Source organism: Xyrauchen texanus, chromosome 28 (genome assembly GCF_025860055.1).
Source record: "Xyrauchen texanus isolate HMW12.3.18 chromosome 28, RBS_HiC_50CHRs, whole genome shotgun sequence".
Classification (NCBI taxonomy): Eukaryota; Metazoa; Chordata; class Actinopteri; order Cypriniformes; family Catostomidae; genus Xyrauchen; species Xyrauchen texanus.
The window spans coordinates 34,078,558-34,222,736 of record NC_068303.1 but is presented as its reverse complement, the minus strand read 5'-3'; the positions used below and the strand labels follow the sequence as shown (position 1 = coordinate 34,222,736).

General features: G+C 40.1%; 4 protein-coding genes across 5 annotated transcripts; 1 reads left to right on the top strand and 3 right to left on the bottom strand.

Annotated features, from left to right (window-relative positions):
• The first annotated feature begins 30,710 nt into the window (after nucleotides 1–30,710).
• marcksa (myristoylated alanine-rich protein kinase C substrate a) lies at nucleotides 30,711–33,947 on the top strand. Its single transcript, XM_052096483.1, is given in 3 exon segments — nucleotides 30,711–31,079; nucleotides 32,104–32,354; nucleotides 32,356–33,947. Coding segments are annotated over 3 exon segments (771 nt in total). The 5' UTR covers nucleotides 30,711–30,980; the 3' UTR covers nucleotides 32,777–33,947.
• Nucleotides 33,948–41,676: 7,729 nt separating this feature from the next.
• LOC127622331 (histone deacetylase 2-like) lies at nucleotides 41,677–56,690 on the bottom strand. 2 transcript variants are annotated; one of them, XM_052096406.1, is made up of 15 exons: nucleotides 56,434–56,690; nucleotides 55,574–55,686; nucleotides 54,610–54,727; nucleotides 54,359–54,433; nucleotides 51,348–51,486; nucleotides 50,727–50,868; nucleotides 50,115–50,207; nucleotides 48,639–48,747; nucleotides 48,137–48,277; nucleotides 46,453–46,561; nucleotides 45,216–45,346; nucleotides 44,438–44,593; nucleotides 44,260–44,302; nucleotides 42,288–42,330; nucleotides 41,677–42,056 (listed from the first exon to the last, which is right to left on the bottom strand). In XM_052096406.1, exons 1-14 carry the CDS (start codon nucleotides 56,486–56,488, stop codon nucleotides 42,300–42,302), a joined length of 1,455 nt encoding a protein of 484 aa, XP_051952366.1. In that variant the 5' UTR covers nucleotides 56,489–56,690; the 3' UTR covers nucleotides 41,677–42,056; nucleotides 42,288–42,299. The 2 variants fall into 2 exon arrangements, with proteins under 2 accessions (XP_051952366.1, XP_051952365.1); XM_052096405.1 differs by having other exon boundaries at nucleotides 41,678–42,330; nucleotides 56,434–56,689.
• A 6,927-nt stretch (nucleotides 56,691–63,617) lies between these two features.
• On the bottom strand, nucleotides 63,618–130,626 carry LOC127622261 (heparan sulfate glucosamine 3-O-sulfotransferase 5-like). The gene is made up of 3 exons (XM_052096297.1): nucleotides 130,202–130,626; nucleotides 66,917–67,051; nucleotides 63,618–64,935 (listed from the first exon to the last, which is right to left on the bottom strand). The coding sequence occupies exons 2-3, from the start codon at nucleotides 67,021–67,023 to the stop codon at nucleotides 64,002–64,004; spliced, it is 1,041 nt and encodes a 346-aa protein (XP_051952257.1). The 5' UTR covers nucleotides 67,024–67,051; nucleotides 130,202–130,626; the 3' UTR covers nucleotides 63,618–64,001.
• On the bottom strand, nucleotides 98,373–100,199 carry LOC127621715 (zinc finger BED domain-containing protein 4-like). The gene has a single exon (XM_052095434.1). The coding sequence runs from the start codon at nucleotides 100,197–100,199 to the stop codon at nucleotides 98,373–98,375; it is 1,827 nt and encodes a 608-aa protein (XP_051951394.1).
• Nucleotides 130,627–144,179: the final 13,553 nt, after the last annotated feature.

Sequence of the window (144,179 nt, the reverse complement as noted above, 5' to 3'; positions counted from 1 at the left end):
CTCATAAGGGATTTGGGGGAAAAGTGAGTTTGGAGTTGGTTATGAAAATGTATGGTACAAATTATGTTATGCCAGGCACACCTGTACTCCTAAAATGAATTTGTGTTTTTCATTGTCAGCGCTTTTAGAGAAGACATTCCTTTCAATGCAATTGAACATTTGGTTTTTATTTACTCAGAATGTTTGGACAGTTCAGTTGAACAATGAAGCAAGAGTAATTGATTAGCTTTTTTTTCTATGAGAATATCATAGAACATATCTCAACAAATGACAGCAGATCATCTTTCCATACTTCAAAAAATGGCTGAGGTACATGCTTTCAGCAAGTGAAAAAATAAATCTGCCAATATTGACATCTGTTCCATATGGAATAAGAAAACATACTCTTAGGTTCAAGATACATTCTCTGAGAACAAGTTGTAGTATCTAATAACATTTTCTTATGCAATGTGAGTTTCTCAACAACCACACAAATCCATTGAAAATGCAATGTCATGGGGAAAACTGGTGCAAAAGAACTTCATGACTTCAATTGCATGACTTGATCTCTCACTTAGGGTGCATGGATACTGGGAAACAGGTCTGGCTATTTTCATTCTAATGGTGTCTGAAAGCCAAATAAAGATTTCAACATTGAAATCCATCCTCTTTCCTCAAGATATCCCATAGGCTAATACATACTAAACAGTGCTGCCTCAGTACCCCTCCACCACCCCCATGCTGTCAGCAAAGCGGCTTTAGTGGCAAAGTAAATCTTTGACTCTGCAGAAAATCTGAAACAATCAGTGTCATTCTTCACTCTTTACCGATGTCTGTCTCTGAAGAGCCCCTGCCTCAACTGCTGAATAGCCCCAGAGCCAGCGGGCTGTTCCTGTGAGGGCCCCTCTTAAAGACATGCAGGACAGAGCTTTAGCATAACCTTGCACAGTCTTTTGTGATGCTAAACCGAAGCTGTATAAAGATAAAGCTAATAGAGTGACTCCAATGCTAGTCGGTAAAATGAGTTTTAGAGAAAGAAAAACATCTGGTCATTTATGAATGACTAATCTTGAGTTTCGTGTCAGACTTGATAGTAGCTTATTTAAAAAAAATAAATAAATAGCTTGAAGGTAGATTGACAACATTGTATTATGAATATCGTGCAGACTGGGAAGCTTTTGTTTCAAAGTTTCCATGCGTTTGTAGAGTCAAACGTTACTCTCACTAAGAGTGTGAGACATAGTGCCTTTATTTGAGATCAAAACTGCCAATACAAACATGTCTGCTTTTAACTGTTTCAAAAGTGACTGAATGTGTGGCCTCCCTGTGGATAAAGGGTGAGGCATTTACACTGAAAACATTCTGTTGTGCAGTGTCTTTTATTTTTAAGGCTGTGATGCTTATAAAATAATAGACCTCTCCCCCAACACAAACACACACAGAGAATACTGGATGTGCAATTCATGAAGGTCATACCAGTGCTGAAATCTGGCAAATGAAGGTATAAGCTTAGGTATCAGTGTTTGGTTTTGTGTAAATGAAATTCTGCAACAGACATTCAGCACATGTCTTCCTTTCAATCACACAAGTGTCAACACATACAGTCACTGTTCCCTGTAATTGAGGCTTTTAATAGATAAATATATACAAGGAAGGCAAGACCAATCATCAACTCAGTTTACAAATAGATGCAAGAGAGAAGTGTTAAAATCATTTCTCATATCCCAGCTTAAACTATAAGTTAGCCATTTGTAGGTTGATTTTACCTAAAAGTGTAAACAGGCGGTCACACTATATTTTGCACTTCATTCACTCCCATTCAATCGCATCAGAATGCGGGAGACCAGAAATGCAATGCAAGCTCATGCGAAGAAATTTAGTTTGGTGAACTCTGAACTGTGAATGTGCGTGAACAGACCACATAACAAATGTCATAGGATTGAGCCCAACAACAAGTCATCAAAATTTTCTGGGAGTACAATGGGAAAACCGCAGACACTATAAACTATACCCATTTATAAACACCACTGTAAAATACTGACGGTCCCTGACGTTCACGGATATGCGCTGGAACATTGAGGGAATCCCAGAGTTTTACGTAAAGGGAAACCCCACTATTGAAGTGCAAATCCACTGCAGGTCACGATAGAAAGGTAATGAAACAAGCATAGCAACATCTCTGGAATATCTGAAAATAAAGCAAAGCAACAGAGAATCAAATAGGGACGTCTTCCTTGGATACCATGTTTGTTATTAAGACAAGCATTGCAGGAAAATTATGTTGCTGGGGAGAAAGCTGCTTACCGACGAGCCGTGTGTATATGGGAGTATGAGTACAACGCTAATACACTGCATGTAAACCGGAATACTGCTTTCTCACAATAACTCGCTTTCTGGTGTCCAAGTAAGCGTAGTCACTGAGTGCAAATTAATGAACTTCAGTTTGGTCGAAAAAGGAAATTTATGTAGTGAAAACAGACAAGCAGGGTAATAGAGTGCCATATGAAATAAAATCTGATTGGCCAAAGCAGCATTCCCAGAGTGGTGGGCTTTAGTGTAACTGCAATGGGACGCTTCACTAGTTGTATCACTCTGCTTGTTTGTGTTCACGACTTTACAAATAGTAGTGGGGATTTTGATTCATTGTGTATTTTTGTTTAGTTCACCAATTCGTTCAGTGACCATTTTTGCAGATTACATCTTTACACTTCACTGAATCATTGACTCGCCTGATTTGTTGCAAAGCGCTGAGTTGTTGGGAGTGAAACAATTGAAACAGTGGAAGTGATTGATTTGCTTAAAAGATTCGTTCAAAACACTGATTTGTTTCCAAATTAATCAAAATTAGTTTGAAACCAGAGTATGAGAGCAGTGCAGTGAGTAGAGTTGTGCTTGAACCTTTGCCTTCTTTTGGAAATATTTTCACTGGCGGAGAGGGAATACACAAACTAACTGCCCAATTTCTGGCTGAAATGTAAGTTATTTAACCATATTTACTGTTTGTTGAACTGTTCTACAAAAGCAATATCAGACTCACAATCATGCTGTTGGTCTGAATATTAGCACGGCTGGGATTACCTGCTGATATTAAGACCAACAGTACTCTTCCTCATGTAATATTGCTTAATTAGCACTCTTGGAGCACTTAGTATTTACTTGCAATATGGAGTGTTTTTTTCCAATATGCAGTTTGCCAGTATTCCATTCTAAACTTAGCCAATAACTACTTCACAAGCTAATGGTAAAAATAATCAGATTTTCAGTTCCTCATATCACAGTTTCACATTGCAATGGAACTATGTTCTATTGTTTTTAGTGAATATTTTTTCTCAAAATAAATTATTTAAAAATTATTCCATATTTGTTTTCCTATTCTTATATTAAAGGCATCTCAGGTATCTACCATGTGTACACGTGGCATGTGTATTATACTGTAGATGCACTCATGAGCAGACCTATCAAGAGGCTGCATGCTGCTTTCTTGGCAGCTAATGATCTTTTTTTTTTTAATAAAATGTGCAGTCGAAATGAGTAGAAAACATTTACATAAGTGCAGATTCAGCTACCAGAAATAGCTTCACCATGGAAACCTGTCATTCCGTCCACACAAGAAAAACACACTGGAATCACTGTTATTATGTAGCCAATTGCCTAGTAACAGCAGCATTTTGGCAAGAGGGATATTCTTAAAAGAAACAGTAAAATCAAATTTTAATTAATACTGCTTCAATCTTCATACAGACCACAGAAACACAGAAATCACATTTTTAAATTACCCAGATTTGGTGTCATTCAATCCAAACCTCCAAAAAACCTTGAGGATTCACAGTTCAGCAGTACTTATTATCATCTTGGAAATGCAAATGGTTATTTTGCTTTTTTGATTCAATTTTGTGTAAAAATTATTTACCTCTTGACAGTCTATTTAGAGTATACACTCACCTAAAGGATTATTAGGAACACCTGTTCAATTTCTCATTAATGCAATTATCTAATCAACCAATCACATGGCAGTTGCTTCAATGCATTTAGGGGTGTGGTCCTGGTCAAGACAATCTCCTGAACTCCAAACTGAATGTCAGAATGGGAAAGAAAGGTGATTTAAGCAATTTTGAGTGTGGCATGGTTGTTGGTGCCAGACGGGTCGGTCTGAGTATTTCACAATCTGCTCAGTTACTGGGATTTTCACGCACAACCATTTCTAGGGTTTACAAAGAATGGTGTGAAAAGGAAAAACATCCAGTATCGCGGCAGTCCTGTGGGCTGAAAATGCCTTGTTGATGCTAGAGGTCAGAGGAGAATGGGCCGACTGATTCAAGCTGATAGAAGAGCAACTTTGCCTGAAATAACCACTCGTTACAACTGAGGTATGCAGCAAAGCATTTGTGAAGCCACAACACGCACAACCTTGAGGCGGATGGGCTACAACAGCAGAAGACCCCACCGGTACCACTCATCTCCACTACAAATAGGAAAAAGAGGCTACAATTTGCAAGAGCTCACCAAAATTGGACAGTTGAAGACTGGAAAAATGTTGCCTGGTCTGATGAGTCTCGATTTCTGTTGAGACATTCAGATGGTAGAGTCAGAATTTGGCGTAAACAGAATGAGAACATGGATCCATCATGCCTTGTTACCACTGTGCAGGCTGGTGGTGGTGGTGTAATGGTGTGGGGGATGTTTTTCTTGGCACACTTTAGGCCCCTTAGTGCCAATTGGGCATCGTTTAAATGCCACGGCCCACCTGAGCATTGTTTCTGACCATGTCCATCCCTTTATGGCCACCTGTACTAAAATGGCCCCCACAGTCACCAGATCTCAACCCAATAGAGCATCTTTGGGATGTGGTGGAACGGGAGCTTCGTGCCCTGGATGTGCATCCCACAAATCTCCATCAACTGCAAGATGCTATCCTATCAATATGGGCCAACATTTCTAAAGAATGCTTTCAGCACCTTGTTGAATCAATGCCACGTAGAATTAAGGCAGTTCTGAAGGCGAAAGGGGGTCAAACACAGTATTAGTGTGGTGTTCCTAATAATCCTTTAGGTGAGTGTATAAGTCAATATAGAGATGTGAACAATCACATTTCATTCTTCCACTGGAAATGGAAGGTCAAGTCAAGCACTTTGCATTGTGAGATACTATGTTCCAAGATGTGTTCTTTGTTGTAACTAACTAACTTTCTTGTAACTAACACTTGTGTTCACCCCCTTGCTCCATGGGGACTGTCGCTGTAATAAGTGTGCTTAAACTGTCTTTTAAAGACAACTTCTTTACTAGAATAGAATGGAAATAAATTTTCAAATGGTTGTAGATTTTGCATATTCCAGAGGACATAGACTATCAAGGCATATTTCAGTTCAGTGCTGAAATTTCTGCTCAGTGGGAATTTAGTAAATTCGAGATCAGCCAGGAAATCATATGCTTATATCAATAATGGCCATGTGACATCCTGCAGAGTGACAGATTTCTCCGCTGTTACCATGGAAACCACTGAAGCCACCATGCCTCTAACTAAAGGGTAGTATGACCAGAGAATATATCTTACATAGAATAAATAAATAGTGGCACCAAAAAAGATTTGGACAATTTTGGACACTAAGTCACACTTCAAAATGACTGAATGACATTTACTTAATAGCCCACAAAATATCAAAGCCTGCAAATAAATGATGCAAATAATGATGCAAAAAATTATGATATATCTAGTACAGTATATTCAAAATACTGCAAATGCCACTTGGTTTGATATTTTGGCAACATGCTACATTAATGTTACCTTTATTGTAGGTTTTTAAATGGGTTCATTAAAGACCAAAAAGTAATTTACAAATGCATTATCAATCATTGACATCCTGTCATGACATAATTCATTAAAAGGGCGACTTTCACATAAATTCATGCTTTATGTCACAGTGATGCAAAAATAGACTCATAGTACGATTAAAAGGAGGGATTATTTCATTAAGCTACAGTCCATTTTGTGTTTATAATAATTACTGTATGTCATGACTCACTTGTGTTGTCATTTTTCTTGTCAAGCTGAAGTCAAAAGAATGGTTTTACCTAGTCCTAATTACCAGAGACTATTTAGCAGAGATGGGCCACTTCTATAAAAATTAATGGGAGAAATTGGAATGCCCAACGGTCAACATTAATAGAAAGGAAGTCCCGCCTTGCAGGTAAAAGGGCCAATCACCTTTTAGATACAGATGACTGGAAATAACTTCCCGGGAGCATTCCAAAGATGGCCGCCAGTGGACTAACTTGCTAGAAAGACTTTGGAGCTACTTAAAGTCCTTTTTCATGCTCATTACTTACATACATTTCTAATCTAGACGGCTCCTTTCATTTGTGTCCACTTTATATTATGTCACCTTTTCATAGGTTACTAACATTGAATAAGTGTTATTAAGCATTTAGCGGTTTTTGAATGACTTTCACCATTTATTCATGTTTTTATAACCACATATCAATGATTTGAAATGCATTTGTGAATTGGTTATTGGTCATTAATGAACCCTTTATAAACCCTTAACAAAGGAAACTTTATTGCAAAGTGTACCTGATATTTTCCTATATAAAGCAAAGCTATACATGTATTTAAGTGTGACTTAAAACCTTTGGGGCCACTGCATGTGTTCTCGTAGTTACACAGGCTATGGACTAGCCTATATGGCATAACCTGATGAAATGTTGTCAAAATGGACTTTGCATTAATGATTATAATGTTTTTTTAGGCTGCATTCTTTAAATGCAGCCTGATGAGCCAAGATAAATGAAAGTTGAGACAGGACATTGATATTGTGGCATTTCCTGTTTTCAGGTGTGACATAAGAAACCATGTGAACTCTCACATAACGCAGCAGGCATATGTCTTCTTGCACAACATCTGCAGATTTAATCCTCTCAAACACACATTTCAATCTTTTTTTCTTTCTTTCCCTCTCATTCTCTCTTTCACACACAGAGAAACCAAAAACTGAGTGACTGGCACTGTCTTGTAGTTCCCTCTCTAGTAACAAGACACCCTTATTAAAAAAGACGTAAACACACACACACACACTCTTCCTGGTAGCGTTTTGTGTGGAGTTAGTATCACCGCCCCCAGGTCCTGTATTCTGGTATAGGTTTCTCCATTGTGAGGAGCAGCTTAGGAGTCCGTTTCCATGTCGACTGATGTCTTTATTCCCTTAGGAACCCTGAGCGACCCCGGCCCTGGCTGAACCTTTCTCTTCAACACTGCTCAACCACAGCAATTAGCTGCCTGTCGCACACAATGAGCAGGAGGCCTTGGGAACACTAAATTCAGCAGCTCTCAAAGCCCTCTCCAAATCCCCAAATAATTCTCATCAAGAATTCCTGGGATATATAAGTATGTTTGTCCTTTGGGGACATGAGCAGGGGAGAGGGCACATTCCATACTATCATACTATATATAGCAATGGATTAGACTGCCACACATACTGAAAACATATAAGAATAAGGCCCAAAACATACTCAAACACAGGTGCGAATGCTTGGCAAAGGTATTGCAAGTACACAGTCCAGTTGAACTGTTGAACACTCACAAGTTGTTCTGGCAGTTGCAAATCTCAATACTCAATTGGGCGATAGTTACCTTCAAATGTCTTGCATTATGAATTGCAATCTGACACATTGTGTAATGCAACAACACACAAAAATCAAGCTGCCATCAGCTTAAATATACATACGTAAAGACCGCCAGTTGCAATACGTTAACTACACCGGCAAGTTGGAACAGTCAACAAGGAGTCCGGTTTGAATGTAAGCAAAGTCTTTCTAGCAAGTCAATCCACTGGCAGCCATCTTTGGAATGCTCCCAGGAAGCTATTTCCAGTCATGACAGTGCAGCTCCTATCTACTTGAATGGGGAAAGTCTGAAATCTCCAAAATGGCTGTTCAACAATACAATCAAAGACCATATTTCAAATCAGCAATAACATCTGACAACACTTCTGTCATAAATTGTGCTTCTTTACCTCAGATCATGCTAAACATGCAATTTTCCTGGCTTGTATAGCTAATGTGCATGCACGTTCATGAGTTGTTTTACAGGCGATGTCTGTATCTAAAAAGGTATTGTCACATTTACAGGCGGAGCATCCGTTCTACAGCTGTTGAATGTTGAGCGTCCATTTTCTCCCATTTATTTTAATAGAAGTGGCCCATCTCTGCTAAATAGTCTCTGATGTAAGTCAATGGAGTCGATGCCACAGAGCCCTAAACAAGCTGCTTTTGTGTGGAAACTAAAACGTTCAACATATAATAAATTGACCAGGGACTAAAAACTAAATGTTTTTTGTGTTTGAAATATGTGTGAAATACCAATTGCAGTGTTGCCAGATCTCACAAAGAAACATTAATTTTATTTTTTAATTTATAATAAGCAATTAATTAACAGTCAACAATATAGTCTAACAATAATTCAGTGAAGACTTGGAAACAACTGAGAAATTAAATGTTTACCTCTAATAATGTTTTCCTTGATTAACCGTGCATGTATATGCAGTAATTATACAAAGTTTTCTTCATTCACAGAATGTGACATCCACAACAGGCAATTAGGCTGAAAAGAAATGTCTGATGCAGCAGTTTCCTTCAGGATTTAAGTAAGTTTTATTTTTGCATGCAACGTGAAGTGGCGTGGTTCCAAATATGTACTGTGATAAACCCTTTGGCCTTTAGTTTCATGAAAAATATATTTTTCATATTTATATTTGAACAGAATTAACCAGTTACCAGCATTTAAAAATAACGTTTTCACTTCGGAACAATTGAAAATCACTTTGTTCCACTTTTCGGTTATCTTCTGCTACAAATTTTGTTCGTTTTCTATTTCTGTTATCATTCATTGAACAATTTTTAGTCCCTGAAACTGACTGTCTGTGTGATAATCTTTAATATCTTTGCTATGAATAATTTTTTAGGAGTTTAGAAAAGAAGCCACAGGAATTTTGCATAAAGTAGGATTTATTTACAGTGCTAACTCGTTTTAACATTTATGGTTGTACTTACAGTTGAAGTCAGAAGTTTACATTCACCTTAGCCAAATAAATTTAAACTCATTTTTTCACAATTCCTGACATTTAATTGTAGAAAACATTCTACAGTCTTTGGTCAGTTAGAATCACTACTTTAATTTAAGAATGCGAAATGTCAGATAATAGTAGAGAGAATCATTTATTCAGCTTTGATTTCTTTCATCACATTCCAAGTGGGTCAGAAATTTACATACACTGTTTTTATTTGGCAGCATTGACTTTAAATTGTTTAACTTGGGTCAAATATTTTGGGTTGCCTTCCACAAACTTCTCACATTAAGCTTCTGGAATTTTGGCCCATTCCTCCAGACAGAACTGGTGTAACGGAGTCAGGTTTGAAGGCCTCCTCCTTGCTTGCACAGGCTTTTTCCTTTGTTCTGCCCACAAATTTTCTATCGGAGGGATGTCAGGGCCTTGTGATGGCCACTCCAATACCTTGACTTTGTTGTCCTTAAGCCATTTTGCCACAAATGTAGAGGTATGCTTGGGGTCATTGTCCATTTGGAAGACCCATTTGCGACCAAGCTTTAACTTCCTGGATGATTTCTTGAGAAGTTGCTACAATATATCCACATAATTTTCCATCCTCATGATGCCATCTATTTTGTGAAGTGCAACAGTCCAAAGCACCCCCACAACATAATGCTACAACCCCTCATGCTTCACGGTTGGGATGGTGTTCTTCGGTTTGCAAGCCTCGTCATTTTCCTCCAAATATAACAATGATTATTATGGCCAAACAGTTTAATTATTGTTTCATCAGACCAGAGGATATTTCTTGAATATGTAAGATCATTGTCCCCATGTAACACTTGCAAACTGTCGTCTGGCTTTTTTATGGTAGTTTGGGAACAGTGACTTCTTCTTTGCTGAAGAGCCTTTCAGGTTATGTCAATGTAGGACTCGTATTACTGTGGATATAGATACTTGTCTACCTGTTTCCTTCAGCATCTTCACAAGGTCCTTTGCTGTTGTTCTGGGATTGATTTGCACTTTTCGAACCAAACTACGTTCATCTCTAGGAGACAGAATGTGTCTCCTTCCTGAACGGTATGATGGATGGTGTTCCCATGGTGTTTAATTCCCCTGGAATTTTCCAAGCTGCTTAAAGGCACAGTTAACTGGAATTGTGATGTAGTCAATTAAAAGTGGAACAATCTGTCTGTAAACAATTGGTGGAAAAATTACTTGTGTAATGCACAAAGTAGATGTCCTAAACGACTTGCCAAAACTATAGTTTGCTAATATGAAATCTATAAATTTATATCTATAGTTTGCTTTTTTAATATGAAAAAATTTAGTGGTTAAAAAATGAGTTTTAATGACTACAACTTTTAATGACTGTAAACTTTTGACTTCAACTGTATCAAAAATCAACCAATGCACAAATGAAATGACTACTGCACTGTTTAATATCTGTGTAATAGGCTGCAAGCTCATTTTATTGTAATATAGATGTACATTTAAATTATAGATTATAAATTACATTGCAATTATCACAGTATAATTAAAAATTTTGTTTTTATAGTTTTATAGCCCAAGCTATGGTGTATAATATGGAAAGGATTATTATGTGTATGATTGGTGCTATGATTTAATAACGAGTATATGATTTGAATAAACAAATAAATTATGGATATATTTGGAGCCAGATTAATTTATAGTTAAGACCTATCCATCCTGTTGCATTTATGATCACTAGTCCTACCATTTTATTAGAAGCTTCAATCATTAGGCAATGCTCTGATGATCAACATTATTTATAAGAGCGTTTAATTTGGAATATTAATATAATCTACAATACTGTCCGATGTTTATGAAACATCTAATCTTGTGAAAATTTGCTGGAAAAAACTGCACACATCAGACCACATTTGTCAATTCACTTTCATATTATATGTTGACAGAACAATCTTTCCAATAAGGCAAACTCACCAGCGTATCACAGTTCATACACCTGCTAACACCTGCTATTTCAACATCTACAGAACTCCTGCAAGTACACTTCTACTGTAATCATGACACCACTATAGCTCTGTTTCAAAACCTAATGAGTTGCCAACCCAGACAAAACTTTAAGTCATCATAGGCATACTCATAAGTCCTGCTGCGAAAGGCTGTTTTGAAAGGTAGGCAGTGATATTACTCCCCATTATAAGATACCTCACCCAAGATGGTGTAAAGAGTCAATAAAAAGTTGATAATAAATGTTGCAGCCTATGTAGAGCATTGCATATTAGTCACTTATGTGGTTCCATGATGGTTATGACATTCTACCAAGACAGCAAGGTGTATGTACAACAATAACCCATTCAATTTCAGTATATTGTAATCATAACCATATAACATAACACTTCCATAAAACCTGAATATTGCAGGCAACTGGGGAATGTCTGTAGTAAAGAAGTTTGCAAAATATGTTTTTGCAATTATCATGCAATTACATGATAATTGTAATAATAACTAATTAATTAATAACTATTCTTTAGATTAGGATTGTGGGGTGGGGGTGGAATGTTTTTACTTGCATTAATGTTTACCGTAAACCCTTACAAGTTAGCAGAGCTAAAACAAAAATTGACATAATCAATAAATGCACATTTACATTTATGCATTTGGCAGATGCTTTTATCCAAAGCGACTTACAGTGCACTTATTACAGGGACAATCCCCCCGGAGCAAGCATCAAAAATTTAAGTGCCTTGCTCAAGGACACAATGGTGGTGGCTGTGGGGATCAAACCGACAACCTTCTGCTTAACAGTTCAGTGCTTTAGCCCACTACACCACTGCTACTCAGCCCACTACACCACCACCACTCAGCCCACTAAACCACCACCACTCAGCCCACTACAGATGTAACATAATCAGTTACATCACATGCTTAAGTTTAGGTTAGCAGAACTTTCCAATTTTGATTTTGTACAACACACGTACGTTAATTGCCCTTAACATGAAGTATTAAGTAAGCTAACTTGATGGCACTGAACTAAAAATTAACATGTAATCTCAATTGAAATTCTTCAAGTAGATGGAACCTAATTGAATTAAGTTAGACATGTTAAAATATCTTAAATTAATCTGTTATAAACTAGCTAGTACATTAAATGATTGCATACTGAATGCATGCTAATTAGAAACACTATGCTTTGGTTAGCATAGCAATTGATCAATGAGTAAAGCAATATAGAATATAGCATTTTATATATTTTTGATTAATGTAAGTATGAATAATCATATTAATTAAGGATTTATAAAATGCTCACTATTTAGCAAGTACAGGTTGAAAGTTACCCCTATTATGCATGTTGCTATAACTGCATATAAATAATTTATAATGCATTTTAAATAATTATTCTTATAATTATGAATCATTAATGAACCCCTTTATAACAAAATAAAAATTAATTGTAAATACATTTGAAAAAAAAAATTAAATAGAATATCTACTCACAAAAAAATCTACAAAGATATACACACATATATATATATATTGCTCTTTTGTTAAACAATATTCTTTAAAAGAAAATAATCTGAGCATGAGACTTTGCAGGCTGGACTTAAACCTGACCTTCAGAATCAACTTCTGATAGACCTCCATAGTTGCATAATTGGATAAATTATGCATTTAAGGAGAGGAAGTTCTTTCAGTCTGCAAAACAGACGTACGCTGCATGCATCACTCCAAGATCATAACGAATTATGAGTTATGAAGTCACTGCATGCTCATTAGAGTGTGTACAGCTAGCAGTTAACTGCCTACTGTAACTGTCTATACACACTCTTATAATGATGCACCACATTTTTAGGTTACCTGAAAAAAACGTTGTTTACAATAAACATTACATAGGCCTAGAATATAATATTATGAATGAAATGAAATATTACTGTACATAACATAATGAGTAATTTACTACAGGAATATTTTTGTCGGCACATTTTAAATATCTATCATATATTTTAAAAAAAGCCCTGGTAAACTTCTAAACCTGGTTCATTCATACAGGTAAAGGATTATATGTTTTCTGTTCTCTGCTTGAAGAAAAGAGATGATAGGGATTAAAAGTTCTGTGATCCCTCTCTCAAACACAAAGGAGTGTATGGAGTGCATGGGGTATCAGAATGAAGGAACAGAAGAGATCAGCATGCACAGTAACAGTAAAGTGGGTCACAGCAAACCAAACATAATGACTATCACAGACCTTCAGACAAACAGACAGAGACAGATGTAAAAGAGACAAAGAGAGTGAATATATTCAGATCACATTTCTGTGCGTTTGTAGAATGATCTCTTAAGAAAAAAAAAACATTTAAAAAAACATTTAAATCTGCAATAAAGGTGCTCTCAGTAATTTCTTTCCTTAATAAAAAAAAGTTTTACTCCTAAAAAAAGATTAGTAATTTTGAACATAAAGTCATGATGACACATTCGATGAGTACTCAAGTCACATCGCCTAATAAAAGTATTTTATTCTACATGATGAGGGTCCCCTTTTGGGAGACCAGCTGAATAATACTTGCTTATTTTCAGTAACCAACAATAAACAGCTCTCTTGAGGTCATTCCACAGCATCTCCATTGGGTTATTCTGGGCTCTGACTGGGCCACTCCAAAAGTCAGATTTTTTTTTTAAGCTATTCTGTAGTGGATTTACTTCTATGTTTAGTGTCATTGTCCTGCTGCATCACCCAACTTCTTCTAAGCTTCAGCTGGTGCACAGCCACAACTGACAAAATCCTGTAACATATCTTGATAAACTTGGGAATACATTTTTGCCTGAAAGCAGCCCCAAATCATGGTGCTCCTTCCACCGTACTTCACCTTTTGGATGATGTTTTCATGTTGGTATGCATTGCCCTTTTTACGCCAAACTTAGTGCTGCGTGTTCTTCCCAAACAATTCAACCTTAGTTGACAGCTCACATAGTAGTGTTGTAAGTGTCAAGGCGGTCTTTGGCAGACTTCAGATGTGTAGCAAGGTTTTTGTTGGAAAGCAGTGTCTTCCTTCGTGGTGTCCTGCCATGTACACATTCCGGTTTAATGTTTTCCTATAGTAGAGAACAGAGATGTTAACCAGTTCCAATGATTCCTTCAAGTCTTTAGTTGTAACTCTAGGGATTTTATTTTTTTTTTACTTAATGAGAATTCTGCATTGTGCCCTTTGAGTCATCTTTGCTGGATGGCCACTTCTAGGGAGAGTATGTACAGTACTAAATCGTCTCCATTTATAGACAGTTTGTCTAACTGTGGAAAGATGAATATATAAGCTTTTCAAGATAACTTTGTAACCCTTTCCAACTTTTTGAAAAGCAACTATTCTTGATTGTAGGTCTTCTGAGACCTCTTTTTTTGCAAGGCATGGTCCACGTCAGAAGATGCTTCTTGTGAATAGCAAACTCAAAATGTTTGCATGCTTTTTATAAGTCAAAGTAGCTTTAACCCACACCTACAATCTCGTTTCATTAATTGGATAATTGGTTTGCCAACACCTGACTTTAGCTTTTGTTGATGTCATTTGCCTAGGGGTTCACATACTTTTTTCAACCTACACTGAGAATGTTTGAATGATGTATTTAATATGTATAAGTGCAATACAATAATTTGTGTGTTATTAATTAAAACAGATTATGTTAAATTAAATGTATACCTGAATGCAGGTAATTCCAAAGGGTTCACATATTTTTTTCTTGCCACTGTAAATTAATTCAGATAATTAAAATGCATAACATTATTCAGGCAGATGAGTAAAGTATTGTTAAGCAAAAACGTTTGGTTACGTATGTAACCTCCGTTCCCCGAGGGAGGGAACGACACGTTGTGTCGGAGAAGCGACACTAGGGGTCTCTCTTGAGCGCAAATATTCACCTCTGACCTATTGAAAAGGGCCAATGAGAGTTGGCAGTCAGTATTTGCATACCCCGCCCCCGCATACGGGTATTTAAGCGGGGCAAATACGGAAGATTAGTCAGGATTTTTCTGAGGAGCTGGAAATGGTCCGGCCACAACAGTGGCTCGGTTCAGCGACATGGCGGAGGAAAGACACAACGTGTCGTTCCCTCCCTCGGGGAACGGAGGTTACATACGTAACCAAACGTTCCCCTTCTGTCGCTCTCTCCACGTTGTGTTGGAGAAGCGACTCTAGGGGACCCATTCCAATCTTGCCATGTGCTGAACCGTGTACGTGAACTGCCGATACAGAGACGGGCAGGGATTCATCCAGTGCCACGCATCGTCTGTACCCGGCTGCACGTACCCTTCCCCAATGCCCCATACGAACATCGGGATCCTTCTAGTTACCCTGAGAGGGGAACAAGGCGATGTTTGCCAACATGGGAATGGAACAGCCTGGCTGGGCCTCTTTTCTCTCTATGTTTCTCGCATAGAGCAATCACGGCCAGGGCCCTTACATGCATATAGGGAAGGGGGTCTTACCCAGACCCTGCGGAGACCACACCTGCCCTTTTTCTTGGGGAGGAAAAGTGGTAGACACGTCACACGGCCGTCTTAGGGCTTGTGTGGAAAGTATGGTGCGGTGGTAGATCCAGCCTCGAAAGGATGGAGTTGCTACAGCACGGCGACCGGGGCAGCTGTAACTGCCTAAGGGAGACACGGGGGTCCGCTCGTAAGGGGACAGAACCGTGGAAATACACACAGGTGGAGTCCGAGCAGGAGGCCTTACCTGTGGAGCACCTATACCAGTACAGGGTAGCCATCAGGGTACCCGCAGTGGCTTGGGTCGGCGAGTTCCTCCACTGAACCGCGGACCCGGAGGGCTGGGGAGGAATCGACCAGGGTCCCGACTCGAGTGGGAGCGCCCTGGGAAAAAGGCGCACTACTTAACCTTGACGTCAGGAAAAGGGTGCTGGGCGCAAGCGATCCACCCGGCCGGTCGGTCTACGTGTTACCGAGTTCTACGGGCTCGGACCTGACAAAACACGAGACACAACCGACTCAACGCGTAGGTTGTAAAACCTCACGAAGGTGTTGGGTGTTGCCCAACCCGCGGCTCTACAGATGTCTGCTAGGGAGGTGCCCTTGGCCAGTGCCCACGAGGACGCAACACCCCTTGTTGATTGAGCTCGGACCCGCAAGGGTAGGGGCACGGCCTGGGTGTGATAAGCCAGTGTGATGGCGTCGACAACCCAGTGGGCGAGCCTCTGTTTGGAGATGGCATTCCCTTTCTGCCGTAACCCAAAGCAGACAAAGAGCTGCTCAGTGCGTCTGGTGCTCTGTGTGCGGTCCAGGTAAATGTGCAGGGCGCGCACTGGACATAGCAACGAAAGGGCTGGGTCTGCCTCCTCCCGGGGCAGCGCTTGCAGGTTCACTACCTGATCTCGGAATGGTGTGGTAGGAACCTTGGGCACATAGCCCGGTCACGGTCTTAGGATCACAGACATATCTGCCGGACCGAACTCCAGGCAAGTGTCGCTGACAGAGAACGCTTGCAGGTCCCCGACCCTCTTGATAGAGGCGAGCGCAGGGCCGTCTTAAGAGAGAGGGCCCTGAGTCCAATTGATTCAAGCGGCTCGAAGGGGGGTCTCTGGAGTCCTGCCAAGACTACCGAGAGATCCCAGGAGGGAACTAGGCCTGGCCGGGAGGGATTCAACCTCCGGGCGCCTCTCAGGAACCTGAGGATCAGGTCGTGCTTACCCAAAGACTTGCCGTCTACAGGATCGTGGTGGGCGGCAATGGCGGCAACATACACCTTGAGGGTGGACAGGGACAGCCTCCTGTCCAGCCTCTCCTGTAAGAACAGGAGCACTGACCTAATCGCGCATCTCTGCGGGTCTTCAGTTTGGGAAGAACACCAATCTGCGAACAAGCGCCACTTTAGGGCGTAAAGGTGCCTGGTAGAGGGGGCTCTGGCTTGGAATTTGAATTGTATTCACAACGGTCGCCGGTAAGCTGGCTAGCTCTTCCGCATCCCGTTCAGGGACCAGACGTGGAGGTTCCAGAGGTCTGGGCGCGGGTGCCAGAGCGTGCCCCGTCCCTGAGAGAGGAGGTCCTATCTCAGGGGAATTCGCCAGGGAGGAGCTGTCGCGAGAAGTCTGAGTTCCGAGAACCAAGTCCGAGTGGGCCAGTAGGGGGCCACTAACGTGACTCGCTCCTCGTCCTCCCTGGCCTTGCACAGCACTGGTGCAAGAAGGCTCACTGGGGGAAATGCGTACTTGCGCAGCCCCGGGGGCCAGCTGTGTGCCAGCACATCTGTCCCAAGGGGAGCCTCTGTTAGGGCATACCAGAGCGGGCAGTGGGAGGTTTCCTGGGAGGCAAACAGGTCTACCTGGGCCTTGCCAAACCATTCCCAAATCAGCTGGACCGACTGGGGTGAAGCCTCCACTCCCCGCTGGGCAGGCGTTGTCATGATAGCGTGTCCGCTACGACGTTGAGCTTGCCGGGGATGTGAGTGGCACGCAGCGACCTGAGTCGCTGCTGGCTCCATAGGAGGAGACGGCGGGCGAGTTGTGACATGTGGCGGGAGCGTACGCCGCCTTGGCGATTTATGTACGCCACCACCGTGGTGCTGTCCGATCTCACGAGGACGTGTTTGTCCTGAACTAACGGGAGGAACTTCCTGAGGGCGAGAAGGACGGTCAGCAACTCCAGGCAGTTGATGTGCCAACGCAGCGGGGCCCCTTTCCAACGGCCCGCTGCTGCATGCCCGCTGCACATGGCACCCCACCCGGACCGGGAGGCGTCGGTTGTGACCAGAACGCGTCGGGACACCTGCTGCAGGGGCACTCCTGCCCGTAAAAAGCAGAGGTCTGTCCAGGGTCGGAGTGTTTTGAGGCAGGGGGGTGATCCTTACCCGATGCGTGCCGTGGTGCCATGCTTGTCTCGGGACTCAAGTCTGGAGCCAGTGCTGGAGTGGTCTCATATGCATCAACCCCAGTGGTGCGACCGCCGCGGAGGACGCCATATGCCCCAGGAGCCTCTGGAAAAGTTTTAGAGGGACCACTGTGCCTGGCTTGAAGGAAGCGAGGCAATCCAGCACCGACTGAGCACGCTCGCTCGTGAGACGTGCTGTCATTGAGACTGAGTCTAACTCCAACCCGAGAAAAGAGATGCTCTGAACCGGAGTGAGCTTGCTCTTTTCCCAGTTGACCTGAAGCCCCAAGCGGCTGAGGTGCCGGAGCACCTGGTCTCTGTGTGTGCATAGTAACTCTCGAGAGTGTGCTAGGATAAGCCAGTCGTCGAGGTAGTTGAGAATGCAGATGCCGGCTACTCGTAGCGGGGCAAGAGCCGCCTCTGCGACCTTCGTGAAGATGCGAGGGGACAGAGACAGGCCGAAGGGGAGGACTTTGTACTGAAACGCCTGGCCGTCGAACGCGAACCGTAAGAAGGGTCGGTGTCGTGGCAGAATTGAGACGTGGAAGTACGCGTCCTTCAGGTCTACCGCTGCGAACCAATCTAGATGCTGAACGCCAGCCAGAATATTTCTCTGTGTGAGCATTTTGAACGAGAGTTTTAACAAGGCCCGATTGAAAACTTGCAGGTCCAGGATTGGTCGTAAGCCGCCGCCTTTCTTGGGTACAATGAAGTAAGGGCTGTAGAAACCCTTCCTCATTTCGGTTGGAGGGACGGGCTCTACTGCGCCCTTGGCTAAGAGGGTCGCGATTTCCGTGCGCAGGGAACTGGCATGCTCGCCGTGTACTGCGGAAGCGGACGCCCTGAAGGGGGCGGAGCCGGGCAAACTGAATTGCGTAACCGAGTCGAATGGTCCGGTGCAGCCAGCATGATGCGTTGGGAAGCGAAAACCACGCTTCCCAGCTCTGCGCTAGGGGCACCAAAGGGACGAGTATTTTGGACGTACCCGGCGGGGCCTCGCAGCGGGGCGGAACAGGTAATGCAGCGTCGGGCGGCTTCGTTGCGGCCTGAGGCTGGGGTGCTGAGAATAGACTCAAAGCACTTACCTTGCTCTGCGCACCCGGCAGGGGGCAGGTTCGTGACTGAGGAGGAGGTCTGCTGGCGTCCTCTGGACTCGTCTGAACCGGCCGGCCGGGGGGCAGTCGTAGGCAGGCGGAAGGCGGGATCACCGCGTCCGGTGTACTGGGACTGTCGTAATCTGAAAGCAGACTGCTGTGAGAATGGCATTTGTGGGCCAGGTGACCCAGAGGCAAAGGAAATAGCTCTTTTATTGAGAATGTGGGTACCACAGCCCCCGTCAGGGGGTGTGGCAAATGAAAAAACAAAGGATTCTCCACCGGGGGACGGAGCGGTCTTACCACCTCCGGAGCTAACGTCTTGGGCTCTGGGTCGGCTGTCTCAGGAACGCTTGGGAGCCTTCTGGGTCCTAGAGGGGGTTCGTGAGACAGGGGGCGTGCGCCACCTGCGGGGTGCTCGACGCTGGGGCTGAGAGCTGGGCCCGGGTTGAGGCGGAGCAGGAGCTGGTTTCTTCGCAAGGGGACGCCCTCGGCGGGCAGACGGGGCAGGGCCCGTCTGTAGCGGGGCATGATATGGGAGATGGCCTTCGTCTGCTTCTTCACCGTGGAGAACTGTTGGGTGAAGTCCTCGACGGTGTCGCCGAAAAGGCCAATCTGGGAGACAGGTGTGTCCAGGAAGCGGTTCTTGTCGGCCTCACGCATCTCGACCAGATTGAGCCAAAGATGACATTCCTGGACCACTAGGGTGGCCATCGTCTGTCCGAGTGCCTGCGCTGTGGCCTTCATCGCTCTCAGGTCAAGGTCGGTCGCTGAGTGCAGTTCCTGCAGCACATCATGATCAGGTCCACCCCTGTGCATGCTTCTGAGCGCTTTGGCCTGGTGGACTTGCAGGAGGGCCATCGCATGCAGGGCAGAGGCAGCGCGTCCAGCTGCACTGTAGGCTCTCGCGTTGAGCGAGGATGTTGTCCTACAGGGCTTGGATGGGAGTACGGGGCGACCGTGCCAGGAGGTATGGCTACCGGGGCATAGATGGTGCGCAACTGCCCTATCGACCTGGGGAATCGCCTCGTATCCGTGGCGCTCTCTGCCGTCGAGGGTGGAGAGAGTGGAGCGGGTGGCACCTAGACGAGCGGAGAGCGGGGCTCTCCTCGTAGACGTCAGCTCATCATGCACCTCCGGGAAAAACGGGACCGGGGGGATGCGAGGGCGCGAATGGCACGCTGCCCCCCAGGAACCAATCATCCAACCGTGAAGGCTGTGGGGAGGACGGAGGGTTCCAATCCAACCCCACGCTCACGGCGGCCCGGGAAAGCATGTCGGACATCTGAGCGTCGGCCTCAGCCTGGGCCTGCTGGCCCGAAGGCGGCAGTCCAGGGGAGTCCTCGGCATCAGACACCGCACTCTCTGATGCAGCGGCGAGCTCATCTGCTTCGGACTCGGGAGGATAGACGGCCAGGCCGTGAGGCGAGCCGCTATCGCCGCGAGCTTGGATGGGGACCAGCGAACATGTCGGGGAACGGGAGGTTCGCGGGGGGCTACCTGGCGAAACCACACCCGCTGCCGCCCCCAAATCGCCCCCACGCCAACCGCATCGTCTTCAATCCCGTGGGAAGAAGGAGCAATGCGGGGTGCGGCTGGGGTGGCTTGCTTTCTATTGAAAGCAAGCCGCGACCGCAACGTGGTCATGGTCATGTTCTCGCAGTGAGAACATGAACCATCCACAAACGCCGCCTTGGTGTGATCGCAGCCCAAACACACGAGACAGCGCCTGTGGCCGTCTGAAGCGGAGAGACTTCTACCGCATCCAGGAACGACACAGGGGCGGAAAGGCATCTTCAAAAAGACGCGTCCTTAAAAGGACGTTCAACGCCGCTGTGTTTGCTCTTTTAGAGAAATTTGCTCTTTTAAAGGAAATCACTCTTTTAATACACAGTGTGTGTGTGTGTGTCTGCGCTGTCGAAGCGCTCAGGGGCAACAATGCACGCCGTGCAAAGTACAGAGAAAGCCGCTGTTGTGCGCCGTCAAATCCAACAGCAAGCAGATCGTCAGAGATACAGGAACGTTCAGGGTGTGTATTCTCGCAGCAGACTGCAAACAGACCATCGGCTCCGAAGAAATTTTAAACTTCGACAGCAAATGCAACCTCCAAATCACACTTACCATTGTTTACGTGAATGCAATTTACTTTCCGTGGGACCAGAACCCATGTCTAATGACATGGATGTTATACAGACATTACAGTCTTCAACACATAAACATCTACAACTACTCCTGTCCAGATTTTCAATCTGTTGTTTGAACAGAAATTGTTTCTTATTTTATTCTGTAAGAACATTTCTTTTCTACGTGCAATTGCTCAGCCTTCATCATGTGAAGATGTCTCCTAGCAGCAGTTACTATGGCAATCACACAGAGAGAAGGCTTTGAGAGCAAAATCATCAGTGTTTTTGAGGTTGCTGATCACTCAAAATTGAGGACAAAAGTAGCAAATCAAGGATGAGCTCAGCATGGGCTCCGAAATTCTGGAATTCACGTCTGCCTGTGTCATCTTGAACTGAAGATCATAAGCAATATGATTGATTTTCAGTCAGCAGAAAGAACCCACTGACCCATCACCAGCAAACGAAAGGCAGACATAGTTGTCGGGCTGTCCAAAAATTCAATTAAGGGTAAAATGGAGCTTTTGTTTAAGTGGTCTGTGAACTGCATGTTCTTTCATTGAATTAGACACCTGTTTCAGAATGTCTTTTGTTTAACAAAATGAAATTAAAAACACTTGTGAGGGTTACTTTTGAATTGTATTCCACTACAGATTACAGAATACATGCTGTAAAATGTAATTTGTAAGGTATTTCATTAGATTACTCAAGGTCAGTAATGTGTTCTAAATACTTTGGATTACTTCTTCAGCACTGGTAGATTTTTTTCACTTGTTTTGACTTTAAAAACTCAATACAGTAAGACAAAATACACATGTTAAAAATACATTCTCTGAAAAACCTAAATATCTTATGCAGTGTTGTTTCTAAACCAAGATTAATCAATCAATCATTTTATGTATAAAATGCAGTAATCTCTTCAGTAATCAAAATACTTTTTGAATGTAACTGTACTCTTATTACCAATCATTTAATTGTAACTGTAGTGGAATATAGTTACTTATATTTTGTATTTTATATACGTATTCCCATTACATGTATTCCATTACTCCCCAACCCTGGCTATTACCATAAAGCATTATGATTGATGTAATAACTTTGCATTCTTTAGAGTTTTTGTGTATATTTGAATATTTTGTAATACATTTATTGTCAATGTTACTTCAAAGCTTAAAACTCATATATTGTATTATTTGAATGGGTAAGAATGAATGGGAACATCATTTCTGAATCCTGGGCACTTCTAAAGTAAGTGGTCATTGTTGCGCTCAATATAGCTTGCCATGGTTTTGTAGTGACATTGTTCTTCACAATTTTGGAAGTCATTGAAAATGTTGGGTAGAGAAAATTTTTATAATTTGTACTTAAGTCAGAAGTGAATGTTCTGCAATACTGCACAATGCTTCACTCAAGTGCCAAATACCTAAAGAGTAACATTACATTTCTGGTTGAAAAATGGCCATAAAACCAGCATAGTCACCTATTGTCTTTTTGCCGCCAGTTGATGCCATGCCAGCTTATAAACAGAACAAAAATGGGACAACAGTTGGTCAAAGGTTGTCAAAGGTTTTACAGCCCTACTAGGTTAATTACTCTTGAATGACTGGAGAAGATTTCTACAAAACAACACTTTGCATCTGGCAAACAACTTGGAGATAGACCGTTCTTTTGCATGTGATGTGTGGCAATAATATAGAATGAGATACTACGTTTTCATAATATCAGAAATTATTATAATTGTATTTTTTATGTTGATATCGTTTCCACAGGAAATGTGATTCAGTGACTGTTGAAGAAATTGCTTCACTTAATAAAAAAGGCAAGAGCGTTACCATCATAGGCTGAGGAGTTCCCAGAATTGCGAAAACTATTATAATATTTTGATGTATTATATGAGTTTAGCTAGCGTAATACTTCTCCCTGATGAAAAGCCGTGTAGTCAACATAATGTACTATTCCATTTAACCTTGTGCGACCCCACATACACATGCGTTGACATAGTATTTTGGCTTCGCTATATGCAACGATTGAGGTAAATTAATTTAAACCGACTGTTCAGGACACTCTGTGATGTCAGAATTAAAAATTCAACTTTCAACGCACAGAGTCATGTGACAAAACAACATTGCCCAATCACAGCAAAGTTTGTATACCACACTGCTAAACCCAATGTTCACTAATGTGTACATTAGCTAATTTTCTCCTCCTCTCATCATCACATTGAGGATCAATGGGTTCTTCCAAAAGCTGAAAAATGTCTCTTTCAGAGGCTTTATATGGAGTTAGGATGAGAATAAGGTGCATTTCTAACTGTTCTGAGACCAGTGCAGACAGACAGCACACTGGAGGTTAAGTCATTCACTTGATAAGCAAGGAGAATCCTATAGATTTCATATGCAGCTAAGTGCATTCACTACAAACTTCAAAAGTTCAGTTTCAGTCTGCAGAAGATGTATGGACCAGTCAACATGTTTGGCAGACATGGGACAGTGGTAATTAGTACATACAGTATATTGCAAATTGATAATGTACTATAATTTTATTTTAACATGGTTGCGGTGATTGGATGATGCTGGCCATTACTTTGCACCGCAACAGATGCTTCTAGTGTAGACAGCATCATTGATTACTGCTTTTGACACAACGTGGCATTCCAGTCACGACCAGTGTAGACAGGGTGTTAACTATACTAATTTTCTAATGTAGTAATGTCTGTAATGTCTTTGTTTTGCATGTTTATTAGGTGCTGCTAGTTACAAATCAAAAAGGAAAATGGAAACTGCACACAGCAGTCATGCTCGGGTCTCAAGAGGTTAAACTATCATTATGAAATCATTACATAATCTAAGTTTTTATAATACGTTTTTATTAATTTCACCAAATATTAGCAAACTTGGCCAGCTACCTACAAACAACTTAGTTACAGTACCTATGCACTGGCAAATTGAAGATTGTGTATCGCCAAGTACTAAAACCATTCCAGCAGCACTTTTGAGCTAACCGTGCTGAGAAATACGGGCTGAGAACGTTTTGAAATTGGCCGCACCAAAGCGTGCTCAAGCGTAAATGCCACTGGAACTGTTCCTCAGCATTCTCAGAACCGCTCGGCCCGATGGTGGAAAAGTGGCTTTTCCTGTACCATTTCGGTAGTGCTATGGACATGTATGATTTGAGGCTTCAAATCATACAGCTTGTTTAGGAGAGGTATGCCACTACTTTTTTAAGGAATAAGACTATTTTCCTAAATGATAAAAATGGGCAAAAAATAAAATGTATTTGATAGACAATAGAACACAAGTTTTGGCGATTCTGCAGGTATACAGAAATGAGTGGGTGTTTGCCTTTGTGAATATGTGTTTATGAGATGAAATGGCCTTCTGTGTTAGCATACAGAGACACACCCAAACCAAAAGACATCCCCAGAGAGAGAGAGAGAGAGAGAGAGAGAGAGAGAGAGAGAGAGATTTGGGCCTGAGACATAAAAGGGGATTTAACCAAACAAAATCTAAGCCCTTCCTCTCAAACAAATACACATACATAAAGATTCATAGAATGGGACTGGATCATATTTCTGTGTCTGTTGTTGTGGAGTGAGTGTTGAGTTGCTGCCTTTTGTTGCTCTATGCACAGGAACTAACTCATTCAGCTCAAAGAACTCACTGAACACACCTAGACCCTGAGTGTACGTGTGCATGTGCCTGTGTGTTTTGTTAAACCTAGTTAATTATTAGCCAATGAAGCAAATCAGACCTTGTGGTAAAACTGGTTTGCATTGTAAATGCAAATGTTTACGTTAAAACAAACATCATTTTAATTTAGACTCAGTGAAACTTGTAGTGTTCTGGGTCTTTCAAAGAATATACAGTAGTTGTATTCTCTGGATGGACTAGCACATACTAGTGACTCAGATCAGCCCTTGCAGAGGTGATCTGAAACCTCTTAGCTCATCATAAATGGCTTTTCACTAATTGTAGTTCAAGTCAAAGAGGATGAATGTTAGGAGGAAAGTCCTGCATGTCACTTTGGATGCAAATCATTTGCTTAATGACAAACAACAAACTACTTTCATTTCCAAAAGCACACCAGTGCTTGCAAGAAAGCCAAAGAATAATATAAAATATTATTAAATAATATCTCAGGTTTTAGGCTTTGGTTTTGTGTACGTGCAGCATCAGAGCCATTTTGCCATTTTGATGACACTCAGCATGTTTGTTGTTTTCATGTCAGCGGTGCATGACAATAAACACATGACGTGACACTGTCTTTGCACTGTGCATTGCCAATAACCAATGACAATTCATTATGCAAATAAATAAATGCAACTAAGAAGGCCAATACAGTGCATCAGACTAAAGATAAAAGACTTGTTCATCGATGGTATATGCTTATGTGAAGCCATCCATCTGTGTTATTTCAAATTCATTGTATAAACATCATGTTTGATTGCAGAACTCATGGTAAACAACTACATTACCCATGGTACAGCAGAGAAAGATTCACCAATCAGAGAACTGCTGCCAAGAAAACCTGTGAAACCTGCCTCAGAGCAACCGCCCAATGACGCACTGTGAATGATGTAATCGAGTTGTTGACTTTTCACCCTTAAACTACTAGATATGTAAATATTTGTACATATCAGAATATTTTGAAATAAACATTAAATATATTTTTCTATACCTATAATCAAGAATCTAAAATTAATAGTTTTATATATTCCAATAATTTTATATTCAATCACATCATTCGCAACGCTTCATGGGATTGTAGTTCTTGCCCTCGTTAAATATGTTAAGTGCACAGTCTGTTGTTTTCTCGTTTTGTCCTATTTTCAAATGATTTTTTTGCTTCAAAGTAGGGCTGTCGATTTAACGCGTTAATTCAGTGCGATTAATTTTACAAAAAATAACACGTTAAAAGAATTTACGCAATTAATCGCATGCCCACGAACAATAATAAGGAAGATTCTTGAGAAATGTAAGCTTGTAGTACCACCTGTTTAATCCAGAGGGCAGTAAGAGACATTTCAGCTGTATGAGCAACGCGCAGTTTCTACAGTGAAGAAAACACTTCAGTAGGCAGAACAACACAAACTTGCGTTACGTTCTTGCGTTCAAAATACTCGAAGGACCGCAAATGCGAACTAAGGGATCTCAAGATGTGTTTAAAGATTGAGTATTAAACTATATTTAACTTGACACAGAGACCTAAACATTTTAAGTTTATGACGCAACACACCCGAGACGTCTGACGTAGGTGTAAATTGAGAGGCCCTTAAACAAGCCCTCATAATAAATCTCGAACGGATTGACAAATTCACTTGTGAAATGGATTGCCGTGAACTGTATGCCAATGATTGACTTATGATCAATAATATGGTAGTAAACAATACATTGTATTTTATAGCTGCTTTTTGTATGTTCTTATCAATGATTAACTCATCTGCTACAGAAGTACTTGAATTGTGTAATTTTATTATGCAATCCAGATTACATGTAATCTGTTACTACAAGGCACAGCACATAGAAACACAAGTATAACAAAAACTGCTTTCACAAGTCTCATGCCTTTTTGATGTGCATATGTGCCACTCAAAACAAGAACAATTGCTAGTCCTTCTGTCTAAGAGACTGAAGGTAAAAAGCAGTTAGAATTATTAATAGTTTGGAATCTGTAACTGAAACTACTACTGTAACTCCTACGTTTAAATATTAACTTCGCAAAGCTTTCCCTGATCCAATATTTTAGATTTGAGGAGATTGTTTTGTCTAATTCTCAAACTGGGTCTGGACAGTTCATAATCGTCATGTTCTAGGCTTTTTTCAACCATAATCTGTACTACAAATGTTTGTCTCAATGTCAGTTCATGACACTGCTGGCGTGTATTAGAGAAGTAGTTTTGATCCACATATGACCTTCTGCCAGGCAAAAACATTCAGAGCCATTACAAAAACTTTGATACTTCAAAAATAGTTTTTGTCTTGTTTAGTGGACTAATATAAATTCAGCAGATATGTGTAGCTGTGTATATGGACTTGAATAGTTGCAATGACATTTGCTTACTGTATAATACCTTCTCCAGGAAGTTTTCTGAGTGTGTGTGTGTGTGTGTGTGTGTGTGTGTGTGTGTGTGTGTGTGTGTGTGTGTGTGTGTGTGTGTGTGTGTGTGTGTGTGTGTGTGTGTGTGTGTGTGTGTGTGTGTGTGTGTGTGTGTGTGTGAGTGGTTGTGTTAGTGGAGATGGAAGTTTCTGCATTTTAGATTCAGAGATTTTACTAGATTTGCATTGCAAACTCTGTACCAGTTCAAACCAGACTAACTCATACAAACACACACTTCTAAAACAGCTCAGGAAATGACCTATACACGCGACTGTGTTTCTCTGATATGTGTACATAATCATGTTTGGTCATTTTGTCATTTATGAGTGTGCTTCTAAGCTGTTGAATCATAATAGTAACAAAAATAGCAATAGACTAATTAAATTGTTATTTAATCATAGTTATAGTAGAGACTAGAATAGAATGAAAGGATAAGAATTCTGGGATTACATAAGGTCACGATAATCATTGCATCAGCAGCCCATATCTGTAACCTGATCGGTAACTGTCTTAGATTTCCTTTTCTTGCACATTTCATAAACCAAAAGGGATTAAGGAATCAAGTGTCTGTGTTTATTCTTTCAGATGAACTATATTAACTCATTCAGTCTACTCAATAAACTCAATAAAAGCCTGCAGCCTATCTACATGCGGACAAAATCTACTTCTACTGTTGTTGATACAGAAGGGAATCAATTCTTCGCCCCATGTAAACAATGTTTCTGGTGTGATTTAATGTTCATTTGTTTGCTTTTAGGGGAAGTGAAATAGAATGTAGGACAGATTCGAAATGTCACTCCTGAAAGTTTCCATGTGGCACTGGAAAACAGAACTTGTGGATTCACAAGTTGATAGAAGTGAAAACTTCAGTGTTCTTTAGTGTACTTTTTTTTTGGAATGTCATAGATTGTTCTTTTGAGGTATTTTAATGGATTGAGGTGACAAAATCGAGACCATACAACTGTAGCACTTCTTTATACTCCAGAATTCTGCAAGTCGTCCAACATTATACAAACTACTGGAGCAGGTGGCACAAGAGTGCAAAGATTTACATTCCCAATGCCAGTTATTTTCGTGATAAAGAAATGTGACTTCCAGATAAATAACTCTGTATACAGCAAGTAAGGCTAAATCCACATTAATCCAGATACATTTGAAAATTGTGTTTTCGTAAAGTTCTCTGTCCACACTGCCATTTTAAAGTGTTTTTCAAAGGTTTCTCATCCACACTGAAACATATGAAAATTATTAAATCCCCTTACTGTGCATGCAAAAAATCTGGTCTAAAGGGGCGGTCACACTACACATCGTGCTCCATTCACTCCCATTCAAATGCATATGAATACAGCAGACCGGAAATGTAAGCTTATGCAAAGAAATGTCATACTATGTTTCATACCAAAGTTCAAGCTTTGTGAACTCTTAACTGTAAATTTGAACGATGAGAGGACGCGTGACCAATAGAAGATCGAAATGTCACACACTGACCTCTTGGCTCAATACAAAAAAATACATATTTTAAAGCTGTGTGTTTTATTGTTGCAGGAAAGTGAGAGTATATTTTAACATCCTCAATATAATATTATTTGCTATCTGTGATGTATTATTTACTTACACCAGAAGTCCTCCCGCATGACATCATATCCTGGTCCATTGCATTTTACGAAAGAAATTTGCATGCCTAAAGCCTAGTGTGCCCGCCCCTTAAAACGTAACCATACGTGTTCCGTCGCCGGACAGCCTTTCCAACTAAACTTCCTGTAGCCTTTGAAAGAATGCTTTGTGAACATTTTGCAAAGTAACATTTATCTTTAATGCTACCAAAATACTGCTTGCTTCAACATGGGCTGCCATCTTGATTTTTTTGGGTTGAATGGATCACATGACTGCATCACATAACAACAATAGATACACCGATCTGCCACAACATTAAAACCATCTGCCTAATATTGTGTAGGCCCCTCTCGTGCCACCAAACAGCGCCAACCCGCATCTCAGAATAGCACCACAATTATACAGAGTGGTTATCTGAGTTACTGTAGACTTTATCATTTCGAACCAGTCTGGCCATTCTCTGTTGACCTCTCTCATCAACAAGGTGTTTCCATCTGCAGAACTGCCACTCACTGGTTGTTTTTGGCACCATTTGGTGTAAATTCTAGAGACTGTTGTGTGTGAAAATCCCAGGAGATCAGCAGTTACAGAAATACTCAAAACTAGCTCGTCTGGCACCAACAATCATCCATGCGATTATCAAACAAGCCAGTCATGTGACAGCAGTGCAGTGCATAAAATCATGCAGATATGGGTCAGGGGCTTCAGTTAATGTTCACATCAACCATCAGAATGGGGAAAAAATGGCTGGTTTGAGTGTTTCTGTAACTGCTGATCTCCTGGGATTTTCACACACAACAGACTCTTAAGTTTACTTATATTGATGCCAAAAACAAAAAACATCCAGTGAGTGGCACTTCTGCAGATATAAACGCCTTTTAATGAGAGAGGTTGATACAAAATGATGCGTTTTCAAAACTAAAATGCATTAGTGTAGACGTGGCCTCAATTAATAGACCTCTCACAGAAACTGACTGCAGCAAGCACAACAAATGTAATTACAGAATATTTTCATCAAATGGAATCATTTTACACTACCTCACACTCTGGACACGCTCTTCTCTTCCTATCATTTATCTTTATTTCTCTCCAGCCCTGCCTGAGGCATTACCATGGAAACCACATAACTCCTGGTTCTTCACTGTTGAATGGGAAAGTGATTGAAGATGGCAGTTTCCTGTCACTGTCTTTAAATATACAACAAAATGGATGAATGGCGTGTTATCTGTGCTTCTTTAAATTGCCAGCAAAACCAGTGAAATAAACCTGTCATTTTGTGTTGAATTTCTTATGGGTGATTAAAGACCCTCGTTCTTGCAAGTGCTCCTGCCCACACGTTATTACTCACGCTTAATACCAAAAAGAGCGTGATTGTTTGCAAATGGACAAAAAATAATAAAAAAATGGTACGTATTTGGCTAAAATACCCATTCAGTTAGTGAGTAGTCTATTTTTAAAGGGAGGCTTTTCACTATTTAATTGAGGCTAAATCTACTATTACACGTGCAGATTGTCCAGATCGGAAAATAAAATGCACGTATCAGTAGTAAAACGGGAAAGCAATCACAACCAATCAAAGCGTACATTTACGCTTATAAAAATGTTGTTTCAAGTATTCATGTTAAAATAAAGAAAATTATGTTGTAAAAGTCGTGTGATGAAATCCTTTTCCCCCAAAATAATTTTCTAAAATGATGCTTGCTGTTGGTTTTTAGAGATATAACATTCTCTCCGTCTCTATTGTTCGTTTCTAATTATAAGCCGCGCCCACTTTCCCAGTGCCGGCTCTGATTGGTTGGTTCAGATTTTCAGCCGCGCCCTCTCTCTGAGAGTCTGTTCTGATTGGGCGGCTACGGCTGTGGGTGACGTCATCGCACGGAATGCCCATTCATCTGTGCAGTTGGGCGTTGGACTCCGCATCTTATTAGCGACAAGGGAAATTTCTCCATTTTCTGCGCTGTCTACGGCGACACGGGCACAAATCTGGGATTTTTTTTAATTACTTCTGCTTGCCAGGGTTTTTTCTACCGTTTACCAATTTTCTTCACTGAGACTGGACTTCGATTGCTCCCTACTTTCACTTTGAAGGGTACTCGTTGGTCAGGAGGTGTTTTATTCTAATAAAGAGTCTTGTTGGTCTTTGTTCTGTATTGGGATCTGTTGAGCTCTTTGTTGGAGTGAAAGCATGGGAGCGCAATTCTCTAAGACAGCTGGAAAAGGAGAGACCGCGGCGGCAGAAAAACCCGGAGAAGCTGCAACTTCACCCTCTAAAGCCAACGGACAGGTAAAAACCTGTTTAATTAGAGCATTGATTTATTTAGGATATAAATTATGCGAATGCTTTGCGCGGAGTTCTGCTTGACACGCGCATCCAGACACACGTCTGATTACAAATTAAAGATACATTTACAAGATACATTTTTAATTAAACCCAAAGGCTCTGTCGGTGTTTTTAGATAAATAATTGGGTTTTCATGATCAAAACTTTTTTTAAATGCTGCTTAAATGTTTTTAGTCTGCTTTGGAATGAACGTTTTTGGGAGTTATTTATTAGAATTATCTGTGTTCTGGTTCTTGAGTCTTTGTTTAGAATTGGAGAGAGTTTTATAGGGAAAAAAAAATCTAATTTGGTTTATCCAGACAAATTTGCAATTTTTGTTCGAAATGTTTTTGTTAGAATGTATTTATTTTTGGAGGTATTTCTGTTTTTTTTAAATCTAGCTTTTGCATGGGAAAATTGGGGTTTATTGTTAGAGTAACAATGATTCGCCACGCCTTTAGTCACAGATGCTCGATAGATGCTCCTCTCCACCGGTGAAATGCACGAGAGCAGCGTTAAAATTCCCAAATCGCTCGTACATTGCATTAAACAGGTAGATGTGATCAAGCTTTATATATTCGAGTGTGTTTAATTTGATAAAGGCTGCAGTGAGAATTAAAATGTATGATGCGCTTTCATGAATACGTGCTGATCAGTTGGCATCCGCTTCTTTTTTTGGCGCTTCAGTTCCTTCGTAGCGTTAATGGAGGCGCGGCGCCCTCTGGCGCTCATAATGTTGTACTGCGGCTCGTCCGGTATCCGCCAGAGGCTGTGCTTATGAACTGGAATGTTTACCCTAAATAATCGGTTAATAAATGTTTTCCAATTACACCCTGTCTTGAGTTGTAGTGCATAACAAATCTAGTGCCTAGTCACTGTTTGGATTTATGATGTGGTATCTGCTACCCTCTGTTGTGGGATTGCTCGTGGACTATAGTGTGTCAGGCTTCATTTTGGCAGTGTAATGACGGTCTGTGTTTTGCTTTAGGAAAATGGCCACGTGAAAGTGAACGGAGACGCATCTCCTGCGGCCGCTGAGGGGAAAGAGGAGGTTCAGGCCAACGGCAGTGCAGCGGCTGAGGAGGGCGAAAAGGCAGAGGCAGCTCCAGCTGAAAAGGAGGCCGTGGAGGAGGATAAGGCGAATGCAGAAGCAGCTGCTCCCGCTGAAGGTGAGGCTGCAAAAGCTGAGGATGGTGCCACTCCCTCCACAAGCAACGAGACCCCTAAGAAGAAGAAGAAGCTTCTCTTTTAAGAAGTCCTTCAAGTTAAGTGGCTTCTCTTTCAAGAAAACCAAGAAGGAGACAGGGGAAGGAGATGGTGGCGAAGAGGCGGCAGCAGCAGGCGAGGAGGCCAAAACCGAGGAAGCTGTAGAAGCTGGTGCATCAGGAGAGGAGGCCAAATCAGCCGAGGAGGCCGTACCTGCTGCAGCTAGTCCCATTGAAGCCAAACCTGAGGAGACTCCAGTGGAGAAACCAGCGGAGGAGCCAAAGGCTGAGAGTCCTGCCGCAGAGGAGCCCAAAGAGGAAGTGAAACCTGAAGAGCCAGCAGCAGCGGAGCCCGCTCCCGCTCAGAATGAAGCACCCGCAGCAGAGGAAGCTGCACCCTCTGCACAGGAAGTAGAATCCAGTCCAGCAGCCCCTGCCGAATCCACTGCAGAGTAATACACAACACAGATCAACAGAGAATAAAGTTAAAAAAAAAAAAAAAAAAGGTAATCAAAGAACATTTCCCTGTTGTGTGGTGGAGTGGTGCCTAGGTGGCTTTGGAGAACTTTGTCCGCAACCAGGGCTATTTTAAAGCTTTTTTCATTTTTGGCATTCCCCCTCCACAAAACCCATCTCACTCCACCCTAATGGTCATTTGCTGGAGCTGTGAGGTGGGTGGCTAAGTTCAATAGTACAGAAAAATAATTACATCTATCTGCCGTATATTTTTTGCATCAGTATTAACTGTTTTTGTTTCTTTTTTATTTTTATACAAGCAAAGAAAAAGTAAAGTAAACTTGTTAAAAATGTATGGATATGCCCATAAAATAAAGGCAGCAGGGTTAGGGGTCAAGGAGTGGGCCAGGGCACGGGAATGGGAGTTTTTAAAAGTTGGCACCTTTGTGCCCCAGAAATGTAACACCGACTACTCCTCAAAGAGTAGTCTAAAAGCGAATGACCAACAATTTATGTACCACAGTTTACAACACTAAAGTCAATTATTTTTACTCCGAAAACAAGCCAACCATAATACACAGTACTAGGTTTAGAACGGCATTTTAAAGATCCTAGGAAATTTCCACTTCTCTTTAGCTGTAACCGTCAGTGATTTCAGTAGGAACACAATTTGTATAGGCTTTATGGTTTATTGCTGGTTCTATGAGCTTATTAAAGTGTAAGTATGTATAGGAGGGGTGTTTTAACTGTGATTATTGTACAAATGAAATCTTGATCTTAAGAAGCACATGCAGCTCTTCTACCACCAAGCTCGTTTTTTGTAAGATAACTAAAGTCATCATGAGAGACCTTTTGAAGCAATTTTTGAACTCAAACCAAGCTGTGACACGTGACCTGGTTCCTGTTTATACTGTGGTTTGTTTTGATTACAACCGATGATGCTTTTTCAGTGGTCTTGACAAAATTAAGGAATTTATCAGATGCAATGTTTGTGTAGCATCTTGTCTTTTCTCTTTCTTTTCTTTTGTAAATACTGGAGAAGCTTTGACCTGTTTGACTTAGAGATGGAATGTAACTTTGCTTACAAAATTGCTATTAAACTCCTCTGCTGAAGGTGTTCTAATTTTCTGTGAGCACACTAAAAGCAAAATAAATGTGAATAAAATTGGAATTGTTTTCGTCTGTTAATTACCAGGTTTGTCTTTCAACCCTTTACATGTACATGCTGCATTTTTTTTCTCTCACAAGAAATAGTGAGTCAACACAATTAAACATAATACCAACTGAACTCATTTCAGTACAGATCTTACTTGGGAGTGCATCTGACAAAAACCCACTTAACCATACCCACCTAAAAATAGCTACCAAAACAATGTGTGAAACATTATGCAACAATAAACATTTCATACAGTTGAGTGCTAGGCTGTCATTTGAACTCACACCCAGTTGTTGTTTCCAAAATAGCACTTTTTAAATTTTTAATCCAACAAACTCTTAGTCTGATCAAATAAGTCAAGAGACACTCAATATCATGGTCAGTATTACTTCCTGTTCATTCATCACACTGGAAATGGAGGGTTAAGTCAAGCACATTACAGTATCCTATGTAATGTGTTCTGGTTATATATGGCAAATTTGTCCAAAGGTTACCCTGATTGGTTGATTCAGATTCTCATTTATTCCAATTCACAAGCTCTCAATTAGATTCTGATTCATGTGGCTATTCAAATACAATTTTCAAACAGGGGGCACTTTGCTTCTAAAAGTCTACTATATGTTCATGGTGAGAAGCATCTCTGCTATGAGTGAAGATCTTCAGTTGAGCAAGGCACCCGGACCCATGTTTCACCAGGGGATTTCTGCAGTAATATATAGCCGCAAGACCCGGGCTGGAAAAATATTTCCAGTACCCCATTATGCCGACTCACTAACAACCGCCATCTATCAGCTATCTTTGCATCGACTACTACGTGTTAAACCTCACTTCATTGTGTAAGGTATGCTTGGGAGACACACCAATATTTACTCCACTGATGGTTAGGTTTGGGGGTTGGATAGTACAATTTATAAAATATGCATTCTTCCTCACTATATTACTGCCTGTACAGATGAAAACAACTCTCTTTTGGCACCCCTCTGTGGACATTATACACAAAATGCAAGTGTATCTGTCTGCGTCATGCAAAGACGACAAGGAATCCACTACACGACACTCTCACTCCAAGTAACGCCCCACCCTTGTATCAGAAAGCAATTCTATTGGCTAAAGGAAATTTGTTATCCTACGTAATTGCTGTATGATTAATTTTGTCTCTGCTATGTAAATATAAATAATAACTTTTAAGTTATGTGTCACATTAATCCGAAGATATAAAAAGTTAAATTTTCTCACAAGCTAACCGGTTAGCCTATTAGCTTAGCATTCAGTTAGCCAATTAGACTGCTAGTTGCATGGTACAGCTTCTGCACCTCTTCATTTTCATCATGTGTCTCCTCATTGTCGCCACCTAGTGATACGGTGGTATGATTGTATTCAATAAAAAATTAGGGGTAGGTTAAGTGTTTCTGAGGCACTCCAAATAAACAACAAACAGTGTATTAATGTGACATCAAACTTTTGCAAGACTTCAGCATTTTAATAAAGGGGGGGGGCGTAACTTGAAGTGGGCGTGCCTTGTTGTAGTCTTGCAAGAAGCAGACAGACTCTTCTCGGAAAAAGGAACACACACGTGCCCATACACCCAGCAACATTTACCACTTTGGCCACTGTTTTGAATTTTGGTAAGCACAGAACGATTTTAGCTATAGAAAAGTCAGCCCACTGTTTCCAATTGACTTGTGACTTCCTTGTTGTGGGGATCTAACAAGAAACATGATTTTTAGTTCTGAGTCCTAACCAAACCACCCTATAGATGCTCCATCAAGAGAAGCAGAGAGATGACATTCATTCAGCTGCCTGTTGAACTTATTTCCAAACAGCAACCACTCACATCACATTCACTGCCAACAGCACATTCATCACCATAACATCCCTAAAGCTGGATGTTTGGAAACAGTTGTAATTTTGGCAGACCATTTGGTGCTGTTAGTAGTGAACAAATCCCACACTGTAGCTTTATTTCAGCATTTAATTAATTTCAATCCACTTTTCTTTATCACAACCCAAAAAATCTCCAGCAGTTCAGGGTTCAATTTTTGGAAATCCTGCTCTTCTAGTCAAAAATAAAGTAAGTTCCTTGACTATTAAAATATAAAAGCATGCGTGACTCTTTAATACGGAGACCTCTGTGTATTCTCATTCAAACCCAGTGGCCCAATAGTGCTATTCAACACAGTAATCATGTCATACAGCAGGAGTTATATAGCTGCCCCACCCAGAGTTCTGCAAGATCAAGTTCACGCACACACAATCATACAGAAAAAAAGAGAGAGATGGGGTGGGTAAGCAAAACAGAGCAAAGTCTGCTATTATGAGAAGGTTTGCAATGAGGGAACCTCTCAATTGTTTGTTAGGTCAAAGAGCAGGGTAACAGTTAATAAATAGGCCCATAGGCAGTGTTGGGGATTAACGGAATATATATAATGGGATTACGTATTTAAAATACAAAATATAAGTAACTATATTACACTACAGATACAACTTAAATAATTGGTAATTAGAATACAGCTGCATTCTAAATGTATTTTGATTACTGAAGAGATTACTTTGCATTTTATTGTCATTAGTTTCATTTCATATTTAGTCTTTTCAGATGGAAAACATTTATGCATATAAATGATGCGATCCAAAGTGGATCTGTTTTTATAGTAAAAACAAGTGAAAAAATCTACCAGTGCTAAAGTATTTAAAATACATAACTGACCTTGAGTAATCTAATGAAATACGTTACAAATAACATTTTACATCATGTATTCTGTAATCTGTAGTGGAATTCATTTAAAAAGTAACCCTCCCAACCCTGCCCATAGGCATGTATTGTATTCTGTAACAAACCTTTTCAAGAATACATTTCAGAGCGTACAAGGTAATATGATACTTTGATATATTCCATGGCACTTAATGTTAGCCATATGCGTACCATGGCATTTACGTGAAACTCCAAGCAAGGTAGTCCAAAGAATACTATGGTTTTACCATGGTACATGTACTAAAAACATTGTATAATGGTCCTTTTTAATGAGGAAAGACAGTTTAGCTGCCAAATTATAATATGAAATAATGATGCAATGCAGCTTCCAATATCACATCAGCATTATTTTCTGCTGAAGATGATAAGCACTCTGTCAGGACAATCGTGGATTTTTCCGGACAAGAAAAGTTTAAAAGTGGTCAATTCAATATGAATTCTCGCCATACCTCTGACCCCTCCTAACCGTTTTAAAATGGACATGTTAATGTGGTAAATGGCTCCATCTGTTGAAAAATTGGTGAATTGATTTGAGTTCCGGCCATTTGCTAAAATTGCCCACAGTAAAGATGCCCTGGAAGGTTTTCGATTGTGATAGTTCAGCCTTATTCAAATAAATGTCTCTAAATAATGTTTACTTTAATAGTTTTGATTACATTATGTGACGAAATCGAAGCGTTACATATTCAAAGAACAAAATATCTGTGTGTGTGAATCACACATTAGGCTACATAACGATACAAATATCATTACATTGCAATGTCCTCATATTGCATGTTTAATTGACCAAGTATTATCCAGTTACCAACTTGGAAATTAAAAACAGCTGATCCCCTAGAGATGTGGATGCAGCATCCTTCAAATGCAGTAGTTTTTAGTTACTGACGCCCTTTAGACTCAGACCAGGATTTATTTAATCCATAACAGAACGGTTACTGAGATTAAGCTAATAGTATTCAGATGGTCATGTGATTCTAACATGGCCGCCTCATGACGGGACCATCTCCATGTAGACTAAAGCAGCTTTTATAAGGTTACTGGTATGACTGAAGCCTTCTAATGTAAGTGTTCATGAATTTATACATATGTTTCAAAGTAACTTTTTTAATGAGGAAAAAATGACAGTGCAATTAGCTGATTCATTTATCACTCTGAGATCATTCAAACCAAAGGAAAAGACAAAAGTTCAAACAGAGGAAGCAAAACAATATTCTATGGATACAAACAATTTGCATACTGCACAGAGTTTACATAGAGTAGAAATAGTACAGAACATATAGCAGTGTAACATATTGATATTAGATCGCTTTGGTAAAATACCAAAAGTCATCCTGAGACACCTTTCAGAATAGATTTTTGAACTCAAATCAAGCTGTGACATATTCCTGTTTATACTGTTTTTTTTTTTTACAACATATGATGCATTTTTTCTGGTCTTTGACAAAACCTAGCTTAGACCTGTTTAACTTAGAGATGGAATGTAACTTTGCTTCCAAAATTGCACTCTAGGACTCCATTTGAATACATCCATCGGTCACAATGGCGTACGGAAGTGCAACTGGATAGAATGATCCTGAACAAACAGTGCACAAAGTGAACACCCTAGAAGGGGAAGTATTAAAAAAATCTCTTACAAAATGGGTTCAATGCCTGTGGTACAATGGTCTTATGTGGCCCAGTATCTAACACCCTGACAGCAACTGTGCTACCCGACGATGCTTTATGACAGTAGAGTGCAACAGTCTAGTAGAAATACCATTCATTTTCAAAATAGATTTTTAACCATATAAACTTTTAAAGACAGACCTACCGTGAGTTTGAAGGTCGTTATTTGATGGCACATGCTTCTGTTGAAGTCATCAGTCCACATTATTTCATCTTTATAAAATAATTAAACAAAAATATTTAATGGTGGAATTTCTGGTGAAGAAATACACTACCCATGATCCTGAAGAGAGAGCCACCAATCAGAGAATTGCAGCAAATAAAGCACACCAAAAGAGCCCAGCTGAGACCGCCCACTCATTCACTCACTGTGAATTACGCAATCGAGACGATCTGTCTACACTCCTAAACTACTTATACATTTGCATAAGTTTGTTTATTTTGTAATAAAATTCAAATATATTGGTCATATACTTATAATCAACAACTTTAAATCAGTAGTTTTACATTTTTCCATATTTTTTATTTGATTGTCTTTTGCAATGCTTCATGGGATTGTAGTCATTCCCTCACTGAAGACGGTAAGTCAACAGTTTTGTACCCTTTGTCTTTTTGTCCAATTTTCATTTTCAAATATACTTTTGCTTCAAATCAAAGTTTGTAACGTTGGGATTTACCTCAGAGATAGTTTATTTGGTTCATAGCTGAGAAAATATCTATGAAGGATTTTGATGAAATAAAAATGAATTGGAAAAATCCTTCCAGAACCAAGAGAGTTAAAGTAGGCAGCACTTTTGGGCTCTAACCACCTTTTCCTGAATGTGGTGTTGTTTCACGATTTGGAAGACTGTTTTTGCTTTCTGGTTTCCACTGTTTTCACATCTGCATATGTTCTAGCGGATAATGTGATGAGTGTATTCAATTTGTATATATATATATATATATATATATATATATATATATACAGTGGGTACGGAAAGTATTCAGACCCCTTAAATTTTTCACTCTTTGTTATATTGCAGCCATTTGCTAAAATCATTTAAGTTCATTTTTTTTCCTCATTATTGTACACACAGCACCCCATATTGACAGAAAAACACAGAATTGTTGACATTTTTGCACATTTATTAAAAAAGAAAAACTCACATGGTCCTAAGTATTCAGACCCTTTGCTGTGACACTCATGTATTTAACTCAGGTGCTGTGCATTTCTTCTGATCATCCTTGAGATGGTTCTACACCTTCAACTGAGTCCAGCTGTGTTTGATTATACTGATTGGACTTGATTAGGAAAGCCACACACCTGTCTATATAAGACCTTACAGCTCACAGTGCATGTCAGAGCAAATGAGAATCATGAGGTCAAAGGAACTGCCTGAAGAGCTCAGAGACAGAATTGTGGCAAGGCACAGATCTGGCCAAGGTTACAAAAACAATTTCTGCTGCCCTTAAGGTTCATAAGAGCACAATGGCCTCCATAATCCTTAAATGGAAGACGTTTGGGACGATCAGAACCCTTCAAAGAGCTGGCCGTCCGGCCAAACTGAGCTATCTGGGGAGAAGAGCCTTGGTGAGAGAGGTAAAGAAGAACCCAAAGATCACTGTGGCTGAGCTCCAGAGATGCAGTCGGGAGATGGGAGAAAGTTGTAGTAAGTCAACCATCACTGCAGCCATCCACCAGTCGGGGCTTTATGGCAGAGTGGCCCGACGGAAGCCTCTCCTCAGTGCAAGACACATGAAAGCCCGCATGGAGTTTGCTAAAAAACACCTGAAGGACTCCAAGATGGTGATTAATAAGATTCTCTGGTCTGATGAGACCAAGACAGAACTTTTTGGCCTTAATTCTAAGCGGTATGTGTGGAGAAAACCAGGCACTGCTCATCACCTGTACAATACAGTCTCAACAGTGAAGCATGGTGGTGGCAGCATCATGCTGTGGGGGTGTTTTTCAGCTGCAGGGACAGGACGACTGGTTGCAATCGAGGGAAAGATGATATCTTGGACGAAAACCTTCTCCAGAGTGCTCTGGACCTCAGACTGGGCCGAAGGTTCACCTTCCAACAAGACAATGACCCTAAGCACACCGCTAAAATAACGAAGGAGTGGCTTCACAACAACTCCGTGACTGTTCTTGAATGGCCCAGCCAGAGCCCTGACTTAAACCCAATTGAGCATCTCTGGAGAGACCTGAAAATGGCTGTCCACCAACGTTTACCATCCAACCTGACAGAACTGGAGAGGATACCCAAATCCAGATGTAAAAAACTTGTTGCATCTTTCCCAAAAAGACTCATGGCTGTATTAGATCAAAAGGGTGCTTCTACTGAATACTGAACAAAGGGTCTGAATACTTAGGACCATGTGATATTTCAGTTTTTCTTTTTTAACAAATGTGCAAAAATGTCAACAATTCTGTGTTTTTCTGTCAATATGGGGTGCTATGTGTACAATAATGAGGGAAAAAAAATGAACTTAAATGATTTTAGCAAATGGCTGCAATATAACAAAGAGTGAAAACTTTAAGGGGGTCTGAATACTTTCCGTACCCACTGTGTGTGTGTGTATGTGTGTATATATATATATATATATATATATATATATATATATATATATATATATATATATAAGCCTGGCTCCATATTGGCGATACTTTAGTTTCACAATGACCGTAGTTAGGAGTGGGTGGGTGATGTAAAGCTATGGACCCAAGTAAGTTATGTTGATATTGTTCAACTACAAGTTGAGCCCAACTAACACTTGAGTGTTTCAGGCAAAGCAGCAGTTGTTTTGTACTCAAATTGCTAGTTTTTACATTGCTTTTTATAGAGATCGAAAACAGAAAGCAGTGGTTGGTCCAAAAAATATGGATAGCAGGAAAGGAGAGAAGAGGCACTCTTTCAAAGTGGTGCTCATGATCCGGAAGCCTCTCAGATTGGATTGTGGAGAGGCTGTATTTACCAGAAGACATGGCTCATGGGAATTTAACAGCCAGACAGCATTCAAATGCACTGGGTTCGTACTACAGGTGGTTCATAAAAATCTTTGCTGACATGGTTCAACCACTCCACAGTCGATACAAATTTCTGATTTTGACAGGTCAGCACATGGTTAACCAAGTGGCACTGCCAGATTTATACCACCCCTTTTTCCACACAAATCTCTTGCATTTCCATTACAAATCTCTTGGGGTAAACCCCTTGCTGCTCTAGTCTAGACTACTGGTTACAATTAAAAAAATTATAATTTTTTATATCAATATTTATTAAAACGTTTATATGAAAACCATGCGCTGGATGGCAAAAGGTATTCTTTTTAATAACTGTTAATTGTTAGTTTTGACAGCATTTAACTTTTTAGTCACTCATTTCATAAAATAACATAAATCCAACTGATTTTCATATTTTTACATGATATAATCAGGTCCACCAAACAAATCTTTAAAGTTAATGCAAATTTACTGTAGCTTAATTACCACCACTGTTTTTCATTTGTATTCTTAACTGGATTTCACATAGTTATTAAAGTTATAGACGTCACCACATATTATTATAAAACAATTTTAATATTCAAATACAAAATACCAAATTTAAACATAAGAAATCAAAATGTCATCAGGACATCCACATTATGCTCTCTCAAACATGTACAAAACAGTTTCCAAACTTTATTCCAAAAAATGACCCCAGAGGCCTGGAGACAGAAACAGGCTTCTCGGAGGAAGGAGAAAAGGGTGAAAAAGAGAGAGACAGGCAGAGTTAGACCTCTAAATGCTGTCAGCTGCTTCAAGATCCAATAAGTCACAATGATACAAAGGGAACTTTACTGGCAAACACTCGTCTAAACACAGAGTAATAAATATAATGCTTAAAGAGTCAAGTCCAAAAAACAGTGAAGGAACGCTCTCTGCTCTAAGAGCCTGAGTTAGCATGTATTCATACCCTTGGGCCATCTCAGGCACTGCTCGTCTGTTCAGTCTTCACACTGGAAAATGAAACTCATGTTAGTAATCCACACACAAAACAGATAAGCATTCTAACAGCACTGGGGTATTTTTCTAATACCACCGAATGACAGAATCTGCTTCACTTATCTTTATATTTTCTCCCTAATTTGGAAAGCCCAATTCCCAATGCACTCCCAAGTCCTCGTGGTGGCGTAGTGACTCGCCTTAATCTGGGTGGCGGAGGATGAATCTCAGTTGCCTCCGCGTCTGAGACCATCAATCCTCGCATCTTATTACGTGGCTTGTTGAGCGCGTTACAGCGGAGACCTAGCACGTGTGGAGGATCAAGTTATTCCCTGCGGCATCCACGCACGTGTAGCATAGAAAGCGAACCACATTATAGCGACCATGAGGAGGTTGACCTCGTGGCCTGACCTGGTTGCTTAGGAAGCCTGACCGGAGTCACTCAGCATGCCCTGGATTCGAACATGAGACTCCAGGTGTCGTGGTAAGCGTCAATATTCGCTGAGCTGCCCAGGCCTCCATCTTTTTCTCTTTTTAAGTGCTCTAGAGTCTTGCTACCCTAACCAAGCCTAATGGGACCTGACAAAATAACAGGTTTTAAGGTAGATTTGAGTTGAGTGTTTGTAATTAGTGGAAAATTATATTAAAATGAAACTACAAAATATTTAAATGTAGGTCATAATGCATACATGCACAAACACTCCATCATTCAATGTGTCAGAGCTTGGAAAGCTGTTCTTTTTCTATAATCCCATGCTCCGGTATAAGCCACAGGTCAGTCCTATTCTTTCTTGTTTTTTAGAAAATGGGTTAACTGCGAAATTTACAATGAAGGACTACACTGCCCATAATCCTGAAGACAGATAACTAAATTGAGGCAGTCACCCTACACTCCCAAACAACTTATATTTTTTGTATATATGTTAATTTTCATTTTAGTCATAATTTGTCATTTGATGAAAATGTTGTCAATATTTCACGGTATATTCATTAATTGTAGTCAATTTTACTCTGACTAAAATGGCATATAAATTTAGTCAACAAAATACAAATCTTAGTTGAAGGTAAAGTGCAAAATGACAATAATAAAATTATCAAACTGTAACAAACCAAATATTAAAATGTTTTAAAAAAAATATATAAACTACTAACAATTATTTAAACGTAGATCAAACCTAATAAAGATGAATGTGTAATATGTCAGATTAAGCAACATGAGAAAACCTGACTTCCTGAAATGATAGTATATAATAAATACACTAAAGTATTAGCTACTTTTTAGAAGTTACTTGGTTGTGAATTTCGTACATTTAAACAGTTTAGTATATTGAGTTATGTGCAGCGCATTTTTAAGGAAACAGCGCATTCACAACCCTTTAGCAAAGTTTATCGTACAGGTGTTCAGCTCTTGCATTTCAATCACAGAAAATACACAATATATTTTGACTAGATTTTGGAATAAACTAATTATGTTTAGAGTATGTTAGACTTACAAACACTGACTATAGGTCAAATTGTACCATAGTTTCTGATTCAGTAATATCATTTGCAATGCTCAATGGAATGAGCAGTTCAGTCATTCCTAAAATATGCAGTTTTTGGATTTTCATGACTGATCTTGGAACTGGTTGCTTTAGTTCATTGCATAACCCTTTATTACATTTTCTGTTTTTTAAATCTCTGGAGAAAATTAATGGGAAAGCTTATGCCATGGTGCGCTTAAAAAGAGGGTGTTAAATGCTTCATACAATGTGCAAGACTGAACGTTAAATTAATCAACCATGATAAGCAAAAGGTGATAAACAACATTCTGAGCATAAGTCCCAGAAGCCCACGCATCTTACTAGTCATCACAACACAAAAATGCATAATTTAATCTGAACACCTGACTTAATTCTTTGTGCCTTCTTTACCTTTTTGCATTCTTTGTGTGCTTTCCTTACCTTTTTGCCTCAGCTTTTTCTGAGATTTCCTCTTCTTTCTCTTCTGAATTATGGGAAGAAAATAATTAAATAAATACATTACGCACTGGAATGGGGTGTAGTACCTCGTCTAGAATGCATGCTCACTTATCAACAGATCACCAATTAAATGCTATTCTCAGCTCTATCAAACTCTTACCAGCTTTCTTCTCTTCTGCCTCTTTCTTCTCCTCCTCTATACGTGTTCTTTTGGCTCCCTTCTTGTGATTGACAACATTTCTGCGACCACCCTCTCCTTCATCTTCAGAGTCAGAGAACTCCTCATCACAGGCAATTCTCTTATCAGATGCACGGACTAGACACGGACACAAACAACAGGAGAGCAGACATGTATGAGCTGGAACAGAATCTGAAGTGCATCTAGACATGTTTCTGTCCTCACTGAAATCCATCAAATCAAATCAGCCAATAAGAGCATTTCAGATTAAGAAAAAGTTAGATATGTTCCTCTTATTTGATTGGCAACATTTCAATCATGCTGATATTTCTTATAACAGCACTGCAACCCTTCATTGTTTGTATCACTCCACTGAGGCATTTAGAACTGTTTGTGTTGGTAGAGAAAATATAATATACATACTAACTGGCCAAATGTTGTATTCAACATTAACTTGTATATAGAACTGTTGTAAGAACCACATCTTGTTCAAGTGAAAGTTTTTGTTGTAAAAATCGCAACACAAGATATTTTGTTTGTTGAATTACAGGGGTGCTGATTGCTTAAATATACAGCTATGTGGAATTGATTTTCAAACAATAAATTTTCATACTGGGTGTGATCTTGAAACATGACAGAAATGGAAACGATGTAAGAGACAAAATGGAATATATATATATATATATATATATATATATATATATATATATATATATATTCCTCAGCTGTTGAGAGAGAGTGAACTATGTGTGGATCTTACTGGAAAGGCGTTTATCTGGGTCCTCCATGTCTTCATCTACGGTGTCATCTGGAATACTGTCTTCTGGAATGGCCTGCATCTGGACACCAGGAGCATGAGGAAGCATTCGCAGGTTCTCAAACAAACGCTGCCTGTGATAAACACAGAGCAAACACACTCAGGCAACTGGACAACTTCTAGTTTTTAATAACAATGGCCACCCTTAATATTAAGTCTCTAACTGAAAGAAATGTATGTATAAATGACCAAAACTGTACACTGTTTTATGCAGGCATAAATTATATTGAACAGAGTATGCCACAATTTATACAAATGGATTACTCTTTCACATAAAAAAAAGTCTCTTCCTAGATCCATTCTAACCAGGGGTTGCATTAATCGAAAAATGTCTTTTATTTACCGAATCACTGACCGAAAATTAAGAAATGTTTCTATCAGGGCTTGAGTAGCTCAGCCAGTCAAGACGTTCAGCTGACTTCCACCCCTGGAGTCACGAGGTCGAATCCAGGGTGTGCTGAGTGACTCCAGCCAGGTCTCCTGAACAACCAGATTGGCCCTGTTGCTAGGGAGGGTACACTCCTCCTCGTAGTCAATATAATGTGGTTCTCGCTCTTGGTGGGGCATGTGGTGGGTTGTGTGTGGATGCCATGGAGAATATCCTGAAGCCTCCACACGCACTACGTCTCCACAGTAACATGCTCAACAAGCCACGTGGATAAGATGTGCTGATTGACAGTCTCAGACACGGAGGCAACTAAGATTTGTCCTCGGCCACCCGGATTGAGGCGAGTCACTATGCCACCACGAGGACTTCGAGTGCATTGGGAATTGGGCATGCCATTGGGCATTGGGGAGAAAGGTGAGAAGAAAAAAAAGAACACTCTGTATAATTTTGATAGAAACATTTATTTGCATTTTTTCTCCTGTTTTAGTGTGTCAATACAGCCAATAAATATTGTTTTAAATAATTATTTTATAGGGTTCTGGAATTAATTTGTATTAGCAGAGTGACCAACCAAATGTATTATTTTCACCATGGTTGAAGGGGTAATCGGGTGACTAGATCACAAGACACTGCAAGAGCAGAATAAAAAGAAAAACCCAAGAACCCACAAAAGAGCGCCGTACCCATGGATAAAAATAAGAGCGGAAAATGTACAATCAAAGTAAGGATGATTTGTAGCACAACCTCTGAATCTAACATCCTTTTGTATTTATGTTTGAAAGCAGTACATACTTGATCTTGTCCATGTACTCCTGTGTGTTCTGATTGGTCATGTTGGACGGACTGATGTGCAGTTTAAAGTCAGGACCAAAATACTCAAAGTAGTCATTATATGGCAGCTCTACAAAATGAGAGACAGAGAGAAACCACTTTTCACAAACAGACACAGTCTATAGAGATATAGATACATTATTTCAGTGATATCCTCAGGGAGTAGGAACATTTTGCTGCATACCATTTCATAAAATAAAAAATAAAAAAACACTTACAGCCGCTTCCTGAAGGTACTTTCAATAAAAAATAAAAGATTAAATACAAAATTATAATGTTGGCTTAATGCCTTGCCATAAAGTTTAAACTTTTGAAAGTTAGTTTGAAGGTTTTCCAAATATTATGTAGTTTGAAGAGATGTAGAACTTGTTCTCTAAGGTATTCCAGAGAATACTTAGCAGAGACAGAAATTAATGGGAAAAATGTAAGCAACAAACATCAACGGAAGTCCCATCTTAGAGGTAAAACAGCCAATCACCTTTTAGATACAGACATCACCTGTCAATCAACTCAAGAACGTGCATGCGCATTAGCTACACAAGCCAGGAAAATTGTGTTTCTTTTAGCGTAATCAGAGGAAAAGGAGCACAATTTATGATTCCAGTGTTGTCAGATTTTACTACTGATTTGAAATGTTCTTTGATGGTAATCTTGACCAACCGTTTTTGGGATTTTAGTTTTCCACTGTTCAAATAGATAGGAGCTGCACTGACATGACTGGAAATAGCTTCCTGAGAGCGTTCCAAAAATGTGTTCTGAGTGGTTGCTAGGCAAATGCTAGGGCAGTGCTAGGTGGCTACTTGGTTCTTTTGGGAGGTTGATAGGCAGTTACTACATTGATCTGGCTGGTTGATATGCAATTGAATTCCTAGGGTGTTTTTGGTGGTTGCTAAAGTGTTATTAAGCTGGTTTGTGTGGTGACAAAGTGATTGCTTGGGTGTGCAGAATGGCTTTACCAGGTTATTTTCTGTGTAGGTTTTTAGGGCAATGCTATGCAGTTGCTTTGCGTTACTGAAAGATTGAATAGACAGATGTTTTTCTGAATGGGCAGAATACATAAAACAACCCATGATTTTCCACTTTATAACATTAATGCACTAATATCAATAAAGTGATTTGTGGGGGCCTGGGTAGCTCAGCAAGTAAAGACACTGACTACCACACCTGGAGTCACAAGTTCGAATCCAGGTTGTGCTGAGTGACACCAGTCAGGCTTCCTTAGCAACCAATAGACCCGGTTGCTAGGGTGGGTAGTCACATTGGGTTAACCTCCTCGCGGTCGCGATAATGTGGTTCTCGCTCTCAGTGGGGCGCGTGGAGAGTTGTGCGTGGATGCCGCATTGAATAGCATGAAGCCTTCACATGCGCTAGGTCTGCGGTAACGCTCTCAACAAGCCATGTGGTAAGGGGTGCGGATTGACACTGAGGAAACTGAGATTCGTCCTCCACCACCCGGATTGAGGCAAGTCACTATGCCACCACGAGGACTTAAGAGTGCATTGGGAATTTGGCATGCCAAATTGGGGAGAAAATCAATGAATAAAATAAAGTGAGTTGTACAAATGATTATGGAGAGACTAGAGATCAGATCATTTGCATTTGGATCAAGCCCATAAACGAGGCGGAAATGCTAACATGTTTGTACCATCAGGTATGTCTGTGTCCAAGGCCACGGCTGTCTCGTATGTCCAACAGCGAGCCACATTACGGATGGTGTAGCCCCCACCACCCAACATCATTAATGGCAGGTTAAACGACTTTATGTACTCCACACATTTCGCATGACCTTAAAGAGAAATCAGAAGAATTCAGTTTAAACTCAGTAAAGAGAAAGCTCTGCATGAATGTGATAATAAAGGAATGCGTCTTTAAAAGAGAGAAATGCATCAGGTAGATCCACATTTTCAATGAACAAACTCAATAATAATCCTTTTATGGTAAACTTTGCCACAGAGAGCAAGCAGTGCATTTATATGGAATCATAAGGAATTTAACATTTCTAATTTCACTCAATGATTCTGGTTCTATAACAATTATGTTAGTGTTTATGAGGAAAACTACAAACATACTGGAGAACCAGTTCTTGATTCCCAACCCTAAACACATCAGAACATTGCTGAAAACTTGTGTGATATCATGCTGCTTACCGCGGATGGTGAGGTTGAAGCAGCCCAATCTGTCTCCAGAGAGAGAGTCTGCACCACACTGTAACACCACTGCACTGGGCTGATACATTTCCATCACTTTAGACATCACCTGCACACACAGATACAAACACAGTTTTATCAAAACTACACTGCAATAACACTGGACTGGCCAGGCACTTTCAGTCACTTTAGACATTCGATGATCACATACATACACAATTGGGGATGTCAAACATGCATACTAGGAATGTTTTTCGTTAAGCTGGTCAGAGAATGTTCAAAGCTGGTCTAGAGGCCGTAAACACAAGCTGTTATCTTTTTAATATTTCATTGGTTTTTATTTTACATTTGACTTTTTTCAATTTTGTGATATTTGAATCTTTGATTCTGCTGCTGGATACCCAAAAACCCCAAGCACTGTTTGCTTCATTTGTATTGTAATATGTATCTGTATGTACCTGGTGTGTATATGTGTATATATATATATATATATATATATATATATATATATATATATATATGTGTGTGTGTGTTGGATGAAAGAACATCAACTCCAAATGAATCTAGCAAAGACTCAACAATTGCAACATCCAGGACAGACAGAAATCTTGAGGTTGTTTGGCGATCAGCCGAACTTCATGGACCACATCGCAAAGACAGCCGATCATGCAGATTTGCACAGTACAACATTAGGAAAATCAGATGTTTCCTATCAGAGCATGCTACAAAACACTTTCCCCAGGCTCTTGTTATGTCCAGACTGGACTACTGCAAAGCTCTTCTGGCAGGACTTTCTGGATGTACAATCAAAGCTCTGCAATTGATCCAGAACGCAGCAGTGCATGTGGTCTTCAAGAGAACACACGTCACACCTCTCTTAATTGAACACTAATGGGTGCTCGCATCAAGTAGTTTCTAGAACAGCAACTGGCTCTGCACCCCCCGATCTAGACTCACTACTACTTGATCTTTTTTTTTACTCTGTGCCCTCCAGAAGCTTACAATCAGCGGGTGAGCGGCACCTCGTGGCGGCATATCATAGATGCACAAAATCGCTTTCCAGGACTTTCACTTCCACAGTTCCTCGCTGGTGGAACGACCTTTCCGAACTCCATCACAGCAGCTGGTTCTTTAGCTACTTTCAAGAAACATCTAAAAACGCATCTCTTCCGTGAGATGCACTGTCTTTGCAAGATACATAAATCTAATTTGTATCTTCATTCTTTAGTTTTAATTTTTTCTAATATAGCTTGGTTCTTTATTTTAGCACATATAATATTTATATAAATTAACTCTTTAAATAAAGGGAGTGTGTTTTATAGTATATTCCTTTTTGTGAGAATCATTGGTATTGAAAATATTAGTATAGTAACAACCCTAATTCAAACATCTACTGCTATGATGTAAGATTAAATACACAAACAGACTACTCTGAATTTTGATTACATAAAAAGAACATTAGAAGCTCACACTCACAGGTTTAAATATCTGCTCATATGACTCATCATCAATTCCATCTCTCAGAGGGAAGTTTACTGCATAATATTTCCCTTTTCCAGCACCAATATCCTGAAAAACATAGAAAAACATAGAACTGTTTTCAATCCAGAGATTTGTTACATCTCATTCATATGACTTTAAAGTGATAGTTCACCCATATATGAAAACATCTGTAATTGTTAACTCACCCTTATGTCATTACAACCCGATATAACTTGCTTTCTTCCATGGAACACAAAATGAGATGTTAGGCAGAATGTTAGCCTCAGTCACCGTTCACTATAATTGCATCTTATTTCCTTTCAATGAAAGTGAATAGTGACTAAAACATTCTGTATAACATCTTTTGCATTCTATTGAAGAAAGTCATATGGGTTTACACTAAAATGAGGTAAATGAATGTTTTCTAATCTTGACCATTAACTGTGATATGGGTAAAAACATGAACAAGAGTGATCATTATGTACAAAAACAATGAAAAAGATGACTTCTGATTGCTGACTATTTATAAAATGTCTCCCTAGCTGTTTCCTTTAAGACAGCTCTTTCCACCCTGTCAGTGCTGTATAATGAGAGATGGCCTCGCACCCGCAGGTCTCCTGTGCCAGGAAAATATTCGCCATATTTGTGGAAGGACACGGTCATCACTCTGTCAGTGGTGTAAAATGCCTCCTCTACGCCATCTCCATGATGAATATCAATGTCGATATACAGCACCCTCTGGTGATACCTGTGAGAAACACACAATCAGGAGGAATAAGGAGGAAGTTTTCAAGACAACAGGAATCCAACCCCCCAAAAAGCTTAACAAACTCTGCCTGTAAAGTATAATCATGTTTAGCAGACTCCATTTGTTAATAATGCACTTAAAGGGACAGTTCACACAGTCATAACTTACTTAAACCTCATGTTGCCCCAAATCTGTATGACTTTCTTTTTTCATGGAACGCAAAAGGAGATGTTAGGCAGAATGTTAAGGGCTGACATCCTCAGTCACTATTCACTTTCAGTGTATGGGAAAAATATGCAATTATAGTGAATGTTGACTGAGAATAACATTTGCCTAACATCTCCTTTTGTGTTCCACAGAAGAACTAAACTAAAATGGCTATGTAACAATGTAAATGACAGAATTTTCATTTAAGTGAACTATCCCATAAATATCAAAGTGAATCTGGAAAGCAAATGTGAGTTTGATAGACAGCTCACTTGAGCAGTTCCAGAATGGCGAGAACAATGTCATTGACATAGCAGAATCCTGATGCTTCCGATTTCTTAGCATGATGAAGACCACCGGCCCAGTTTACTGCAATGTCAGTCTGCTGCCTGTTCAACTTCACAGCACCAGCTGTATCAGGAAAGTGCAGTGAAGGAGAGAAAAGGGTGATTTAAAAAAATAATTAATCCATTAGAGAACTTGCAAAAAATGTGATCTACCTTTCCACAAGCCCTCACAAAATCAGGTAAATGAACTAGTGATCTATACTGATATACAGCATTAGCTGATATTCAACAGTGCTGCTATTTTTTTATGATTTTATCACTAGTCAATAACTACCAGCGGAGTTTACATCCCCCCCAGCGCTAACGCTAAGGAAGCGCTCTGTGAACTGTAAGGGGCTATGAGCGAACTGCAGAACGCTCACCCTGACGGACTGTTTATTGTCGCCGGAGATTTCAACCATAAGAATCTCAAGACAGTGCGCCCTAAATTCCATCAGTATGGGGACTTTGCAACGAGAAGGGCGAACACGCTTGACCTTGTTTACACAAACATCCCAGGCACGTACAGAGCTGAGCCACGCCTCCACCACGGCTACTCTGACCACATCTCTGTTATGCTAATTCCAGCATAGACCGCTACTCAACCGCTCCAGAAGCAGGTGAAAACCTAGCCAGCAGGAACCATCTCTGCTCTTCAGGACCGTTTTGAGTGTACTGACTGGCACATGTTCAGGGAGGCTGCAACATATGGCGACCCTACCAACTTGGAGGAATACACAGCATCAGTTACCAGCTACAACATCAAGTGCATTGATGATGTCACCTTCTCCAAGACCATCACCACACGCTCCAACCAGAAGCCGTGGATGACTGCGGAGGTGCATGCGCTGCTGAGGACCCGAGACTCCGCCTTCAGAGCAGGCGACAAGGCTACCCTAAGAACAGAGAGGGCCAAACTGTCCCGGGCCATCAGAGAGGCAAAGCTCGCACACGCCCAGAGAATCCACAGTCACTTCCAGGACAGCGGCGACCCGCGGCGCATGTGGCAGGGCATCCAGGCCATTACCAACTACAGGACAACATCAGTTGCCTGTGACAAAGATGCCTCCCTTCCAGATGCGCTGAACGACTTCTATGCTAGGTTTGAAGCACAGAATGACGTGGTGGCGAGGAAGACCACCCCTCCTCCCAATGACCAGGTGCTCTGCCTTACCATGGCTGATGTGAGGAAAACTCTATGTAGAGTCAACCCACGGAAGGCTGCTGGACCAGACAACAATCCTGGCAGAGTGCTCAGAGGATGTGCAGACCAGCTGGCAGATGTTCTTACCAACATCTTCAACATTCGCCGTTGTTCCAACGTGCTTCAAGGCCACCACCATCGTCCCCCATGCCAAAGAAGTCTTCAGTGTCCTGCTTCAACGACTACCGTCCCATCGCCATCATCATGAAGTGCTTCGAGAGGCTCGTCATGAGGCACATTAAGACCCAGCTGCCCCCCTCACTAGACCCACTGCAGTTTGCGTATCTTCCAAACCGTTCAACAGACGATGCCATCGCCACCACCCTCCATCTGGCCCTCACCCACCTAGATAAAAAGGACTCATATGTTCGAATGCTGCTCATAGACTTCAGCTCAGCATTCAACACAATCATTCCTCAGCACCTGATTGGAAAGCTGAACCTGCTGGGTGCTGGACACCTCCCTCTGCAACTGGATCCTGGACTTCCTGACTGGGAGACCTCAGTCAGTCCGGGTCGGGAACAGCATCTCCACCACCACCACCACCACCACACTGACGACTGGGGCCCCCCAGGGCTGTGTGCTCAGTCCACTGCCGTTCACTCTGCTGACTCACGACAGCTCGAACCACATCATTAAGTTCGCCGATGACACGACCGTGGTGGGTCTCATCAGCAAGAACGATGAGTCAGCATACAGAGAGGAGGTGCAGTGGCTAACGGACTGGTGTAGAGCCAACAACCTACCTCTGAATGTGGACAACACAAAAGAGATGGTTATTGACTTTAAGAGAGCACAGAGTGACCGCTCTCCGCTGAACATCGACGGCTCCTCTGTGGAGATCTTCAAGAGCACCAAATTCCTTGGTGTTTACCTGGTGGAGAACCTCACCTGGTCCCTAAACACCAGCTGTATTACCAAGAAAGCCCAGCAGCGTCTCTACTTTCTTCGAAGGCTGAGAAAAGCGCATCTCCCACCCCCCATCCCCACTACATTCTATAGAGGGACTATTGAGAGTATCCTGAGCAGCTGCATCACTGCCTGGTTTGGGACTTGCACCGTTTCGGACCGCAAAGTCCTGCAGAGGATAGTGAGGACAGCTGAGAAGATCATCGGGGTCTCTCTTCCCTCCATCAAAGACATTTACGAAAACACTGCATCCGCAAAGCAACCAGCATTGTGGATGACCCCACACACCCCTCACACAAACTCTTTACCCTCCTGCCGTCTGGCAAGAGGTACCAAAGCATTCTGGCCCTCACGGCCAGACTGTGTAATAGCTTCTTCCCCCAAGCCATCAGACTCCTCAATACTCAGAGACTGGACTGACACTGACACACACACACACACGTGTCCTGAGTTGCACTTTAATTTTTGTCACTTTATACCTGGCTGCTACCTCAATAACTGCTATGTGCATAGAACACTATCTCATAGTATGTTATGTTTACATTTGGCATTTTTAGAAACAGTCATCTTTTTGCACTACTGTGTACTGGTCGGCGCTGCACTGTCTCTCACTGTGCCTATTGTCCTGTTAATGTTTAGTAATTTATTTGTGTAAATTTTATTTACACATTTGCACATGCATTTTATATAGGTATGTTATTTAGTCTGTGCAGTCTCATGTGGTTCTGTGTTTGTCCTATGTTGTTTTATGTAGCACCATGGTCCTGGAGGAACGTTGTCTCGTTTCACTGTGTACTGACTACCATGAACAAAATGTGCATGGACCATGAAAGCAGTCACTTACCTGCAGAACCTCCAGTGGAGAGTTGGCAGAACTCGAATAGACCATCAAAGACTGGGCAATCCTCTCCTACATTAACTACACAAGCACACACACATCAAATTACATATACTCATCAGACATGTCCACATTTCTAAAATTCTACACAATCCTAATTCTATGGTTTAATATTTCAGATAATTTAAATCCTCATGCATTTGATGAATATTACTGTATTTTTGTAATATTTTTTTTTTAAAGTAACACAGACGTACAACGTTGCATCTGCTTGCTAAACTCTGACATGTTGTCTGGCCGAATGGAGCGCAGAAATTTGATGTAGTCGTCACTGTGGTACTTGGTCATCTCTTCTGCGATGGCTTTATGAGGTCTCTGGAAGGTCACAAAATGCATGATCACACACACAGAGATAAAAAGTCAACCAGTTCTCTAGTGATCTCACAAGTCACAATAAAAGTGAGTATTTCATCAATCCTGGCTGGTTGGCTGTGAATACTACATTTCTACAATGGTATCTGAAACTGAAAACGAATGTTTTTGAATGATGCTGCATCTACGTCCCAAGGTGTCAGTGCCGCTCTTAACGTAATACACTTTAAAAAAAAAGCATGTTCCCCAACTCTGGAAATTACTAAATAGAACACATGTTTTATTAGACTCAAGCTTACTACACGAAGTCATTTCTAACTGAAAATGTTGAATATATAGAGACAAAATCAAATTTACGATGTATCAGGGACATTTAAACTAATATGACAGTAGATAGCAGTGGGAATTCCAAAAAGAGGATAAAAGAACCTTTCGTTAATGAACGTCTTTGTCAGTGATTTAGTTGATGAGATTAACACTGGTTATGTATTTGTTGTGGGGGCTTCTGTACCTTTGGGCCTTTAGAATCGTTACCACAATTCACCAACTAGCTATGGCCCAGCAGGTGAGGTGAAAATTGGACATAACCTTTCCCAAACTAGTTAGCAATTAAATCAAACTATTCTCACCTAAAAATGTATAACGTTAAAGTCTTAAGGTCACACTTTCTGTATAGCAGGGATTTTAACATGTATCCTGGTGCAATGCCTTGCCCCATTGACATGCCGTACTTCACACAAGTTTTCCTTTGTTTTCACAAACTGAGGGACGATGGATCAAACTTAATTATTAATCTAAAAGGAATCAGACTGGGTTCATAAGATGAGTCATTTATGGATCCAAACTCACATAAATCTCCATCTTCCTGTACAGGCCGTAGTTCAACAGGAGGTTATGAGTCATGCGGATTCTGTGGGGCTTCATCGGATGGCCCTGTCCATAATAATAATTTCCAATATCCCCTGGAATGACAAATATAGATATTTTTCACATTATAAGACACATTAGAAAACCAACAGATCAGTTCCCAGTTAACAACACCTTTTTTTTTTAATCAACAAATCCCAATGACTACTACACACAGACTATCCAAATCATTTCACAAGAGATTTCTAACCAAATAAATAGTTCCGTGACATAACTACTAAATGAAAACGAATTCTAGAAAACTCTTTTAAATAAGAGCTTCCACTAATTTCCAGCACACTATATTAATTACTGAGGGAACAAATCCTGCATATCACAAATCACTAAAAAGAAGATAATCAAGTTCAAATAATTTATGTATGTTCGCGAGTACTGGGGTCTGCGCATGCGCAATACCCGCATCACTGCACAGGCCCTGGCGGCAATATAATTTTAAACTGAATAAACTTATCACACCAGTTCATAAAGATTTAAAACCCCCACACGTTCAATTACCAATAATAACATGCGATCATAAGACAGAACTAAGTTTAGCAGAGCCTGTATTTACTCTCTTGATAAGATGACACAAAGCAGCACCGCTAGCATATGTGCTAACCGAGCCACAACTTCATTCATAAACTCGTCGCATTATAAACTGTACTGGACCAGAACTCAGCAGACATGATTATATTACATTTATTCAGATTATAATGAAGATAGTGTTGGTTTAGAAAGATCTGGGTTAAATGTGGACGGGAGTTATCTCGTATCGCGAATTAAACGGAACCGAAGCGTCTTACCGTCATAATAATAACAGACTTTCTTCTTAGTGCCGCTCTGCAGGGTGTACGCCATGACCACTGTGCAGAATAATCACACACCCGTATACAAATACAAATACAACAGTAAATTGTGGATAATATACGCTAATGCCCCTAATGAAAAAGAGAAAGATAGAAATAGGGTTAAGTGGGAGGAGTAACTGCAGAAATGGGGGCGGATGGGGAGTTGTGCAGTGTTGCCAACTATTTTCAATGGAAAGTAGCTAAAGCCTGCTCGAAAAGTAGCTAAATGTCGCCAGATGCGTCATGCGTCATTAGCATATTAATGACGTCATCGCGTCGTATTTGCATTCTGCCTAATTTCTCGGTACTGTAGCCTACTTTAGTTTATAATAACGGTTATCTCCTCTAAACCGTGCTCATACTGTTTTTATATAAGTATATAGCCGAAAAACGGCCAAATTAAATGTTTTGAATTAAAACAAAGGAGAAGGCAGCTGATATGTGATCACTGATTGGTTCCTGCTAACACAGCGTGCACATGCGCAGCTCATTCATGTCTATGTCCGCTGGCGTGCAGTCAACGGAATGTGCTGCTCCTCTCAGCCGCTCACTGAACAGAGCAGACGCAGCGGGGAAGTAAGACCTCACGCTTGCAGTACTGGCGATATTTGGAAAGTCGCTAGATTTGTCGCTAGTCGCTTTTTTGAAAAAATGTCGCTAAAGGGGTCTGAAAAGTCGCTAAAAATAGCGACAAAGTCGCTAAGTTGGCAACAATGGAGGGGTGCTGGAGATTCACGATATTTTAATATTTATTTTAAATTTTTTTTTTTTTTTTCGTTACGCTTTTGCTCTTGTGACGATATCAGATAAGAATAAAGTGCTGGGATTTTAGAACAACCGTTTGAAGTGTTCACCACATTACCATAATAACTTCATTGACCGCTTCTTGTGTCAAATCTTTTTTTCTTTCTATATGACAGTTGGACAGTAATTTCAGTTTTACTAGTGGCCTGATTTGCGGTCTTGGCCACTTGAGTGCGCGTGCACGTGACTGGAAGTAAGCGTTCAAGACAAGTGTGCCACACAAGCCCTCAATAGGAGAAGGGTCTGGCTGCAGACTGTGGGCGATTGGAGCTCCACTCTCAAACAGGAAATACGTCACCTCAACTCCAGTTATTGTGTTGTAAAAATTTAAGATTATTTGTTTTTTTTGTTTGTTTTTTTTTTTACATAAAAACAATTAAAACTTAAATTGTGGACATTTTTCTTCATTATTTTACATTGGTTGATTTGTGCATGTTATTTAGCTTTAAATAGAAAATTCTGAAATTATTTTTACTATAATATTATATTTAAAAGTCATAAACCGTAAAAGTGTAGTATACTGCTTTGATATTGTGTGTGAAGATTAGGTGAGGTCATGTATATATGCGCTCGGTTAAATAAATAAATATATATATATATATATATATATATATGCGCTCGGTCGCAGTCATAGACAGTATAAGGCCGCAGTAGAGGTGACGTATATATGCGCTCCGGCGCAGTGGAGGTGACGTATTTCCGCTTTTGAATGGAGCTCCACTCGCCCCGTAGTCTGCAGCCAGCCCCTATTGGTCAATAGTGAAGCCAAAACGTCTCGATCGCCCCCCGGTGACTGGTCCTAGTATAGGTCATAAACCCCGTCTCCGCATGTTATTCAACGGGATGTGAGACCAACTAAACAATTAAATTACACTTCACATCAGTGGCGTAGCCACGAGGGGGCCTGGGTGGGCCTAGGCCCCCTCATTTACATGAGATTTCTGATTGTTTAAAAAAAAAAATAAATTGGATTTGTTAGGATTGATAGATTGACCAATCAAAATGCTGCGCAATAAAATGTGAGGTAAAATGCTGTTTTCAAACTTGATTTGTTTATGTCACGTGTTGTGCTTAACATATGCTGTCATCTTCGTGAGAGTTCATTAATATGCAGTGACAATGGCAGGTGCGCAAAGTACAATATTACGCTTTTTTAAAAAAGCACGTAAAGATGAGCGAGAAGGAGAAAATGTGCCATCTACATCTGAGTCTGCTTCAGCTTACTATGAGGCAACAGCGAGTGAAGCGGCACCTGAGGCTTCTCAGGACACAGTAACACAACGGCCTATTTCATCACAGGAGTGGAGCGGTGAGACTTCCACACAGATCGGCACAATGCCCAATGACTTGTCTGCAATTGATGAACCGCCTTCACAACCAGTGATGACCACATTTCGTTGCACTGAGTTTGCCGGAAAGAATCGTTGCTTTTCCCCAAAATGGTATAATGAATTCACATGGCTTGAATATAGTTCAACAAATACTGCTGTGTTTTGCAAAGCATGTCGGCATTTTCCCGATGCATGCGCAGAAAAAGCGTTCATCTGCGATGGATTCACAGATTGGAAACACCTCCGCAGGTCATGCATCAGACACCAAGCCAGCAAATCTCATTCACTTTCCGTTTGTAAATATGAGGCATATAAAGCAACCCGTAAAACCCATGGTACTGTTTTAAACCAGCTCTTTCGGGATGACCGCACGTTTGTGGAGAAAAACCGCGAACATGTGAAAGTGGTCATTGACATTGTTATGTTCTGTGCAAAACAAGGCATTGCTTTACGTGGCCACAGGGAAAATTAAGAGGCCTTAAATAAGGGCAATTTTTTGGAACTGTTTAGCTTAATTGCCAAGCATGACCCAAACGTGCAAAATCGTCTCCAGGAAATACCAAAAAACGCCAGACTAATGAGTGCAGAAATTCAGAACGAGTTACTTGAATGTGCAGCCTCACTACTTCTACGAAAGATCAAGTCTGAGTTGCATGAGACACCATACACCTACTACGCAATTATGGCTGACGAATGCAAGGACATTTTAAAACGCGAGCTGGTGGCTGTGTGTGTAAGATACGTTCATGCAGGCAAAGTTAAAGAGAGAGCGGCTGGATTCGTTGAAACGGGAGATATGAGCGCTAATGGGATTTCTTCCAAGATTTTGCAAGTCATTGAGCCATTACAGTTGGATCCATCTCTTTGCGTTGGCTTTGGCTTTGATGGGGCTTCTGTTATGTCCGGTAACAAGGGTGGTGTGCACTTGATTCTAAAGCGTACTTTTCCAAATGCCTTTTATGTGCATTGCAGCTCGCACAGGCTGAATTTAGTTCTCTGCACCGCAACGAAGGTATCTGGCCATGTCAATACTTTTTTTGATACTGTGAACTCTTTGCACACTTTCATGACTGGTGCGCACAGGCATGCCCGTTTTTTGGAGATCTAGAAGGAGCTTTATCCTCACAGAAGGTGTCTTGAACATCAAATTCAGACAAAAAAATTTGTATTTCTGTTGGTGACATTTGGGAAATTATTTGATACCAGTGACTTTGCTACCAGGGCTTTACAGAGCAGCACAATATCCGTCACCGACTGCCTATCGCTGATCAAAAATCTAAGGGATATGTATGTACAGTTCCGAGAAAATGTGCAAAATGATTTCGACAAAGTTTTAAAGTTGACTGATGAACTGATGGAAAAGAATTCAATTTCCATCTGGGATGTCACCAGCACCAGAGTAAGAAAGCTACTGGCCCGACTGAAAGAGTCTCTGGTTTCATGTAGTTTAGGCAAAACCACAGCCATAAAGGAGAATGCTGATCTCAACAAACTATGGGTTGATATTTTAGACCGACAAATCACCGAACTGAACAGCTGCTTTCAAGAGGATCAATGCGGATTACTGCGTGCAGCAGCAGCGTGTTTGCCCGGCTCTGATTTTTTTTCAAAAGGCGAGCTACTGAGGATGCCCTGCGAACACTATGGCATTTCATTTGAAGAAGCCGAACTACGCATTTTCTTTCAACTTCTGTGCAGGAAAATAGACGATGGCCACTCTTTCTCTTCCTTCATGGAGGTTTTGGACACCTGCCCCTCTGATGTCTTCCCAAACATAAGTAGACTCTTAAAGATAATCGTCACACTGCCAATGACTTCTTGTAGTGTCGAAAGACTTTTCTCAACAGTAGGAAGAGTCAAATCATCTTTGAGATCACACATGACAACTTTGCGTTTAAATAATCTTTCTCTGCTGTCTTTTGAACGGGAACTGGTGGATTCTTTGGACTATGATGACATCATTGACATTTTTAATAATTGCCCCCGTAGACTCCGCCTTGTCATGTAAAAGGTAGGCCTAATCCCATGGTTTGAATAGCTGCTGAGCTATGTCTTTGTTTTGCTGCTAAAAACAGTGAATGTAAAAATGTTATGCTGTATATCAGTGGCGGCTGCTGGTCTTTCAAAGAGGGGAAGCTCATTTTCGGCCTACATTATAAACTTATTTACCCTATTTTTTGCACTAAATCAATCTTAGGTGTTGATCTGCCCTGCTGTTTAATTCTAATTTTTTCCTCGTAAGGAAGACTTTCAAATGGCTTCGCCAAAATCAGGTCGACAATATTAGCACCGTCTGCCATCGTGCGCAGTTTCACCCGTACGACGCTAGCCTAGCCTACTGTATGAATGAATGAACGAACGAACGAACGAACGCTCTAAAACAAAATATATTAAACTTGGTAAAACTGAAACAAGGAATGTGGTGTATAATTGTGTGAAATGTATTATGCAAATTGACTAGCAATTTCAGCCAAACAAATATAAAGAAATAGGTTGCAGCAGTTTGTCTTTCGACTACACTTGAGAAATCCGCGATGGGACTGAGCGTGAAATAGCTTCAGTGACTTCTTATAGTACAGATTCAGCTGTCAATCAAAAGGAGATGCAGTCTTTCGACAGATCCTCCAATCATCACGCGGAAGCCCGGAGTCCGGGCCAGCCCACTCCTCATTCACCCCCAGAGACGCTGAGCGTCCGTGGGCGGGACATAATCGCAGCATTTATCCAATGACCGTCTATTTTCGGAGCACTGAAAAAAACTGTTCAGAGCAGCCTCGTTGAAGTCAATGGACGCTCGGCTTCAACAGGGAAATGCACTGACGCTACGGGAATGTATGAGAAGTAAATCGAGTCAGCCGACCTGCTATATGTAATGTAGCTGATTCTGAACGAACTCGTCTTCGAGATGAACGTGTTCTAACACATTTTTAGTCAATAAATTGTTTACACAATAGTACATATTTGACCATTATTTTTTTGACATTATAGGGGAAGCTGAGCTTCCCTTGCAGTCTTAAAGAAATCCCCACTGCTGTATATGTGCTTTTAAATCTTTCCATGCTGTTTTTCGAATTGGTGGATTCTCTGGACTGAGTATGATGGCATCATTGACACTTTATAATCGCCCATGTAGACTCATGTAAAAGGTAATAAACAATGCTATGTTGTAGGCTGTTATGCCTGTTCTGCTGAAACGGTGAAGTAAATATGCTGTTTTAAATGTGTGCAGGTGTTAAGCTGTTTTATTTATAGGTGTTAAGCTATATATATATATATATATATATATATATATATATATATATATATATATATATATATATGTTGCCCCTCATTTAAAGACAGGACCCCCCCAAAAATAAAATTCTGGCTATGCCCCTGCTTCACATATCTTTTTTCCAAAGATAGTTTCTGTCATTTACTGTAGTTTCTATCATGTTAGGGTAGGAAAACATAAGGCTCGGCTTCAGCCTAGTCCTTTTTTTTTGGGTTATTTCATTGTAAATTTACCAGAAAAAAAAAAAAAAACGTTAATGTAATTTCAAGTGTTTGTTTTCAAAATAAGTTTGAATTTAGTTAGTTATTTGATGCTATAAAAACAGTGCTGTGACATCATGATTGACAGCTGTGATTGACAGGTTCTCTGAGCGAAGTAGTCACTGAAGCACCAACAGACTTTTTTTCAGGATCTTTGGAGGACTGAGGAGAATGGAGCTTTAAATGTAATATCTAAATTTCTATAATTAATCAAAGTCAAAAGTCAAAAGTGCAGGGGCGTGTGCTTGCGATTGATTCAGCGAGAGTGAGGGCGGGGCCTTCATTTCGCAGCTTTACTTCCTGCTCACTACTGTGCAGGTCTGGTCCCGAAATCGCAACTGCGCAGACTCAAGTCCCAAGATGTCAGAACCATATCGTGACACTGGCGGCTTCAGTTCTCACCAATGGAAAAGAGAATATAAATGAAATAAATGGCATTTTGCTCCAATAAAAACATAACAAAACAACAACAACAGTGGGGGGAAAAAAAGGAACCAAAGATTATGGACAATATTTACTAAATAGATTATATAATTTAAATGGTTTAAAATTTTGTAAACAGTATTTTAATAAAAGATATAGGCTACCATATCTCACTGAAAATTGTTTAAACACTCAACAGGCTGGGCACTGTACTAAGACCATAAATTGTCAAGAGTTAGCACATTTCAAACACTAAGACGGTTCTGTGAAAAAGTTATTCAGAAGTAACTAGAAATACTTAAATTCTAAGGTGAACATGAATTATTGATCACTTTTCAAAACCCAAAGATATAGGCAGAGCGTTTATGCAGATGATGAACTATAACATCACAATAAATCTGCTTGAATTGTGATACAGCCCTATTATAGTGGAAAACAGCACCTTTTAGCTTTAGCATTTCACTTGTTTATTGCAGGGTTTGTCATTTTGGACACCTCAATTTTCTAACACACCTGATTTAATTAATTTCATAACTATTCATTAAATTAATAATTAATTTTAAGGTTATGAATTTAGCTAGATGCTAATGTTTAAATGCAAACGCAAATGGTACATGACACGGACTCTGAGGTATTAAAACGCAATTGTATGATGTGGTAGTTTGTCCCAAATATTGGCGTATCATCTAACTGCTCACACAAAAGTGTAGACTTCACCAGCAAACAGGGATGGATTACCAACCGGGCCAATGGGGCCTGTGCCCAGGGGGCCCTTGACTAAAAGGGGGCCCTTGACTGCCCGGGGGAGCCCTGTGCTTTAAATGCATGATCTAGTTTGAAGATCCCCCGCTCGAAAACCCTTTTGAGCATGAAAACCAAACCCAGATTTCTGTGTGTACTCTCAGATTAAATCCTGCAGACGGCCCTGATAAATCCTTCAGGCTTATACAAATCAAAGATTCTGTAATTATTTGATCTGATTACAGTGACATTGAAAGGGAAACTTGAAAACATAGAAAGACAAACTGAAAAATATTACTCCATGAATTTTAAAGTTTTATTTGGGGGATTCAAAACACTAATTATGCACAGTCCAGCAAAGTTATTATGCAGTACATCCACATCCAAAACTGTCTGTCAAGGCACAGAAACACATTAAAGGTTAAAGATAGGGTTTAAAGAATCCAGCAGGGGGTTATTAGGATTTGTGGGAGTTGTATCATCCTAATTGGGTTTATTTTGCGATAATGACCGACTGACTGTACATTATCCTTCTTATTACACAGCTACTTCCAAAATGAATAAGTAAATGGACATGAAACATTGATTTGAGTTGAAATTACTCTCAAAACATTTTGGTCACTTTTCCAGAAGAAACATAAAAATACTGCTGCTTCAGAAGTCTCTGCATGTCAAGTGCTATCGGAATCCTCAGGGCCAGCTGAATGTCCTGCCAATGATCTGGTAAAACTTCTGGTTAAATGGATGGAAAAAGCGCCACAGTTTTTCCTTGACCGAGAGGTCCACATCAGGATGGATCCGGCCCTTACTGCCTGCCAGGCACTTGCTGAACATAAAGTTGAAACGCAGACAGAAGAATCCACGTGTAGCGTTAAAGTACAGATTATACTGGCTGACCCGTGAGGGAAGGTTCAAGAAATGTTCCACCAGCTTTATTTCTGGCAATGGGTCTGTGATCAGGCGGTCTCCATCAACTACGTGAAACTGCTCCACCGGAAAGAACTTTAACCAGCGTTCTAGGTGCTTGGTGTAGATGCTTGTCCGTACAGCCTTGTACTTTGTGTTCACCTCACAAGTGTTGGCATCAATTGCGAGTTCCTCAAACTTGTGGTATGTTTTGTTCTTGTGCTCCTTCCCCTCTAGGACCTGCGTGTAGTCAGAAACAGCTCGAGTGGTGGGCTCACGCACAATCACGAGAAGTTTAATGGAGGAATTCATCTTAAAGATCCTCTCTGGTACCTCCTCTGTGATGAAGTATGCAGGACTCTTCTCTATAGTGATTTGATGAGGAAAGGAGTAAGGCATCTTTTCGCGGTACCAGTCAATGCCACGGGCATAGTTCTTGTCATTGTCAAAAAAGTGGATCTCCTGGGAGGCCTTGACAACAGCTGGGTGAAGATTGAGCATCTCCAGCAGAGCGCGTGTGCCGCCTTTCCTCACCCCGATGATGATGGCTCTGGGCAGCTGCTGAACAAGATGGTGCATGCGCAGCTGCTCCCTTGTGCTGTTGGTCCTGTGCAGCTCGTGTCGAAGAGCTTGTTTGTGCTGCAGTGTTCGTAAAGAAATCTGTCCTGGCACGCTAGCAGGGGGCAGTCTGCTATCGATGAGGCAGATCGGCTCCTGCCTGCAATGAAGAAGTGTAGACAATGGCCATAAATAACCACATAGTAAATAAGTTAATTGACCAAATTAATTTAAAACAGTAAGTAAACAGTTCCATTCATGAATATTTCTAATGTCATGACTGTTAGATTTTTGGTTTATGGTGCGTCCAGTGTAAACGGTGTGTTAACAGTTTTTCTTGAGATAAAATTTTTAATATATTCAGATGCAATGTGTTGAATGTGTGTTATGTGTGACCCCTGAAATTTAGTTTTAAAATGTTGTAGAGACTTGTTCATTCACTTCAGACTGAGTTTCAAACTAGCTGCACAATGTTAGCCAATCAGAACAGCGGGCGTTTACGTGGAAGTTATAAGGTAGCGCTTATGCCAAAACTAAGCATTTCAGACAGAGGGCCAAAGACAGGGTGGAAAAATATAATATATTACTAAATTATGACTGTTTTAAAGCAAAAAAACATACTAACATTGTGGACCTCAGGGAAGCAGGGTTGGGGAGTAACGTAATACATGTAATGGGATTACGTATTTAAAATACAAAACATAAGTAACTGTATTCCACTACAGTTACAATTTAAATAATTGGTAATTAGAATACAGTTGCATTCTAAATGTATTTTGATTACTGAAGAGATTACTTTGCATTTTATTGTCATTTGTTTCTTTTAATATTTAGTAGTTTCAGATGGAAAACATTTATACATATAAATGATGTGATCCAAAGTGCATTTGAACAGCAGTGAAACACTTTCTTATGATGTGTCACATTCATACCAGCAGACAGAGAAGGAAGTTTGAAGTAAGTTTAGAGCAGAAGAAATGGAAATAAACCTTGTGTAATTTGTCAGCTTTATGCTAAGCTAAAATGCTATTTCTAGCCATTTTACATGCACATGTTACCAGACACGATCATATTTTATCAAGAAAATTCACGTTAGATCATAATTTCTTTTTTTCTAGTAAGGCCTTTGATATTAGTGCAAAAATCATATTCTTGATAATAATTTTTGTATTGTTTTCCTGTAAAAATATCTAAAAATCCTTAAAATAAGTTCAGTTTGATTGGTCTTGTTTTAGAAACAACACTGCAGAAGATATTTAGGTTTTTCAGAGAATGTATTTTAACATTTTAACCTGTGTAATTTACACTGTCTATTTGATATGCCATATTAGTATGTTTTGTTTTACCTGGCACACTTTCTATGTTCTTAAACATTTTGCAAGAACAAATAAAGGTGATTTAATGAATTAAAGTAGTGATTCATATTTTTCTGAGCATTGCCATTGAAGGGTCATTCTCAAGGATGTTTGACTTTCCGACTTAGAAAATATTGTAATTTTCAATTAGGTTTTATTATTATTTTTTTACATTATATTTAATGGTAAAGGACAATTTGACTGTTGTTTTTTAATTTGTTATTTAATTTTGTTTCACGAATGAAGCAAGGGTTGTAACACCAGTGACAAATTATCCTAAAAGATTAGTTCCACCACACCACTGATCAGACTAAAATCAATAAATCATACCGTTAAATAGATTTGTTTTTTTTCAATAAAAATCTTTCATGTGAGCATTAAACATTGTAACACCAGAGACATATTTAAATAAACCATGTGGGAAAAAATACAGTTAAAATGATGGGAAAATCCCTATAGGCATATTTGACCAGCCTCTTCTTCCTCTGTTGACGCAACATGATTTCAACATTGATAACACCAGTGACATAAAATCAAGGGACAGACATTCTGAAATGACGTGAAAGCAGCATTAGTTACTCCATGATTATAACTTTATTTTTATATTCTTACAATTTTATTCTATTTTTGTTCCTATTATGTAAGCTTAAATGTCTGTGTATATGACTAAATAAAACACTTTGATCCAAAAAACCATCACACCCTCAAATGTCACACCCTCAATGTTGTCTAAATGCCCACTGTATAGATGGGGCTTGAGGTTTTTGTGCATGGATGCTACGATACCGATTTAAAGTGCCCACTCTGGCAACCAGATAGAGGAGGCTCCCAAGGGCCAGACTACCCAGCACAAAGAGCCTCTGCCTCAGCCACTGCTGCTGTGAAAGAAGCATCGCCCTCCATCAAACAGTCTTCCTCAGCCTGTACAGAGACACACACATATATAAACATGATTAATCAACACACATCCTCTCATTTACACATTGATTCATAGCCTGCTTCCATCAAACTAAAGTCTGCATCTTTCTCAGTTTATAAACACACACACGTACACATGCAGTGCAACACTAATCAACACAGCACCTGGGAGAGAGCCCGATGTTTTTTTAACGCACACTAAATCATCTCTTACAAGTCATTAAGCCAGAAAAGTGCTGCAGTGCCATTACAGAAGACAACCACTCCACAGACAGTTTACGCGGCTTCCTTCTGAGTACTCTCCATAGACATAATGATTTTTTACTGTATGAACTATAGATTATATCCCCTAACCCTACGCCTAAAGCTCACAAAAAACGTTCAGCATTTTTACAAAAAAAAAAAATATATATATATTTTAAAATTTTTTAAGAGATATGAATTATGGGAACACTAGAAATGTCCTCATAAACCACATTTATAGCATAATACCCTTGTAATTACCAGTTTGTAACCTTAAAAATGTCTTCGTAAACCACTTAAATCCACTCTCTCTCTCTCTCTCTCACACACACACACACACACACACACACAGAAAATTAGCTCATTTATTCACACATGCATGTCAGCAGACACATTGATAGAATCGACTGTATGATGAACAATTGTTTGTTATGTGCCTGAAGACAAGGAAGTAAATATTCAATATTGGAGGGACAGAAGATACCATTTTGAGAAAAGGCCATTGAAAACTCTTTATTTATCAACAACCAATCTAAATATTGGTATAAAAGCTGTTCCCAGATTCCTTTGTATTCTAGTTAAAAAGAGAAATTCAGATTAAAGGGAAGGTTCACTCAAATTAAAAATTCTGTCATTATTTACACAAAAAGTATACATTCTGAAGAATCTTCTTCAAAAACTCTCTTCTTCAGACAATGACAATTCATAGTGACCACATCTGTCACATCCATAAATGTATAGTTAATCTCGTGCAATCACGCTTACACATGCGTGTATTTGTATTTTGGCATCGCTCTCTGCAATGCATAATTAAAATTAATTTAAACTGACTGATCTCAGACCAGACAACATGGTGCTGACCACAGCAGAATTTGTCTTTGGGACAAACGGCAACAAAAATACATCTGGTAAGAAACCTAATTGAGTCAAAACATTAGTCTCTATTTTGATACGATCTGCCATTTTTTTTAAATTTCAGCTATTTATCGCGAAATGCCACACTGTTAAAACGAATGTCCACTTATGTGTATTTTTGTGTATTTGTTCCTTAGAACTCCTACAGTAACTGCCTTTCAATCAAGTCAATTACTTTTAAGTGCATTATTCTTGGGTTACACATATTTAAAAAATAATAATATTTATGTAGTTGATAGATACACTCACCTAAAGGATTATTAGGAACACCTGTTCAATTTCTCATTAATGCAATTATCTAATCAACCAATCACATGGCAGTTGCTTCAATGCATTTAGGGGTGTGGTCCTGGTCAAGACAATCTCCTGAACTCCAAACTGAATGTCAGAATGGGAAAGAAAGGTGATTTAAGCAATTTTGAGCGTGGCATGGTTGTTGGTGCCAGACGGGTCGGTCTGAGTATTTCACAATCTGCTCAGTTACTGGGATTTTCACGCACAACCATTTCTAGGGTTTACAAAGAATGGTGTGAAAAGGGAAAAACATCCAGTATGCGGCAGTCCTGTGGGCTGAAAATGACTTGTTGATGCTAGAGGTCAGAGGAGAATGGGCCGACTGATTCAAGCTGATAGAAGAGCAACTTTGCCTGAAATAACCACTCGTTACAACCGAGGTATGCAGCAAAGCATTTGTGAAGCCACAACACGCACAACCTTGAGGCGGATGGGCTACAACAGCAGAAGACACCACCGGGTACCACTCATCTCCACTACAAATAGGAAAAAGAGGCTACAATTTGCAAGAGCTCACCAAAATTGGACAGTTGAAGACTGGAAAAATGTTGCCTGGTCTGATGAGTCTCGATTTCTGTTGAGACATTCAGATGGTAGAGTCAGAATTTGGCGTAAACAGAATGAGAACATGGATCCATCATGCCTTGTTACCACTGTGCAGGCTGGTGGTGGTGGTGTAATGGTGTGGGGGATGTTTTCTTGGCACACTTTAGGCCCCTTAGTGCCAATTGGGCATCGTTTAAATGCCACGGCCTACCTGAGCATTGTTTCTGACCATGTCCATCCCTTTATGGCCACCATGTACCCATCCTCTGATGGCTACTTCCAGCAGGATAATGCACCATGTCACAAAGCTCGAATCATTTCAAATTGGTTTCTTGAACATGACAATGAGTTCCCTGTACTAAAATGGCCCCCACAGTCACCAGATCTCAACCCAATAGAGCATCTTTGGGATGTGGTGGAATGGGAGCTTCGTTCTCTGGATGTGCATCCCACAAATCTCCATCAACTGCAAGATGCTATCCTATCAATATGGGCCAACATTTCTAAAGAATGCTTTCAGCACCTTGTTGAATCAATGCCACGTAGAATTAAGGCAGTTCTGAAGGCGAAAGGGGGTCAAACACAGTATTAGTATGGTGTTCCTATTAATCCTTTAGGTGAGTGTATATGATAGCTGAAGGGATAGCGATAATAAACAAATAGGAAATATAGACATTATTTTAAATTCACTTATTTAAATTAAAAGTAAATTGGTTTGTAATGTTCTTGCTTTTTCCATGAAGAACACAGTAACCTGATTACAATTTTAGAGAAGTAATTAGTAATTTAATTAGTATATTACTATTTTTGAGTAACTTACCTGACACTGGTTATTAACTGATAATCTTCTCTGTTGAATCTCTGAAATCTCATTTGTGTTTGCATTAAAAATAGAAAATGATCCTGGTTTGATCTCATTGATGCAGATTTTATCTAATATTTTTCTCATATATAACTAAACTTGATGTGCCATTTTAAATATGCAAATTAAAATTTGGTCTGACTTGGAAAATAGCAAAAGAGTCGTATGGACTACTTTTATGGTACCTTTAATGTGTTTGAGCTTGGCAGCTATGTTTATTATGAACTCCCATTGCATGTAAAGTGTGTAAATATAAAAAAACATTCTCCCTTTATTTTGACATGACATAGTGAGTAAATGATGACAAAATTGTATTTATTTATTTTGTTGAACGATCCTTTTAAGATCTTTCGCCACACATCACAGTTTTTATGACTTTCTCAGTGAAAAAATAAAAAAGCCTTATCCATTGTCTCTACATTATGACTATACACTCATGACACACAACACTTAACTACAAGAATGTTTCTCTCATTCCAGGAGGTGGCGCTGTGTGTTTGGATTTAGAATGCCTGAGCTGACATTGAATTTATAGATTTATTTGATTCGGTTTGATTTCTTCAAGATGAACGATGACTGCTGAAAGAGTTCCTACAATTGATTAGATATGAGAAGTGCATACTGAAAATGGTCTAAAAAGCATTTCAAGACACACACACACACACACCATATAATATCAAGAGTGGACAAATGACACACAAAGACTACCCTGAGGTTGGGTTAAGAGGTCAAGGCACCCCCTGATTTTTAATATCTGAATGAATCCTTATAAAAGCCACAGCAGATGGTATCTTTCTTGATACAAAACAGGAAAGCCAATATCCCATATTACAGGCAAGTGTGTGTGTGTGTGTGTGTGTGTGTGTGTGTGTGTGTGTGTGTGTGTGTGTGTGTGTGTGTGTGTGAGAGTGTGTGTGAGAGAGAGAGAGAGAGAGAGAGCTCTAAGTACAAGGAGAATTAAATTATCCAGTGTACAGTATCTACTGATGGGTGTTCGAAAAGGAGTAAGGTATGGTCTGTAGAGATGGCTATATGGTATGTAAGGAACATTTACAAAGGGTAGGTATGGAACATTGTTATAGGGTACCGGTACATAAGATATGGATTGTGCAGTGTAGGAGTTAACATTTTTTGTTCATGTAATCAGGACACAAATCAAAAAGTGCATCTTACCCCTAATGGACACTTCAAGCAAGCAGCACGCCACAACACAACAAAACTCATCACTCCTATTAAAATCAATGAAGCTCCATGCTTGCAGTGTTGACAGCATTGCTGATTATGGTGAAAGCGATCAGGTTTTGATGTGTTGCCTACCTGTTGACACACTTACGGTCACATTGTATATGCTATCACACAGCCCAGCTCTGTTTCTTATTAACATGGTAAGAAGACAGTTTTGTAATTATTGCAATTGAAGTTCTCGATGACAACATCATGCGGGCGACAAAAAACTGGCTTGACGTTTGCTTGTCGCCCAAAGGCGACATGTTGAGGAGCTTGTTTAGACCTTGGTGAAGGGAATGACAAGAACTAAATCCACAATAATTACTGAAAGAAATGCATTAAAATATTTTACATTTCTATAAGTTGAACAGCTAATATGGCAGGAAGTGCTGGATGACTGCTCACGGCTGACTGTGACCATAATGCAAAGTGGAATGCAATTTCAGGATGATTTATGAGGCAAACGCAAATGGTTCACTAGCACTGGTAGATTTCACTTGTTTTGACTATTAAAAAAAAATCTGCCAGTACAATACACATGTTAAAAATACATTCTCTGAAAAAAGCCTTAATATCTTTGCAGTGTTGCTTCTAAAACAAGATTTCTTTTCCAAATCAAGCTAATTGTTTTAAGGATTTATAGATATGTTTAAAAAAGAATTCTCATCAAGAATAAGATTTTTGCCCTAATATCAAAGGTCTTACTAGAGAAAATAAAAAATTATGATCTAATTATGATTTCTTTATAAAATAAATATGATCATGCTTGGTAACAGGTGTATGTAAAATGGCTAGAAATATAATTTTAGCTTAGCATAATGCTAAATGTTCATAAATATTTATTTATTTTTCTGATCCATCAAATTGATTTCTCTGTCTGCTCATATGAATGTAACACAACTTAAAAAAGTGTTTCACCGCTGTTCAATAGCTCTATAGGTCGCTTCATATATATGGATAAATGTTGACCAACTGAATAGACTAAATATTAAATGGACCAAATGACAATAAAATGCAAAGTAAACTCTTCAGTAACCAAAATACTTTTTGAATGTAACTGTATTCTGATTACCAATTGTTTAAATTGTAACTGTAGTGGAATTGTCACGTTTAAATGTGTTTTTGTTCATGTTTTGTTTCATGCCTTTTATTTTGAAATTAGTCATGCTTCCTGTTCCTGTTTTATGTCATGTGGTTTCCTTGAGTTTCACCATGTTTATTAGTCCTGTCTTTTGATTGGTTTATGTTTATGTGTCTTGTTATCTTGTCTTGTTCTTATTATCAGTTCTGTTTTATTATTGGTTACTGTTTATTAGTAGAGTTATCCATGTCCATGTATTTGAGCCCTCATGTTTGCCATTGTCTTTTGTCAAGTATTGTGTTTGTGTAACATTGTGTTATTGTTCTTTCTATTAGTCTAGTCTAGTCTAGTCTAGTCCAGTCAAGTCAAGTCAAATCAAGTCATTGTTCATAGTCAAGTCAAGTTTAGGTTCTGTTTTATATTCTGTTTGGTTTTCACTTTGGATTCAATAAAATAACTGCACTTGGGTTCTTACATTCATCACCAGTTCTCCTGCTTAACGTTATAGAATACTTGACCTACAAAATTAACCCAGCAATTCAGCTACTGCATTCACATCAAGGGAGTCTTTCCATTGAGGAATTCGTTGTGGAGTTTTGTGGGCTATGTGACCGGGTGAAATTCAATGTCGCTCTCAAGGAATGTTTTCGCGTTGGCTTAAATGAGCCTCTATGCTACATGATACCTGGAGGCAAAATTCAATGAACTCTGGCTCAGTTCATGGACTATTCCCTGGTGCTGAGTGGTTCATCTTTCACTGTGGGAGTGGCTTATGAGGGACTCAGCACTCCCACAATAGCTGCCACAGCTGAGTCGCCACGTCGGCGAGCCAGCGGCCACGCCTGCCACAGTCAGTGAGCCAAAGGCCATGCCTGCCACAGTTGGCGAGCCAGCGCCCGAAGTCTCAGCTGTCCCAGGGGCAGCGCACAAAGCCTCGGCCACCACGTCTGCCTCATCATGCCATGTTGCCACGACTGCCATGTCATGCCTTGTTGCCATGCCTGCCGTTCCTCCCTTGACATGCCATGTTGTCATGTCTGCCATGTCATGCCATGTTGCCATGTATGCTACGTCATGCCATGTTGCCATGACTGCTACATCATTCCATGTTACCATGTCTGCCATGCCTAGTCAAGAGGCCCTGCCTTGCCATGTTGCCACATCATCTACGTCATGCTATGTAGCCATGCCTGCTTCATCATGCTATGCTGTCCCACCTGCCATGCCAAGCCGCCATGCCTGCCATGCCTAGTCGAGCGGCCCTACCTTGCCATGTCACCACGCCATGGCTGCCATGCCTAGTCGAGCGGCCCCGGCTTGCCATGTCACCACGCCGGCCCCGCCATGCCAAGGAGCCATGACTCCTGAGCCTGCCATGGCTCCGTCCCCTAAGCCTACTATGGCTCCATCCTCAGAGCCTGCCACAGCAGTGTTCACGACCATTGAGGTTCTTCCACCATCAATGCCAGTGTACATGACAAAGGAGGTCACTCCCTTGCCACAGTCTGTGCTCACGACTATGAAGACTGTTACCCTGCCACTGCCTGTGCTCACAGCCACTAAGACTGTTCCAGCAGATAATCCCTGAGACATCCACAGCTCCACCCTCTGAACCGCTCCCTCCTGAACCCTGTCCAGTGGCCAAAGCCCAGAACTCTGTCCCCTCTAACCTGTGGCCACCTCACAGGCCTCCTGTCCCTGCCCTGTAGTCGCCTCCCAGGATTCCTGACCCTGTCCCTACCCTGTGGTCACCCCCCAAACAGCCAGAACCTGCTCCCTTCATGGAGCCATTTCTCTGGCCACTGGCTACGCCCTGGTCTCCTGCTCCATGCCCTGTTTCACCAGGCCATGCTTCAAGGACCCCACCCCCCCAGCTCCGTATTGAACTATTGTTTCGTTTTCATTTGGGCATCAGGAGCCGCCCCTTGTGGGGGGATATATCACATTTAAATGTGTTTTTGTTTTGATTTCATGCCTTTTTATTTTGAAACTGTTTCTTGTCATGTGGTTTCCTTGTCATGTGACACTCTTGTTTATTAGTCCTGTCTTTTCATTGAATTATGTTTATGTGTCTTATGTTATCAGTTCTGTTTTATTATTGGTTACTGTTTATTAGTCTTGTTATCATGTTCATTAGTTTAGTCTCGTCATTGGTTGTCTATGTCATGTTTTTGAGCCCTCATGTTTGGTATTGTGTTGTCTAGTCAAGTCATTGTTCATGGTCAAGTTTAGGTTCTGTTTTATATTCTGTTTTGTTTTCATTTGGATTCACTAAAATAACTGCACTTGGATTCTCACAATCATCTCGTCATCGTCTTCATCTTTCTCCTGTTTTCCTGCCTAAAATTACAGGAATACAGTTACAAATATTTTGTATTTTAAATACATAGTCCCGTTACATGTTTTCCTTTACTCCCCAACCCTGATGTCCACTCTTTATTTCTAGTAATGTAGGTGGAAGGGGACTAGTTTCTGTTACGATCCAAAATGAAAACAAGCACCAATAAACTATCATAAAAGTAGTCCACATGACTTGTGTGCTATATTCTGAGTCCTACGTAAATGCATGTATCAGAGATAAATGCTTGGTAAAGAGGCACAGCTCATGGGAAACACCTGAGGAAGCAGTTCAGGGCAATCTAAAATCAGGAAACTAATCTTACAATCTTTTCTGTACAGCTCAGCACTGTTTATTTAGCCATTTTCTCTCCTCACCATCTTACTCTCTCAACCTCGCTCTCTTTTCCTTTGCCCTATAGTTGTGGTGCGATGTTAACCTTGCTCTGCTGAGTATCTGGCACTTGATAATGTCTGCTACTTCACTTCAGCCACAGACACATGCACACCGAGGCACAGGAAGCCAGCCTAAGGGCAATGAACCTGAAGATTGGCTTAGCAAACCTTTCATCACTCCACTATGGATATTATATCACCCAGCATGAGAGAGAGAGAGAGAGAGAGAGAGAGAGAGAGAGAGTACAGAATGAAGCAGAAAGAAGAATGACCAATAGAAAGATAAAGTCATGTGTGTCAGGTCACTGTCATGACTCTCCTTACATTAGCCACCATTTTCATTCATCCATCCATCCATCCATCCTTCTTTTAGGTTGAAAGGAACTCTAAAGGAAACTTGTCTCTGAACAGTTTAGAAACCACCTTTTTTCATCCTGTCTCATTATACAGCCTCCGAAATAAGCATATTCCAGTGTTCAGACACAGCCTGCGTCTTCAGGTTACAGTTTTAGACTCTAAGCAAGAGCCAAAAGTGCTGTGTCCTGATGCTGGAGTGAGAGACGCCTCACTACCATGCAGCACATGCTGAACTCATCGGACAAAATGTTAGAAAATACACTATAAACGTATTTATCAACACAGACTTATAAAGGCTTTTATGACTCAACATAAATACTGTATTGAAATACTAATTTACTTAAAAAAGACGTCTAGATGCAAGCTAACCACACAGTAACAGGTGACTGTTTAGTGTATAATAAAGTTCAATTACCCACTCTCAATAAACATCTTATTGATTATTTATATCCATCTGTGGGAGGGCGGGGCTGGGTCGTGATTCTACACACCCAGTCACTTATCAGGCTAATTAAGCCTCCAAGAGGGATAAAGGAATGGGTGTGTAGAATCACGTCCCGGCCCCGCCCTCCCACACCATCATCCTAGGAACAATTCAATGTAGTAATTCAAAAATCACTTTATTTTCTGTATAGTCACATAGTTCAAACATTGCAGATGTGATGAAAACTCAAAGTGTCTCTCCTGGTGAAGTCCCACACACACATACACACATATGTGAAATGAGTGATCCTTTTTGGAATCTTTGTTTATTATGTTATTTATGTTAAGGAAATTGTAAAATTAGTAGGCTAGCAGCTAAAAATGTGTTTACAAATGGCACTCCTTGGGTTTCTCAAAGCTATTTGTGAGTTATACGTTTTTGACCAATCACAGGCTGCAGCACCTCCTACAGTCCCTCAACGCCTCCTCAACCGGAGTAGGAGCTAACAATTTCCCTTGAAATGGCTACGAGGAACTATAGATCCTCAGGTGAGGAAGAGATGAAAAGTCCAGGGGAAAATACCCAAAATGGGCTTTAGTCCCTGCAGTGGGAAAGGGCCTTATCTATCTGTCTGTAATCACTGCAATTATCAGGCTTTAGAAAGTAGCACAAAACTATGGAGTGAACTAATAATCCACTATTTAAAAAAAAAAAAAAAATGATGGTACAAAGATTCTATCCAATAAATCTGACTGAATCCAGGGCCACACAAATATATTCACAAATATATTTTTTTATCTTACCACTAAGAGTCCTACAGAGAGTTCCTAGCTATGAGTTTTTGCTTAAAACCCATTCACAACACTGGTAAGAAATATGGGGAAATCTTAATGTAAGAGTAAATATGGAGTTGGCCTCATTACTATGAATGATGTCATGTTTTATGAGCATGCTTTTTAAATTGCCCAGAGTGATTGGTAGACAGGAAACTGCTATTTGTCAGCAAGTTTACTATACATACATTGGGACATCCATACATTTACATTTATGCATTTGGCAGATGCTTTTATCCAAAGCGACTTACAGTGCACTCATTACAGGGACAACTCCCCCAGAGCAACCTGGAGTTAAGTGGCTTACTCAAGGACACAATGGTGGTGGCTGTGGAGATCGAACCTGTAACCTTCCGATTAGCCCACTACACCACCGCCACTTCCACGTACATATATATATATACTGTATATATACACACACACACACACACACACACACACACACACACACATATACATAATGCAGCAGTCCAATAGACATTCTATGGGTCTTAACACTCTAAAATTAATCGTTACGCTCTCTCCTATGACAGAGCCTTGGAAGTTTTCATCTCAGTAAATAAAAGAATCTCTGACAGCTCTTCCCTGTCAGTGATCAAATTATGGAGAAGGGGCTCTTAGCACTATTTAATGTACAAAACGTCTAGGTTACTATTGTAACCTCCGTTCCCTGATGGAGGGTGCGAGACATTGTGTCGAAGAAGCGACACTAGGGGTCTCCCTTGAGAGCCTCGTGCATCTCTGAACTTGGGAAATGGCCAATGATAAATTGGCAGACAGAATTTGACAGAATATAACCCTATGTCCAGGGACGGGACATGCAAATTCTGACTGCCAATTTCTCATTGGCCTTTTCTCAAGTTCAGAGATGCACGAGGCTCTCAAGAGAGACCCCTAGTGTCGCTTCTTCAACACAACGTCGAAGTGAGCGACAGACGGGGAATTAAGGAAATACTGTACTCAACCTAGATACCAATAAATTAATTAAGCTTTTTGTACACACTGACTTGGTGCAGAGTGCACAGCATATTACTTTTTTGTTATTCAGTATGACTAAAGTCCAATCCTCTGGCTTACAAATGTGTTGTATGCTATCTCTGATGTCCTCCAAAGTAGCCAATGGGTTACAGTGGTAAAACTCAGAATCTGTCAACTATCCTCAGTGTTGCTTTGTCTCTTAAAGCTGAAGTATGTAACTTTTTCTGTGTTAAAATAACTTTCTCCTATCCCAGTTGTGGTTGTGAATGATCTTTGTGTGTGAGCTCTGAGACTGCACAAGGACATGAAGTGCAGAAATGGTCTCATATTGCATCAAAATTATTTATGACGGAAGATCCTGTTTTGTCACTCTTGTTATTTACACATGGCCTGGACGTTAATTTGATAATATTTCAAAGTAGAAGTGTCAGTTGATTCTGAGATTGGGTCCATAAAGCTTTGTGTACACTGACATGCTATGCTATAGCTCAGACACCAGAGGATTAGTTGCAGAAAATAATGTAAACAACCAGCGGCAGCAGGGGGTGACAGTTCGACCAACTGGCAGCTGCAAATAAATGATGCTACACTTTTTTTTAGAAATAAGGTCACTTTTCTGAGTGCAAATTTTGCAGTGACATTTAACCAGCTGGTGCTGTTGTGTGTGCATCCCCTTATGCAAATAAAATATATTTCCTTATATATTAAGGCTCAAAATATTAAAGAATTTTTAGTATTTTCAAAATAATATAGAATAATACATAAGGAGTTGCTCCTTTTCATATATTGAATTTAAATTCATGTCTTCAATTTCCTGAATCTGTAAAGAATTGGGGACATTTGTAGGCATATTGGGAATATATTTTTGAGACATATAATGCTGTATGTAAACCCATGCGTTAACTAATGAAAGAGAAATGATTTGAGTGTTTTAATAAAGCTAAAACATGTAAAAAAAAAAAAAAAAAAGTAGTACAGATTTTGTCTTGTTATTGCTAGATTTTTTTTTTATATATATATGTATCACTATATAGCCATACATGGTTCATGCATATATTGCAGAATACTGAAAAATATAAGCACTAGATTCCCATATATGAAAATGTATTATTTAATATATCACATTATATCTTCTCATATATATTTACATATATTTTTGTTTCGTAATGGTCCACAAGCCAGCAACCCAATTATTCTAGTCTAAGGATTTCAATCTTAGGGGGGCTTAGTCACCAATGACACTTTCAAATGTGTGCATTTAATGTATTCCACTCTGTTGCATAGATGGTGTTTAGTTTTTTAAACTGTTTTTACATAATTTAAGCTAGCCATCTAATATTAATTCAGACTATTTTAATTTTCTATGGTAAACATTTACAAAAGTTATCCAAATAACTGATACCACTTGAAGAATCCTGATCATTATTGTAATTGTTTATTTATTGGTAGCATGTTTCATCTTCCCTGATCATTTCTTTATGTTCTCCATTAACTGACAAAAATTATAGATGTTTAAATTGATATAAAACACCACAAAAACCTATTACTACAATAAATATCAAATTTATTTAGTGGAGTCAATTAACTCTAGATGATTTTTCTATGTCTGTCTTTCAGATGTGTTTACTGATTTGTTCAGTGACAATTTTTGTAAATCACAACTTAACCAGTAGGTAGCAACAAATGAATGTCTCTAGTCTCAAACAGCCATTAAACCATTGATAAAATGCTGAGTCATTCACAGCTGAAACAATTCTAATTATACTTTAATTAAATTTGCGTATCTAAAAACCCACTTAGATTTTTATGCATCACAAGCGTTTTCCCCACCAATCGCAACAAAGCTTTTTGTGAACTACTGAGCATGACTATACAAAAACACAACAATATTAGCATAAAAATAATTATAAGTGATTTAAACCTTTCACATGTACGATCAGTTTGATCTGCATTTGTGCTGCTGTTTACCAGGAAAGAGGGACTGAAGCATTTATCATAAGAAACTAGCTGCTCAAATAGTCTTTTCAACATCACAATATCTAAATTTTTTGGTTAAAAACATTCAAACAATCACTAAATAAAAGTTAAAGCTGTTACAGTTGGAGCGGCCATTTTTTTTTTCATCAAACAAAGAATGTAAAAACTAGGTATTCCATTTGAGCCTTCTCCCATTCCATCCGTCATTCATTCCCACCACTTCTGGTGTAAAAAATTGGAAGGGCTAGGTCTTTAGAACCTTCAATGCTTGACAAACTCAGAATCCCATGATGCATTGCAATGCAAACAATATGGCGGTGTGCATAGCTGGAAATTTTGTTTGCATCTTATCTATCAAAATCAATCTTTATAAACATCTAAAAATCCCATTATGTGTTTTTCAATATATAATCTGTCCTCCAGTGCATCTGCTGTGAAATTTACAGTATGGTACAGAAAAAGCTCAAATGTGAAATGGATAATTATATTCTGATGTCTTTGTAATGTCATAAGTCACTTTAACTCCGAAGTAAACAAAGTACATACCTCCTTCTCTCCTTCAGTTGGTCAACATATCCTGATCCTCACTCGTTCAGGGGCATATTCATTCAGCGGTATGCTCCTTCACAGCCCGCACTCAAATGCTATTGGCTCTGATTATATGTAGAGTTTGCAGGCATGAAAAGCACCAAAGCAGTTTCATGCTTCAGTTTCAAGACTGGGGCTAGCTAGCGTTACATTGAGTTAAGAATATTAATAAACCATGAGAAATTTCATCAACAGCACTCATAATTTTGCAGCACTCATAAACTAACATCTTATGGAGTTTTGTGTTCGTTGTCAAAGTCGCCTTTGGACATTCTCACTAGAGGCCTAAAGACATTTTCTTACGGCATGATTTTCAAAACAATGTAAATTAAATGAATAAAAGACATGCCGATTAATTAATCAAATTAATATATCAATATTTGTTTAAAAAAAAATGCTCCATCCAGTCTTTGATCAACTGTTGCTAGAGTTGCGTTTACTGCCCCTACTGAGACTCGCAAAAAATATGAAGGTGGCATTTTAAAGGAATAGTTTAATTATCTATGTATTTTTTTACACAAACGTATCATTTGCTTCAGATGGCATTTATTGATCAACTGGAGTCGTGTGGATTACTTTATTGCTGCCTAAATATGACTTTAGGACCTTCAAAGTGCTGGCACCCATGTACTTCTATTATAAGGACCTGACAGAGCTCTATCTTCTTTTAAAAATCTTAATTTGTGTTCTGCTGAAGAAAGGCATTCATACACATCTGTGATGGCATCAGGGTAAGCAAATAATGAGAGAAATAAACATTTTGGGTGAACCATTCCTTTTTAAGCTTGAATTGTTACATTGGTAAGAAAATTCCATATTACAGTGGCATGTTATCTTTTAAGTGAATGAATTGTTCTCGTTCACCTCCATACACTGACTCATATTTCTCATTCACTGATGTCTCTCCCTTTCGAAGCCAATGAGCTCTAGTTTGAAATGCGAGACTGCTTTACGCCCTTCGGTCCTGAACCAGTTCAGTCAATCATTTGAGGCTGAAAGAGATAAGACGTTTCTTTTATGAACAAACTGAATGTACTGGTAAAGTTGTTCATGAACTAAATTAAGGACTCGGTCATCTCGTTCATGAACGAGAATTGGCTGACTGACAGAATGAGAGGAGGCAATGTAATTTGTTCATTTTGGCATGTGAGTCGATCACATTCAACAAGGAGAGAAAGAGGTGAAATGCACTAAGACAAGTTTATAGGTATGCACATAACATAATCCCTAATTTAGGAATGTGCATAAATGACTGAAGACTATACAGTTAAAATGACATGAATTATAAATGGAATTGTTGTGCATTGGTGCACAGTGAAAGAAGAACTTTTTCTCTGTCTTGGTAAAAAATGAAGCCCAGCATTTTACAGAATATAAGACCTGCCATTTGTAGTGAAAGTCCCTTCCTACATTGGTAAATATGCAAATTGCATTTGTGTTGTTTTGTCCTGATTTTAAAGAGTGACTTAAGCATGAGCAACAGCATTAGAGTGCTGGCTGTGATGGAGCATTGGTTTGAACCATTGAATGAATGCACCCCTTGACTGAACTAGTCTGTCATCTCGTTCATGAACAAACTGAATGTACTGGTAAACTCATTTGTGAACTAAACTAATAAAACATATATCTTGTTCGTCAATGAGAAACGAGAGGTGCTGCACCTCGTTTGTTCAGTTCGTCAATCTCGTTCATTAAGAAAAGGGGATTATGTAATTATGAATAAAAGTGAGTGATGACCACACATAACAATGACATACGGATGTTATTGAAACTGATAATTATTTTAAGGCTAGTTTAAGCACATTTTCCATGCTTTTAAAAGAAGCGTGTTACTATCAAAGAAATATGCCAGACATTCAACAGGGAGGCTATGCACAAAAGAATAGTCCATATTCCTTTCAAAGCATACAGTCCATTTACACTACCAATTTCTAATGAATGTGCTGTCTCTGTTTATAGCTGGTGCTTGACAGGGAATGGACTATAGAATAGGATGCAGATGGTGCTGGAGAAGAACCTTAAAATTAAATTGCACTTGGCCCACCCCATTAGCGCTTTGCACACAATTTAGCCAAACTCACTTGAGCTTAGACTTTGCACATGCTTGCACAAAAATTCATGGCCATGCCCATTGACTGTATGATGCTTAACTCTAGCACTCTTAAAATAGGGCCCTTAATTTTAATATTTTAATTTAGAAAATTTAGTTTTTCCCTGCTGTCCCGACCTTATCAGAACAGACCTGTGACCCATTTTTGAAACACCAGTTCAGAACTACTATCACAGAGGACCTTAATGAGCTCCATTCATCAGCAAGTTTTGCTGGTGAACAACATTGTTATTCTGGTCCAACAGCTAGGCCAGCACCAAAGCAGCACAAACCAGCAGTCTGGAACATAATGGGAAAAGCTGGTCTTTTAAGGGAAAAAATCTAATTCATACAAGCCTTTAATTGCATCAAGCCTGATGATTGTGTGAGACGCTTGATTTAGATTAGTGTGAATTAGCCAAATGTGTTTGAGTGAGAAAAAACTGATTGTATTCCAGTAGAGGTGGAGAGTGGAGTGCAGTCTCAGGGCCAGCCTACAGTGCTAATGCCTGCATAACTAAACACTTAAGCTGTAAAACAGCCAAATAGAAGTCATTAAACACATTAATCTGAAAAACACATTCCTTTCTCCCCTCACACATCTTACTCTTTCAATAGTACTGACAATTATGAAGCATGAAGAGCCAGGTAGAAGGCAGCGTAGTAAACCCACCTGTGGTCTTAAGTAGGGATGCTCTGATCAGGATTTTTACACCCGATACGATCACCAATCTTCCTGTCACCTGATCAGCCGATACTGATCCCGATACAGATGAATTCACCTTTTATCAGGATCTCTGTCATCAGTTGCTATATGAAAACTTTATGCACACTGTCACTATTAATTTAATTTCCGTCTTTCCAGTAATACCGCTTTGCCTAGTTTTAGCTAACAAAAACAGTATAAAAAGATTTATTAAAAAAGCTTTAAAAAAGGACTCTAAATCAAGTATAGTCTAACAAGATATTCTCTATATTAAGATCAATAAAAATAAAGCTTAGTGTCAAACTGAAGAAAAAAACTATAATTCATAGGTGCAATTAAAATGTGACATTTTTGGTTATTGATTTATTATTCGTTAGCATTATTTCATATAATTATTATTATTCCTTATTTTATTTCAATTTTATTTTTGCATTATATTTGATACATTATTTTATGATATCTTAAGATTGTATTGAATTTGAAACTGAGAAAATGGTTTAAAAGTTATTTATTTTTTGTTTTTATTCATGCTTGATAGTCTTGCATCAAGTTCATTATGCCTCTTTTTGGCATAAGCACTGTATGACGGTCTGATGAAATTGCTAATCGAACCAACAGATCCTGCCTGTAATACGAGGCAGGGGGCGAGGAGCCAACTCCCCTGCAGGAAAGGACTTAACTGGCGGCAGTGGGGAGGTGGAGGTTAACGTGTTGGCACACTGAAACAGCAAAGTCATAGGTTATTAGCAGACTTTTAAAGCAAGGGGTGATATATGATTGGCTAAGAGCTAACTAGATAATGGCATGAAACTTTACAGCTGCGAGTCTTCCCGCTAGAACTACATGTCTGCTTACATTTCTGGTAATAGCTGGTTTAAGGGGATTGTGTGTATTTTGTAGTTTTGGCAATTTTTACACTCAGTTGTCACTGATATTTGAGCATAGTTGACCGAAACCCATATGTCACAGGGAAGTTGTATAGACCTGATTTTGGTCATAACTGAATTTTAACAAAATATGCAATTACTGTAATTTGTTTTTGCACAGCAAAATACTCCATCAACTTATTTTTATCAACATATTTTGGCTTCAAAAAAGGACACTTGACTGAGACTGCCCTCTTGTCAGTAGCTGAAGGTGGTGACCAAGTTACACCATCTGGCCACTGCTGTTCCACAGGGACCAGTGCTTGGACCCCTCCTCTTCTCGATCTACACTACAACATTTGGACCAATAATTAAGGCAAATGACTTTTCCTACCACTGCTACATAGATGATATGCAGCTCTACCTGTCACTACATCCTGACGACCCCATTGCCTTCACTTGTATCTCTGCTTGCCTCTTAGGTATCTTAGCCTGGATGAAGGAACTTCACCTTCAGCTCAACCTGGTCAAGACAGAAGTCCTCGTGATCCCAACCAACCCTGTCTGTTGACCACAACCTTACTATTCATCTTGGTTCAGCTACACTCATGTCAACCAGGATAGCGCAGAAACCGGGGAGTAGTGGTAGATGACCATCTTAACTTCACTGCCCACTCATCTACTGCATGGTCTTGCAGGTCCGTGCTTTACAACATCAGGAAAATCATACACTTCCTGTCTGAAAATGCTGCACAGCTCCTGATCCATGCTCTGGTCATTTCACAACTGGACTACTGTAATGTTCTGTTGGCCAGCTTCCCAGCTAGCACGATTAAGCCACTTCAGATGATCCAAAACGCAGCTACACACCTGGACTTCATCAGCCAAAGAGGGCTCATGTTACTCACTCTTGATTTCACTCAACTGGTTCCTGTAGCTGCCCATATTAAATTGGCCTTCATGACAGTCAATGGAACAGTACCCTCTTCAATTCACTCCTACATGTCTATGTCCCAACTCGCTCTCTGCAGTCAATGAATGAGCGGCACTTGGTGGTCCCATTGCATAGAGGCTCAAAGTCTATTTCACAATCATTCACTCTCTCTCACTGTGGTGGAATGAGTTTCCAACCTTCAAACGATCTGCTGAAACCATCTCAACATTCGAGAACCAGCTGTGTTGCGTATAGCGGTATTAAGTGGAACAGTAAGCGTTCAGGTTGATACAACTGGTAATGTACCACAACAGAGCATACATGCATTACAAATTACTACAGAATTCATTAACAAAAGAAAATCATACATGTCAAAGGATGTCTTCTCTGATAAATCTTTTTAAACGTATTATTTCTTAAATTAACCTTACAGGCAACATCAAACTACACCAGTCCTGATGGATCTCCTTAAAGGGTTTGTTCACCCAAAAATAAAAATGATCCCATAATTTACTCACCCTAAAGCCATCCTAGGTGTCTATGAATTTCTTCTTTCAGCCAAACACAATTGGAGTTATATTAAAAAATATCCAGGCTCTTCCAAGCTTTATAATGGGAGTGTATGGTACCTTAGATTTTGAAGCCCAAAAAAATCCATCCATCAAAAAAGTAATCCATACAGCTGCAGGGGGTTAATAAAGGCCTTCTGAAGCGAAGTGATGCGTTTTTGTATGAAAAATATACATACACATTTATGCTCGATAATGGTCTCAATAAAGCTCATTTGATATATTTTGAGATTTGGAAAGAGGGGGCATGGCTAATCCAACAGCTCAGCTTTTGGAAAATCTAGAATGTCTCAAATCGCTTACAGCACCTTTAACTGTTGCTTTGTTTCTATCTTTTTTTTCATTGTTATTTCATTTTAATACTTATATGTCTCTTCTCTTTGCCCTTTTGGCATTGTGTCACTATGGGAGTGAAATGTTTAAAAGGTGAACTCACACAGTTAATAATACTGTTTTTTCTTTCATCAGAATAAATCATGAGTCGACCCAACCATGGATGCCTAAATCTATTTAATCCATCTAACATACAACGCAGACTACATCAGCTACACCAGTCAATGCCAACTAATGCCAACATCAGTTTTATGATGTGCACAGTGTGATCCAATTTCTGTATGTAGGGCACAGCAGCCGCTGAAATACCTCATTCTCTGTTACTCATTTTCTTTTATTAGTTGTCTGCATTATTACAACAAAATATCCAACCATTGACATTATTTTAAAGAAATATAGTTCAATCACTCTTTCAACCAAAACATTTTCCAAACATTCTCCATAGTTAACATTTAATTGATAATGTGATGAACTACAGATGTGGTTATTCTACTAGGACACCTGTGTGGACTTGAAGGAAACTGTCTTAATACATCCACTAAAAATCACCTTAAGATAAGTTAAAAGAAATTGAATGGCAAAGAACTGAGAAGTTTTAATCAGACTTTAAAGATTATTATAATTATATTCAAAATTATATTAAAAAAGGGATGAGACCTTATATGTGCAACCCCAATTTCCTGTTTCAGTACATCAACATAAGTTATGTCAACACAATAAAGAAAACCTAACCCTAACCCTTGTCAAGGGGTTTTAATAAATATTACATACTAATGTTACAAAACACAGCCACACTAACACACCAAACTTTCCCAACTATAAATGCGTCCAAACCTGCCTCATGTAAAAGTGTTATAATGAACTGTAAATGGAACATTTTAGAGCTGCTATTCTTGTGTAAACTGCTTTCAGAAGAACAGAGTGATAGTGATAGAAAAAGTTAATAATTGGAGTATGAAAGTGATTGACTGATTGACTCTCTGTGAATATTCCGGAATAATTGGAGTGGTGGTGGCGTAGTGGCTAAAGCACAGGGCTGTTAATCAGAAGGTCGCTGGTTCTAACCCCACGGCCACCACCATTGTGTCCTTGAGCAAGGCACTTAACTCCAGGTTGCTCTGGGGGGATTGTCCCTGTAATAACTGCACTGTAAGTCGCTTTGGATAAAAGCGTCTGCCAAATGCATAAATGTAATTGTCATATCAATTGTTGGGGACTTCGTTCAGGAGCAGGCTTGGTTATTAGTAATAATTAATAATGATCAATTATTAAAATCAACAGAACATTTATTAGAATTCATATTGCTGGGGCACCACCCTGGAGTCAGGGACTAAAAACCAGACAGTATAGCAGTCTCAATAGCTTGTCTGCAGTCACGTGATTCTTATGACGTGCGAAATTCAGATGGAGGGCATGAAGTGAAAAGCAGAATGGATGAGATGGAGGAAAGTCCATGCTGTACTAGTTTAGAAGCTATTACGAGAGAAAGGTATAAACAGAAAATCACAACATATGTTGAACGTGATCCTTATGTTATGAAGAGGAGTGATTTTTCAACTGAATACTTGCCTGCCATCGAGGCAGTAGATATAAGCAACTACCTTGTCCTCCAGACATCCTTCTACTCAAGAAAACAAATGAAAGCATACAAAAGTATGGAGGCATATAACTTTCTTGTTAGTGGTTGGGTCAACGACCTCGGTACCAAGGTGCTCCACAATGACTGCTTTTTTGGTTTTCGCCCGGGTGAGTGGCATTTATTTTTTTGTCCTGTGGATTAAACTATCAACAAACATAAAATGCTGTGGTGTTCTCGATGTTAGCATTACGGTTGTTTACTTTACGTTATTAGGTTAACCACTCTCAAAGGTTCCCTGAAACGCTACTAAAGACATGGATCATCGCGAAACAAGACGGAGAATTCATTGCAGCTCTTTGCAATTGTATGGCAGGGTAAATTAGTTACGTTTGCCTGCAAAGACTTTGTAATTAGCTTTGCTATTGTTACGTATTTTTGCTCAGTTACACTGAAGTCGAATCGGTTGAAGGAGGATGAGAAATCTTCTTTCTTCATTTCTGCAGGCAAAAGGGTGAAGGCGCAGATTGCTTACGGATTCAGATCCATTAGCGTGCTCGATGGAACACAGAGAAATCTCGGCTCGTCCAACGATATTGAGATTGCATGGCCAAAGTTCAGGTATGTACATTACTTCCTTGGGCAACGAGGCTACACCTGGAGCAGCAGGGCTTACTAGATGAGGCACAAAATGTTGGTGGTAACAAAGCATGGAAGGAATTTCTGGGTTTTATACTCTAGATTACGTCATGGTTGGGGGACACGTTCTGTCGTGCATTTCATCCAATAGGAGTTGAGAGTTTGATCCTTCAGAATTTCACTCATAGGTGTAAAGTGAACAAGGCTTTATGGGATCCGTTGTCTGTTTTGGACTGGATTTTGGTGTCGTTGTTGTTATCAAGCTTTGAGTGTTATGCCGCAGTCAGGCTTTATGTAGGCCTGCCTTTGTCTCCTATTTGCATACACGAGGCCCACCAGGAAGCACTTACACAGAAATTAACACCAGTGCCAGCCACAATATCATAATATATCATTGAAAAAGGCTAGAAAAAATGTCAATAACCTTTTAAAAACTAGCATCTTGTAAAATTATTCATTTACTCTGGATAATTGGGTAGGACAAGTGGGTGGCCAGCAGTATTTTTTTATAGCATTGCCCTGTCAGGAGCAGAGATTGTCTCCAGAATCCAATGAATCTCTAAGGCCAGAATGATGGTGGATCTGAAGAATGGTTGTCCTGTGAACATCATCTGGCATAAATCAGCCAAACAAACTCCGCTCAAGGTAAGCTGTAAAATTGACCGTACTCGTACATGGCAAGATGAAGACTGTGGTTGGTTTAGACCATCTCAGCAACCACGGAAACCGAGAAATGTCCTTAATTATGATGTCAGCATACAACAGTTTGAGAAAGACAATTCCAGGAGCCTTAGTTAAAGGTAATTTAATCACCTGGAGTTAAATACATTTCTCATATATTGTGCTTGCTAGCTAGCTATCTATCTATCCATCCATCCATCCATCCCCTATATATATTCCACATACACTTCTAGATTACACTGATACAAGATCTGAAATTAAGAAATTAGTGTTATTCAGGTGGGCCATGAACCATTTTTACAGATTTTTCACATAAACTGCAGAACTACACTTACCTCTGATGCATGCCTGCTTTTAGGAAGCTTTTAATCATTTTCAGCCATTCTCAATTTGTCTTTTTTTCTTCTTCTCACTAAACACTAATAAATTCCTCTTTTTCAGTCTCACTCATCATACACACTCCATTACCTCTCTTTTCTATCCCATCAAGCTTTATGACTGCAACATCATGATTTATGCTAATAAACCAGCCTTGCAGTATAGTAAGCAAATTGTTGAAAAATCACAAATATATAATGAAAATCACAGTTGTTTTTTAGAGGCTATTCAGCTAAACTATAGCAGAATTGAGGGAATTTAAAGCTCAACCTCATCTCAAAAAGAGAATGAGTAATCTGAAATATACAGCAAAACTATTAGACATCATGGAAAAATAAAAATAAATTAGCCAAGACTTCAGAAAAAAAATTCTGGACCATCCTTGGGAGCAATTTCCAAATGCATGAAGTAACCACATTCATCTGGACAAACAATAATACGCAAGTATAAACACCATGGGATCACCAGCCATGATACAGCTCTGGAAGGAGACACATTCTATCTCCTAGAGATGAGTGTAGTTTGGTGCAAATAGTGCAAATCAATTCCATAAAAGCAGCAAAGGACCTTGTGAAGATGCTGGAGGAAACATGTAGACAAGTATCTATATCCACAGTAAAATGAGTCCTATATCGACATAACCTGAAAGGCTGCTCAGCAAGGAAGATGCAACTGCTACAAAACCGCCATAAAAAAGCCAGTTTGCAAGTGCACATGGGGCAAAGATCTTACTTTTTGGGGAAATGTCCTCTGGTCTGATGAAACAAAATTTGAACTGTTTGGCCAAAATGACCAATGTTATGTTTGGAGGAAAAAGGGTGAGGCTTGCAAGCTGAAGAACACCATCCCAACCATGAAGCATGGGGGTGGCAGAATCATGTTGTGAGGTGCTTTGCTGCAGGAGGACTGGTCTACTTCACAAAATAGATGGCATCATGAGGAAGGAATATTATGTGGATATATTGAAGCAACATCTCAAGACATCAGCCAGGAAGTTAAAGCTTGGTCACAAATGTGTCTTCCAAATGGACAATGACTCCAAGAATCCCTCCAAAGTTGTGGCAAAATGGCTTAAGGACAACAAAGTCAAGGTATTAGAGTGGCCATCACAAAGCCCTGACCTCAATCCCGTAGAAAATTTGTAGGCAGAGCTGAAAAAGCCTGTGCGAGCAAGGAGGACTCGGTTACACCAGTTCTGTCTGGAGGAAATTTTTGTGGAAGGCAACCCAAAACTTTTAACCTAAGCTAAACTATTTAAAGGTAATGTTACCAAATACTAACAAAGTGTACGTAAACATCTGACCCACTGGGAATGTGATGAAAGAAATAAAAGCTGAAATAAATAATTTTCTTTGCTATTGTGACATTTCACATTCTAAAAATAAAGTAGTGATCCTAATTTATCTAAGACAGGGAATGTTTTCTATAATAAAAGTCTTGACTTCAACTGTATACATATATATGACAATTTATATTTTTCTAAATTCAAAACTAAATTCAAGCATTTAAGCAAATCATTTAGATCAAAAGGTGTAAAAGTAAAGGTTGCATCAATATATGCAAAACCATGCCCTGTCTGCTCGCCGAGGGCGTCCTCCTGCGGCTTTCAAGAAAGAAAGAAAGTGGCGCTCCGCCTCAACTAACAAGTGAGTGGGCCCAGCTCTCAGCCCCAGCGTTGAGCTCCCCGCAGAAGTTGGACGTCCATCGTCTCACAGACCCCCTTGAGGACCCAGAAGGCTCCCAGGCGCTCCTGAGATGACAGACCCAGAGACCGAGACGTTAGCTCCGGAGCTGGTAAGACCACTCCGTTCCCCGGTGGAGGGCCGGGAGGAGAATTGTTTGTTAAATTCTTTATACTCTATAGAGCTATTTCCTTGTTGTCTCTGGGGTCACCTGGCCCGCAAATGCCGTTCTCATGGCACTCTGCTTTCAGGCCTCAACAGTCCCGGCTCCATGGACGCGGTGTCCCCGCCTTCAGCCCCACGACTGTTCCCCGGCTGGCCGGTTCAGATGAGTCCAGAGGACGCCAGCATCAGACCTCCTCCTCAGTCACGAACCCGCCCCCTGCCGGATGCGCAGAGCAAGGTAAGTGCTTTGAGTTTATTCTCAGCACCAGAGTCTCGGGACGCACGTTGCCTCCCGACGCCGCGTTACCTGTTCCGCACTGCTGCGAAGCCCCGCCGGGTAGGTCCAAAAAACTCGTCCCCTTGGTGCCCCTAGCACGGAGTTTAGAGGTGTGGCTTTCACTGCCCAACCCATCACGCTGGCTGCACCGGACCATTCAACTCGGTTACGCAATTCAGTTTGCCAGGTCTCCGCCCCCCTTCGTGTGCGTAAATTTTTCCGCAGTACACGGCCAACATGCCCATTCCCTGCGCGAACAAATCGCCTCCCTTCTATTAAAGGACACGATAGAGCCTGTCCCTCCAACCGAAACGAAGAAGGGTTTCTACAGCCCTTACTTCGTTTTACCCAAGAAAGGCGGCGGCTTACGACCGATCTTGGACCTGCGAGTTTTCAATCGGACCTTGTCCAAACTCCCGTTCAAAATGCTCACCCCGAAACAAATTCTATCTGGCGTCCGGCATCTAGATTGGTTCGCAGCGGTAGACCTGAAGGACGCGTACTTCCACGTCTCAATTCACCCTCGACATCGACCCTTCCTACGGTTCGCGTTCGACGGCCAGGCGTATCAGTACAAAGTCCTCCCCTTCGGGCTGTCTCTGTCCCCTCGCGTCTTCATGAAAGTCGCAGAGGCAGCTCTTGCCCCGCTCCGAGAAGCCGGCATACGCATACTCAATTACCTCGACGACTGGCTCATACTGGCCCACTCCCGAGAGTTACTATGCGCACACAGAGACCAGGTGCTCAGCCACCTCAGCCGTTTGGGGCTTCAGGTCAACTGGGAAAAGAGCAAGCTCTCCCCGGTCCAGAGCATCTTTTCTCGGTCTGGAGTTAGACTCAGTCTCAATGACAGCACGTCTCTCCAACGAGCGTGCTCAGTCAGTACAGAAATGACTCGCTTCCTTCAAGCCAGGCGCCGCTAAAACGTTTCCAACAGCTCCTGGGGCATATGGCATCCTCCGCGGCGGCCGCGCCGCTGGGGTTGATGCATATGAGACCACTTCAGCACTGGCTCCGGACTCGAGTCCCGAGACGAGCATGGCGCCGCGGCACGCGCAACGTAAAAGTTACTTCTGCCTGCCGCCAAACCTTCAAACCCTGGACAGACCTCTGCTTTCTAAGGGCAGGAGTACCCTTGCAGCAGGTGTCCCGACGCGTTCTGGTCACAACCGACGCCTCCAAATTGGGTTGGGGCGCCGTGTGCAACGGGCGCACAGCCGTAGGCCGGTGGAACTGCGGCCCGCTGCGCTGGCACATCAACTGCCTAGAGCTGCTGGCTGTTTTTCTGGCCCTGCAGAAGTTTCTCCCGTTAATTCGGAACAAACACGTCCTAGTCAGGACAGACAGTACCACGGTCGTAGCCTACATAAACCGCCAGTGAGCCTTCTTGCACAGGTGCTATGCAAGGTCAGGGAGGACGAGGAGCATGTCATTCTGGTAGCCCCTTACTGGCCCACCCGGACTTGGTTTTCGGATCTCACGCTCCTCACGACAGCCCCTCCCTGTCGAATTCCCCTGAGGAAGGACCTTCTTTCTCAGGGATGGGGCACGCTCTGGCACCCGCACCCAGACCTCTGGAACCTCCACGTCTGGCCCTTGGACGGGATGCGGAAGATCTAGCTGGCCTACCATCGACCATCATAGATACAATCAAGCCAGAGCCCCCTCTACCAGGCATGTTGCGTCTGTTCGCGGACTGGTGTTCTTCCCAAGCCGAAGACCCGCAGAAGTGCGCAGTTAGGTCAGTGCTCGTGTTTCTTCAGGAGAGGCTGGAGAGGAGGCTGTCCCCCTCCACCCTCAAGGTGTATGTCGCCACTATCGCGGCCCACCATGACACGGTAGACGGCAAGTCTCTTGGTAAGCACGACTTAATCGTCAGGTTCCTAAAAGGTGCCCGGAGGATAACTCCCTCCCGGCCTAACCTGTTCCCCTCCTGGGATCTCTCGGTCGTCCTTACGGGACTCCAGAGACCCCCCCTTCGAGCCGCTTGACACAGTTGGACTCAGGGCCCTCTCTCTCAAGACCGCCCTGCTGATCGCGCTCGCTTCCATCAAGAGGGTCGGGGACCTGCATGCATTATCTGTTAGTGACGCTTGCCTGGAGTTCGGTCCGGCAGACACTTTCGTGATCCTAAGACCGCGACCGGGCTACGTGCCCAAGGTTCCTACCACACCCTTCAGGGATCAGGTGGTGAACCTGCAAGCGCTGCCCTGGGAGGAGGCAGACCCAGCCCTTTCACTGCTGTGTCCAGTACGCGCTTTGCGTATTTATCTGGACCGCACACAGAGCACCAGACGCTCTGAGCAGCTCTTCGTCTGCTTTGGGGACTCCGAGCCCACTCCACCAGGAGTGTTGCGTCCTCATGGGCACTGGCTAGGGGCACTGCCCTAGCAGACATTTGTAGAGCAGCGGGCTGGGCAACACCTAACACTTTTGCGAGATTCTACAATCTCCGAGTTGAGTCAGTATCGTCCCGTGTTTTCTCAGGTACCGAGCCCGTGAGAACTTCGGTAGCACGCCCACGATCTGACCGGGTGAATCGCTTGCACCTAGCGCCCTTCCCCTAACCAGGGAAACAGTGCGCCTTCATTCCCAGGAGATCCCAGGTTTGGGACACTGGTTGATTCCTCCCTAGCCCTCGTGGGTCGCAGTTCAGCGGAGGAACTCGCCGACCCAAGCCACTGCGGGTACCGCAAGCTACCCTGTACTGGTATAGGTGCTCCACAGGTAAGGCCTCCTTCGGACTCCCCCTGTGTGTAACACCACGGTTCTGTCCCCTCTGGCGAGCGGACTCCCGTGTTTCCCTTAGGCAGTCACGGCTGCCTCGGTTGCCGTGCTGTATGTTCCCCCCTATGAGGCTGGATCCACCACCGCACCAACTTTTCCACATAGGCCCTAAGTCAGGCCTCTGATGGTTTTGCCACTTAAACTTGCCTCCCCTCTCGGGTAGGCGTGGCCTCTGCAGGGTCTTCTCCGCCCTGAATAAGGGCAAAGACCCCCTTCCCTCAATGCGTGTAGGTTGGCGGCCAGCACCTTGTTCCCCCCTCCAGGGTAACGATAAGGAATCCTGATGGCTTAAATGGGGCATTGGGGAAGGGTACGTGCAGCCTGATACAGTTGGTCATCCTGCACATAAGAATACCTGCTCGCTCCTGTATCAGCATTTCACGTACACGGCTCAGCGCAGTGGCACTTTTATAAGTGGACCCCTAGTGTCGCTTCTCTGACACAACGTGGAGAGAGCGACAGAAGGGGAACGTCTAGGTTACGTATGTAACCTCCGTTCCCCAATGGAGGGAACGAGACGTTGTGTCTCCCCCGCCAAGTCGCTGAGCCGAGCCACTGTTGTGGCCAGACCATTTCCGGCTCCTCAGAAAAATCCTGAATGAACGCCCGTATTTGCTCCGCTTAAATACCCGTATGTGCGGGGGCGGGACATGCAAATACTGGTTGCCAACTCTCATTGGCCTTTTTTCATAGTTCAGAGGTGAATATCGGCGCTCAAGAGAGACCCCTAGTGTCGCTTCTCTGACACAACGTCTCGTTCCCTCCATCGGGGAATGGAGGTTACATACGTAACCTAGACGTTATACATTATTTATACAATATGTTCATTATACATTTTTAATTTAAGTGTACAAGTGCAGATTGGTCAAGTGTTCAATAAATGTATTTGTTGAGAAATTTTGTCTATCTTAAGTAATTATTTGTGTTACATTTTATCTTTCAATTAAGAGGTTAAAAACATGCACATATCGGCCAAAATAAATCGGCAGCATTAATCGGCCATCGGCCGACCTGGATTTCAAAAGATCGGCATCGGCCTGAAAAAACCCATATCGGTCGACCTCTAATGGAAACTGGGGATGGTCACACCATGAATATTTCTTAGGATGGTTTCATTTTGAGGGTCCATTTCTGTATAGGCACATCTCACCTCTCTTTAAGGTCTTAAAAGCTAAAAAAAAAAATGCTTTTGAACATTATATTTCCCAGGAAAAAATGTATGTCATTGCATACATGGTGATCTGTGTGATAACATGCCAGATGTTGGTACACTACTTTGGGTAGGTTGTCACAATGGAATCTGTCATTAAATGCCTATTTTTAAATTTTTCCAAAATGTATATCTTAAGCTTATTCAATTTGTTAAACTTGCCAAATAAAAACATGTGGCTCCATACTTTATAGAATCACGATGACTGTCTTTTGACAGTGCCTCACCCATTCAAATTTAAGGAGTGGGTAGATGACAAAAAGCGATGGCCCTAGGTAAGTTACGTTGACATCATAAACAACTTATTGTTTTGACAGCCAACAGCTGTATGCATTGAGCTTATACAAATTTTTACTCCAACTAACTCTTAAAATGCTTAAACATTTTTCTTGATAAGAATCGGGTTCTATGTGCTGTTAAGCACTATTGAAGTACCTTTAGTTTTGAGAGGGGCATCTGTTCTTCATATTTCTGTGAGTCAGTTCAACAGAGTGGTTTTCATTCAGGAATGTGTGCTGTTACCATAGTGATTTGTAAAAGAACTGATGCCAGGTTATCCTCCGACTGGCATTTTTGCACTGTGTGTGTGTGTGTGTGTGTGTGTGTGTGTGTGTGTGTGTGTGTGTGTGTGTGTGTGTGTGTGTGTGTGTGTGAATTTTTTATGTTTCAGTGTGTGCAGCTTCAAGATAAGGCAGTAACACTATATAGTTGCCAAGTGTTGTGCCTCTTAGTATTTGTGTGACAGCAGACTGTACAAGCCTTGATCTGCTTCCTGCTGCATTGCTATTCAGCTAGAGTATGACTCAGCAGATCCTCAGATGATCCTCTGATGCACAGCTTGATGTTCAGAAACCAGAGTTAAAACAACAGAAATGCAAAACATTTTGTTCCCAAAATATCCATGATGAAGTGAAGCAGAATATGTGCAAGTTTGCATCCATACAGCTTCTCTTTGAAAATATTTTTTTTCTGGAGAGATATTCCACTAAAGTCCCTTACAAGGCAAGTCATAGGCCTTTTCCAACAACATGGTTCGGGTTCCTGGGCCAGTGCGAATTCTCAAACTATTCTGTACATTTCCACCGCAGAATTTTCCATTTTCCTGGGCTGTAAACCTGGTTCCGCCCGGCCCCAAAAGCTTGCTGGTCAAACAACAACAGAAGCTAATATCTGCAACAATGAGTACTTCTCTCTATAACAACAACAAAAAAAAAACATTATTAAGGGAGTACATAAAAAATCTGTGTTTAAAACTCTGTCCTTGCCTTACCTCGATTCACTAGAGCAAGCCAACAATAACAGATTTTATTTTTTATTTTATTTTATTTGAGCTATCAGGTCGGATTTGGTGCAAAATTGCAGGCTCATGTAATTCGTCCTTGCATGTTTATATCATGTCCTTAAGCATGAAAAAAAGGGCAGACTACTGTGTCGAATGTGTGTTGGCTAGGGAAGCTACTCAGTCAGTCGCAGTTCAAGATAGCAGTGCTTGGACAGCAGTCTCTGGATGGATGTTAAAATTGTTTGGCAAACTTATTTACTTGCTAAAATGCTTGGATATGAACAGGAAAAGGGACGGGTAACCCTGGAGCAGGGAAGAGGTCCCGTGACCCTGGAGCAAGAAAGGGCCAAGTGGTTCCGGAGCAGGTGAAAAACTGGAGTATAGGGGGCAAGACAATGGGACTCTGGGGTGGGATTGAGGTCCGGTGACTCCAGGATGGGAGCGGGGTCAAGCTGCTCCAGAGCAGGGTCAAAATTGAAGTGTTTCTGCTACAAAGCGGGACTAGACTAGGGGGATTCGGATTTGGGTATTGGCAGGACTGACCAAGGGAGGGTGGGTTTGAAATACGTTTTATATTATACGTATATATAATACGTATATAATGTATAAAAACGTTTGAATTTTTTTTGTTTTTCTATTTTATTTTACATTTTTTGTAAAGTTAGTGTAGTGTTAATGATCAATTGAATGTAAATAGCACTCCCTATCATTCACTGACCACAATAAAGTACTGTTTGGGAATATACCCGTCTTTGTGGAATCTTCGCCATCTATTACCTCCCTTGACCCCTCACAGTTAATGTGACAGGAAAGGCTTTCACCAGTCGAGTGAACAGGTCAATAATGATGAGAATGTAATTGTTTCATGAACTAGACACAAATGGACCAAATATGTTGCTGTGAAGCTGAACCATTGGTGCCCCAGCTTGGTCATTTTGAAGCTTGGCTCTCTTAGTGGGTCCTGCAACTTGTACTGTGGGCATTGCAGTGTTGGCACCACTGTCCATACATTGCAGTATATACATATTGGGAGAAAATATGCTATCAAAATAATAATAACAGAATAGTATGTACAATATACACAATGTATGATAGAAAAGTACAAACAGTAAGAGGCTTAGATGTGCAAGATACACAGGAATTCCAGTGTACCTGTATTTGATAGTTCTGTATGTTGATCAAGCAATGTTCTGAATGCTAGTATACATAGTTTACATATGTGTAATGAGTGTGTATCAGTCTGTAGAGACAGTTCGACACGTGACAGCAGGTACATAGGCATGATGTGCATGTTGTGCGTGCTATAATAAATAATAGTAGCTGTTTGGAGTTGTTTGTGGGGAGTAATCCAGTGTATGGTTATTAAAAAGCAATGCTGGAAGTTCAGTGACAGTGTTGCTACGTGGCGTTCAGCATTCTGATGGTCTGAATAAAGAAGCTGTCCCGCAATCGGCTGGTGTGGGATCTGATGCTGCAGCACTGTCTGCCTGATTGCAGCAGAGAGAACAGTCCATGGCTTGGATGACTGGGACATCTGAAGATCCTCTGATCTTTCCTCACACATCGCATGGTGTAGATGTACAGGAGGGAGGGAAGCTCACCTTCAACACATTGCACAGAGACACACATACTAGAGCCCGACCGATAAAGGATTTTGAAGGCCGATACCGATACAAATATTTGTTGGGTTTAAAATCCGATAAACCGATATATCGGCCGCTATTTTTTTTTTTTTTTCAGAAACGCGCAACAAAACATTAACAGATTTCCCTAACATTAGTTATTTGTAGTTATTTATGAGTTTTAACTAAAATAATATGATAATGCATTTTAAAAAGAAACTTGTTTCTTTTATTGTCACAACAGAACAGAGGAACATCAAAATATATTAAAGTTCTGATAAATAAAATGTATAAAAATACAAACTTAAGATATGAAACGTAAAGTCCTTTGAACAAAAACACAAAAACAACAACAACCAAATCAAAGTTACCAGTATTAAAAGACTTGGTATAGCTTCATAAATATAACTTTATACTACTTATAAATTGCTAACAGTATATATGAGGTAGTGTACTGAATCAGTCAATCCTCAATAGCTCCAGTCCAGCAGAGGCAGGTTGTAGTACAAGAAGCAAAGTTTCTCTGCATTATCTCCTTTCAAAGAGCTTCGCCTATCCTCATAAATATTCCCTATGGTGCTGAACACCCTTTGCTCGCCAACGATGGAGGGTGGACTGGAGAGGTACTGCCTTGCCAAAACTGACAGTCTGGTGAAACGGTTGGTGTTGTGTTTCCACCAATCGTATGGATTCCCACTCTTTCTGTCAATGACAGGCTCTCTGAAGTACCGTTCTAGCTCTTCGATGATCCCCTCTGGTTCCACTGCCTCACTGGTGGATGGAAGGAGCACAGTGTCATACAGCGAGTCTAAGAGACTGGGTACTTGGTCCTCTGTTCTCGGCCTTTTGGGATCGGTCTCCTCAGATGGAGTTTGCGTGGCATAATCTGGTGGACTGGTCTCCATAGCCTCTTTTAGCCAGGTTTTCACTTTTACCAGAATTTCTGGTACCAAAGGCCGCTCTTTGTAGCGTGGGTCCAGGGCACAGGCAAGCACCACCTCTTTAGCGTCTTTAACTTTTGCAAATCTTTTTTGCAAACTGTCCAGCATGAATTTTCTTGTGGTTTGAATACCCCTGGTGGTTGGTCCCTCTGACTCCAGTAAACGTTGTAACACTGCTAAACATGGTATGATGCAGGATGTGGATGAGTCCTCTCTGCTGAATTCCAGTGTCACCTCCTCCAGTGGTCCAAGGGTCTCTGCCAGGTTCGACGCAATGGACCATTCCTCTGCTGACAGACATGAGAAATGTCCATGGTCGCTAGCATACGCAGTGATGGCTCTTTTCTGTTCAATCATCCTCACCAACATGTGCAGTGTCGAGTTCCACCTTGTCTGTACTGCCTGTATGATCGAATGCTGTGCGACACCTAGCTCCTCCTGAATTTTAGATAGGCGTTGCTGTGCCGTAACAGAGTGGTTGAAGTGAGTTGCAATTTTCTTCAGCTTTGCCAGAATGTCCACCACCACTCTCTGGGAACTGAGGCCATCATTGATAGCTAGGTGCAGTATGTGAGCACTGCAGCTCAGGTCTGGCATCTCAACAAGGCGCATGCCTTTCACCATATTTGCCCCACTGTCCCTGAGTACAAGCATGACCCGGTCCTCATCAATTTCCCATTCTTCAAGCATGGACAGAAATGTCTCTCCAATGTACTGTCCTGTGTGGGACTGTGACAAGGATTTCACGTTCAAGACAAGTTGGACCTTTTTCCAATTCTTGTCAATGAAATGAGCAGTCAGGCTCATGAGTGCCTCATTTGACCCTGACCAACAGTCGGTGGTAAAAGAAATGCTGTTTCCTGCATTTTCAACTGACAGCAGTTTCTTTATTTTGTTTACAACTCCTGTGTAAATCTCATCCATCTTCTTTGTACGGAAAAATTTATCAGTCTTTAATGGGTATCTGGGCTCTGCTTTGGCCGTAACCCTTTTAAACCCTGCACCCTCAACAACTGTAAAAGGCAGGATGTCAGTGGCTATCATCTCCATCAGGAGTTTGTCCATTTCTTGAGTTCTTGGATCATTTAGAGTCCATTTTGTGATTTTCTCTAGCACTTGTTTTAGGTTTGGCTGTGTCATACTCATCAATGATGTGTTTGGCTGTGCATCTTTTTGCCTCTTCTCGTACATCTCTGTGTGTTTTAATTTAAGGTGTGCCCACAAGTTGGATGTATTTTTAAATTTGAGGCTGCCAGATCCCTGGCTCACAGAGGCTGTACAGATGTTGCATGTGACTGTACCTGATGGGCCTTTTGTGAAATGCTCCCATACTTGACTTCGTCCACCACTTGCCATCTGTCAAAATATAAAGTAAACAAGCCCGATGAGATATACAAAAACAACATAACATAAAACGTAACATAAACATACAAATAAAATGATTGCTGCTACAGCCACAACTATTACTACCAGCGTTATTATTATTATTATTGACAGTAATAATTACAAAAAATAATGATGACATTATTACTAGATATATCATCATAATTTATATTATCATTAAACAAGATAAAGGTCATTCCTAAATGTTTGTGTGCGTGTGTATTGTAATAATTAGTCCCACTCCCTACATTGCCTTATAAGCTACCTTATAATTACAATGTCAGCTTGCTTATCCCTTTACCTGCACATTTTAAATTCTTTCCATCAAGCTACATCAAACCATTTTCAATCATCAGTTGCTGCCTGCCTTCTAAAACCTATTATTTAGCGATTCTAAATCCATTATGTGACTCGTTAATGCTGTGGCTGAACGACAGTCTGCAACGCACACTTGGCGTCGTTGGATTCACACACATCATGTAAAAGAAAAGCTAACTTTGTCTTTTATGCACAAGATACGTTTGATACTTTGTCTAAATGTTCACTCCTCACAAGTCTAACTTACATTTTACAATCCAGGGACTGTAACTAGAGATATGCTAGTTATAAATACAGTAATAATCATTACTTTATTTAGGCAGAAAAAGTTCATTGTGGTTTCCAAGCTCATTACTGTTAACGTTAGCGGTCTTCCACTGATGATAGTGGCATTAGCTAGCTTTATGGTTAGCTAGTCTATGATGAGCCATAATTTAGCAATGGATAACGTCATACTGCAAATTGTAAAACATACATTTTCAATATAACAGGCCAAGGAGAGATGATACGTCTCATTGCTATAACTGTCACGCGCTATTAAAGAAATACTTCAGTCACATCGTCAAAAGTTAAAAGGACAGTCAGTCAACTACACTGTAACAACGTAACATAATTATTACTAGCTAATTCCGCTTCACTCTCGGCTTATTTAACAGCAGCAAAACTGGACATGATAGTCACAAATTTTGTCATGCTTATTTGAGTTAAGAGAACTGATGGGGATGTTCTTTTAATTGTTATTCAAGCAATATATGTGACCAACTCACCATGGCATGAACACACTTCACCGATGATCTCACTCGCGGATAACTGATTCTCTCTGCCCGACTCTGGCTGGATCAGCAGATTGCAGGATGTGTGGCGCGTTATACACGAGTGTTGCCAACAGGGACGGTGTAGAGTGCCCTCTGGTGGACAAACTATACAACTCCAACACTCATGACATGGTTGAAGGGTGTTTCGTCCGTTTTTTTTTGTTTGTTTGTTTTTTAAATATTCATTTATCGGCCATTATAAACGCCGATACCGATAGTTTGGAAAATGCCTAATATCGGCCGATAATATCGGCCTGCCGATAAATCGGTCGAGCTCTAACACATACACTCACCTAAAGGATTATTAGGAACACCTGTTCAATTTCTCATTAATGCAATTATCTAATCAACCAATCACATGGCAGTTGCTTCAATGCATTTAGGAGTGTGGTCCTGGTCAAGACAATCTCCTGAACTCCAAACTGAATGTCAGAATGGGAAAGAAAGGTGATTTAAGCAATTTTGAGCGTGGCATGGTTGTAGGTGCCAGACGGGCCGGTCTGAGTATTTCACAATCTGCTCAGTTACTGAAATTTTCACGCACAACCATTTCTAGGGTTTACAAAGAATGGTGTGAAAAGGGAAAAACATCCAGTATGCGGCAGTCCTGTGGGCGAAAATGCCTTGTTGATGCTAGAGGTCAGAGGAGAATGGGCCGACTGATTCAAGCTGATAAAAGAGCAACTTTGCCTGAAATAATCACTTGTTACAACCGAGGTATGCAGCAAAGCATTTGTGAAGCCACAACACGCACAACCTTGAGGCGGATGGGCTACAACAGCAGAAGAACCCACCGGGTACCACTCATCTCCACTACAAATAGGAAAAAGAGGCTACAATTTGCAAGAGCTCACCAAAATTGGACAGTTGAAGACTGGAAAAATGTTGCCTGGTCTGATGAGTCAAGATTTCTGTTGAGACATTCAGATGGTAGAGTCGGAATTTGGCGTAAACAGAATGAGAACATGGATCCATCATGCCTTGTTACCACTGTGCAGGCTGGTGGTGGTGGTGTAATTGTGTGGGGGATGTTTTCTTGGCACACTTTAGGCCCCTTAGTGCCAATTGGGCATCGTTTAAATGCCACGGCCTACCTGAGCATTGTTTCTGACCATGTCCATCCCTTTATGGCCACCATGTACCCATCCTCAGATGGCTACTTCCAGCAGGATAATGCACCATGTCACAAAGCTCGAATCATTTCAAATTGGTTTCTTGAACATGACAATGAGTTCACTGTACTAAAATGACTCCCACAGTCACCAGATCTCAACCCAATAGAGCATCTTTGGGATGTGGTGGAACGGGAGCTTCGTGCCCTGGATGTGCATCCCACAAATCTCCATCAACTGCAAGATGCTATCCTATCAATATGGGCCAACATTTCTAAAGAATGCTTTCAGCACCTTGTTGAATCAATGCCACGTAGAATTAAGGCAGTTCTGAAGGCGAAAGGGGGTCAAACACAGTATTAGTATGGTGTTCCTATTAATCCTTTAGGTGAGTGTACATCCCCCATTGTTTATTAGTTAATGATGCAAAAATATCTTCTTAATGGATAATTTCATCATACATTAACCCAGATGAGTATTTCCATGACAGATGCATCAAAAAAACATACTGCGCTCTGAACGGCATAATTAATGCCTTCACAGGGCACTTAGAATTTAATATAATAATGATGGCCATGCAGTAGGAACATTGCAAACAGAATTTTCAATACAAATGACTTCAAGGGTGAGTTCAGCATGTTTAACACATTTCAGCCCTACAAAACTCTCAGAGTGGAAGGTAAAATCTTTAGGGAACAGGGCATAGAGATCATCACTTCTGAATGAAACACAACCATTTGTAATCTATGTGGACACACAAAACACTGTAAACCTCTTAGAATAATACAGACATTGGCTTAATTTACCCAAAGAGATGTGCTAAGGTGCAACCCATACCGGTTGCGAGAAACCACAACAAGATAAAGTATTGAATGTCTTGTGAATACGGGACGCTTGAGCATTTTAAGCATTTCATCACAGGACGCAGTACTCGTCTCACCGTCCGACCTTTTTATAATTTAATAGGGGACACAAAGCCTTCAATATGGGATGTTTCACTCTCTGCCAAAACATAGGACACCAATATGTACAGTGTTTGAACAGAAAAAACATGATCTGGTCACATTTGGAAAATAATTTTTTTCCTGCAGTGTGAACAAAGCCTATGTCTGTACTTCTGTCTTTGTGACCTTCATTTATTGTAAAGTACAGGTAAACCCAGGTCATGAAGGATGCTGAGCCATGGCTTTCGCAGAGGTGGAGGTAAATCCATTAGTTCACTTGTAAGGTCAGGTTTCTGACCATATCTGCTATAATCCAGCGTTCACACATATCTGATCAATCACTCGTCATCTCTGATACAGTCTCACACTGTCAGACCAATCTCGCTATTATACCTGTAAATGAACCAAACATAAACTTTGAAAAGTTGTGCTTTTTTCCTTGTGTTGAAGTCTGTCATTTGGTGACAATTTGCACTCATCTGTGTCATTGCATGTTGATCTCATGCACACTGAAGAAGTTTTGTGAAGTACTGTGCATGTAATTGTATGTGCTTTGTAAAAACATTTAAACAGATGGTGTGGCGGCGGGGGCATGGTCGAGCGTCCACCTGGAGAGAGAGGGTGCATACACCTGAGCCAGATTATGATTAACACCTGTTTCTAATTGCAGCGAGCTTGGGGATAGTGGTATAAAAGTGCCACGCCACCGACAAGAAGCAGAGAGCGTCAGGGACAAGAGAATTTATTATGGAGCCGATGAGCTATTGTTGTGAAGCTGATGAGTTATTATTGAGAAGCTGATGAGCTATTGTTGTGAAGCTGATGAGTTATTATTGAGAAGCTGATGAGCTATTGTTGTGAAGCTGATGAGTTATTATTGAGAACCTGCTGAGTCATTGTGAAGCTGTAAAGCACTAGAGTACAATATATTAATTAAAGCTTAACTTGTGAAGAAACCGCTCTCCTGTGTCCTCCTGCTGTGAAGGTTCTTTACAGATGGTTATTTCCTTTTAAAGATGCATGTTACTGGAAAAGCTTAGAACTCTTGTTTAGTTGATCGATTGGAGAGTTTGTTTTTGTCAGCATCAGGACGGATTAGCATCTACACCTCAAATGCGATGTAGTCTTATTAGATGTCATTTTTGACTACTTCCTTATGTGGTTTTAGTGATCCGATTAACATTGTGGACCCAGTTTACACCTGTATTAATTGCTGAAAACTTGTGACTTGTGATCACCCGAAATGCATTTGACTTCCAGGTGTAAACAGGGTCCAAGGCCTTGTTCAGACTGCCACTAAAATTCAAATTTTTTGCATATCCAGATGAAAAAAAAAACATGTAATCAGATTTTTCTGAATCTGATTCAAACCACATCGGGAGGTGGTTTCAAATGTGATTGAAATCTCATTTTTTCAGATGCGTCTGAGTCCGGATGCTCTGGCTGCTCAATTCGGATTTCAAATGGTCTTTTGTGTCACTCTTAACATGACACACAACGATGACGTAAAAAATCGGTGACTGCAGCATGGAACATCACAATATTTACCAGACTTCTGCACCGCGACTGGACTGGGCGCTTATTTGGAGAGTGAGATGATGCACCTCAATTTATCCCATATCTGTTTTGAAAGCATCGTCACATGGGTACGCCTGCATCGTTACCAAAGCAACCCATGCAGATAGGTTGGTTATGTCTGAATGCGCAAATCTGATTTGATCACTTGCAATTAAAAATGTGGACAGTCTGCCTGAAAAGATCTGATTTGAGAAAAAAATCTGATTTTAATCTTATAGGCAGTGGCAGATCTGCATTTCTTACAATTCTGTGAAATTTTGGCTTTGAAACTTTAAAGAAACTTTTACAAGTATCTTTAAGTTTCATCATTAAAGGGACATGTTAAAGACTGTATAAGTCATACTGAGCAAGCTAAATTACTAAAGAAATCAGATGTCCATCCAGTTGTGCAGGGTCAGGGTGGAAAATAACCTGAAGTGGTGAAGCGGTCTCATATGCATCAACCCGAGATGCGCGACCACCGCTGAGGATGCCATATGCCCCAGGAGCCTCTGCAATTGTTTCAGTGGAACCACTGTGCCCAGTCTGAATGTACTCAGGCAGTTCAGCACCAACTGCACACGCTCGCTTGTGAGGCGCTCTGTGGTTGAGACTGAGTCTAACTCCATGCCTAGAAAAGAGATGCTCTTTTCCCAGTTGACCTGAAGCCCTTAACGGCTGAGGTGCCTTTGCACCAGGTCCCTGTGTGCACAGTGCAACTGTCGAGTGTGTGCTAGGATTAGCCAATCGTCGAGGTAGTTGAGTATGCGAATTCCCACTTCCCTTAATGGGGCAAGAGCATGTCAGAATACGTTTCTGCGTCAGCATCTTGAACGGGAGTCTGTGTCTGGCGGGGCAAGATGTTTTGGATGGCCTCTGTCTGTTTCTTCACCGCCGAGAACTGCTGGGCAAAATCCTCAACAGTGTCGCCGAATAAGCAGATCTGGGAGATGGATGCGTTGAGAAAGCGAGCCCTGTTGAAGTCCCGCATCGCAACCAGATTCAGCCACAGGTGGCGTTCCTGGACCATGAGGGTGGCCATTTCCTGTCCGAGTGCACGCGCAGAGACCTTCGTGGCCCTGAGGGGGAGGGTGGTCGCCGAGCGCAGTTCCTGCAGCACATCAGGATCAGGCCCGGGTAAGCATAGCATACAGCTCAGCATCGGCCTCAGACTGGGCCGGCACACCCGAAGGTGCTAGTCCTCAGTGTCGGAGTCTGCCAAGAAACTCTCATCCAGCTCGGGGGCTCCGAAAGACACATCAGACTGGCCATAAGGTGAGCAGGTCTCATCTCAGAACCGGACGGGTGTAGACGAGCATGCTGGGGAATGGGTGGTCCGTGGGGATTTACCCGGCAAAACTGAGGCCGTTAATCTCCCAAAATTGACTCCCATGCCAGCTGCGCCAGCCCTATACCCATGGGTCGAAAGTGCGACATGGGGGGTGGCTAGAGTGGCTTTCCCCCGGAAGATGGAAAGCCATGACCGCAATGTTGCCATGATCATGTTCTAGCAGTGAGAACATGAACCAACCACAAACGCTGCCTCAGTGTGATCGCTGCCCAGACATGCGAGGCAGCGCCCATGGCTGTCAGAAGCAGAGCGGTAATGACCGTATCTAGGAATGACACAAAGATGGAAGGGCATCTTGATAAAGATGCGTTTTTAAAAAGACGTTCAACGTCAATGTGTGTACTCTTTTAGAGAAATATATTCTTTAGTATATACTGGCTCGCAGAAGAAGAGAAAAGCAGCTGAAAATGCACCGTATCTCCAACAGCATATGATCTATAGAGGTAAGTGGAACAGCAGTGGGTATACTCAGCTCACTGAAACACAACCGCTCGGCTCTGAAGAAAAAAATCTGTCGGAACAGACACACGCTTCCCTCCTTTAATACCCGTATGTCCGGGGGAGGGGTATGCAAATTCTGTTCCCCAATTCTCATTGGCCTTTTCTCAAAGATAAGAGGTAACCAAGGATCTCAAGAGAGACCCCTAGTGTCTTAGCGACACAACGTCGAGTGACAGAAAGGGAACCTCCACTATCAGCCTTAAAATTACACATTTACCATAAGAAATGGCTTAGCATGAAAATTGTGTATTTCTCCTTTGATTAGTATCGTTGTTTTGGCAGTAAAAGGTGTTTTCACAAGGAAAATGTAAGAAAATCACTTTAAGTGTTTTAAATAAACCTGTACTACTGTACTGTTCTTTTGTATTAAAAGTGCTGCAGTTTTTCTCACCACATTTAGCTATATTTCTATTAGAGTCTCTCTCTCTTCCAGAATGAACACTGACATGCCATAAAATTACTTGCCAAAATCACAATGTTGGGAAACAGTTAACATGCACGCGAATGCTATAGTTATGACACAATTCTCCTTCAGTGGTTATCCATTCAGAATAGGCTTTCTACAGCCACGGTCACCATATGAATGAGACATTAGCAGCTCTTACCTGCAAATAGGCACTAAAACCAGAGAATTTCAACAGGCTAGAGCTGAATGCCTCTAAGCTCTTTTTCCCAACGTAATGACCACTAAGTTGGAGGTGCTAAGGGCAAATGAAACTTGTTTTGCCAACCGCCATAAAAGAGAAGAAAAGGCAGAGGAAGAAAAAGAATCTAGAAGAACAAACACTGATTTTCTAGAAGAATCTAGAAGAACAAACTCTGACAAAGGAGAAACTTTCCAGCAACATTCAGCATTTCGCAAGATTGCCCACACAATGGCACTTTTTTGTTTGTGCTCTCATTAAGGGACAGAGCGCTAGTTTTATTTCTACTGTAAAAAAAATTAAATAAATAATTATCTCATTAATTCGCCTTTAGATATGAAGCACCAAATGAGACGTAATGAACTTTGTTAAACCTCGGTTATACACGCGCCTAGAAATCACAAGCTGCTCAGTATCCTAAATGTAAGTATACATTTAATTAGTTAATGTTTCAAAACAAAAACCTTCGACATGATAATGGTGTTTGATAAGAAAAGAAGCAAAATCACCATGGCTTTTAGGCTATTATTATCAGAGCTGTTCAGCTGCAGGGTGAAGATGAATATTTAAAACAATCTACTTCATATCATCCTTATAAAACACCTGTTACATGTACAGGTATTTTGTTTTTGTTCTTTGTGTATCAGTCAGTGTTGGTCTTCATTAGGTTGTATGATTTCATGTTATATACACATTCTTAATTTACAGATTAGCCTAATATCTACCTACTGTATATTGCACGTCACAACCGACTTAGTAGCAAGTCTCCTCTCTCAGGGATTGATAATGTTTATTATATTCAACCAATAATCACATCTTTAACTCCATGTGTAGTGAAAAGTTGCATGACAGCATGACTAAACCAGTGACCGAAAACCCATCATCTCCTCAACTGAAAGCTTTGCTTAAAAGCTCATGTGTAAATGGCAGGATGCTGAGGTTAATATTATGTATTTATGGATTTATATCTGTATAGGATTACTTATGGCATAAATCATATCTTGCAAATTATAAATGTGATTACATTTTGGGGGACATTGTCTTAAAAACATAAGATATGTAAAAACATTTATTTTCGGACACATTTTTTAAAGCCATGATGGAAAAAAACAGCTATTTGTCATTTTTGTGTTGGGGCCAGTAAAAATATTGTAAAATATCTGAATAAGAATCACAATTTTCCATTACATGAAATAGGCTAGAAGCGTTGTGACTACATTATTTGTATAATATTAGTCTCAATACATGCATTAGAGTTTTACGCTAAATATATATATATTTTTGTGATTTCTTCAGATAAACATTATTAGACACCTGTTTTGTTTACCCTTACTAAAATGTACCATGGTTTCACTGCAGTAAATATAGTTTAACCATGGGATTTAGTTAAACCATAGTTAACATACAATTAACCATGGTTACTACTACAATATTACTGTAATAAAACCATCTACAAGGTTTCAGCCCAATAAATAAATAAAAACATGGAAGACTCGGACAGGGGTCAGCCGACTGGGTGGCGGCCGCTGGACAGGTTTCATACTGGAAGTGGGTAGCCACTGGGCACTGAACAGACTGGTAGCTGGTGTCTGACAGGTGCTGGCCACTGAACTGAGCAACAGACTGGTTGATGGCTGCTGTGGACTGGACAGGTTTGTCAACGGTCTCAGGAAACTGGACCTGATTGTCAACAGCCTCAGAGAACTGGACAGGCTCGTCGACAGCCTCAGGGAACTGGACAGGCTCATCGACACCCTTCGTGGCCGGGAGCACTGGCAGTGACTGGGGAACGTCCTCATTGGCTGTGAACACAGGCAGTGACAGGCAAACTACCTCCATGGCCATGGGTACTGGCAGTGACAGGAGAATGGCCTCCATGGCCATTGGCAGTAACAGGGGAATGGCCTCTGTGAATGTGGGCACTGGCAGCGACTGGGTAACAGCATCCGTGGCCATGAGAGCTGACAGCGACTGGGGAGCAGGAGCACTTCTCCTCCTCTTCCGGACGGCCGGGAGCACTGCTGTGGGAATGGCCTCCGTGGCCGAGGATGATGGCACTGGGATGTACGAGGCTTCGGGTGCTGTCTCTGGGATGGACGAGGCTTCGGGTGCTGGCTCTGGGACAGACGAGGCTTTGGGCGCTTGCTCTGGGACGGATGAGGCTTCAGGTGCTGGCTTTGGGATGGACGAGGCTTCGGGTGCTGGCTCTGGGATGGACGAGGCTACGGGTGCTGGCTCTGGGACGGACGAGGCTTCGGGTGCTGGCTCTGGGACGGACGAGGCTTTGGGTGCTGGTTCTGGGATGGATGAGGCTTTGTGTGCTGGCTCTGGATGAGGCTTCAGGCGCTGGCTCTGGGACAGACGAGGCTTCGGGCACTGGCTCTGAGACGGACGAGGATTTGGGCACTGGATCTGGGACGGACGAGGCTGTGGGTGCTGGCTCTGGGACGGACGAGGCTTCAGGCGCTAGCTCTGGGATGGCAGAGGCTTCAGGAATTGGCTCTTTGTCCGTGGCAGGCACGGACACTGGCTCATTGACTGTGGCAGTCTTGGGTGCTGGCTTGTTGGCCGTGGCAGGTGTGGGCATTGGCTTGTTGACCATGGGAGCCATGACAGGGTACACAAACGTGGCAGCCGCCGAGGGAGGGATGATATCCTTCAGAGTCCAAGGAACTCCAGTGGAGTGGAAGAAGAAATAGTTTCCATCCTGCACAAGTATTTGCTATTAGCTTTATCCTTTTATTTCACTTTGAAACTTATGATTATTGTTCATGTTCATGGTAGTTTGCAAGTTTTAAAAATGTTTTATTGATATTTTATTTTTTTATTTACATTTTTGTGTAAGGATCGATATTTTTAAAACAACATCAGTATCGGAAGTATCGATACTTTATGATCGATCCACCCATCCCTACCAGAAACCCTATGCAGTTAAAAACTGTAGGTTACGTGCTTTGTTATTCGTTATCTGTCTAATATTTTATTATTAGTTCATATCTGTGAATAACCGATGTTGCCACAAAGCTCGATATTATTAATAATTTTTCAGAAAGTCTGTTTGCACCCATGTGTAAATAGCATCTGTAAACTGTCAAGTTTTGCATCTGTGTGAAGCAACAGCCGATATTTCACACAAATCAGGTTTCAGGTCCATTTCTTTCGATTTGTGAAATATTATCAGCAGAAAGATTATCAAAACAAACGGTGTTCCATAAGAATGCAGTTATTCCCCTTAAATATGGGACAATCCTTATTAAACGGGATGGTAGGCAACATATTTTTCCCTTTTATAAATTTTTCCTGATACTGCTTCAGCGTGAGTGTGTCTCTTCACTCACTGCCATGAATTCCCTCAGTCGATGACGGCGGTGGCAGCAGTTGTCAGGGGTGGGGAATTCAAGTGATAATGCATCAATTCTAGCAAAGAGTTTCAAAAAACAGAATGGGATACAGTTAAAGAGAAGCTAACTGTATAGTAGATTATGGACTTCTTAAGCAGCAAAACAAGTGGCTGTACCAAGGATAAATGCAAATATTGATCCTAAGAAGTCGTTAGAAAGAAAGCATACAGCAAATCCATGCGTATGGCCCTGACATGATGACCACTGCTGCCTTTTATATACATGCATGAGTGAGCGTGCGACTAGCTGTGTTCTCAAAAAAGATCCTTTGCATTAGGAAAGATCCTTTGCAGCCTTCTCCTGGACATGTACAACTGTTGAATTACTGCATGTGACGCACAGAGGCTTAAGTGTCAGACAGAGGCGCAAGTGTCATTCACTCTGGTGTGTGCCATGACACCCAAATATAGCGACCCACATTGTTTTCTCCAGTATGTCCACTTTTGTGATAACACAATTTGATAATGGAAACGCAATGAGGTTCGACAGAATCATATGCGAGTCTGAGACCAGACCAAAGCTGTAGGGAGCGCCGGGAACAATTATGCTCTGATTTGGACTGCGGCGAACATGCCCAGTGTACAAACCACAAATATTATTTTTGAGTGTCACTGTCATTGTGTTTTGTGTGTGAACAGTCAAGTGTGCTGGGTTAAAAAGTTCCAAGTGGCTCTTAAACTAAATAAAACAGGCTATGTTGCAATGAGTTCACAGCTATATATATATATATATATATATAAACAACTAAATAACATACAGTAAACTCTACAATTAATTTTAATCTCTGGCACAAATGCCTACGTTTTCCAACCCCCGTACTATACTGTCCAACCCTTTCCTTATTCTTTTATTTATGCTAGTACCCTTCTTTCTGTTAGCTAGAGTACATCTCAAACTTTATTGCTTTACACCAGAGTTTCTCAAACTGTAGCACACATGTACCATCAGGTAATCTAATTTCTTATCTTTTCATAAACTTATTTGTTCACATTTTAAAGGGGTCATGACATACTCTGTACTCTTATATAATTATATTATCTTCCCTGAGGACCACTTATAATGTTAGTAAAGTGTTTTCGCACCAAACAGTCATAATTTATTTATAATAATTTTCCACCCTGTATCTGGCCCTCTGTCTGAAACGCTCGGTTTTAAGCCGTCTTGTCCTTTATGACTTCAGTGTAAATGCCCGCTATTGTGATTGGCTAACATCGTGCAACCCCTCGAAATTAGACATTTTTGAAACTCAGTCCAAAGTCCACACAACATTATAAAACTACATTTCAGTGTAAACGCATAATGTACAACATTTCATCTGAGTGTATCAAACTGTTCACTCAAGCACAGCATAAACAGTCATCAACTGGCTTCAACAGGCCAAAGCAGTGCTTTGGTCTTCACATCTCACATCTTCCGTGTTTGTTTAAACACAGAACAGCATGTGTTTCTCCCAGTCAGTGGCAGCAGCAGAATGAGATTTTAACTTGACATTGTGTCTTTTAAAAGTGGCACAAGATGTATAATAACAGTCAAAGCCGTGCACGTTTATGTTGAAAATATTTAAATCCAGATAGGAACATGAAGGTACTTATTCTGAAATGAAGAACCTTTGCTCTACATAGAGTAGTAACATTGTAACATTGAAATGTAACTCCATGCCATTATGTCTATCTGTTGCTCATTGCATGTGAATGATTGACTTGCAGGGCATTGTGTGTGATACAGAGGCTAAAGTGATAAAGTATTCAGAACAAACATCACACTGCAAAGCAGCTCATTAATATAAATAAATGATTATCTTCTCACTTCCTTGCTAGTATTTTATCTCAGCAGTTTCTAAATGTCATCAGTCTCCATCTATGAGGGAAAGCCATGAAAAATGCTGTAAAATACTGAACACATTTGCACAGGTTTCACATGAGTTTTTCAGGATCAAGTGGTAGGAGAAATAATGTGTGCATGTGTTTGACTGCATGTCATTGCCCCTTTAAATATGAAACTAAGGACTACTGTCATGGGAACCGGGTGTAAGAGGAGTCATCACAGATCATCGTGATTAATAGTGTGACTCATCTCATGCAAACATCAGCTAAGTGCTCCATCAGACACAGACCACCCATCGTTTATGAGAGAGAGAGAGAGAGAGAGTATGAGGTCACCTTACTCTGTTACTCCTCATCAGCAATACTCTATAGTGCTTACACACACACACGTTGGTGCGGCTATCATTATGAGGACTCTCCATAGACATAATTATTTTTATACTGTACGACCTATAATTCTATCCCCTGTAATTTATGATGTAATTTATGATAGGGAGGGACAAAATAGATAACCTAATGCTTCCATGGAAAGCCAGAATCCATAAAACAGAGATCAGATCTGTCAAGCCCAAACACAGACCAAGACTAGACCCCTTGAGGCCCATATAAAACCAAGAACCCTAAGCCACAGATCCAGACCAAGACTGGATCCCTCAAGGCCTAGATCCAGACCAAGACCTTTAGTCAAAGAATCAATGTCAATTTCAATTAACAGAATATAGAAAATGCAGAATGTCTGCTGGTTTACCAGAATGGACTTTCTAACTAAGCTAGTTTGAAAGTCTGGCGAGGACACCAGCACAGAAGCATCTAATGCTGAGGAACAGTGGCGTAACTATTGTGGGGTGCTGCTGCACTGGGGCCCTGGGTGAAAAGGGGCCCATGACCGTCGACCGAAATGGAAGGTTGGAAAGGCAAGCAAGCCTGACGGTCAATGAAAGTGGAAAGAGATAACATGTGGGGGGAATAACATGCCCGACAGGCATGGTTGGGAGAGTTACTTTTGAAATGTATTCCACTACAGATTACAGAATACATGCTGTAAAATGTAATTAATAGCTTGTAATGTATTCCATTAGATTACTCAAGGTCAGTAATGTATTCTAAATACTTTGGATTACTTCTTCAACACTGGTAGATTTTTTCACTTGTTTTGACTATAAACTCTGCCAGTACAGTAGGACAAAATACACATGTTAAAAATACATTCTCTATAAAACCTGAATATATTATGCAGTGTTGTTTCTAAAACAAGATTAATCAAATTGATCTTTGTGGCAGGGCGCCGGGTTGGGCCGGGTTGTGATTCCATACACCCGGCCCCTAATTAGGCTGATTAAGCCCGGGAGGGATAAGGGCGACTGGAGATTGAACTGGGTTACACTGGTGCCGAAATCCCGGGAAGGAGGATTGATGTGCCATAGTAAAGTCCTCACCACTACCATCCACCCCAACGGAGAAGCCACTGCCATCCGCCGGGGGACGGAGGTGCCCGGCTGCCTGAGATCAGAGGAACGGCCGACCGCGAGGAGGAGGGGCTCCTAACTGACCGCCTGGAGCGTCAGGGCCACTGCCAGGGGCGGAGGAGACCCCTACCAGTCACTGAAATGCGCCGGGGTCTGAGGCCACTGACCGTGAGCAGGGAGGGGCTCTTGGCCGACCGCCTGGAGCGGGAGAACTGACAGTTACTTATATTTTGTATTTTAAATTCGTAATTCAGTTACATGTATTTCGTTACTCCCCAATTTGTCAGGTTGGTTTAATCATATTAAAAAAATGTTTTTGATTGACATAAAATCTGTTAAAGGAATAGTTCAGCAAAAATTGACATTTTTGTCATTATCTACTCTATGACTTTAATTGTTCTGTGAAACTCAGCTTAATATAATATAAATATAATTTAAGGTTAAATATTCTGGGGGAAAAGTTGATGGAAGTTTCAAGTTTCCACATGACTTGCATCTGCGTTGGCCATTGCATTGAACCCTGTGGAGTGAAGCAGAAGCTTCAGCCTCACCCCCAGCACCACATTCTGCTTTTGTCAAGCCTTGAAATGCAACAGCACCAGACAGGGATTTCCAGACTATTCAGATGACATACCATTACATGGCACTTAAATCAAAACAAGCCATTGGGTCCCATTCACTAACCCCCAGTGGTTTGTACCTGAAATCTGCATCTGAATGTTTTCAAACAGAAATCATGATTCATCAATAAGTTTAAACTAAAATGTATCCTAAATTTACCTAAAAAGATTAGGACCAACTGAAACCACACAAAAATCATATACTCCCGGTGTCCTTAAAAACATGAAGTAAACACAAAATGAGAGAAATGATACACTCACTTTCTCTCATTATGTATGTTCTTATTTCAAAATAACAAAACAATATGTCCGTTTATAGCTCTGCACGCATAGAGAACACAGACGATGTACTGAGCCAATGTTCAAATTGAGGGGTCTAGGGTGGGGTTTGGAGGGTTCCCCTGGTGTTTCATCAAAACTAGAATACTATGAACCTATTTGTGTATATTAATGAAATCAGAATGCGGAAGCACAACAGTCTATTTTTATTGAGCGTAATTTCTTTACTCACAGAAGGCTGCATATGGACATACGCATTCTATGGCAAGCCTCAACGGGATAAAGACGCAGTCACGTGCTTTCATATGGTATGTTACTTCATGAATCGCTTCCTAAATCATTCTATTACAATTGTTTATGCTCACGTGGTACTCCTGTTGTTATTTCGGCAAGCACCACTTGACTTTCTCAGAGAGAGAGAGAGAGAGTTGTGGTGAAATGTGTGTCACCTGGCTCTTTTGTATCACAATGGTGTCATACTTCCAGCAGAAATCTGAAATCTCAGCAAAACAGTCCGCATGTGTGACACCCTCGGACCAAATTGAGTTGTTTTGAGTCTGCTAGTGTGGCATCAGCTTTATCTGTCCCAGTTTTTATGTCGGTAAATCAAGGGTTAAGGGGACTCCCCAATAGCTCTGACTCAATTCAAACAGTGCTCTAAGCTGTTGGATGTTCTTCAATACAGCTGGCAGAATGCTCCTGTAACGCCCGGAAAAGGATTGTCAGATGGGTTTAGTATGGTGTGTACTGCACAACATCGCTATGACATGGGGATATTCTTTACCTAATGGCAGTGCTAGAAGTGCGCAATTTGTGTCACAACACTGGACCACCTGTATAGTCGAAACCTGTGGCCGATGATGAGGCGCAGAAAAATGCTCCAGCACAAACATTGCTCCAAGCATGGCTTCAGTTAATCCAACATCTAAAGAGTTGGTACAGTACGCAATCCAAGCAATTATTAGTGAAGTAAACCGCTTCTCTGTAGAACTTTCATTTGGATATCAAAGTAATGCCTGACACTGGCATTGACAAGTGTGTTGCATCCACAACGCCCATGTGTAGGCCTATTTGTGTAGAAGTATATTGCTGATCTCAACTTTTACACAAGTATAACCAAGATAGAGCATAATGATAAATAATTTAACTGAGAAAACTCCAAACTAATGAACACTTTTGAATACGCTCTCCTCTCTCTCATGCTCTCATCTCCGTCTACACAACACAACCTCAGAAGTTGCCATAGCAACAGCTCCTCCTATAACAGTAATGGGATACGCAACTAATACGACCTTTGCCTGAACTCATTTTTTTCTTTTTTTGATTGAGCTACCCAGGCCACACTGCCTGAAATCATTTTTAAAGTGTGGTCAGCTTTGAATTGTAGTGCACAACGATCAGGGATCCAGATAAGAAATAAGGTTCACTGTGTTAAACCAATACAATCTTAACAATGATAACAAGCATGTACTCTCAGTTAATACCATTTAACAATGTCTGATACAATATCTGTTAGTCCCATTTCAGAAATGAGAATCAAATCTTTTATATGAGATTGCTGACTTGGGTGGCACTATGTATTATAACAAACTGTTTTTAAAGTAACCTTCTAGACCTCCTCTATATATATATATATATATATATATACACACACAGTTGACTAAAGAGACAGTGCCCTCTAAAGTAATGCTGAGGTGTGTGTCTGTTTCTGCCGTCTCTGTGTTCCCTAATTGAGTTACAAACAATTCAGCAGTTTGAGATCAATGTTAATGTCCCTAAGCACTATGGTTCAAACAGAAACTCACTTACAGCCACATTGGTGCTTAAAAATACCAACAGCAGCAGCTTATATGAACCTAATAAGGACTGCTTACAGTTTATGTGTTGCATATTAGAACAATTTTCTTCACTGGCCAGTTTACCATAAAGGTGCAGTATGTAACAATTTTCATGTAATATTCACCTTTTGTTTTGCCAATGTGTGGACGGACTTCCTAAATTGCCTATAAAAGCCTGTAGACTGATTTTCATGCGAAGGGAGCAGGTCGGTGTTGCTGGGAAAATCCAAAGGATGTGATGTTTATGCGCACTCCTGAGAGACTTCTACAGAATCCCGTCCCGGTTAAGTGGGAACGTGGTCGAGCAAAAACTAGAGTGAACGTCGGCAGGGCATTTGATTCCCGACCCTGAATTGGCATTCTTCTTATTGGACAGGTAAGCTTACATAACACCAAAGCATGTGAAATATAATGCATAAGGACTGATATGTGTAATTTTAGCTAACTTGATCTTGTCTGCTAACGCTGACAAATTGCAAGCTACCTCGCTTAGTAACTTTCAAATAATTTCAACGATCTTCTCTTTATACTAAAAGTCAGGTACACAGGATAAATTTAAGCAAATACGCTGGTTTCTTGATCGTAGTACAACATATGACATACAAAACATACAATAGTGCAACATACCAGTGCAGTGCAACAGTAAACTTACGATTAAATATGCACTTATTTTGAATTCATACATGTATACATTATAAAACATAGAAATTATCAGTGAAATGTAAGTGATGCGCTGGAGAGAAACAACTCCCACGCAACAAACAGCACATGCCCTCTGTCAACGTAGGCTACCTAATGCAGCAACAGGTCCTCATTAAACTGTATTATTATTATGATCTTTGAAGTGTTTGTTAAGTGCTCTCTTGCGCTAGACCACTTGGGTCACGTTTGTTACGCTTCAACTTGTCATAATGCAACACATTTTTCACTGAGCTTTAAAGTGACGTCAATGACGGGGCTTCTCCGTGCTTACCGCAAATATCCAACTAATCGATAATTCAATTAGTTGTCGATGTTTTCCATTATCGATAATTAACGATTTTATCGATTAGTTGTTGCAGCCCTAGACTGGAGTCTTCATTTTAATGTTAGTGGACACGATTTCCTACATATATTGTAAAATTACAATTCATATCTTTAGTTAAACTTTTTCAATGAGGAAACAATTACTCATGTGCCTACAAGTGTCAGTGACTCGCAGCCACAAAGTGACAAGAGACCGTTCATTTTCAATGAAAGCAGTGACTTCCAGTTCCAGTGACAGGAACATCAGCTACCATTGGCGACAGGATGTGGGCGTGTCAAGTGTAACTTTATCCAAATGTGGAGTGATATCACGCTGTGACAACCATGTAGCCAAGGTTTCATATTCTAAAATATTCAAAAATACATTTTGATGCTATATACAACTGAATACAAAAAAAGCGATTGATAACTCCTTTGAGTGTATGCATGCATTTATAATTTAGTTTGGACAGTTGGATGGATTTAGTGTCCGCAAATACTACAAGACTGTAATAAAATGGCGCTACCTGAAGCTGCACAGCGCATTTTGCAGGGCAGAGTAGAGTAAAAGCGGGACCGGTCTCACTAATCTGACGAACTCTGCGTTTGCTGGGTGTTGTCCCGAGGTTAACAGTGAGTCGCGTGCCACCCATTTCAATTTGACTCAGAATTCTCTGTTATGAACACATCTGATATGAGATACTTAAAGGCTCTGTGCTGAAGCTAGTTGAAACAAGTTTAAGCAGCCTGTCAAATTACAGTGACAAGATAAACATGTAAACATTGTTCCATTCACAACGGTAATCACAGGCTTTTCATTCCACAAATCAGCACCCTAATAGAAATATACCTGACAGTTACTGTAGTAATATTAACTGTTGTAGTAACTATGGTATTTTGCCAGAAATAGTGTATATATTTGTAATAAATGTTAATATTATTAGCCTACAAAAATATAAAATATTGTATATTAGGGCAATACAAGTTTTATGGAGGTTGTTTTATTATTTCTACATGTGTTTAAGATATAGTTTTTCATTACAAATTTCATAGATTATTATTATATATATATATATATATATATATATATATATATATATATATATATATATATATATATATATATATATATTGTTCAGGCTTTAAAGCTTTTTTGTTAAATTATGCATTTTATTTGCCTTTATGACTATTTACCATTGTTTAATGTATGTCATTAATAAAAATAATTACAATAATTACATCTAACCATGGAGATCTTATTTTTTATTTATTTTTTGCCTGTGATTATCCTGATCTTACTAATACCATAGTTAAACTCTGGATACTATGCACAACAACAATGGTAAATAATCATAAAGACAAATACAATGCAAAATTTAACAAAAAAGCTTTAATGACTGGACACTCATGAATTAAGGGTGTATTTATGACTTTTTCTCCTTCGTAAATATGTTTAGTTCTAATGAACTTTAATTGAAAAATGTGAATTAAAGGTAGCTATACTCAGTAACTCTTTGTTCATGTCATCTTGAACTTACAGTGACACCTAGTGGTGTGGATGCAGTATCATTCAAAATCAGCAGTTTTCAGTTACAGATGCCATTGTAGAAATTCACTATTCACTATCAGCCATGATTAATTTAATCCAGGAGTGAAAGTGTCCAATAACAAGACTGTTACTTAGATTAAGCAAGTAGTATTCAGATGGTGATGTGATTCAAAAATGGCAGCACCAATGAGGGCGCCCCTGCCCCATGTAGAATAAAACAGCTTTTATAATGATACTAATATGACTACAGTCCTCATCTCATGTGAGTTGTCATGATTTTATACATGTGTTTCAAAAGTATAAATAATTTCTTCAGGAGTAAAACTTTTTTTAAAGGGAAAAAAATTATTGAGTGCACCTTTAAATAATTAAGAGTCTGGCAAACGGAAAGCAATTGAGTGTTTTGGATAATATTAATATGTAACAGAGTTAACATAGTCCTAGATAAATTTGTTTTTAATTAACTTTTGCTGTTTTTCTGTAGTTAATGAGTCAAATTTGCTGCCCAACTCAAAATCAATGCTTTATTTTCAAATGTGACAAAAATTGAGTATTGATATTGTTAACTGCATTTGCGATTAAAAATGTATTTCAGTATTATTATTAGTTTCTGTCCTTCAATTTTTATATTTAAATTTGATGTATAGAATATGTTGCATTTGTAGGTGTAATTTTGGTAAAAGTCTTGACACCTCACCGTGGACCTCACTCATTTTCAAACCCTGGCTACAGCACTGGCGACAACCAATAAAGAGTGAAGATGGTGAAGTTCAAGTCATCCGTCTCCTGTGAGAGAATGGAGATAAGTGCAAACAAGATAGCGGAGAGGTAAATGTTGTCATCAATTTCACTGTTCTATATCATTTGTCTGTAACCACATCCATGGATATAATAAAACAATAACGTATGGAAGACAATTACAGAAATTGTTGCCATTCTGATTCTGATAAGACTAGTGAAAGACAAAGTCGCTGACAATGTGAACGGGGCTTAGGGCAGCAAAACATAGCATCTTAAAAACAACCAGTAACAGCAATCTCAATAACAAAAAGTACTGAAAAGTACCATGGTATTTTGGACATGGTTCCAATGTAATGACTTTTTTATTTTTAAATGTTTCACTAATTATTTATCTTGTTTTTGTCATTATATAGGACTGAATTACCTTTTTTACACTATCTCTGGCGCTATGTCTGAAATGCTCAGTTTTATGTACTGCTCCTTTAAGAATTCAATATACACGCCCACTGTGTAATGATTGGCTAACATTTCTGAAGCGGAAAAGTGTTTAGTGATACAATAATGCAATATAAAGCTGAACAGTGGAAATAGCACTGATGAATTCAAGCTGCGAATATGAAGGGTTAATACAGCTGTATCCAGCTTGAATGGACTGTTGGCCCATGTGTTCGTCTTTGTAGAGATGTCGCTTAAATACGCCTTCCGTGGGAAACACGGTGTCACACCAAAGATCATTTTCACCAGTAGATCGTGAATGGGGATTACCCTCCAACTATTTCGCTGCTTAAATATGTGACAAGGGGCATCCCGATTAGTTCCTTAAAAAAATGTAAGATCATGCAATAATGAGTACCCTTTGTGACATCACAAATATACGGATGTAGAGAATCAGGTGTTTCTGAAGCTCAGTGTCAATAAATCCTCTTTTTGGACTGGGCAGGATGTTCTGAATTCTGAAACGTAATCTATGTTTTTATAGTATAATGAACTCTTATATGGCAAAAGATCACAGTAAATATTATTCCTCATGACATGTGCCTTGGAATAACATGTACATTACATATACAAGAATGGTATAATTTTTTGATAACACCACTGTGCTATAGTCCCACTACAGAAGACAAAGTGTAGCATTTGGGGCATTTGGGATGAATACTGTAGAATAAATTCAATTAATTTGATTTATGAATCATTGGAAAATAATTAATTACTCTGATTCATCAGTATAATGAATATGTGCTTAAATGATACTTTCTCCAACTGTTAGCCATGTTTAACTTTAATTCCCATGAAGTGTTCTAACTTGATGTGAAGTCCTTTGTGATTACAATGGTATGATGTCAAATTCAAAATTCAAAACTTTTATTACAGACTCAAGGTCCAAATCTTACCCACAACAATACACTGAATACACCATAACACACATACCTACATACCTACACTTAAAAACAAACAAAACAAAACAAAATAATAATAGAGAGTCATTGTTCTACCAAAAGACAGTTATACCAGTGCTTCCACATACGAGATTGGTAGCGTGTAGTACTTAGCCGTATGTTAGTTAAGCCCATTATTATTTCATTTTGTGACCCATTAACCTGTTAACCTGCACCCCCACTCAGGGGCTCACAGCTGAAAATGACATACCTGAATTAAAATAAATATAGCTCCTGAGAACAGTGTACCACAGGCACAATTAAGGTATCTTTGGAAAGAAGACACTTGGCACGCTACTAACAACAAATCAGAGTTGATAATGCTCAAACAAATAAAAAGTTATAAAAGTTGAAGTGCCTCATAAATAATGTGAACTTCAAAAAATGTTTTATTATTTCATGTACAAATATATAAAAATAGACCTGAAGGAATCAAATTATGTAAAGGATTGAAAGCCACAAGTCTCATCAGTTTATATTTCAAATTTGAGGAAGATATAATGAAAAATGGGGTTCCTGCAAGCTTTTTTCCAAGACTATGTCGGTTCCCTTTCTACCTCCCCCTGCCTGAGGCACATCCCCAGAAATGACATCCCCAAACTAAAATAATTGTAGTTACTGAACAATTTGCTCTACATGCACAATTTAGACATATTTAAAAAGAAGACACTTTGGAGTTTATTACCCAAATGTAAAAGTTGAAAAAACTTACACAGACAAAAATTTATAGAATTTAATGTGTCTTGAAGATAATTTGTACTGCAAGTAACATTTCATTATTTTATGGAAAAATCAATGAAAACAAACCTGGATGAATCCAGTTAGGCAATTGATTGAAAGCCACAAGTCTCATCAGTTTATATTTCACATTTGAGGAAGATATTATGAAAAATGAGATTTCTGCAATATTTTTTCCAAGACTATGTCCAGGTACCAAGAAGCCTCCTTGGATACCTCAAAAAGCAACCTAATGATCAAATGTTATGAAGGGTACTGCAAGCTATTTTAGTCATATACACTATTCATACCGATAGTCACCCATTCAACATTCAATGGCTGGTGATGGCCAGTGATACAGACAGCATTCATATGGATGGTCAGACATAGAACCAACAAACAATCACACTGATGGCCAGCCATCAGACAAGCCATTTGTTTTATATTTGGTCTTTTCAGACCACAATGCATTTACCATATAAATCAAATGGGAAAACAAACACACACACACACACACACACTCTCTCTCTCTCTCTCTCTCTCTCACACACACACACACACACACACGTATAATGTGTGCATGTTACATAGCAACTCACCGATGTAAAATTGGACCATCTTTTCCGTCCTCAAGTATATCACCATCGTCGCTGTATTCACTCCTCAATTTCGTCATCGCTGCTTCGAGTGATCTCAAATAAAACATCTTCAGCAGAAAAAAACTTCTTTTGACGATCCATTTGATGAGATAATCCGTCCAGTAAGTAAGACGCGAAAACAGATGTTGACTGGGGAACCGTCTTTTTACTATGGCTCGCTTTGTTGTCAAATGACGGGGTGTGGTCACAGCCTAATTCGCGAGGTTAGAGTGGCTGATTCAAATAAATAAAAAACATCTTGTTCGCGAGGAATTTAAACTTCCCGGATATCGCTGGAATCGTGCACTGCTTGGCTACATTTTCTATCAGTCATATCATTTCAATTCTTTCATTGGCTTTCGTTGTAAAGACAAAACAATAGGATCAGCATATCATGACGCCAAAAAACTGACCGCAATGTTCGGATATTTCGACCTATATATTGCCTATCTTTGTATTTGTGTGTGTGTGTGCGGTCTTAATTTGTTCATTACACTCTAAGCAACACACCCATATAACGTTCGGCTACCGGAGTCTGTTTTTATGCATAATTTTATTGCATAACCGACAAGTATGATACTTCACCCTGAAGAAACTCGATGTAAACAAAGGAATAACCATCAATGTTACAACGTTATTGTTTCTTTGGACTAAAAATGCTCTATGGGATGTTATTCAGTGGACCCTCACCTTTCCATCCAATCTGGAACTTTTAGCAGTGGATGCGTGTGTGGCTCGTTATTACGACACTACTGGTATGTACTCCGTTTTTGATTACGTTTGTTTGATCTGTATTGCTTGCATAAATGCAAGAAATACATTCGTTATAAGCTTTTCATCGAAAAACAGAGCTCTATCATCGATGCTTGAGGCTTACACCTTTAAAATGATATATAGTTTGCCAAGATTAATGATGTTCTTTCACGTTAAATCTATTCATAAACATTAAACTGGGGGGGGGGGGGGACTCTTCGGTGCGACTGCGCACTGGTGCAGGTTAACAGGTTAAGCCGGCACATGAATTTAAACATTAGGTTTCTTAAAACAGCATGAAAGGTCCTCACTCTTGCAGCCACAAACATCTCACTTGTACTACACCATCTTGGTCTTGTGAGTAACATTCTCATTGCGTCGTTATATGCTACTTTCAATTTTAAAAGACTTGTCTTTCTATAATTTGACCACAAGTGAGCAGTATAGAACGGTGTGCATTATGCTTTAAAAAGAAATATCTTTACACCAACCGTACATGCCCTAAATTTACGTAAGAGAATATTGGCTTGTGCGTACATCATGCGACATTGCCTGTAGATATCTTCATCATCTGTCATTCTATCAGTGATAAAATGACCAAGGTATTTCACCTTATCACAGACACTAAGCTGATTGTTAGCCAATTTAAAATCAGGGTAGTTCAAACATTTATCCTCTTTAGTTCTACAGATCATGACGACACTCTTATTGGCGTTATATTTGATATCATGTTCCACACCATATGCCGAACAAATTTTAAGTAGCTGCTGTAATCTAGCACTACTTGGACTAAAAATCACAAGGTCATCTGCATACATCATATGGTTCACTATTGAATTACCAATCATGCACCCAGTATTACAGGCCCTCAACTGCCTAGACAGATCATCCATATAGAGATTAAAGAGAGTAGGTGACAAAATACCCCCTTGTCTGACTCCATTGCCAACCCCAAATAAAGCTGAGACACTATTGCCCCATTTCACTTGCATATTCTGGTGGGCATACCAGTAAGCCAAAATTCTCACAATATACTTGGGCACCCCTCTTTGCCTTATTTTGTTAAACAATTTACCATGATTTATACGATCAAATGCTTTAGAAGCATCAATAAAACACATAAGAACGGATGAGTTTTTATCTCTATATTTGTTCACAATTTCCTTCAGAGCATATATACACAAGTCAGTGCCATGTTTAGCTTTAAACCCAAACTGGTTATCTGTGGTGTTAATAAATTCATTTAATCTGTCCAACAGAATTCTTTCTAGCACCTTTGATAATATGCTCGCTAAAGCTATAGGCCTGTAGTTATCTAAACTACCTACCTTCCCAGCTTTGTCCTAAATTACTGGAACTAATAGAACAGCCAACATTGAGTCTGGCAATACACCGTGTATCATAAAAACAGTAAAGCAAATGGCAAGCAAAGGAGCTATTCTTATACTGGTATTTTTAAGATGTTCAGCAGAAATCCAATCCAATCCACTAGCTTTGTTATCAGAAAGCTTATGTATGGCTTGGTGTACCTCATGTGACATAATCACCATTGATTCCAACGAAGTATTACTTTCAATGTGTTCTACTTTATACAAATCGGCGTGAATACAGTTAAATAAGGTACTATAGTGCTGTCGCCATATGTCAGATCCATCAATGGTCTAAATGACTCTTCAGAGTTTCTGAAGAGCTTTTTTTTTTTTTAATGTTATAGAGGGTAGGTGGAACAGTACTAAGGGATGCAGCACTGGAAGTGAGTATAGATCACTGTGTGAGTAACACTGACGGTCACCTTAGCCATTTATCATTGCCTGTGGAGATGTGGAGGAGAGGCTGTCAGCTCAGAGAACTGACAAATTCCATAGCCTCATTCAACACATTGTGAATGTACTACCATCAAACAGATATTCCCACCTAGGTTTGAGTACAAACAGGGCTCCAGACTGAGAACAAACTGGTCGCAAATGCAACCAAAAATAATGCATTGTGACGATAATTTAAAATCTAGTCATCAGTCACGAACATTGTGTTCATATGTGGTTTCATCAGATATCCTTTTGTGAGTTTGAATTACATCTTTAGAGCACGCACCAATGTGTCTTCCGCCGCTTTTCACTTTCTCTAAGATTACTGATGTTTCGTTCGTCTTTTTAAACAAATCTTTCAAGTGAATGAATTGTTCTCGTTCTCTACCATATAGTGCTGAAATGATTAGTCGATGTTTCGACAACATCAACGATAAAACTTTTTTAAGAAAGAAGCACTCTCGTTGTGGAATAAGTGGAGCTGCCGCTCCGCTGAAGCAAAACTTGCGTACCGAGTGTCTATAAAGAAAACACCTCGGCATTACATCTTAAATGCAGTTATATTTAATAGGGCTGCAACTAATGATTATTTTGATAATCGATTAATCTAACGATTATTAGAATGTTTATTTGAATATTCAGCAATTATTGCAATGATTAATCATCAGATATTGCCCGATTATTCTGCTTGTGTCCTGACTTAAAAGGTTGAATTAAACGTACCTACTGACAATATGAAAATAAAAATACCTCTAAATCACATTCACTGAATTAAAGGGGGGAAAAAAACTTTTTATAAGTTTAATTCAGTAAAGAAATTCACTGCAATAAATCCTATTGTTATCAAGTGTTTTTGTCTTGTTTTCCATTTAAAAATGTCAAAAAATTCTTAAAACAATATAAATTGAATTGAGAAGTGCTTTTAACCCCGGGTAAAGCCACTTTTCACACTTGTATTTTTTAAAGGAGGTTAGCACCACTTTTAATCCGGGGTTATGAAACCCTATGAATCATTCTCCATCTGAGGGAAACCATAAGTGTTGAACAGTGATGGCAAATGCGATAACTGCCGTGATGAAGAGACAGTATTCCTTTTGCATTTGTTTCCATGATGTGTTTCAGGAGACGAAAGAAAAACTGAGCTGAATTGCTCTGTGACATTTCAACAGAAGAACAGTGTGAAACATCTGAACATTAATACTCAGGATTAATTATTAACAACAGGGTAAAAAGTATGAACAGAGTGAAACATGAAACAGGATAACCCAGGATTCTGTTTACCCCAGGTTAAGAATGACCCGGGGTTTACGATTTCAAGTGTGAAAAGCCCTTAAGGCTATATTTTATGTATGCACATAATTCCCAATTTAGGAATGTGTAAAAATGACTGAAGACCATACAGTATGGTCATTTGTTGCCATTTACAGCCGCAAAGCTGTCATTTTGTAATTGTGATTATACACACCCGGTCCCTTATCAGGCTAATTAAGCCTCCGAGAGGGATAAAGGCCGATGGCAGACGGTGGTGCGACGAGAGAGAGATAGTTTACGGACATGTCCATCATGTGTGTGTTTTGTCTTTTGTTTCAGTTTACCAATTAAACTATTATTTATATTATCAAGCCGGTTCTCGCCTCCTCCTTTCCATTGAACTGATTACACCCCTTTGTAGTAGATTTGTTAATTGATAACAAAAATGAGCGATAACTATGGTGAGCTTGTGTGCTGCTGTAATCCTCTATTTATATGAACCTAACCTTTAAACAGCGAAAACAGCACCCAGTATTCAGCTGTGAATGAGAGAGCAAACCCATTTACAGCTCCATCAGTTATACACAGCCTTGACACACTCTGCTGCTCAAAATATCACACATGCATTTTTCTGCTGATGATTTACCACAAAATACCATACGCTGTACACACTCTACCGACTCATACCATTGAACACCACTATACATTCTATTTCTGTCAAACTGTTAGCAAAATTCGCCCTTATGCAGAGAGGGAATTTTTATAAATAATAAGAGAGAGACATTCTTCCAGAGCATTTTAAAAGATGTCATTTTCTGTCTTACCCCCACTCAAGGAGGTCTGTTAGGGGTGTCAGTGGTCAAACCACCAGATCAAAGGCAGTTTATAACTAGAAAGGAATTATGCAAAACCGACACATTACCCTACACTTCACTTTCCAAAAGGTTTGTAATCCATAACCGTTTGTTACTTTTCGCAATACAAATCTGACATAAATGCATATATTCATTACTATTCTGAAATGTTTATTCGGTATTTTTTGTTGTTGTTGTTAAAAAGAGCTACTTTGGACTTAAACTAAACGTAGCTGAATATTATGTAACTTCTTATTCAGTTTCTTAACCTCCACATGCGTGGACATTGTATTTTGGCTTTGCTATACGCAGGGTGTAATTTAATTTAATTTAAGCTGGTCTCATTTCAGGAGACTCTGTGTTGTCAGTAAAGGGTTAAACTTTCGATGTACGGAATAATGTGCCAAAACAACATAGCTGCGATCGCACAGGAGTTTGTGTTTGGTTGAAATGCCAACAAATCTACATCTGGTAAGAAACATACTTAGGTTTTTACATTAAAACCTGTTTGAGTCAAAAGATTAGAGTCTCTTTATTCATCCAATATACCATTTTATAAGTGATTTATCACAAAACACCACGCTGTTAAACACAATGACCACATTGGGGGAATCTATGCTCACTTTCAGATCAAATATCCTATATATTTACTATGCATTATCACATAGAGAATCAATGATTTCAGAGGCTTTATATGGAGTTAGGATGAAAATAAGGTGCATTTCAAACTGTTCTGAGACCAGTGCACACAGACAGCACACTGGAGGTTAAGTTATTCACTAAACAGGGAGTAAGGGAGCGTCCTATATCGTTCTATGAGGCTAAGTGTATTCAATCCAAACTTCCTATTTAAAGTTACGTTTGACTGTTTGCAAATAGGCTTTTGCACAATCCAGACTGCCAATGGTTGAAAAACAGATAGCCCTGCCCCAAACTCATACCATTGGTTGAACATATATCAGGCTGGTTAAGATGCTCAAACAATCAAAACAATGTTTCGATAGTGCCACAGATCTGCATTGCTTTCATTTTTCGGTGAAAACAACTTACAGCACCAGTGGCTTACTTATGGTTGTCTCGTAATAGTAAGCTGGAATGCAAGAAAGTGTTTTAACACTGAAAAAAAAATTCAACACTTCACCTTGAAAAAAATATGTCACTTCATATTCCTCACAATGCAGCCTAGTTACACTGCATTATTAATCTGTATAATCTGATCACAAATTCTGTATTGATCTGCATTGTCTGAGCATTATAGGTGAGATTAGAAAAGAGGAAGAGGTCAATCACAGAATCCCCATTGTGGAAAAAGCAGATTAATGATTGATCTATGCATTAAACATCTGCACCGCCCCACAAAGTAGTAACAGATTGCATTAAATGTATGTTATGCCACAGAGAGCAAACATGGATATCAAGACACAATAAAACACAAGCATGAAAAGAGGAAGCGCCATTCGGGATGGAGAGTACTTTGAGAAAGCATAATCTTTGATGCTTTTTAACTGGAGTCCTCTTCTTGACATCAGAGCTCCTTGGAGAACACAACAAAGTAAAAAAAGGACAGACAAACTCCGGTAGAACTTGTACTTCCTGTCCTATCACAACATTCACAAACACTCACTCACAGTGTTTCATCTGTTAATTATTGTAAGAACGATAGAATCCTCCTGTATAGCAAACATTTTTATCAGATATAAAGTCAAATAAGATAATTAAGCAGACTGAAGATTTTGAATTCTGCATCATATACAGTACTATCCTCCGTATATACAGTACAATGAAAAATTCTCATGGAATCAAACACCATCATATTCACCAGTATTTTCTTTGGAGACATCAATAATATGATTCTAAATACGCACAATGTGTTGCCATAGACATACGTTTTAGCTACATTGTAAAAATGTTGTCAGTCAGCCTTCTTGTGGTAACAACTAAATTGACTGGTTAATTAAAGTCAAAAAATATTGTTTGATATGATTGAATCAGCCTGAATTCTTTTGAGGCTACACAGCGAGTAATTTTTAAAGGTCATTACAGGTGGAAATGTAACTTTACAATACAGTTCTATTTGTTAACAGTAGTGAATGCATTAATGGTATAAATAAATGGCATTACCAGTGAACAATAATGCCATTTATTTATCTTCGTTAATGTTCATTTATTAAAATACATTTGATCATTTTGATTAGTTCATAATGCATTAATGTTCTTATTTTAAATATGAAATAATATATGTTGAAATTGGCTAATGTTAATTTCAACATATATTATTTCATATTTAAAATAAGAACATTAATGCATTAATTAATATTAATAAGTGCTGTAAAAGTGCTAATGTAATTAGCTCATATTAACAAATACAACCAACTGCACATTTTCTCTTTTTGCACTGTAATGGTGACCAATGTTGAATATAAACTTAAACTTAGATTTTTAATCAACCAAGGGACTCACACTGTGACAACACTCCATCATTTTGGAAATCAACTTTAATGTCTAGCTATGTGAGAGTTTGAAAGTAATCATGGACTTGAAAAACATCCAATCATACCTGTTCGGCATCCTCCGTGGGACACGAGTGTGGAGGTGGCGATGGGTCCGAAGATGCTCCAGCATCAGCATCACAATCCCGCTTTCGGACAGGTTACGCGACACTTACCGAGACATGTTCGGGACCACAATAACTTCTAAACGTAAAAACCAGAATCACACACACCACACCTTAAACAATCAGATGAAAAAGGGAGTCTATCGTTGCCCTTTCTCAAGCGCCAAGTGAACGTTAAAATCTCGCCGTCACTCCCGGAGAACGTGTGAGGAAAATATGTGCGCTCCCAGAATTAAAAGCACTCTAAATTGCACCACAACAACCTCACTTGTCTTTGGGTGATGATACTTTTTTTCTTTAAAGCTGCATGTATCTGAGCGGAAGAGTTTTTTTGTGTGTGTTCGTTTCTGTTCCTTGGGTGCGCCCACCACGGCCATCAGCTAATGACAGAGGAGCGATGATCCGCTGCTGGGCGTGTGCGTGCCACACTGGATGAGCTCCCGACCGGTGCAACGTAAATAAGGTCGGAGGGCGGAGGATGGAAAGTAGGGGACGTGCTTCTTAGTACAGCAGTTTGCTATCACAATCATGCCTTTAAATGAGAGATCTTTACAATCTTCATATACTTGAACACCCATGTTGCTAAATGAAAATATGCATTCAAAGTATAAGAGAAAATCTCTTTTAAATCTTAGGTTAGTCTAAGGATGTTAATAAATAATATGACCTTCTTTTTTTAATTCAACATTAGGTGTGATCCAATCCGCAGGGTCCCTACGCAGTGTTCACTGCTCCCTACTCACTGAGCACGTGATATCTGCTGAAGTCCACTTCACTTGACAAAATTCGTTCAGAACGTCATCAAACACAGACAACGCTCGAGTAGCGCTGATCACGGAGTTCAAGATGACAATATACTTGTGTACATAAATATAAATGTGCAATAACTAACCTTACATCCATATCTATACATGTTTATAATAGATCCACATTTACTTATAAAAATGCATTGTTATATATTTCAAATAACATATTTTTCCAGACTTGTAACCTGTAAGTTTCTGTTTAATATAAAAATAAATATTATATGGTTATTTTATAATAAGTGTGTCTTCTTAAAGGTGCAACGGGTAATATTTTTACTGTACTAAATCATAAAATGACCATAATATGTCATTAGAGAATTAGGAAACATGCTAAGTTGAAATACTGGCTTCTCCAATAACAATGCTACAGCCAGTATACTGTACTTTGAAGTTTCCATGGGAATTTCTGTTTGTGTTTTGGCCTGTGTGATCCCGCCCACTGCACACTCACCAATAGTATTTCGACACCACCAGGTTGCCAGCCATGGAAGCCAGCAAACGAAGTAGATCACGAAAAAATCCACACGTGCTGGTTAACAATAAAACATTGCAAACGTATATATTAGCTGATCAACTTACAGTGTAAAGCTCGTCCCTTGACATTTTCAGTTTCACTCGTTCCTGTTGCGTGTCCTCATTCTGGCAAACCACATGAGCTTCAAGTCTGAGGCAGGGCAGACAACTCTCCAATATTTTGAATTAAGACTGCAATACCCATTTCAAACGCGTGTTGTCAATCTTACATATAGCACCTTTAACTTTAATATGACCAATTGTCATGGATGTAACGCATCTTGTGTGCTTTGTACTCACGCACAAGCACACCTGAGGTAAATTAGGCTTAATTGAAATGTCAGTGTCTCAAATTCCTTTTGTTTGTTTGAATTTAGCATTTAATGTAGCCACACTACCTCCTCTGTCCCCTAGTCCTCTGCCTGTTCTCAATGACTTGTGGGTAAATTTACATTTCCACTTATTCCCTTTGCCGTTTAGAGTGCTCTTCCAACTGAATATGTACGTTCCTTCTGAATCTCCCTTAAGATGGCTGAAAACCATGTGAAGAACACTTCGAAGGACACTAACTGTCGATCAGAACGCACCTATTAAGATTAATGTTAAAACTGCACTCAGTAACTTTTGTCTTTGTGTCATCTTGGACACAAGAGAGTACAAGTATAAGAGAAAATCTCTTTTAAATCTTAGGTTAGCCTAAGGATGTTAATAAATAATATGACCTTCTTTTTGTAATTCAACATTAGGTGTGATCCAATCCGCTGCGATCCAATCCGCAGGGTCCCTACGCAGTGTTCACTGCTCCCTACTCACTGAGCACGTGATATCTGCTGAAGTCCACTTCACTTGACAAAATTCGTTCAGAACGTCATCAAACACAGACAATGCTCGAGTAGCGCTGATTACAGAGTCATCTTGGACTTACACTGACACCTAGTGTCTTGGATGCAGCATTATTTAAAATCAGTAGTTTTAAGTTTCAGATGCTATTGTAGAAATTTAGTATTCACAGTCAGTCATGATGACTTTAATCAATGAGTGAAAGTGTCAAATAACAAGATGGTTACTGAGATTAAGGGAGTAGTATTCAGCTGGTCATGTGATTCTAACATGGCTTCCCCCATGTGTGGACCCTCTCCATGTAGAATAAAACAGCTTTTATAAGGTTACTGATATGACTGGATTCTTCCTTTGAATGTGAGAGATCACGATTTCCTACGTTTAGCAAAATTACAATTAATGTCTTTAGGAGTTCAGCTTTTTTAATGAGGAAGAGAATGACTGCGTGCACCTTTAAAATCTCTGTCCAAAAATGAAAAGGATCTCATTTACTCACCCCCATGTTGTTCCAAACAAGTATGAAATGCTTTCTTTTGTATTAGAACACAAAAGGAAGTGTTAGTGCTTTCACAGCATATTTTCTCCAGATAATGAAAGTGATTGCTGACTGAGGATAACATTATGCCTAACATCTCCGTTTGACCTCCAGAGAAGAAAGAAGATCATGCTGTTTGGAACATGAGGGTGAGTAAATGATGACAGAATTTCCATTTTTTGATAAAATATCCCTTTAAGTTTTCCATCATAGTTCATTTAAACAGTCATGTGGTGTAACAAATATTTTTTAAACATTCAAATGTCCCATGTAGTCTCTAAATTAATATGAGGTATTAAAACTGCATGTATAAAACAATTATGCAAGAATTAGAAAAGTCAAGTCATTTTTGTTTGTATAACGCTTTTCACAACACACATCTTTTTAAAGCAGCTTTGCAGAAAATGATGCTGTAACAGAAAATGTTGCTGAAATGTCTTAAAGTGCTCTTTATGAAAATTGTTTTAGATTCAGTATAAAATGTCACTGCTTGAAATTTTGCATCAACTGTTCAGAAACAGACAAAATCGATAAAACACCAAACATTGCCATGTCTTGTTGCACTTAACCTTATTCAATTCAGTTGACCAAATCCTCGTGTGAGGACAGTGGAGACGGGTTTTTTCCTTCTCTTCAGAAGGATGTTACATAATGGACAGTTGGCTGTTATAATGAGAGCCTGAGGTGAAATGGCCCTGCTTGCCATGATTGAATGTAAATGTCCCAGGCAGAAGAGATCAAAGTCCACAGTGAGACACCTCAGAGATTTGAAGCTGCACAGGCACATCAGTTCGATTCTGTTTAATTAGCAGACAACATACATAAAATACACATTCATTTTTAGTCTTTTTATGGTAATACAACTGACCTCGAAGATTTGAAAATAACATAAAGATCATTTAAAGACATTATATTATTTTTGCATATGAGAAAATCACTGGATTGTAAAAAGTGACTTTTTAAATTAAAATACTTTTTGTTTTTTATTTCCATATCATTGAATATAAGCCTATCACTGGTGTAGAGTTCACAGAATACATTTTGCAATCAAGGAACCAAGGAGCACTCTGGAAACATTGTGTGAAACCTGTGTGAATTATTCAGTGCTCCCTGGTTTGGTGAGGCAGGTTAAGGCCTTTGCACATTTTGTATAGAAACAATGTATTCTATGAAACCAATTCACACTTGGAGCGAATATTTGCACCACAAAAGTGATTATTTTTACGGCAAGTGTGTCCATTTTTTTCTTCGCCTGGTGATGAAATGCCCTGAACAATAAAATATGAGCTTTGGATCAAGTATCAGGAGCCGCAGCAGTGACCGAAACCAGCGCAGTTACCACAAACTAGCACAGAAAGCTATTTCAACCACCAACATTAAACGCTGAACTCGAGGAAGAATCCTGAACCAGCAGTGAGGATGTGAATTTAATTTGCATCAAATGCCATAAAAACTGAAGAAAATAAAAAAAACTTTCATATGGTATCTCATAACATGTAAATTATATTGCTGCATCACTGCCTTGCAATCCCTTGCAACTATCTGATCTTACGTGAATATGTAATATCTATTGCAGCATCTTTGCCTTTGTTTCACTTCTTTTTTTTTTTTACAACTTTACAGATCTTAAGTGGTTTTCTTTGCCAAATATAAATTATATTAACACTATTGCTGTTTCTTGCAGTGCATTCTGTATATACAGCATGTCTTTGTATCAAAGTGCATTTGTGTACCAAAAATGTGGTAATGTTGGTTGGGATTTGTGTTTTATTGTGTGGAATATGTAGACTAATAGACTCCTGTAGCTTTTAGATGTTGTCACGTTTAATTCGTAACATGCAGGGTTTGAGCAAATGTATAATACAAGTACATGGCAATAAGATACAATCAGTATTGTTCCAATTGATAACATATTTTAATGGTTAATATATTTTTTTTTACACTTGATTCTTTCTAATAAACCCTCAGACTTTGTACACATGATAATACTGCCAGTCAACTTGTCCAGCAAATTAACTGAAAAAAGTTTGTGTAGCGTCTCAAATTTTTTCTTTCTTGTTGAGCAAATCAAAAACAAACACGTCATCGCTGCTGCAGCTTGTAGAGAAATTAGTTTTCTTTTTCGATTGGATGGTTAGAGAATTTGCTAGCTTGTGTTTCGTATTGTGATGTTATTTTCCAAACTAAGTCGGAGGTGGGAATATCCGAGTTGAAATTTCCCACTTACGACCAGTCAATCACACATTACGGTCACATGAACAACACATGCCAAATCAATGCTTGGCCAAAAAAAAAGTTGGATTTAAATAAGCGGATACTTAAGAGCCTATGATTGGATCATTATTGCAGTAATTAATATGTTTCGGCTGGCAACAAATATTGTAACCCTAAATGATGCAGTGTGTAGCTTCTCATTTCTTCAACAACCATGTTGGAAGACGTTACTGTGTTTCAGAAGGGGCAAATTATTGGTCTGCATCAAGCAAAGAAAACTACTTTTCCATGAGATTGCTGAAATCACTGGAATTAGGTTAAGAACTGTCCAAAACATTATTAAAACCTGGAATGATAGTATTGAGCCATCAGCTTTTCATAAAAAAATCTTGAATGATCATAATCGGAGATCACTAAAACGCACTAAATTGCACTAAATCGACAGTAGAACTCACAGCTATGTTTAATGGTGAAAGTAAAAGAATTTCCAAACACACAATACGACGAGAACTTACAGGACTGGGACTAAACAGCTTTGTGGCCACAAGAACGGCACTTGTTAGTGAGGATAATTACTTTAATATGCTAGTGAGCATAAAGATTGGACTGTGGAGCAATGGAAAAAGGTCACGTGGTCTGATGAGTCCAGATTTACTCTATTCCAAAATGATGTGCATGAAGCAATGCACCCATCATTCATAGTGCCCACTGTACAAGCCTCTGGAGGTAGTGTTATGATTTGGGTTATGATTTTCTTTAATTGGTCAGGTCTATGCTCATCAACATTATACACTAATACAATGAAGTCAGCTGACTACCTGAATGTACTGAATGACCAGGTTATCCAATCCATGGATTTTTTCTTCCCTGACAGCACAGGCATATTCCAGGACGACAATGCCAAGATTCATTGGGCTCAAATTGTGTAAGAGCACAATGTACAAATGGTTCAGGGAGCATGAGGAATCATTTTCACACATGAATTGGCCACCACAGAGTCCTGACCTTAACCCAATAGAAAGTCTGTGGGATGTGCTGGAGAAGACTTTACATGAGTAGTTCAACTCTCCCATCAACAATACAATCTCTGACAAAAATTAATGCAAATCTGGATGGTGTAGCGAATCAGCTTTATGAAATATTAATAATCAATCATAACTTGTTATAATCGATTATGAATATTTGGATCGGTTAATCGGGTTAACTTCATGTAGCTACATTAACATTACAACCAAATACTCGGTTCATCCCGTGAACACTCAATATTGGTTATTAATTAATTAATTAATTAATTAATTAATTAATAGAAATGTACATTTCCGGGGCATGGGAAATGTCTTTCTTACTACGTATTAAGAGCAAGTAGTCAAAATCTATGATTAGTGACTTTAGATATGAGCTTGAGACACAGACAACTTTACGTGTGACATGAACAAGACTTTATTAACTAGACTAAACATTTAAACTACTCTAACATACATATACATACTTGCATACAGTTTACCAAGGGAAAGAGGGCTGAAGCAGAATACAGGAAGGCAAGAAGTTATAGCATTGTTTGAAGTTCAGCAGATCAACAGCCTGAGCAAACCATCATATTAGTTCTGACATGCCCTTTTTAGAAAGGGGTAAAGATACTTAATGTATCAAATAATGAGACTAAGTTTGATACTTGCATGTCCCATTTGAATTAAACTATCCTGATGCAATTTGTTGAGGCTCCAGTTGATCTTTGATGATGTTGTCTTGATGAGAGAGAACCAGTGGGAGTCAGAGGATCTTTGGTGAATGGAAAGACAAGGCCGTAGCCTGGCGCACGCTTGGGAGTCCTTGGGGGCCTTCTAGTTCAGCATCATCTTCATTAGGACTTCTCAGGAAGGACCAAGAGAGTAAGAGAGCACGAGGCTCAGAGAGCTAAGAGATGGCTAAGAGGACAAGAAGCAAGAGAGCAAGAAGCAAGAGAGCAAGAAGCAAGAGCAAGAGAAGGGCCATTGTGGATGCAATTTATAACCTTAGAAAACGTGTCCCACCTCTCATTGGCTCGACCAATAAGAAGGGTGGAAGTTCCAGGTGGGAATTTGGTTTATTGCTCTTTGTTCTAAAGTTGCTCATTGCATGTGCACCCTGGAGGGGTGGTAGCCGATGAAGAAACTAGAAAATATTCTTGTAATACTAATATGTTGTTGTTATCGACATATCATGTACACAGTCATTTCAATCTTCAAAATACCAAGTTATAGAGACCAAATATGCCACACATATGATTTCGGTTAACCATAGTATGCAAAGTCTGAAACATTAACCCATTAGAGTTTGCAAGAAAACATAAACCAAACAACATTTAGGAAAATCATGAGATGGAACATTAGATACATGTCAATACATTTATCACATGGATATATATATATAGAATATATAGGATTAAAAGGGTTCATTTCTCCTTCTCAGTAAGAATTAAGTGAGGGTCAGCGCTCTCTGAACATTCCTTTGGAGGTCGTAATAGTCTCCTTATCAGCCCTGTAACCTGAGACTTGGTTCTGCCAGGGTGTTCGCTTCATTTGGGATGTTAGTTTCGGAGGAGTTTCATAGACCTTTGTATATAATGAATAATTAGTGTGTGTCTGGTTGGTCCAGACCCTACAATGGAAATAAATGTTGTGACTTTGCATAAGGTTGTGGAAACAATGCCATGATGAATGCGCGCTGCAATCAAAGCTAAAGGCAGTCCAACAAAAGTCTAGAGTTTGCAACTCTTTTTTGGCCAAGCACTACATAAACACATGCACAGTTTTCGAGATGCAAGCTATCTGGCTATCTAGTAACTATTTCATGAGCAAAATAGGTAAAAACGTAGGCATTGATTGATACACAAAAAATTCCTCTTAACATTTTCTTGTACATTTATTGTATATTGCATATAGAGACATTTTTGTTTTATGCTTCACAGAATCCAGCTGCTGTTTATGCTCGGAGATCACGCCATCTTGCAAATGATGTCAAATGACGTTAAAAGTCAGTGTTCATCGATCTAACCCGAGTTCACAAGTCGGTTGTCATCATTCATGCGGCATTCCAGTAATTTCTTTCAAGTTGGAGGTGGGAAAATCTTGATTTCCAAGTTTGGAATGTAGCATGATTCAAAGGTTGTTTATCTTTCGCCTTGTCAAGTTTTTCTTCTCATCTGTGATGGGCAAAGGGTAGACCAGCTAAAAGGTGCTTTGTGCCACCAACCATCCTGGGGCAAAGCTGCTTGTTGATTAGCACCATCGATTATAAAGGCTTGAATGTGTTAACTGCGATAATTTTCCTTGCTTTTTAATGTGAAAAATGTTTAATTTGAAAATCTTTTGAAGAGCTTTCTCAGTCGAATTCATAGCGAGACCATCGGAGTAAATATCCATCTGGAAGTCTCTGCAGCTGCCAGATTTCAAATTTCAAAATTCAGTTCCTCTAGAGCAGATCAAGGGTGTGAAGCCTTCGCAAACTCAGCTGTGTGCCTGGCTTTGTTCTTTCAGCAGAGGTGAGGACAGCTCTTTTGTCCTGTGGACCATTCTGAGGAATATCAGATTACATCAAGGGCAAAATACATTTAAAATAGTTAAGCTTGTGGAAGAGGAAAATTAGTGACTAGTACATTCTGTGTGTGCATAGCATAACGTAAAAGACTGTTTATTTGAGATGGACTTGTAATTAAATGAATTGGAGAAATTGGTAATGTAAAAGAGCCAATTGCCTTTTGATATACAAAAGACATCATCTGCCAGTTGACTTGAGAATGTGTTATCATAATCTTGACCAAACATTTTGGAGATTGTGGTCTTTTCCAATTCAAGTAGATAGGAGCTGTGCTTGTATGCTGCTTGTATTAATAGAAAATAGCTGCCCAGGAGCATTACTATGATGGCTGATGAGTGGACTGACTTGCCTTGAAAGGGACTTTGATGGTGTAAATAATCAGAACATTTAGGGACCTATTATAAGAACTATTCCTTAAGCGCAGCACTGTGTGATACTTCATAAGCACAGTCAGTGCATGGCCATGAAGTATTGATATTTTTGTGCAAGCATGCTCTAATTCTAGGCGCCAATGGGTTGCATCCTATATCATAGGCTGCATCCTATATCATATTCCATTTCATGTCAAGCAATGTTTATATAATTAAAGACAGCCCATGCATTAGAATTTGGTTTCATAAATGGACTGTATGCAATGCATCCCCTGCTCTGTTTGCTGCCTGCACTGCTCCGGAACGCGATGTATGTGTTATATGTTCTCTGTCGGCCTCTCTGTGACTGATGGCTCTCAACCTGCTCGCCAGTGTCTCACCTGCTTTAAATATGCTTTGCTTCTCATCCATTGTTAATTATTTTGTTAATTATTACAACGAAGGTGCAAAGCTCCTATTGCAAAGGTGCTGTGGCACCTATTGTATCCGTTAGTATTATTATTATTATTATTATTATTCCTCCCCAATGAGAGTCTATGGCAGCCCATAGAACCATAGATATGAAAATTATTACATTTGGCACACTGATAGGGGTGGTCATGAAGAGCCCCCATACCAAATGTGTGTTCTCTAGGACATACTCTATAGGGCAACCATGTCAAAAGACATGATTCTCCTGATGACCTATGGACCCTTTAAATTAAAATTCTTGCCATTACAGTGGCTGCCATATTGGATTATGTCATTCAAATTTTTTTCACTTCTGCTTCATCAAACTTGGCCTGATTTGCACACAAATTGGCTCAAAATAATCTCCAGACCAATTCTGCTAAAACAGAATTTTAATATTTTAATTTGTTGATACATGGAAAAGTATTTAAGGCTGTATCTTGGCAACGCTGTGTTCTATCGAAACGAAATGTGGTATGTCTCATGAGGACCATGGTCTGAGTGCACATGCAGAGTTGCGTGACAGCGCCACCAATGTGTCACGAATTGTGAAAAATAATTTTTTTGTCTGTAACTTTTGAACTGTATATCCTACAATCATTGGGTAAAATTATGGGGTCCTTATGTCAAGCAAATTTCAATGATACCAGTTTTTCCCATATCGGCCATACTGCCTCTTACATTTATTAACAAATTATATATCTTTTAAATACATAGCTGGATTTCAAAGAAAATTGGTATGCATCATCAACATCATGTCCTGATGATACTTGAGCAGAAAGTAGACAGCTACACCTATAGTTAAAAAGATAACCCACACTTGTGTTCTGACTCTAACCTCAGGAAGTCTCTTTGCCACTCATTGTGCATGTCAATTGAGTGGCTCAGTGTGTCAAAGGACTGGTTTATAGTTCAAAAGATTGTGGGTTCAAACCCCTGCCTCTACAATTCATGATGTAAAAACTTCTGTAGTTCTGGTAATTTTTGTATGGTGCTTACTGAATGGTTGCTGGGCTTTTCCACAATCAAATTCTGAAATTGATTTTAAAAAGTTACATGAAAACAAAGTTGATCATGGTGAGTGTTTATGCATGGCTGTAAAACAACTTCTTAGTATAGTATGTTCCTTTTGGTGTCTGCTAGCCCAGTGACTAAGTGGACCAGTTAAAGCCATGAAATGTCAAATGGAAGGTTCCGGGTTTGATCCTCCCCAATGCAAGATGCAAGTTGGTGTTACATGGTGTGCATGTCATGTGAATTCTTTGGGTTGTGCTAAGTGTTGTGCAGTGGTTGCCATGCTGGTGCTTGGCCCCACAATGGCTGCTTGTAGTTATGTTTAACATTTTATGAAACATTTCTGTACTGCGTCTTGTGCTTTGGAGAGATGCTATACAAAATAAACATTATTATTATTAGCATGAGCCTCCACATGGGGATACTCCCCAGTGTCTAGCACAACCAGCCATGTGACAAAATGCATGGATTGATGGTCTCAGAAGCAGAGGCAACTGAGACTTGTCCTCCACAACCCAGATTGAGGTGAGTAACTGCACACACCACGAGGATCAACTAAGTAGTGGGAATTGGGCATTCCAAATTGGGTGAAAAGGGTAGAGAAAAAAAAGTGATTGATAGCTCTTTGATATTATCTGCTGCTGGAATCCCCAAACTGCAAATCCAGAAACTGATTTTAAACTTTGCGCCGAGATTACACTTGGTTCTCAAACGTATTAGCGCAATGATCTATTTCTCAGGAAAATAGCAAAATTCGCCTTGCGCCACTTTATACACCCATAGATAGCACAAACACCCACTTGAGCTTTGCGCTGGCACGAAAATTGCACACACACCTGGAGAGAAGTATCTGTCACTGTTCCTATTCATCTCTATAGCAGTTGCTTGGCTACTGCAGGACCCCCTGGAAGTACCCCCTTCTTTTGACAAGAGCACTCTGTTCTGGGCTGATTTTTTGAGCCAATCACCTGAACTGTAAATGGCATATGAATAATCACCCTTGAGCTACAGAAAAATTATATCCTTACAATGCTGATTAAATGATGGCACCACAAGAACATCCACAGTCTCACTCCCTTCACTAGTGACTATCCTGACTTTTCATGAGCTGTGATGTCAAAGGCAGCAGATGGAGCTAAATTCAAGTACATTTAACACTTGTAGGGGGTTCCAAAAAACCAGGTACTGGCCAAACATTTAGTATATATGTTCGGGCAGAACTATCCATTTGTCTAACCAATGGAAGACAGGGAGAGTGTTTAGGAAACACGTATTATTTTTGTATATCCATTTGGTGTCGCTACAGGTGCAAAAACTATACACTACAACTCCAAGGCTGCAGTTTGTGTACACTGGATAAACAATGGATAGTACAAACTTTATTGAATTGTTTAAATATTAACAACTTAAATATGTTCCACCCAAGGCTTGCCACAGAAGGGTGTTCTAAATAATCAGTAATCATCTTTACCAGGCTTTGAGTGCAGTTTCTGTATGATTTATTGTGTCAGATTAAAAACAAACAGTGCGTAAATAATAAGCCATATAAGAATGTTTGGACACTTCAGTGTGCAAAGCAACCATCCATCTACTCACCCATCACTGCCAGTAAGACTTAATGTTGACTGACATTTCCACACCACCAATTAGCTGTATCAGCCACAGCTTTATGGGCTTGGCTGCACGAGGGACTCTAATGATTTACAGTAACTAGAAAGCTTATAGCATATAAAACTAATCACTGACAGCAGAAATAAAAGCAGATGTTTTGATGGATAGTGATTTAAAACATTTATATATGCTCTAAATACATGACTAAGATACTCAGGTTATACATTTATAGCGACGAGTTGTCATGTGTTTCCGCCACGGCCCTTTCACCTTTGCCACTTCTATTTTTTGCTGTCATCACAAAATGCCTAATTTAATTTAATGTAAATCTCCCACTCGTCCTTCAAGAATGCTCTGTACTTGTATCCAGACATAAGCACAATTCCGTTTCCATCATATAGTTTAATTTTGACAGTCAGTGAGGGGCTGGTTATCAGTTTGTATGGGCATCTGTAATCTTAAAAAAATATAATCTTCAAGTGCATTTCTGTTTTGTTCACCTATATCAGGATTTGCTTTGAACAAGAGGCAAATGTTCCAATCCTGGCCACTCATGCAAAGTCGAGGAGCAGTTCTATCATTCAAATGAGGGCCCATAAATGAGGGCCCATTGGGGAGAAGAGGAAGGGAATGTGTGTGAGAGGAGGGTGAAGGGCCTGTGTGTGTTAGGGGTAATTATGGAGCTTCATTTGAAGAGGGCAATCAAAGTTAATGTTCAAATCTGCCGATCAGATACTTTCCTCAGAGAGCACCTATTATAAGTAGTCATTATAATGAGAATGACAATCACTGGCAAGAAAATTGGTTCCTCTGCTATAGACATTAAGGAAGATATTTATAAAATAAATGTATTGTAAAATAAGATTTTTAGTGTAAGTCATTCAAACAGTCAAAGAAAATGAATCAAAACACTGCTTGCAACATTAGAACTGAAGATGTTCTGTATACTCACATCAATTTCAGTTTTTGTCATTTTTTTATCTCATCATAAATTATGTAATGTGTATATATATATATATATATATATATATATATATATATATATATATATGTATGTATATATTATATACACACAGATGAGCCAAAACATTATTACCACCTGCCTAATATGATGTTGGTCCTCCGCATGCCAAAACAGCTCCGACCCACTGAGGCATGACCTTTACAAGACCCCTGAAGGTGTCCTACAGTATCTGGCACCAAGACATTAGCAGCAGATGCTTCAAGTTCTGTAAGTTGTGAGGTGGAGCCACTGTGGATTGGACTTGTTGGTCCAGCACATCCCACAAATGCTCAATCGGATTGAGATCTGGGGAATTTGGAGGCCAGGGCAACAACTTAAACTCTTCAAGTTCCTCAAACCATTCCTGTACAATGTGTGCAGTGTGCCAGGGTGCATTATCCTGCTGAAAGAGGTCACTTCCATCAGGGAATACCATTGCCATGAAGGGGTGTACCTGGACCCATCTTCACTATCGTCTGATATTGTTTATATGCAATCCAATGTGATATGTTGATGTTAATTGTATTGTTTCACGTTGTTCAGTAATCTGCCAAATGTACACATCTGCTGATTTTCAGATATGTGGTTACTGGTGCCCACTTTTATTTTGTCTACTGTTTGAGAGGTTTGACTTCCTCTATAGAACTTAAAACTAGAAAATTCTCACTAGAATTAAATTGGCTCAAAGCAGTTTTGTGGTCTGTGCCGTGATTTTGAGGGAAGGTTTATTAATGCGCTAGTGCTCCAGATATACAATAGATTAGAGCAGGGCAGATCATTCGATCACACTCGTGTGAAAACCAGGCTTCAATTTCACTGAAAATATCGCAATGCAGATGAGAAGCATATTTAGCGTGTTTAAAGTGATGAAAACAAGACCATCATTAAACTTACCTTGGCGGCCCGAAATATCACAGGCAGCTGCCGAAAGATTTTCACTGGAGGAAGAACCCTGTTATTGTTCTTTTGCCACTGTCAAAAATTCTAA

Bases quoted from the DNA above. Each gene is read 5' to 3' on its own strand.
- LOC127622261 (XM_052096297.1), bottom strand. From the start codon at position 67,023: ATGCTTCTTTCACAGCAGCAGTGGCTGAGGCAGAGGCTCTTTGTGCTG. The intron at 64,936-66,916 runs GTATCGTAGCAT...TCTTCATTGCAG, and splicing joins AGAGTGGGCACTTTAAATCG to GCAGGAGCCGATCTGCCTCA.
- LOC127621715 (XM_052095434.1), bottom strand. From the start codon at position 100,199: ATGGCAAGTGGTGGACGAAGTCAAGTATGGGAGCATTTCACAAAAGGC.
- LOC127622331 (XM_052096406.1), bottom strand. From the start codon at position 56,488: ATGGCGTACACCCTGCAGAGCGGCACTAAGAAGAAAGTCTGTTATTAT. The intron at 55,687-56,433 runs GTAAGACGCTTC...TTGTCATTCCAG, and splicing joins AGTCTGTTATTATTATGACG to GGGATATTGGAAATTATTAT. The intron at 44,303-44,437 runs GTAAGAGTTTGA...CCCATAATTCAG, and splicing joins GGCAGAAGAGAAGAAAGCTG to AAGAGAAAGAAGAGGAAATC.